The 144,179-nt window shown below is 42.6% G+C and overlaps 1 protein-coding gene and 1 non-coding gene across 4 annotated transcripts; one reads left to right on the top strand and one right to left on the bottom strand.

The window, feature by feature from the left end:
* On the top strand, window positions 27,074-27,146 carry TRNAG-UCC. Its single transcript has one exon. It is a non-coding gene; the product is annotated as a tRNA-Gly (tRNA).
* On the bottom strand, window positions 41,509-136,234 carry DCAF5 (DDB1 and CUL4 associated factor 5). 3 transcript variants are annotated; one of them, XM_018054043.1, is made up of 10 exons: window positions 136,079-136,234; window positions 135,281-135,401; window positions 111,089-111,232; window positions 108,606-108,642; window positions 107,517-107,656; window positions 105,606-105,735; window positions 86,195-86,408; window positions 68,755-68,821; window positions 51,860-51,987; window positions 41,509-46,169 (listed from the first exon to the last, which is right to left on the bottom strand). In XM_018054043.1, exons 3-10 carry the CDS (start codon window positions 111,198-111,200, stop codon window positions 44,403-44,405), a joined length of 2,595 nt encoding a protein of 864 aa, XP_017909532.1. In that variant the 5' UTR covers window positions 111,201-111,232; window positions 135,281-135,401; window positions 136,079-136,234; the 3' UTR covers window positions 41,509-44,402. The 3 variants fall into 3 exon arrangements, with proteins under 3 accessions (XP_017909532.1, XP_005686069.3, XP_017909531.1); XM_005686012.3 differs by lacking the exon at window positions 136,079-136,234 and having other exon boundaries at window positions 135,281-135,745; XM_018054042.1 differs by lacking the exons at window positions 135,281-135,401; window positions 136,079-136,234 and adding an exon at window positions 135,460-135,543.

Raw genomic sequence — 144,179 nt, 5'->3', positions numbered from 1 at the left:
CCATCCGTGCGATTCTCCAGGCAAGAGTACTGGAGTGGGTTGCCATTTCCTTCTCTAGGAGGTCTTCCCAACCCAGGGATCGAACCCAGGTCTCCTGAATTGCAGGCAGACCCTTTACCAACTGAGCCACCAGAGAAGACTGGTAAGACTATAGTAAACATTATTCTCAATGGTGAAAACCTGAAAGCATTCCGCCTAAGATCAGGAACAGGACAAATGTGTCCACTTTCACCACTATTATTCAACATAGTTCTGGAAGTCCTAGCTACAGCAATCAAAGAAGAGAAAGAAATAAAGGGAATCCAGATCAGAAGAGAAGAAGTAAAGTTCTCACTGTTCACAGAGGACATGATACTGTACACAGAAAACCCTTAAGATAGTATCAGAAAATTACTAGAGCTAATCAGTGAATTTAGCAAAGTGGCAGGATGCAAAATCAATACACAGAAATCACTTGCATTTCTATGTACTAACAATGAAAAATCAGAAAGAGAAATTAAGGAATCAATCCCACTCACCATTACAACAAAGAGAATTAAATGTCTAGGAATAAACTTTCCTAAGGAGACAAGAGAACTGTACACAGAAAATTATAAGACACTAATGAAAGAATCAAAGATAACATAAAAAGATGGAGATATATTCCAGTTCCTGGGTAGGAAAAATTAATATTGTGAAAATGACTATAGTGCCAAATACAATCTACAGATACAATGTGACCCCTATCAAATTACCAATGGCATTTTTCACAGAACTAGAACAAAAAATTTCATAATTCATATGGAAACACAAAAGACCCCCGAATAGCTAAAGCATCTTGAGAAAGAAGAATGGAGCTGGAGGAATCAACCTTCCTGACTTCAGATTATACTACAAAGCTTCAGTCATCAAGACAGTACGGTACTGGCACAAAAACCGAAATATAGACCAATGGAACAAGATAGAAAGCCCAGAAATAAACCATGAACCTATGGGTACCTTATTTTTGACAAAGAAGGCAGGAATATACAATGGGGCAAAGACAGCCTCTTCAATAAATGGTGCTGGGAAAACTGGACAGCTACATGTAAAAGAATGAAATTAGAACGCCATACACAAAGATAAGCTCAAAATGGATTAAAGACCTAAATGTAAGACCAGAAACCATAAAACTCTTAGAGGAAAACATAGGCAGAACACTCGATGACATAAATCAAAGCAAGATCCTCTATGACCCACCTCCTAGAGTAATGGAAATAAAAAAGTAAACAAGTGGGACCTGATTAAACTTAAAAGCTTTTGAAGAGCAAAGGAAACTATAAGCAAGGTGAAAAGACAACCCTCAGAATGGGAGAAAATATTAGCAAATGAAACAATTGACAAAGGATTAATTTCCAAAATATACAAACAGCTCATACAACTCAATGCCAGAAAAGCAAACAATCCAATCCAAAAGTGGGAAAAAGACCTAAACAGACATTTCCCCAAAGAAGACATAGAGATGGCTAACAAACACACGAAAAGATGTGCCACATCGCTCATTATTGAGTGAAGTCGCTCAGTCGTGTCCAGCCCTTTGTGACTCCATGGACTGTAGCCTACCAGGCTCCTCCATCCATGAAATTTTCCAGGCAAGAGTACCGGAGCAGGTTGCCATTTGGTATCACCTCACACTGGTCAGAATGGCCATCATCTAAAGGTCTACAAGCAATAAATGCTGGAGAGGGTGTGGAGAAAGGGAGTGCTCTAGCACTGTTGGTGGGAATGTAAACTGATACAGCCACTATGGAAGACGGTATGGAGATTCCTTAAAAAACTAGGAATAAAACCACCATATGACCCAGCAATCCCACTCCTAGGCATACACCCTGAGGAAAAAAAACTTGAAAAAGATACATGTATCCGATTGTTCACTGCAGCACTATGTAAATTAGCTACAACATGGATGCAACCTAGATGCCCAATGACAGATGAATGGATTAAGAAGTTGTGGTACATATACACAGTGGAATATTACTCAGTCATAAAAAGGAAAGAATTTGAGTCAGTTCTGATGAGGTGGATGAACCTAGAACCTATAACACAGAGTGAAGTGAGTCAGAAAGAGAAAGATAAATATCATATTCTAACACATATATATGGAATCTAGAAAAATGGTACTGAAGAATTTATTTACAGAGCAGCAATGGAGAAACAGACATAGAGAATAGACTTACAGACATGGGGAGAGGGAAGGAGAGAGTGAGATGTATGGAAAGAGTAACATGGAAACTCACATTACCATATGTAAAATAGACAGCCAATGGGAATTTGCTGTATGGCTCAGGAAACTCAAACAGGGGCTCTGTATCAACCTAGAGAGATGGGATGGGGAAGGTGATGAGAGGAAGGTTCAAAAGGGAGGGGATTTATGTATACCTATAGCTGATTATGTTGAGGTTTGACAGAAAACAACAAAATTCTGTAAAGCAATTATGCTTCAATTAAAAAAAAAGTCTTCCTTCTGAGCAAAACACTCACCTCTTCCAATCACCCCTCCTCTCTCACCTCCCTCCGCCTCACGCTGGGCTCTGGTGATGAAGGGCAGGAAGTGGCTGCTGATGAGGGGCATCACCCAGAACCAGGCCAGCTCTGGAGCTGGCTGTGTCAGGCTGGTTCAGTCTTCCTGGCAAACCTACCAGTAAGGCTTGTTACAGGTAAGGAAGTGAGGCCCACAGAGCTGGAGTGTCTGGCCTTGAACCCAAATCTTAAGATCTATACTGTCTCCATCTAAGAGCTATATAGGGGCAGAAACAGGGTCCAGGGAGCCCCTTGAGGGCTCGGGAGGCCTTGGATAATTGCTGCCCAAGAATTAGAATCCCTCCATTGGCTGGGGGTTGAGGGGGAGAACTCCCCACCCTGACAAATTCTCTGGGTCCATGTGCCCTCCCGTCCACCTAAGATCCTTGCTCTCTCTACCTGCTCTAAGAGCCTGGGTGCTCTGGCTTTACCTCCCCTACCAGACCCTGAGACCTAATAGGGGTAGGGGACAGGATCCCCCCCTGTGCACTTCATTGCATGTCCCCAGTGCAGAGCAAGCCCCACCACATCAGGTACCAGAGAGTTGTTGGTGGTGCGGGAGTTCTGAGGGGGCCTGGGGACTCACCCCTTATTGGAGAGGTGGTATAGACAGGCTTTGACAGTGTGGATCCTAACAAACTGTGGACAACTCTTAAAGAGATGGGAATACCAGATCACCTTATCTATCTCCTAAGAAACATGTATGCAGGTCAAGAAACAACAGTTAGAACTGGACATGGAAAAACCAACTGGTTCAAAATTGGGGAAGGAGTATGTCAAGCCTGTATATTGTCACCTGCTTATTTAACTTCTATGCAGAGCACATCATGTGATATGCCAGGCTAGATGAATCACAAGCTGGAATCAAGATTGCTGGGAGAAATGTCAATAACCTCAGATATGCAGATGATACCACTCTAAAGGCATAAAGTGAAGAGGAACTAAAGAACCTCTTGATAAGGGTGAAAGAGGAAAATGAAAAAGCTGGCTTAAAACTCACCATAAAAAAACTAAGATCTTGGCATCCAGCCCCATCACTTCATGGCAAATAGATGGGGAAAAAGTAGAAGCAGTGACAGATTTTCTTTTCTTGGGCTCCAAAATCACTGCAGATGGTGACTGTGGCCATGAAATTAAAAGATGCTTGCTCCTTGGAAGAAAAGCTATGACAAACCTAGACAGCATATTAAAAAGCAGAGACTTCACTTTGCCAACAAAGGTTCATATAGTCAAAGCTATGGTTTTTCCAGAATCATGTATGGATGTGAGGGTTGGACCATAAAGAAGGCTGAGTGCCGAAGAATTGACGCTTTCAAACTGTGGTGCTGGAGAAGACTCTTAAGAGACCATTGGACAGCAAGGCGATCAAACCAGTCAACTGTAAAGAAAATCAACCCTGAATATTCCTTGGAAGGACTGATGCTAGAGTTGAATCTCCAATACTTTGGCCACCTGATGTGAAGAGCTGACATTGGAAAAGACCCTGATGATGGGAAAGATTAAGGGCAGGAGGAGAAGGGGACGGCAGAACATAAGATAGTCAGATAGCATCAGGGACTCAATGGACATGAATCTAAGCAAACTCCGGGAGATGGTGAAGGACAAAGGAGCCTGTTGTTCTGTCGCTAAATCACGTCCAACTTCTTGAACCCCATGGGACTATAGCCCACCAGGCTTCTCTGCTCATGGAATTCTCCAGGCAAGAATACTAGAGTAGGTAGTATTCCCTTCTCCAGGGCATCTTCCCAACTCAGAGATTGAACCCAGGTCTCCTGCATTGCAGGCAGATTGTTTACTATCTGAGCCACCAGGGAGACCTCAGGGGAGCCTGGTGTGCTACAGTCCATGGGGTCTCATGACTTAGTGACTGAACAATACAAAAACAGAGAAGCCAGGAGTCAACAGCACAACCCAGATTAGCTGAATGACCCTGGACTCAGCCTGTCTTTGCCTCAGCATCCTCATCTAGTTATATATTTTATTTCTGGCCTGCCCCTCGCAGCTTGTGAGATTTTAGTTCCTGGACCAAGGAGTGCTAGGTTCTTGGCAGTGGAGTCCTGACCACTGGACTGCCAGGGAATTTTGCATCCTCATTTATAAAACGGAGAAATTCATATTGCGCCTACTTCATTTCTATGAGGAGCGTTGCTCTGAGATAAAGCATGTAGAGAGACTGGAACAGCACAATAAATTATTAAAATTTTGTTCTAACCATTGCTGTTGCTCTCATCATCTTCTTAGTATTGGTGGTGCCTATTGCCCATTTAGGCTCTGGGCCAGCCCTGACTCTGAGCTTAGGCTCTTGACCTGGACTTCTCTTGCCCTTTCTTAGTTCTGGGAGGGTCAGGCAGGTGACTTTTACAGCCAATGACCCAGAAAACATGGTACCCAGGAAGCCAGCTGTGCTCAGCCTTGGTTGCATGTTAGAATCTCCTGGGGAACTTCGTGAAATTCCAGCAAGCTGCTAAAGTTGGAAACCAGTGCTTGAAACTCATTCCTTATGCACAGGGGAGGCAGAGACTCGGCATGAGATTCAAACCAATTTGACTTGTGACCTACCAGCTACATGACCTTGGGCAAGTTCCTCAAGATCCTGCTGACTCAGTTTCTTCACTTGTAAAGTGAAGGATGGTTTCAAGCTCACAGTGAAGTTTTGAGGAATTCCACTAAGTTAAATAGGCTGATATGTAATAGGCACTTAATATAGCTTATTATTTTTAGTCCATAGCTCAAAGTTGCCCTTGTGGATTGAGCACATTTTCCAATATGCCCAAGGAGGTGGAACCCACCCCTAACCCACATCACATTTTTAATTACTTTTCTGGGGCTACATAAATTGTACTGTAAGCCTTGTCATTTCCCCTCTTGAGTCTCACCATGGTCACCAAGTTTTTTGAAATTATAATGCTTAAAAGGTTGCCCTTGGGTGCCGTCTTAGAAGTCCCTGCCTGTCCTCGTTGGTTCTGATTGCAAGGCACTGCTGCTGTGGGTGGGCTCCAATGGGGCAGGATTTCCTCATTTGGAATCTTCAGATTCCTGGTTTAGAAATGGGAGAAGAGTGTCCTCAATGCTTTCACCCAGGAAAAGCAGCACAGTCTGATTAAAATATCAATACTATGTCTCTTTGCTTTGGGCTAAAATTATCTCACCCTATCATGCTGATTGGAAGCCCTGGCAGTTGAATGCCTTTGGTTAATCAAAATGCAAAAATCAATTAATGATTACTTATTATCAAATTGAAGAAAGTAGGGAAAACTGCTAGACCATTCAGGTATGACCTAAATAAAATCCCTTATGATTATACAGTGGAACTGAGAAATAGATTTAAGGGCCTAGATCTGATAGATAGAGTGCCTGATGAACTATGGAATGAGGTTCATGACACTGTACAGGAGACAGGGATCAAGACCATCCCCATGGAAAAGAAATGCAAAAAAGCAAAATGGCTGTCTGGGGAGGCCTTACAAATAGCTGTGAAAAGAAGAGAAGTGAAAAGCAAAGGAGAAAAGGAAAGATATAAGCATCTGAATGCAGAGTTCCAGAGAATAGCAAGAAGAGATAAGAAAGCCTTCTTCAGTGATCAATGCAAAGAAGTAGAGGAAAACAACAGAATGGGAAAGACTAGAGATCTCTTCAAGAAAATTATAGATACCAAGGGAACATTTCATGCAAAGATGGGCTCAATAAAGGATAGAAATGGTCTGGACCTAACAGAAGCAGAAGATATTAAGAAGAGGTGGCAAGAATACACAGAAGAACTGTGCAAAAAAGATCTTAACGACCCAGATAATTATGATGGTGTATTCACTAATCTAGAGCCAGACATTCTGGAATGTGAAGTCAAGTGGGCCTTAGAAAGCATCACTATGAACAAAGCTAGTGGAGGTGACGGAATTCCAGCTGAGCTCTTTCAAATCCTGAAAGATGATGCTGTGAAAGTGCTGCACGCAATATGCCAGCAAATTTGGAAAACTCAGCAGTGGCCACAGGACTGGAAAAGGTCAGTTTTCATTCCAGTCACAAAGAATGCTCAATCTACCGCACAATTGCACTCATCTCACACGCTAGTAAAGTAATGCTCAAAATTCTCCAAGCCAGGCTTCAGCAATACGTGAACCGAGAACTTCCTGATGTTCAAGCTGGTTTTAGAAAAGGCAGAGGAACCAGAGATCAAATTGCCAACATCTGCTGGATCATGGATAAAGCAAGAGACTTCCAGAAAAACATCTATTTCTGCTTTATTGACTATGCCAAAGCCTTTGACTGTGTGGATCACAATCAACTGTGGAAAATTCTGAGAGAGATGGGAATACCAGACCACCTGACCTGCCTCTTGAGAAATCTGTATGCAGGTCAGAAAGCAACAGATAAAACTGGACATGGCACAACAGAATGATTCCAAACAGGAAAAGGAGTGCGTCAAGGCTGTATATTGTCACCCTGCTTATTTAACTTATATGCAGAGTCTATCATGAGAAACGCTGGACTGGAAGAAACACAAGCTGGAATCAAGATTGCTGGGAGAAATATCAGTAACCTCAGATATGCAGATGACACCACCCTTATGGCAGAAAGTGAAGAGGAACTAAAAAGCCTCTTGATGAAAGTGAAAGCGGAGAGTGAAAAAGTTGGCTTAAAGCTCAACATTCAGAAAACGAAGATCATGGCATCCTGTCCCATCACTTCATGGGAAATAGATGGGGAAACAGTGTCCGACTTTATTTTGGGGGGCTCCAAAATCACTGCAGATAGTGATTGTAGCCATGAAATTAAAAGACGCTTACTCCTTGGGAGAAAAGTGATGACCAACCGAGAGAGTATATTCAAAAGCAGAGACATTACTTTGCCAACAAAGGTCTGTCTAGTCAAGGCTATGGTTTTTCCTGTGGTCATGTATGGATGTGAGAGTTGGACTGTGAAGAAGGCTGAGCGCTGAAGAATTGATGCTTTTGACCTGTGGTGTTGGAGAAGACTCTTGAGAGTCCCTTGGACTGCAAGGACATCCAACCAATCCATTATGAAGGAGATCAGCCCTGGGATTTCTTTGGAAGCAATGATGCTGAAGCTGAAACTCCAGGACTTTGGCCACCTCATGCGAAGAGTTGACTCATTGGAAAAGACTCTGATGCTGGTGGGGATTGGGGGCAGGAGGAGAAGGGGATGACAGAGGATGAGATGGCTGGATGGCATCACTGACTCGATGGACGTGAGTCTGAGTGAACTCCGGGAGCTGGTGATGGACAGGGAGGCCTGGTGTGCTGCGATTCATGGGGTTGCAAAGAGTCAGACACGACTGAGCAACTGAACTGACTGAACTGGTTAAGTGCATTTTTCCCCAACAAACCTCTCAAAGCTGAGATTTTCAGAGAAAATCAGCTGTACAGGGCATCACTGGTAATAGGTGGTCAGACAAGCCTTGGACAAGACAAGACTTGACCTAATTCATATTCAGGCCTCAGGACTCAGGTTAAAACCCAGTGCTAGGGCTGTTCTGATGGGAAGGGCTGACCTTTGTACTCTGAGGAAATCAGGAAGTCACGCCCACAGAACCTGTCTGCCACCCTGAGGAGGGGTGAGAGCTGAATTACAGGGAAACCATCATGGTAGAGGGCTTCCCTTGTGGCTCAGCTGGTAAAGAATCCGACTGCAATGTGGGAGACCTGGATTCTATCCCTGGGTTGGGAAGATCCCCTGGAGAAGGGAAAGGCTACCCACTCCAGTATTCTGGCCTAGAGAATTCCATGGACAGTCCATGGGGTCGCAAAGAGTCGGACATGACTGAGCGACTTTCACACATCACATCATGGTAGAACCTTCGCCTTAATAGACATGATTAATAAACTCTCTGAGCTCCCAAGATATGCCAAGCATTTGACATATTTTCTCTTGCCCAGTTCTCCCAACAGCCCTATGAATTAGGTACTAATGTTTCGAGAGACAGTATCTTCATCCATTTAATACTTTTTTTTTCCCCTTCAGTTCAGTTCAGTCGCTCAGTCATGTCTGACTCTTTGCGACCCCATGAATTGCAGCACACCAGGCCTCCCTGTCCATCACCAGCTCCCGAAGTTCACTCAGACTCACGTCCATCGAGTCAGTGATGCCATCCAGCCATCTCATCCTCTGTCGTCCCCTTCTCCTCCTGCCCCAATCCCCCCCAGCATCAGAGTCTTTTCCAATGAGTCAAGTCTTCGCATGAGGTGGCCAAAGTCCTGGAGTTTCAGCTTCAGCATCATTCCTTCCAAAGAAATCCCAGGGCTGATCTCCTTCATAATGGACTGATTGGATGTCCTTGCAATCCAAGGGACTCTCAAGAGTCTTCTCCAACACCACAGTTCAAAAGCATCAATTCTTCGGTGCTCAGCCTTCTTCACAGTCCAACATTCACATCCATACATGACCACAGGAAAAACCATAGCCTGGACTAGACAAACCTTAGTCGGCAAAATAATGTCTCTGCTTTTGAATATGCTATCTAGGTTGGTCATAACTTTTCTTCCAAGGAGTTGCTGCTAAGTCACTTCAGTCGTGTCCAACTCTGTGCAACCCCATAGACAGCAGCCCACCAGGCTCCCCTGTCCCTGGGATTCTCCAGGCAAGAACACTGGTTGCCATCTCCTTCTCTAAGGAGTAAGCATCTTTTAATTTCATGGCTGCAGTCACCATCTGCAGTGATTCTGGAGCCCAAAAAACTAAAGTCTGACACTGTTTCCACTGTTTCCCCATCTATTTCCCATAAAGTAATGGGACCAGATGCCATGATCTTCATTTTCTGAATGTTGAACTTTAAGCCAACTTTTTCACTCTCCTCTTTCACTTTCATCAAGAGGCTTTTTAGTTCCTCTTCACTTTCTGCCATAAGGGTGGTGTCACCTGCATATCTGAGGTTATTGATATTTCTCCCAGCAATCTTGATTCCAGCTTGTGGACTTCTTCCAGTCCAGAGTTTCTCATGATAGACTCTGCATATGAGTTAAATAAGCAGGGTGACAATATACAGCCTTGACGTACTCCTTGTCCTATTTGGAACCAGTCTGTTGTTCCATGTCCAGTTCTAACTGTTGCTTCCTGACCTGCATACAGATTTCTCAAGAGGCAGGTTAGGTGGTCTGGTATTCCCATCTCTTTCAGAACTTTCCACAGTTGATTGTGATCCACACAGTCAAAGGCTTTGGCATAGTCAATAAAGCAGAAATAGATGTTTTTCTGGAAGTCTCTTGCTTTATCCATGATCCAGCAGATGTTGGCAATTTGATCTCTGGTTCCTCTGCCTTTTCTAAAACCAGCTTGAACATCAGGAAGTTCTCGGTTCACGTATTGCTGAAGCCTGGCTTGGAGAATTTTGAGCATTACTTTACTAGCGTGTGAGATGAGTGCAATTGTGCGGTAGATTGAGCATTCTTTGTGATTGGAATGAAAACTGACCTTTTCCAGTCCTGTGGCCATTGCTGAGTTTTCCAAATTTGCTGGCATATTGCGTGCAGCACTTTCACAGCATCATCTTTCAGGATTTGAAAGAGCTCAGCTGGAATTCCATCACCTCCACTAGCTTTGTTCATAGTGATGCTTTCTAAGGCCCAGTTGACTTCACATCTCAGGATGTCAGGCTCTAGGTGAGTGATCACACTATCGTGATTATCTGGGTCGTTAAGATCTTTTTTGTACAGTTCTTCTGTGTATTCTTGCCACCTCTTCTTAATATCTTCTGCTTCTGTTAGGTCCAGACCATTTCTATCCTTTATTGAGCCCATCTTTGCATGAAATGTTCCCTATAATTTTCTTGAAGAGATCTCTAGTCTTTCCCATTCTGTTGTTTTCCTCTACTTCTTTGCATTGATCACTGAAGAAGGCTTTCTTATCTCTTCTTGCTATTCTCTGGAACTCTGCATTCAGATGCTTATATCTTTCCTTTTCTCCTTTGCTTTTCACTTCTCTTCTTTTCACAGCTATTTGTAAGGCCTCCCCAGACAGCCATTTTGCTTTTTTGCATTTCTTTTCCATGGGGATGGTCTTGATCCCTGTCTCCTGTACAGTGTCATGAACCTCATTCCATAGTTCATCAGGCACTCTATCAGATCTAGGCCCTTAAATCTATTTCTCAGTTCCACTGTATAATCATAAGGGATTTTATTTAGGTCATACCTGAATGGTCTAGTGGTTTTCCCTACTTTCTTCAATTTAAGTCTGAATTTGGTAATAAGGAGTTCATGATCTGAGCCACAGTCAGTTCCTGGTCTTGTTTTTGTTGACTGTATAGAGCTTCTCCATCTTTGGCTGCAAAGAATATAATCAATCTGATTGTGGTGTTGACCATCTGGTGATGTCCATGTGTAGAGTCTTCTCTTGTGTTGTTGGAAGAGGGTGTTTGCTATGACCAGTGCATTTTCTTGGCAAAACTCTATTAGTCTTTGCCCTGCTTCATTCCTCATTCTAAGGCCAAATTTGCCTGTGACTCCAGGTGTTTCTTGACTTCCTACTGTTGCATTCCAGTCCCCTATAATGAAAAGGACATCTGTTTTGGGTGTTAGTTCTAAAAGGTCTTGTAGGTCTTCATAGAACCGTTCGACTTCAGCTTCTTCAGCGTTACTGGTTGGGGCATAGACTTGAATTACTGTGATACTGAATGGTCTGCCTTGAGGACGAACAGAGATCATTCTGTCGTTTTTGAGATTGCATCCAAGTACTGCATTTTGGACTCTTTTGTTGACCATGATGGCTACTCCATTTTTTCTGAGGGATTCTTGCCCGCAGTAGTAGATATAATGGAATCAGTGAAGTAAAATGGACTGGAATGGGTGAATTTTTTCCCTTAGGCCACCCCATATGGTGTATGGAATTCCATATGGTATATGGAATCTTAGTTCCTGACAAGGGATTGAACCGATGACCCTGGGATCAGGAACATGGAATCTTAACCTCTGGACCACCAGGGAAGTCCCATTTAAGACTATTTATAGAACTCCCACCATATGCTCAGTCTTTTTTTGAGAGTAAATCTAACACAATCCTTGCCTTATGGAGTTTACCATCTAGTTGGAAGACAGACTGATAGTGTGTAGATAACACACAGATCAATGTATTAGAACAATTTTGGCCTCATGCCAGATTGAAGGGCTTCCCTGGTGGCTCAGAGGTTAAAGTGTCTGCCTGCAATGTGGGAGACCTGGGTTTGATCCCTGGGTCGGGAAGATCCCCTGGAGAAGGAAATGGCAATCCACTCCAGTATTCTTGCCTGGAGAATCCCATGACGGAGGAGCCTGGTGGGCTACCGTCCATGGGGTCGTAAAGGATTTCAGGCACCCCTCCTGTTGCTATCATATAAAATAGCTGCATAAAATATAAGTGAAACATTTGGAAATACACAGCTGATTTCAAAAAGAAGAAAGGCATTCCAGAGATAGTGTGAGAACTCCAAGCCAGCCTGAGGAGGGAGAGCTGAGCCTATTCATGGGGTTTTAACTAGATAAAGGCCATTTAAGTCCTGGAGCCTAGACTTCTAAGGCCCGTTTAAAGATAGGAGGCAGCCCTAGGCTGTTTGAGGCAGGAAAGCAGGAACTTATCCCTCTAAACTTATCCTTTAAAGGCTTAGAGACTTATAGGGAGAACCAGTCAGGAAAAAAGAAGGCTGGGAAAACTCTAGCAACCAGGCCTGTAGGAGGAGCAACAGAATTTTCTCATTGTCATGAGCTTGGGTGGGAGAAAAGTTCCTGGGAAGGATGGAAGGTCCAGGCGTGCCCCACATAGTGGGGATAGCCAGACTGCTCCCATTATATCCCCTCCTTGGTGTGCCCTGGTCCTGGGACTCCTGTGCCAAAAAGTTAACATAAAAGTTAATCCAGAACTTAGGACCCTGACAGAAGCAAAATCTAAAGTACTCTGTGAGGATATTTTCACAGACATCCCACAACAAAACAACTCCCACTAAAGATGAGAGCCCACTCAAAAATCAGTTCCCAGATGGAAACAAGCCACAATAAGAAATTAACAGTAAATACAAAAACATTTTTAAAAAATACAAAAAAATTCACCCCCTAAGAAGTGGCAATAATACAAAAAACTTGAAAACATACATATTTGAAGTTATTATTAAGAATTTTTTAAAGAAAAGAAACAATTACAAAGAATAGGATACTTTGAGGGGGGGAATTGATGGAACACAAGCCAAATAGAAGTTTTAGAATGAAAACCACAGTTTTAATACATCATTTATTAAAATGGATAGATTAAACATCAGAGTCAGGCACAGCTAAAATGAGCAGGTTGGATGATACCTCTGGAAAAAAATCACTCTGACAGTATTACAGTGAGAAAAAGAAAAATAGAGAACCAGCCATGGCTAAGAGACACAGAGGGGGAAAGTGACAAGACCTAGAGCACTCTTGCCTGGAAAATCCCATAGACGGAGCAGCCTGGTAGGCTGCAGTCCATGGGGTCGCCAAGAGTTGGACACAACTGAGCGACTTCACTTTCACTTTTCTCTTTCACGCATTGGAGAAGGAAATGGCAACCCACTCCAGTGTTCTTGCCTGGAGAATCCCAGGGACGGGGGAGCCTGGTGGGCTGCCGTCTATGGGGTCGCACAGAGTCGGGCACGACTGAGCGACTTAGCAGCAGCAGCAGCAGAACACTTTAGCTAGCATACTCAGAAGAACAGAGCGAATGGGAGACAAGCAATACTTGAAGAAATAATGGCTGCTGCCGCTATTTAGTCGCTAAGCCATGTCCAGCTCTTTGCAACTCCATGAACCCCATGGAGCTTGCCAGGCTCCTCTGTCCATGGGATTTCCCAGGCAGGAATACTGGGGTGGGTTGCCATTTCCTTCTCCAGGGCATCTTTCTGACCCAGGGATTGAAACTGGGTCTCCTGCTTGGCAAGTGGATTCTTTACCACTGAGCCACCTGGGAAGCTCAAATAATGGCTGAGAATTGATCAAAATTGAAGAAAAACCTGAAATTCAGATAAGCACCCCAACCCAATTTCTGAGAATAACACAAATTCACACCTTAAGCACACAGTGGAAAATGAAGAGAACAGCAAAGCTAAGCAGATAATATTAGAAAATGTCATAGTTCTCTGAGGGAGGAATTCACAGTCCTAGAATAGCATGTAAGTAGGAAGGAGAAGAGGGCAAGAGGGTGCTGATCTTGCCTAGAGGTCGGGAAAAGCGTGATGATTAATTTTACCTGTTAACTTGGCTAGGCTATGGTACCCAGTTGTTTGGTCAAATATCAGCTTAGATGTTTCAGTGAAGATGTGGTTAACATTTACAGGGACTTCCCTGGCAGTTCTGTGGTTAAGACTCCCCACATCCACTGCAGGGGGCATAGGTTCAACGCCTGGTCGGCACATTGATCCCACAGGCCACGAGGTGTGGCCCAAAAAGAAAAAATAAAACATTTACCATCAGTGAATTTTAAGGAAAGCAGCACTTCATACTGTGAGTGGGCCTCATCTAATTAACTGAAGCCTTTACAAGCAAAGGCTGTGGTTTCAGAAGGAATTCCTGCTTCAAGGCTGCAACATAGAAACCTTCCTTGTCTGAGTTTCCAACTTGCTTCCCTGTGGATTTCAGACTCAAGACTGCCACATGAACTCTTATGAGAATTTCCAGTTGGCTGACCTGCCCTACAAATTTTAGACTTATCTGTCCCTACAACCATGTGAGCAAATTCCTTAAATGTCTCTATATATCTACAGAGATAGGGATGGGGATGACAGAGACACTCTCTGTTTCTTTGAAGAACCCTGACTCATACAGAGGGCTTCCTCAGGCAGCTGCGTGTTCGAGTGGGTCTGAAGGCTGAGGACACATTAGTTACACGAGAGAGGGACAGAGGGAGAGGAAGAGCTTTGCAGGAAGAAGTGATGGCTCAGGCCCAGGCCACGCATCCAGGGACAGATGAGACCCATGAAACACGATCACACCAAGCCTCGAACATATTTGGGACTTTTTCCTAGGAGCAGCCAAAGTCAGGGTGCAGTTATAAGTGGTGGGTGCCCACAGCTACAGAGCAGACGTGCCAAGGCTGGGGTCTTAACCAGGTGTCTCTGCCCCAGAGTCCATGTCGAAATTTCTATAGCACCACCCTCCTCTCACAGAAACCTGTTGAGGACGTTTGCCGTTATCCATCTGTCCAGCACATAGTCTGCCCTTCTTTTGAAAGCAGCACCCACATTTTCTTTTTAGGAGGAATTTCTCTCCTCCTGGGCATCTTGGTGGGGCTGTCAATCCAGCTCCCTCACTTTGAGCCCAGAGTGGAGTGACTGAAAGATGGACATGGGGCTGGAGCTCCCTGCCTGCAGTGGTGGGGCCCACCGCTGTCGAGAGGACCTGCTGTGGAGAGCGCTGTACCATCCCTAGTTTAATAGGCTGGTCATTTTCCTCCATTTCGTGTTAAATTACATGCCTAACTATTAATTCCCTGGAGTGATTCTGTATTCACTTCAGTCTGAGAATCGCTGAATGAGAGGAAGGCAGGTCCTTAGGCAGAAGTCTGGGGCCTTCCAAATACCACCCACCCTGAGTTGACCACCATCTCACTTGCCACAGGGTTGACTCTACATTCTTTGACGTGAGGCTTCTTTAGCCTGAAGAGTTTATGAAACATTTGCCATTTGCCAAGTCCAGGAGCTGACCTGAGGGCCCTATGTGCATAGCGCCTCTGCCCTGGACCCCAGCCAGTGACAGTGGTCTGGGTCCCAGGTCCTCAGGGCACAGTGCCCTTGACCAGTACTAGCCTGACTCCTCTACAGCCTAGGACTGGGGCTGGATTCTGGAGAGAATGTCTCTTAGGAAAGGAGGACAGGGGGCTTCCTGGTGGTCCAGTGGTTCAGACTCTGTGCTTCCACTGCAAGGGGCACAGGTTCGACCCCTGGTCAGGAAAGGAGGACAGGAGCTCCTGGGGTGCAGCCAGGGATCTGGAATCTAATGTCTTCAGCCTCTAGCATTGTCCCTGACGCTAAGGCTCAGCCCACGATGCAAGGGTGCAGGGTATAGAGGAAGGACAGAGAGAGAAGCTTCCTTACCTTCCACTTCTGAGAAGACTGAAAACACTGGGATCCTTTGTATAAGGCTGACGTGCAGCCAGAATGTGCCAGAATTATTTAAATACTGAGATGCTTCCATGCTGGTTGGTAAGTAGCCACAGCCCTGAGCTCCCCCAACACCCTCAATGCTCTGGCTGCCCCTGTCCCTCCCCAGAGGCCTTCCCCACCTCCAGGACCCTGCCGTTCTGTTTGATCATTGCCCTTGAGTGCCAGTTCCTATGTGGAGTGTCAGCCTGCTCACGGGCTTTCCGTACACAAGATACCAGCTGTTTCCTGGCTGAGGGGTTTGGCATGGGAACTGGCAAAAAAAAAAAAAAAAAAAAAAAAATCCACTTAGCTAAGACCGCAGGGTTGACCCATATGATAACAGCCACGGTGAAATCTTGGCATTTTTATGCAGGTTCTCATGTGCCGGGAATGGCTGGGGTGGAGTATGGGGGATACTGTACTGTCGGAGATTTAACCCTGGCCCTAGGTCCTGCTCTGGTTCTGAATATTCCAGCGGTGTGACCTTAAGCAATTTATCTAACCTCTCTGAGCTTCCACAAAATATCCACTGCACAAGGTTGCCAAGGAGATGAGCATATTGAAAATTTAGGAGCTCGGCCCCCCGCCTCAAGGTCCTGTGCTAAATCCAGACCTGTTAATATAGCAGCAGAGGACTGCCCCCGCTTGCTGGCTCCTGCGGCTCCCAGAAGTACCACCAGTCCCTGGTGATGGTTACCAGGACGCCAGCTGTATCCAGGTGCTCCCTTGGCTGAGAAGAGACTCCCCGCCCCACCCCCACCCCACTCTGCCTCCTCTGAGAGCCTGTGGATAATAAGCAGGAAGCAGTTGGAGGCGCTGGTGGCCCACATGCCTTTTCTCTGCCCTGCCTGTTTCCTGGTGATCGGGGCTCGTTGTTGGGCAGCAGGGAAAAGTGGTCACCTCCCACCATGACTCATCACTGTGTAGAGGGTCTAGTCTGCCTCCAGCCCCCTCCCACCCCAACACTCACACACACTATACAGTCGGGAACACGTACACTTACATTCAGACAAACGCTCACATATTCATATACACTCACACATACACACACACACCCCTACACCCATCTTCCATGCACCCACACGTATACACACACTCATACATATTCATGTTATACTCACCCACCCACAGACACCTTCAGATGCACACACATCTGCATGTTATGCTCACACGAGTATTCACAAGAAGGTGAAAAAAGTGCAGTACATGAAATAGGTTGTTTGCACATTTAAAAAAAAAGTATGTTAGGGATTTGTTTTAATATGTAATAGAAAAACGACAAACCTGTCAAGCTAGGGATTTCACAGCACAGATTGTTTAGGACAAAGCTAAAGAAGATAGGAAAAGATTTAAGTAAAAGGGAGTGAGTTGCTTTAAAGGGAAATGCTGACTAAATTATGGCAAAAGCCTTGGAAACATGGTGGAGATGGAGGTAGAGGGTAAGGGCTCTGCGCAAAGTATGTGGGGAGCGGGGGCATGCCAGCCATGGAGGGAGACTCAGGGACCCTCTAGACGGAGAGAGAAATTTATCAGCTTTTTTCTTTCATGGCTGTTGCTTTCTGTACCCTATCTAAAAAAATCTGCCTGCTCCAAGCTTGTGAAGATAGTCTCCTATGTTTTCCTCCAGAAACTGTAAGTTTTAGCCTCTTATGTTTAGATTTGTGATACATTTTGAACTAATTTTTGTATGTGGTACAAGATAGGGAGATTCAATAGCCATGAATTTGAACAAACTCCAGGAGATAGTGGAGCACACAGGAGCCTGGCATGCTGCAGTCCATGGGGTCACAAGGAGTCCACAACTTGGCAACCGAACAACAACAACAAAATTGTTATTCTAGCACAGTCTGCTGATATACCCATTGAATTGCCTCAGTGTCTTTTCCAGAGTCAGTTGACTGTGTTTCATCTGGATCTGTTTCTGGACTCTCCTGTTCCACCCATGTATTTGCTTATCCTTTGCCAATACCACACTGTCTTGATGATCATAGTTTTATCAAAAGTCGTCAAATCAGCAGTGTAAGTTCTACAATTTTTTTCTTCTTTTGCAAGATTATTTTGTTTCTTATAGGCCCTTTACATCCCTATACAGACTTTAGAATTAGCTTGTCCTGATGGGATTTTGATTAGAATTGCATTGGATTAGAGAACACTGACCTCTTTACAGTATTGATTCTTTCAATCCATGAGCATGGCACATCACTCTATTTCGTTCTTTACTTTCTGTCAGCAATGTGCTGTTGTTCCTAGCGTACAGGTCTTACACGTCTTTCTTTTTTATGTCTATCTGTCTCCCTCCCTCCCTCTCTCTCTGTCTATATATATATATACACTTATTTTTTAGGTTGCATGCATTTTTCACATGACCTCAATGTCCTGGTATTATGGATCTCATTGGTTTCTTAGGTGTTACTCTCCATCCTCTATTTTAAGATCTGTCTATGTTGCTGTACGTACATTTCGTCACTATCTGCAACTATTGCATTACAGGTCTGATTGATATTCTCTGTTTACCCCTTCACCTTCCTCCTTCCTGTTCTGTGCGCCCTTAACTCTCCAAATTTCCATTGGATTGGCCAACAGGGGGCACTATCAAGAGATCAGAGGGCAGGAAGAGGTAGGGTATTTGCTGCCTGACTCCTTTCTTTCAAGTCCAGTTTGCCACTAGCTGCAATCCTCCACGTAAGCCAGAGTTTTTGTCAGGTGGCCCTCCCTTAAAGCTCCACTTCTGGTAGATTCAGGTTGTTCTTTCCACTTGTCCCTCTTGCTAGAGACAGGGGCTTTCCCATTCATTCCTTACTGCGTTCCCTGAACCATGCCCATACCTTGCCTGAAGACCATCTTGGGTCACCCCTTTTGAAGCCTGCATCTGCTTCCTGTAGGGACCCAGTTGATGCAATCATCTATGGTGTAAACCACACTTTACCTACTCCACTGAAGCAGACCTTCAGCGCCAATGCTCCCAGCTCTCCATTATCATTAAACATTACTATGTTGAACTGCCTCACACAGTGTTACACAACTTACGCAGCAGTTTGAGAATTCATATAGGCTACTTGCCCAGGAGCAGGTCCTAGGTAGGTCTGTACCTCATTTAACTAGACACCGTGTGGTTATGCTTCAGAATAGTAGCATCAGCTGATAGGCTCACCTGAAGTTCATAGGAGTTCCTGGCTACTCATATTGGATATGATGCTGGGCATCACTCAGCTTTCTAATTTTGCCAGTTTATTAGGTGTAAAGGGAAATCTCATTATTGTTTTAGCTTGCATTTTTCTGAGTACTCATGAGAATAAACATCTTTTCAAGTGCTTTCTAGTTTGGGGATTTTCTCTTTCTCTATTTGTATGCTTATCATTTTCCTCAGGGATTTAAAATTTAAAGCACCATGCAGGCAGCAGTGGGTAGGCTGGACCCTGGGCAAGTCTGTTTGCGATCTTTACATGTGGCAAAGCTTTCCTCTGCCTTTCCTTTACCCCTTACTCTCCAGTGGTTCCCCTCTTTGCTGTGTAACTCTCTCCTCTGACCCTCAGCATCAACCTTACCAGGACAGGTTCAGTCACTAGCGAAAGGTCATTCCATCTCAGACACTCAGCATTTTTCATCTATAAAATGGAAACTGGCGTAATCACTGTGAGTAGCTTTATTCATTTAAGTGAACTGAACACTAGACAGGGTTAGACATAAACACCCTTGAAAAGCTCACAGGTAAGTAGCTCAGTCGGTAAAGAATCTGCCTGCAATGCAGGAGACCTAGATTCGATCCCTGGGTTGGGAAGATCCCCTGAAGAAGGAAATGGCAACCCAGTCCAGTACTCTTGCCTGGAAAATCCCATGGATGGAGGAGCCTGGCAGGCTACAATCCATAAGGTTGCAAGAGTTGGACACGACTTAGTGACTAAAGACAGAGAGAAGTATAGTCCAGTGAGGCTCATACTACGAAGGCAGCCTTGGCTAGAGGTGGTGGGTACAGAGAAGTCATTGTGGGATAAAACATGTGAAGTCATTTTGAATAATAAATAGAATTGCTAGCATTTAAGCACTTAGAGTGTGTCAGGCGCCATAGCAACTGCTTTACATACATTGTCTTATCTAATCCTAACAACAATTCTTTAGCAGTGATTCTAAAAGTGTATTTTGCTGGCCTCTGGGGGGTCCCAAGACTCTTTCAAGGGATCCTATAAGGTTTAGAGTATTTTCATTATAATACTAAGATATTATTTGCCTTTTTTTTTTTTTTTTTTTACTGTGCGCTTACGGCACAAAAGCTATGGTGAACAAGACTGTTGATGCCTTAGCATAAATCAAGGCAGTGGCACCAAACTGTACTAATGGTCATTGTTTTCTTCACCACCACACAGCTGTGGAGAAGAGATTTCAGTTTCACTAAAGAATGTCCTTGATGAAACAGTAAACAGTATTAATCTTATTAAATCTCCCCTAGTACATGTCTTTTTACTCTTCTGTGTGACAAAATGGGAAACAGAAAGTACCTCTACTGCCTTCCAAGTACAACCATTGTCTCAGGAAAAGTACTCATATGACTGAGTTGTGAGCTATATCACCCACTTTTTACATGGAACATCATTTTTATTCAAAAGAATGCCTGAGAGACAAATCACGGTTATTCATATTTGAACGTTTGGCACACGTTTTGTTGAAAATAGACAAAAAAAAAAAATAGACAAAAATGAGCCTGCTACTTCAAGGAAAACAACAGTATAGAAGAATTTTGTAAAACTTGTATCTACCACTATGATCGCAACAGCTTCTCATGAAGACTTCTCTGATGAAATCAGGGATGTTGTTAGCCATGTGGTTTTCCTAGGTTGATAAAAAAATGTGTCAGCTTTTGGAAGATCTGGATATTCAATAAAAAGTACTCTCTAAATGACTAATGCACAAAATTATAAAATCATGCATAGGGAAAAAAAGATTCACTTAAAGTATAAGATAGACCCATGGATTTTAATATGACAGACTATGAAAAGATTATTGGATAGTTTTTCTCAGGAAATTTTTTTTTGTTTTGGAAAGTTCAAGTAACTTTGAAAAATTGAAAATAATGTTCACATATAATGGACTGGATTGTTTTTTAAATTGGATTTATTTTTTGGCTGTGCTGCGTCTCTGTTCCTGTGAGCAGGCTTTCTCTAGTGGTGGTGAGCGGGCGCCCCATTGTTGGCGGCTTCTCCTGCTGTAGAGCACGGGCCCTAGGGCACATGGGCTCGGTAGTTCTGGCACACGGGTTTAGCTGTCTCTTGGCATGTGGACTCTTCCTGGACCAGGGATCGAACTCATGTTCCCTGCACTGGCAGGTGGATTCTTTATCCCTGGACCACCAGGGAAGTCCTGGATTGGATTGTAAAATGTTTATTTTATTTTATTATTTTTTATTGAGGTATGGTTGATTTATAATATTATATCAGTTTCAGGTGTACAACATGGCTATCGCTATTTTTAAATGAATAAAGATGTTTTCATTTCTCAGTTTTGATGTTTAATATGATAAATCTATGAGTAAATAAATATATTTATAAATTATAAATAATGTGGTAAATATATGGCTATCTAAATATACAGCTATAAACCAAACAAATACAAGCTCTTTGTGGTCTTTCATACTCTGTGTTCATACTGTTGTTTTCCTGGAAGTCACAGGCCCTAAGGCCAAAACTGCTGCCTTCGAGGTAAAATTATTAACCAAATCTATGGCTGAGGAAACTGAGATTTAGAGATTAAACCACTTGCCTGGGTCACATCGTCCCTGGGTAGTGACATCAAAACCCAAGTTCTGTTCATTGCACTGTGGTTGTTTAAAGGCATGACATGCTCTAGCCATTCTGAAGCTCTGAGCTATGCCCCTGGCTTACATTACCTGTCTTCTGTTTGTATAGGTGGAGAGCTTGCTAATGAAGCATTTCTGCACAGGTTATTTAATGTGATCTCTGTGAAGACTTTGAGTGGGAGGCTGGGCAAGTGTCACTGTTCCATTGTACAGAAGAGGAAATTGAGGCTCCCAAGATTAAGTAAGAAATTGATCATTGTGGGCACTGATGACTTATGAGAGAGGGGTAGGAGAATGATTATTTTTACTTTATATTCTTTTATGCCTTTTGAATATTATACATATGCATGGATTAACTATTCAAATAATCCCATTAAATGGCTTTTGTAAATGAGGTCAAGCAACTTTATGAAGGTCCCAGAACTAGTAAGTGATGGCACACTGGGATTCCAGCTCTGGTCACTGGGCTCCAGAATCATATCTTAACCATAATGCTTTCTGCCCTCCTAGAATATGTTGTCTTCTGACTTTAAACACTGTGAAGCATGGACATGAATGCAAAATATTTGTATCATTATTAATAATAGCACTAGACAGAGGGCCTTTTGAGAGGCTGAGACTTGGAACTGTCAGGAGCTGCTTTTGTCTAATGAAGTGAGTTAGGCCAGTTAAAGGGGGCAGGGGTACCGTCCTTGGACACTGGGGAAGGACAGCTCCTCTCCAACCCAGTGCGGATGAAGCGGAGAAAGCTGATCCACTGAGAGAGCAGGTGAGAGACGATGGACCACTGAAATCTATGAAGGCGGGTCACCCACTGATTTGTTGGTTCCTGAATCCAGATTTCCTTCCATCCTATTAACTACCACCTACAACCAATTAGGGCTTCCCTGGTGGCTCAGGTGGTAAAGAATCTGCCTGCAAAGTGGGAGACCTGGGTTCGACCCCTGGGTTGGCAAGATCTCCTGGAGAAGGGAGAGGTTACCCATTCCAGTATTCTTGCCTGGGAAATCCCATGGACAGAGGAGCCTGGCATGGGGTCACAAAAACAACTGAGCAACTAACACACACACACACACACACACACACACACAACCAACTAGGTGATGGGTTTCTGCTCCTGGAAACTAACCCAGTCCTCCAGTCCTGACAGAGTCCATGCATTAGGCATCTACTGGCCATGTACTTTGCTTTCACACTTGATCTGCTTCTCTGGTCAGGATTATTATTACAGCCTCCCAGCTGGTCTTCCTATTTCAGGCCTTGCCCTCTGCTTATTGTCTACACAGTAGCACACACAGGATGATTCTGCTAAAATGTTAGTTAGATCATTTCATTCCTTTGAATAAAATACCCTAGTGGCTCTATCTCAGAGCAAAAGCCAAAGTCCTTTCTACAGCCTATAAGACCCTAAATATTCCAGGTCTTGACTCCTCTGACCTCATCTCCCATCACTCTTCCCTCACTTAACCACAGTCACATGGGCCAGAGAGAGTCCAGAAATAAAGTCATATATCTATGGTCCATTGGTTTTCTATAAGATTCTCAAGCCATACAGTAAAAAAGTTGTCTTTACAACAAATGGTGCTGAGAGAACTGGACATCCACATGTAAAAGAATGAAGTTGGACCCCAACCTCACACTTTATTTAAAAATTAACTCAAAAATGGTCAAAGATCTAAATATAAAACTATAAAATTCCTGGATGTAAATGCTTATGACCTTGAATTATGTAGTAGTTTCTTAATTATGACCCCCAAAGGCCACAAGCAACCAAAAAGGGAAAACAAAAATTCGACTATTATGCATTAAAAAAAACCATCGAAAAGTAAAATGAAAAAAAAAGTGAAATGAAAAGCCACAGAATAGGATAGTGTACTTACAAATCATGTATCTAATAACAGTCTAGTATTCAGAATACAGAAAGAACTCTTAAACTCAACAATAAAAAGACAAACCACCCAATTTAAACATAGGCAAAAGATTTGAATAGACATTTCTCCAAAAAGGATATAAAAATGGGCGATGTCAGTAATCATAAGGGAAATGAAATTCTAAACCAAAATGAGATACCACTTCACACCTACTAGAATGACTATAATACTTTAGTTTTAAAGAAAGAGAGTGGAAAATAATGAGTGTTGGCAAGGATATGCAAAATTCAGAAGCCTCATACATTGCTGGTAGAAATGTAAAATTGTGTGTATGGCCACTTTGGAAAACAGTCCTTGAAGTTCCTCAAGAAGTTAAAACATAGAGTTACTATATGACCTAGCAATTCCACAAGAGAATTGAAACATATGTTCACACAAAAACTTATACATGAATGTTCATAGTGGCGTTATTTGTAATAGCCAAAAAAAATGAAAATACCCCAAGTTTCCATTAACTGATGACTGGATAAACAGACTGTGGTATGTCCATACAATGGAGTATAACTCAGTAATAAAAGGGAATGAAGTCCTGATACATGATACATGTGGATGGACCTTGAAAATATTTATGCTAACTGAAAGAAACCAGACATAAAGGCCACACAGTGTACTATTTAATTTATATGAATGTTCAGAATAGGCTAATCCATGCAAACAAAAATTAGATTACTGGTTAATAGGGGATGGGGAAAGAGGGAATTGAGAGGTGTGGGGTTTCTTTTTGATATGATGGAAACATTCTGGAGTTCAGAAGTGGAAATGGTTGCACAATGCTGTCAATATAGTAAATAACCAATGAACTATACACTTTAAAATGGTTTCAATGGTGAGTTTTATGTTATGTGGAATTTATCTCAATATGAGAAAACTTAAGTAAATTGATTAAAAAAAAAATCTTTCCATAAAGAAAATTCCAGGTCCAGATAGTTTCAGTAGTAAATCCTACCTAATATTTAACGAAGAAAATATATCAATTCTACACAGAAAATGAAAATGAAAATAAATAAAAAAGGAACACTTCCCAACTCATATTTTGAGTCAAGCACTACTCTGATACCAAATTAGAAAAAAATTTGATTATAAGATTGGAAGAAAAGAAATAAATCTCTAATGAACATAGACCCTTAACAAAATTTTAGCAAATCAAATCTAGCAACAGATAGAAAGGGAAATGAGGTATGACCAAATCAGGTTTATCCCAGCAATGGAAGGTTTGTTTACCATTTGAAAATTAATCAGCATAATTCACCATACCAGCACAATTAAAAAAAAAAATACCGAACAACTATATGATCATCTCAATAGAGTTGCAAAGTGTTTTTGACAAAATTCAAAAGCCTTTTAGTAAACAAGAAATAGACAGAACTTTCATAACTTAATAAAGGACATCTATGAATAATCTTCAAAAACATAATATTTAATGGTGAAAGACAGAATGCTTTCCCTCAAAGACTGGGTAAAGGGCAAAAATGACCATCTTAGCCCTTGTTTTCAACATTGTACTGAAGGCCCTAGATAGTGCAATAAGGAAAGTAAAACAAATAAAAGACATATAGATTGAAAAGGGAACTATCTTTATTCAAAGACAACATGATTGTCTACTTTGGAAGTCCTAAGGTGGCTACAAAAAGCTATCAGGGTCACATGATACAAAGTCAATGTACAAAAATCAAATGTATTTCTGTATATTAGCAATAAATAGTCAGAAACAAAAATATAAAATGCCACTCACAATAACACAAAAACTTAGTATCTCAGGGACAAATTTAACAAAATATATGAGGAACTCTATATAGGAAACTATAAAATATTCCTATGAAAATTTTAAGTGAGGAAAGTGAAGTTGCTCAGTCATGTCTGACTCTGCGACCCCATGGACTGTAGACTACCAGGCTTCTCTGTCCATGGAATTTTCCAGGCAAGAATACTGGAGTGGGTTGCCATTTCCTTCTCCAGGAGATCTTCCTGACCCAGGGATTGAACCCAGGTCTCCTGCATTGTAGGCAGACGCTTTACTGTCTGAGCCACCAGGGAAGTCTGACCCAACTAAATGAATGTTAAATGGACAGATATACCATGTTTATGGATTGAAAGCCTCAATATTGTTAAGATATCAATTCTCCTCAAATGAAGCTATATTTGAAAAGCAAATTGTTCTACGAAATCCCAATAAGATGCCAGTGGGCTTTTTTCTTTTTTTTCAAAGAAATTGAAAAAAAGCTGACTACATCTATACATAAAATAGGTAAATAATAAGGTCCTATTGTATAGCACAGGGGACCTATATTTAATATCCTGTAATAAATCATGATGAAAAAGAATACAGACAAATAATGAATCATTTTGCTGTATACCAGAAACATCCACAAGGTTGTAAATCAACTTTACGTCAATTAAAAATTTAAGAATTGGGAGGGGACATGGGTAAACCTATGGCTGGTTCATGTTGATGTTTGGTAGAAACCAATGCAATACTGTACAGGAATTATCCTTCAATTAAAAGTTTTAAAAAATTAAATAAAAAGAAAATGTATGTGGGAATAGAAAATACTTAGAATAACCAAAACAATTTTATAAAAATTGAAGAACACGGAGGGACTTCCCTGGCAGTCCAGTGGTTAAGACTCTGTGCTTCTACTGCCAAGGGGCACAGGTTCAATCCCCAGTCTGGGAAATAAGATCTCATATGTTGCATTAGTGCAGCCAAAAATTTAAAAAAAAAAAAAAAAAGAAGAACAAAGAATTCCCCAGTGGTCCAGTGGTTAGGAGTCTGTGATTTTACTGCTGAGAGTGTGGGTTTAATTCCTGGTCAGAAAACTAAGATCCTATAAGCTGTGCAGTGAGCCCAACACGTAAGGGCAAAGTGCAGCTAAAGAAAAGAATAAAGTTAGAAGACTTACTTTATCTGATCTCAAGACTTATTACAAAGCTACATAATCAAGACAATGTGGTATTGCTATAGATTATAGATCAATGGAACATTATAGAGCCAGAAATGGGCCAATATGTATATAAACAGTCAGATGTTTTACAGAAGTGCCAAGGTTATTTTATGTAGAAACAGCGTTTTCAACAAATGGTGCTGGAACAACCTGATATCCAACTAACTTCAATGCTTCCCTCACGCCTTCTTATACAAAAGTTAATTCAAAAATTAATACTAGAAATACAATTGATTTTTGTATATTGGCTTTATATAATGTGACCTTGCTGTACTCACTTGTTAGTTTTGGCTAAGGAGAAGGACAGTCAGGATGGGGGAAAAGTGGGGTGGGGGGGTTATGTGTGAGGCTGGCTAATTTAGAACAGGTGGTCAGGGAAGACCTCCTGGGAGAGGTGACACCTGAATAGATTTGAAAGAGGCAGGGAAACCAGACATGGAGTTCTTTGGGAGGGGGAGTTGGTTTCTCCCAGGCTGCCAGAATTTATACTCACAACAAAGCTGGCAGCAGAATCAGGGGCTGAGCCCAGGTCTGCCCCTTGGAAAAGTCTGAGAGAGGAGGCTTCTCTGGGGTAGAGGCAATGCAGCCAGTAACACACAGACTACTCGGGTAGCAGGCTGACTGCCTGGGGCGGGGAGTGCCTATCGTCTGGGTGGAGTGGCATATGGAAAGCTATTTGTTGCCTCCCTAGGGTGGCAGGACACCAGCACTCTAGCTGGGGGGACAGTAGCTTCCCCCGTGTCTCCTCGGACAGAGCATATGTCACAATGTGATGCTTTATATATTCATTCACAGGAGTTCTTTGGTGGTCCAGTGGTTAGGACTCTGCGTTTCCACTGCAGGGGGCCCAGGTTCAATCCCTGGTCAGGGAACTAAGATCCCACAAGACACATGGCACAGCCAAAAAAAAAAAAAAAAAAAGAAAATAGATATTCATTTACTTATCTGTCATTAGTGTCATGAAAACATGAGCTCCATGGGGACAGAGACCTGCAAAGAACAAGCAGGTGATTCACACAATTTCTGTGTGATGAGGGACTTCCCTGGTGGTTCAGTGGTTAAGACTCTGCACTTTCAATGCATGGGACATGGGTTTGATCCCTGATCTTGGAAGTAAAATCTCACATGCTGTGTGATGTGGCCAAAGGCAAAATAAAACAGGTCCATGTGATGAGCAATCTGGCAAGCTCTCCATCCCGCTCTTAGGAGAGGAAGTCAAAGTGGAAGGCCAGATGGCCTGGCCCAGGGGTAGTTCAGGCTCTGGGAAAATACTTGAGCTGAGGGTGATTCATAATTCCCATCCCACACAGTGAAACCAGAGACTAGGTTGCTTATCCTTTACTTCATTCAGTGCTCACAGATGCCCTCTAAGGTAGATTGTGCTCTCACCATTCCCAGATGAAGAATCCCTGCCTCAGTGTTGAGATGCCTTTACAAGTTTACATAGCTGATAGATGGCAAAGCTGCTTCTCTCCAGGACCCAGAGTCTGTCTTTCCACCCTGAGCTGTAGAATGGAGTTTGAAGTCACAGGTGGTTGTTATGGTGATGGGATGGGATGGCAAAGGTGAGCTCCAATACGTGTTCTGACTGACTGCTGGCATCTGTTAGACACCAGAAGCCCTTGGGCAGGAGAGGAGACTTGGGTCAGATCCTGCTCCACTCGGACAGCCATCTTGCCCTAGAAACACTGAGCATCACACGACTCTCTGATCTGGTCAAAGGTCCCAGGGCCAAGAGTAAATCCATTCAAATGAAGGGAAAATCCTGTGACAAAGGGGGTCATTATCCATGGGCCTAGCTTGGAGCACCTGTGAATTCACAGGGGAACAGCACACCTAGTGAGTCATCAGGTATAAAGCCCCCGGTGCTGTGTCTAACACACAATAGGTGCTCAATCTTGGGTTGCTATTATTATGATAAAGACAATATCCTTATGCAGAAATTAGTAATAAATTGGAAAGCTGAATTTCCTTCTGGGCTGAGAGTTGGAGAGCTCCCCAGGGCCAGGGTTGTGGGAACCAGATGAAATTTGTTCCTAATGAGGGTTCTGTGGAAGCTCAGCAAGTAGTTCTATCAAATTAACAGGCCCAGCGGACACAAGGGAGCAGATTTCTTCCTGAGCCTGGGCCCTGCCATCCCTCAGCCCTTGGAAATCAGATTATCGGGTGGGCAGGGCCAGGGAGGAAACTGAACTAAATACAATTACCAGCCCTGGCTTGTCCATCTGAGCCTGGAACAGGGCAGGGAGGAGGGGAAGGCAGAGGGGAGTCAGAGCCTTGCTCAGGAAGTTACAAATCCAAGGAAGTGGACAGGACAGGCCCATCCCTGCTGCAGGGCCTTGTTTCCATGAGCCCATCCTGGGATTGTCTCATCTCCATGCTGTTCCCACAAAACACCAGTAACAAGGGCCTCCTTCCTTGGAGATAAGTGCAGTAATTCCTTTTATAGCTATGATCCCATCCAGCCTCGGCTTGAATCTCCCTAGTGATGGGGTGTTTGTTACCCATCAAGGTCTTCTGTTCCATTATTGATTCAAAAGCAGCCAACTGTAGGCAAAAGCCACTGATATCTGGCCTTAGATCTGGCCACAGAGTAGATGTAGAACCGTGGGTGGGCTTGGCCACATTTCCTCACCTGTGAGATTTGTGGCCTTGTGGGAGGCACTGGGCGGACGCTCTCCGTGTCCTTCCACGCTCTCCCATTGTGAGTTGTGACTTTCCACGTGGACTCTGGCTCATCGAAGGACATCAGCCCATCATGGTCTCAGGAGTCGGACCTGGGCGTTGCCTTGGCTGTGGTGGTCCAGGCAGAGCCACCCCTTCAGACTTTCCTGCCACGACTGCAGGAAACTGCTCTTGCCAGATGAGAACAAGACAGCCTTTGCCCTGAGTGCTGATGATGAGGGCTACCCTGCATGGAGAAAGCCGGCCTGACACAAAGCAGACACACACGGAGGCAGAGCTGAGAGAGCTGCGGGGGAAAGGATAGGGCCTGAGAAATGTCCACTGTGTACCAGAACTTTTCGGTTATGGGGGAGCCGATAAATTACCATCATTGTTCCATGCAGTTGGTTTAAGCTGCCTTTTCTGCCGTGACCAGCCTCTTAATGGGCAGAGAAGCCTTAAACGTATGGAGATTTTTCCTATAAACTGGCTATACCTCAGGAAAATAATAAATTTTATTTAAAAAGTGAAAAAAAAAAAAAGTGTCTTCCTAATAGGAAACTGGCTTCTCGGAGTTTCGATTCAATGGCTGTGGTTATGGCACTGGCCATTCACACTCTGTTTCCACAGGAAGCGAGACCAGGGACCTGCTGACAGTCTCTCATCTCCCACCCAGGTCAGCAGTAAGCTAGGAGGGGTAGGGGCTGTTCTCAGCTCATCCAGAGAAAATGAAGAGGAAGAGGAAAATCCAGAGGAAGAGGAAGAGGAGCAGGAGAGGGGTCCCAACAGCTCAGCTCATTACTGAGCCACCGCATTCCCTCTTCAGCTCCTACCGAAGTTGGGTTTAAGTTGGGTTTCTGTTGCTTGTATAGACTTCTGACCTAAAACCATTCTTTCCATCTCTGCTCCCGAGCACCCAATACTGTCTGGCACATAAGAGACTCTCAGTTAAGATTATGACTTTACTTCCCATGATTTGGAGCCTTCTATCGATTTCGCCAAATTCAAGAATGTGTTAGTGTATGTGGTTGTCTCTTTGGAGAAGCAGGTTCGATTTTTGGAAGGCAGATTCAGCAAACGTCTCTCAAGTACTATACCAGAGTTTTCACATATATTACTTCATCTTCTATCCAAACTGCTGTAGGTAATTCTATGCCCATTTCCCAGAAACTGAGGCTCAGAGAAAGTTAAGCAGCATTTTAAAGTCACCCAGCTAAAACTGACGAAACCAGGAAGAGAAGATATGTCTTCTTAGAATGACGCTGTTGACTAGCGATAAACTTACATCTAGTTAAGAGAAAACAAAAGACCTTGCAGGTCCCTTTCAACTTCCATTGTGAGAACCGCCCCCGCAACCGCCCGCCGCCGCGGCCACAAGCTGGCTGTGACCCTCTTTGGGCAGTGGCAGATACGGTCTGCAGGTAGCTAGTCAGTCCTGCCCTGGAGTCAGCTTTGAGTCAGTCCCAGGGAGCCTTTGCCAGTGCTGGTTTTTGAATTAGAAATTGTTCATTGTGTTCTTAGTAACCTCAACTTAGAAGTTGCTAAGTTGTGTCTGACTTTGTGCGACCCCATGGACTGCAGCACGCCAGGTTTCCCTGTCCTTTGCTACCAACGTCCATCGAGCCAGAAGGGCCAGAGGCAAATGTGCACGTTTGAGGGAAATGGGCAGCGGGCAGGGTTAAGGTAGGTGAACCCAGTTCCCTGTGAAACCAGAAGCACAAAGAGGAAGAAGTTACTGGCAACCACGTGAGCATGCCCTCCCCCTCTGCCTGTTCAAAGTGTACAACAATTGTTTTATATATATATATATATATACATATATATACCCTGAGTTGTACAACCATCACTATAAGTTTAAAACATTTTCATCTCCCAGAAAGAGACCTTATACTCATTAGCAGTCACTCCCCACTTGCCCTCAATCTCCCTTCCCCCAGTGCTAGGTTATTTAATCCACTTTCTGTTTCTTTAGATTTGCTAATTCTGGACATTTCATAAAAATGGAATCACACATTTTGTGGTCTTTTGTGCAGGTTTCTTTCACTTAACATAATGTGTTCAAAGGTCATCCATGTTGTAGCATGAATCAGTGCTCAATGGCCAAATATCACCACATTGTATGGATATACCAACTGATAGAGTCATCAGTTCATGGACATTTGGGTTGTTTCTACTTTTTGGTTATTAGGAATCATTCTGCTACAAACATTCACGTACAAGTTTTTCTGTGGTCCTGGTTTATTTATATATTCATCTCTGTTCCCCATTCCCAGGTTCCTTCCCACACAGGTAAGCGTTTCAGTTTACGTAATGTTTTTTAGTTAATGTGTTTCTGATAAATGATTCCTCCTGGGCGTGTGCATTTTTAATCTGCTCACATGGTGGTATTATATTGTAATTCGTTTTCTGTACTTTTCTTTACTCAGCTCTGTGGTTTGGGGATCCATCCATGTTGCCATGAGCATCATCTGGCCCATTGTGCTATCTGCTGTGGGTCCTTAGGGGTGGGCTACTACCGCATTCTGGACCCCCACTTCCACTTCATTGTCCACTTTGCTGGCACCACACCCAAACCCACAGCGGACATCTGGTATGTGTCCCCTTCAGAACCTGGTGAGAATGGCTAAAACATATGTCGGAGAGAGGATTCCTGGGACGTAGAATATGTGCGTACTTACTTTGAGTGGTACCTGACTATGAACAGTCTCTGCGGCTGGCAGACAAGACTGGGGCTGCAAGGAGTCAGAATTGTTCTTTTCATCCATTTTCCCCACACGGAAATAATAGCCTAAACAGATACTCATCCCGACTTGCAAAGCCTCAGGACATCAGTACTGAGATGCACCATGCCTACTGAATGACAGAGATAGACACACCTTTTTATTTCCTGTCTCACATCTCTTTACTAAGTTTCTAGGACACTGACTACATTTATACCTCCTGAGCTCATAAAGCGAGGTTGTTCTTTATCCCTCGTGGATAAAATTTCTGAAGAAAAACTACTGTTTCAAAAATTTTGTTTTGCTCTTGGGGTGCAAAGATCTTTGACCCTATAAGGACCGTCTTCTTTTTTGCTAACCAGGAGGTGAGTGGGAGGGGACTGGCCCCTTAACCTCTCCCGGCACTAGGAGCACCGAGGAACCGGGAAGAGAAGGAAGGATTCAAGGGATCAGCTGGGAATTTTCTCTGGGGTTTCTGCTGACTTCCTGGAGAGAGACTCAAATCCTTATGGATGGTGGAAACTGCGAAATTTCTTCCCTGGGAAAATGTCCTGCATTTTGGGAGGATCGACCACCTGGGCAAAGCTCGAAGCTAACACATCCCTTGGAGTCTCCTAGGGGCTGGTCTCTTTCTGTTTGTTTGTTTTGGCTGCGCTGCGGGGGATGCAGGACCTTAGCCCCCTGACCAGGGATCGAACCCATGACCCCTGCCGTGGAAGTGCAGCAGGGAAGTCCAGGTGGTTCCTTCTTAAGGGACTAGCTCAGAGCTTACCCTACATCCCTGCACCCAGGGGTGCATCTTTTCACAAAGCACATGCGTGTCATCAGAAGTCGTTTGCAAAGAGTTCATTTGTATGTAATGTGAATCCCTTTGTCCTCATTCTGGTTCCCTGAGTTCGGATTTCTCATAACTGGCTTTTCTTAAGTGAAGGCTGTCCTCCTGCTGGACAGACCAAACCCCTGTTGGACTGTCCCAGTAAGTCGCTGGCAGGGCCTGGTGGACAGCTGGAGCGGTTGCTGCGCCCGTGAGGGTTTAGTGCTCTCTCTGCCTGTCGTCACTTCTTTCCCCTCACTGGCTCCTGGTTTTCAAATTCTAGCTCTGCGAAGTGGCTTCTGTGGCTGGCTTTATTTGAAAGTATTTAGGACAAAGAGAGAACCCAGCATTTCAAAACACTGAGCCTCACTTCCACGTCGCTTTCTCATAAATGCTGAGAGGGAACAGATTAGGAAGAGGAGATGACGCCTTTGGAGAAGTCACCCTGATTTCCCACTTCCATCTGTCCTCAGCACTTTGCTCAATACTGGCATCATAGACATGGGGTCAAAGGTCAGCAGGTCAATGGTCCTGGAAGAAGACAAGATTACTATTATTCCTTAAAACAACCCATTTTTAAAATTTTTATTTGCTTTTTTAATATATTTCTGGCTGCACTGGGTCTTTGTTGTTGCACACAGGCTCTTCTCTAGCTGCGGGGAGCAGGGGCTGTTCTCTAGCTGAGGTGCGTAGGCTTCTCACTGAGGCCACTTCTCTAGTTGCGGAACCCAGGCACGCGAGGGCTTCAGTAGTTGGGGTTCCTGGGCTTAGCTGCCCCACAGCATGTGGGATCTTCCCCAAGCAGGGATTGAATCGTGCCCCTGCATTGGCAGGCAGATTCTTAAACACTGGACCACCAGGAAGCCCGAAGACAAGATTATGATGAGACAAAGAGCGGCACTCTTTATCCAGTGCCTACTTCATGATGGATGTTGTGCTAACACTTGGGCCACTGGATGTGAAGAGCCGATTTATTGGGAAAGACTCTGATGCTGGCAAAGATTGAAGGCAGGAAGAGAAGGGGATGACAGAGGATGAGATGGTTGGATGGCATCACTGACTCAATGGACATGAGTTTGAGCAAACTCCGGGAGATGGTGAACAACAGGGAAGCCTGGCGTGCTGCAGTCCATGGGAGTCGCAGGGTCAGACACGACTGAACGACTGGAAAACAACAACAAATATATATATACATATACATACACACACACATATCCCTTCCCCACTAACTGTGACCATATTATTGCAAGGTAAGCCTTATCTCAACTTTGTGTAGCCTACAACCCCAGGCTACCTTGGACACCACTGTCTACCCCACTAAGACCCTCATCTCTCTCTGACTCACTCTTCTGCTATTCGAAGGTGACTGGGCTCTGCCTCAGAGCATGGGGAGGAAGAAGATTCCTTGGCACCAGGAAGGGGAAAGGGACGCAGGGCTGTTAGTTCCCTCTGTGTGGGACCGAAGGCAAGCAGCGGCAGGAGAGAAAGGCCCAGGAGTGGGCAGAAAGGGGCAAAGAGGGTCTGGTCACCAGAAGGCAGGGATGATGCAGAGCTGTTTGCCAATCCCACCCTCTGACCCCTCAGTCCTTCACAAAGCAGGACCCATAGTGTCCCAGGGGGAGGGCGGAACAGCAGAAGCACCTGGGAAACCGCGCAGCTGACCCTCTCCTAGGCCTTGAAGTCACCCTGAGGGCTGAGAATAAGATTCCCGCGACTGTCAGCCCGGCAGGGGTCACGGATGTGTGGTGGGCTCAGGTTTTCCCTCCACCCGGCCTGTGCAATGACCTGGTCCTTGTGCTAAAGGCTGGTCAGAACAGGGGAAGGGAGAGTGGGGAAGGGAACCCTGTAGCGAGGGAGTCCACGGTGCACTGAGCAGAAGGGTGAGGAGAGAATGAAGGAGACTGGGACTCAACATGCCTCCTTTTCTGGACTGGGAGCGCCACTGGAGGGGGCTGGCAGGACCACGCTGTGCAGCTGAGCGAATGGTGCCTCCCACTGCCCTGGGAGGTGCCAGTCATGTAGACCACAGTGCAGATGGCAGCCCCTAGGGTCAGGCACTCCACAGGCTGAAGGGCATAGGAGTAGTCATGCCCTCTGCGCCTAGCTGCTGTTGTTTAGTCACTAAGCCATGTTTGACTCTTTCAGGCCCCAAGGATTGCAGCAGGCCACACTCCTCTGTCCTCCACTGTCTCCCAGTTTGCTCAAATGCATGTCCATTGAGTCAGTGATGCTATCTAACCATCTCTCCCTGTGCTGTCCCATTCTCCTTTTGCCTTCAATCTGACTCTGAAAAGCAACAGAGTCTTTTCCAATGAGTTGGTTCTTTGACTCAGGTGGCCAAAGTATTGGAGCTTCAGCTTCAGCATCAGTCCTTCCAATGAATATTCACGGTTGATTTCCTTTAGAATTGACTAGTTTGATCTCCATGCAGTCCAAGGGACTCTCAAGCGTCTTCTCCAGTACCACAGTTCGAAAGCATCAGTTCCTTGGTGCTCAGCCTTCTTCATGGTCCAACTCTCACATCCATTCATGACTACTGGAAAGACCAGAGCTTTGACAGTGTGGATCTTTGTCTGAAAAGTGATGTCTTGGCTTTTTAATACACTGTCTAGGTTTGTCTCTGTGCCTAGAGAACATTTTAGAGGCTACTGCCTATTCTAGACTTTGAAGTTAGGAGCACTCAGACGTGAGCATTGTCCAGGAATTTAAGAAGCTTTCTGAAGAGGCCATCATCAGTCATAAGATCTAGTGGTCCTGGCAGGGGCCCAGCCAGAGAGGTCTTCCTGACTGCCATGTCTTGTCCTTGGCCCCATAGGCACCCAGGACTGAAATGGCAGAATCCTTGATCTTTCCCTGCATCAGCAATCACAAGAGTCAATTCCAGTTAAAAAAGAAAGTCTAAATAATCTCAGACACACATGAGCCAGTCCTTTACAATGAAGACATAGCATAGCCTCTTAGGCCTGCTGCCCCAACGTTCCATCTAGCTTCTAAGCTTGATTTCTTTCCAGTGGAGACCCCCAGAGGGATGCTTGCCATTGGTTCTTTGCCTTTTTGGGTCTCCATCCCTCCTCCTGGATTCCCATCAGTAAAAAGAGTGTAGATGTTTAGTGGGCAGGGGGTCCAAACCCCACCCCTCAGGGATACCTCAAGTATACTCGCCCATCTTAGGGGGAAGTGAGGTTGCCCACTGGATCCCAGATTAGGGGAGCAGAGACAGGAAGTCAGTAGTCAGATGGAGGTGCTCACTGGACTCAGTTGACCTCACAAGGAAGACACACAGCACCCGAATTCAATAGGAGCCAAGTCTAGGGCATCCTCTCCAGTCTCTCTGTAGAAGGACAAGCTGGGAGAGTTGTAGGATTTGGACAGTGGCCTGAGCAGAAGGACAAACTTGCCTTTGTGTCAGGTCTTGCCCCCACGGTCAGCCAGACATGAACGAGGCAGGGTCTCTGCCAGCTCTTCCACCTGTTGGGGCTGCCCCGCTGTCCCCAGTCAGGCTAAACTAGGTGACACCTGCTCGTGGAATGCCAACCCAGGCAGGTGCTTGCAGAGCAAAGTGTTGGAGTTTCCTTTGAGCAGGGAAGTTTAAAACTGAGATAAAGATGATAAGATCTGAACTGTAAGCTGCTTCTCATAGCTAGTTTAGGAGAAAGATCTTACCAGGATCCCACAGCCAAGATGAGTACAGAGATTTGGAGTCTTCTTTGGTCTCCAACTGGGTAGATTCCATTTGAAATGTGTTCCTTCCTCTTCCAGTCCTTGGGTGCTTATAACTGGAAAGTTCTTCTCTCATTCTTGAGTGCCAACATACCTAAAACCTAATGAGCTTACAGAATGGGCATCATCAAAAAATCTACAAACGATAAATGCTGGAGAGGGTGTGGAGAAAAGGGAGCCTTCTTGCACTGTTGGTAGGAATGTAAATTGATACAGCCACTGTGGAAGACAGTATGGAGATGCCTTTTAAAACTAGGAATAAAACTACCATATGACCCAACAATCCCACATAGGCATATACCCTGAGAAAGTCACAACTGAAAAAAGTTACATGTACCCCAATGTTTACTGCAGCACTATTTACAATAGCTAGGGCATGGAAGCAACCTAGATGTCCACTGACAGATGAATGGATAAAGCAGCTGTGGTACATATACACGATGGAATATTACTGTCATTAAAAAGGAACACATTTGAGTCAGTGCTCGTGAGATGGATGAACCTAGAGCCTATTATACAGAGTGAAGTAAGTCAAAAATAGAAATATCGTATACTAATGCATGTATACGGAATCTAGAAAGATGGTACTGAGAACCTACTTGCAGGGCAGCCGTGGAGATGCAGACCCAGAGAACAGACTTATGGACATGGGGACGGGGATGGTGGAGAGGGTGGGACGAATGGAGAGTAGAACGGAGACATATTCACTAACATATGTGAAATAGATAGCCAGGGGGAATTTGCTGTATGACTCAGGGAACTGAAAGTGGGGCTCTGTGACAAACTAGACGGGTGGGATGGGGTGGGAGGGAGGTTTAAGAGGCAGGGACATGTGTATACCTATGGCTGATTCATGTTGATGTACGACAGACACCAACGCCATACTGTAAAGAGTTATCCTTCAATTAAAAATAAATAAAAAACCTAATGGCCATCCTTTGATCCCTTTGATCTTTTCTTCCAGTCTCCTAAGACGTTTATTGCTCCCCTCTGAAATTCATCCGAGATTTGTTGACCTTTCTGGGCACTGAAACATCAGGATGGCACTCAGCAGCCTACGAGCCGCCAGAGTTGCTGAGAGGTGCAGCGACAAGTCACGTTCGTTAGTATGAGGGTAAGGGCCCTGGTGTTGATTTTCTGAGGGTGAGGGCGGGCCAAGCTCAGCTGTCTATGGTTTTCCTTTGCACAAGGCTCTTCCCTCCTTGCCCTGCCTCCTTACAGGCCATCTTCAATCCCCCATTAGGGCTGTGTACTGTCGTCAGACCCCTGCTGGAGCCACACTGAAGGTGGGGAGATCAAGGTAAGTGGCCCCCTCCCTCCTCCCCCTAAGAACTACATCTAGGTACAGCAAGATGTAAGGCAGGTGTCAGACTCAGAGGCCAGGCCAAGCCACTAACTGGCCTTGGGCTCTCCTCAGAAACGAGGGGGTAGACTGGACAATACAGCTACGCACTCCACCCTTCAGGACCAGCCCTTCCTACCCTTTCTTTAGCTTCTCTTCTGGCAGATGCGTTTTATTTGAAAAGTTCCCCGCCTCACCCAACCGCAGTATAATTTCACTGTCTCTTTTCCACCAGCAACTCAAATCCCTCCTTTCTCCTATTCCTCTGCTTACCCTCCTCAAAGGCCTGTGCTCTGAGATCTCTATTCCAGATCTGGCCTGAGGCTTTAGTGAGCGGGGACTGAACTCTGACCATTTCCCCTCTTGGCCTAGTCGGACTTTTTTTTTATGGTTAAACTTCTTCTTGAATTAGATGTTACAAAATATTTAACACACATACACATGTGAAACAATCCTGCATGGAAAACTCTGGTCAAAACTTTTCTTTGGCACAAGCACAGAACATTTCCATGGCTTCCCACTTCCTTGATTCTCTAGGGCTGGCCCATGGCCAGATGGAGGAATTTTAGCTCTCAAGGCCAGAGAGAAGTTTGCTGTCCCAGCTCCTGAGGTCTGGGTCATCTCCAGTACCACCATATTAAGACAGTAGTTTAATAAAATCTGCCAGTATCCCCCGCCCCCTAGCCTTGCTAATAGTTGAGCAAGGATCTATAGTTGAGCAAGGATCTATAGTTGAGCAAGGATCTATGGGCCCTGTCAGCCAAGTCTGGTTCTTTTTTAGAAGCTCTTAGACAAAGCCTTTAGACAGCTGGCTCCCCAAGTTGGAGGTAGTGTCCAAGGGCTCAAACTCAGCCTGGTCCACTATAATAGGGGTAATTTACTCTTTTCTATGATCTCAGAGTAAGGTTTGCTTTTGTCGAATCTGCATGCATGCTCAGTGGCCGAATTTTTGCGACCCCGTGGACAGTAGCCCACCAGGATCCTCTGTCCATGAACTTTCCAGGCAAGAATACTGGAGTGGGTTGCCATTTCCTCCTTCAAGGGTTCCCAACCCAGGGACAGAATCCATGCCTCTTGCGTCTCTGGCATTGGCAGGTGAATTCTTTACCACTAGCGCCACCTGGGAAGCCCCAAGGATTGCTAACAAATAGTAAATTCTTTCTCTGAAGAACTTACTTTCTATATTCCTTGGCAGACCCCATCCAAAAAAGCCTTCTTCATGGTTGCTATCAACAAGCAATGAGGGCAGAGTAGAGAGAATATGCTAGTGAATGCAAACACTTAAGTGCTTTCTATACATCGGGCTCTAAGGCACAATAATACGCACGCACCCGTGCACACACATGTGTGCAGATGGTTTATCCTCTAACAATGTACTGGCACTTTCCCCCATTTTACACATGAGGAGCTTGAGGTTCTGAGCAGCTGTATACTTACCAAAGATCTTGGCTCACCGGTTGGTTCTGGTGGCAGTACAGTGATGTCTCAGGAATGAGAACTCATAGGAATGGGATGCAGATAGTACATGGAATTGTTAGGGGAAACACACTGACTGAAACCGCCCACCCTGGCCAGGCACCACAGTAACCATTTGCACGTTATCTTACGACAGGGGGTCTTGGGGAGGAGCACAGAACTAACCAGCTACTACCAACCAGAATTCAGGAAAGGTTGAAAGCAGGAGCCAGGTGTCCTGCCACCTCCCAGAATCCTTCTCGCTGGCATCCATCTTGGCAGAGCAATGCATGGAGTACCAGGAATGACCCTGACTCAGAGTGGTTGGCCAGAGAAAACCCAGAAGTTAAATCCCATCACAATAAAAATGGAAATTGCAAGCCACGTGCCTGAGCAGTCTTCCTAGGTACCCTTACCTTCCTGCTCTCCACCCAGGTGCCCATTTTCCCAGTAAAGTTTCTTGCTTTGTCAGCACATGTCTCCTCAGACAATTAATTTCTGAGTGTTAGACACGAGCCCACTCTTGGGCCCTACAAGGGTCCCCCCAACTTCCTGCAACAGTATGGAAAGAATGACATTTTAGAGTTGAGAGGGACCTCGACTGTACAGTTCCCAAGAATCTGAGTGATCTTCCCAAGGTTCACGAAGCTACGCCATTTAAGAATAAATACAGAATCCACTTCTTTTGTTATTTCAATGCTATTTCTATCCTGCTCACAGGTCTCTCTTATGAGGAAGGGAAAACAGACACTAGCTTTAATAATTTAAGGTGGGGTCTTGGAGAGACCAGAAATGTTAAAAAACACTTGACTCTGAAAGAAAAAATAAGTTTAAGAAGTGGTAAGGGGAAGCCCCAAATAGTGTCACGGACCATAGCATCTATGACTAGTCCAACAGGGAGACGTTACCCTCTGAAAGCCTATACCAGTCAGCAACAACTGCATACTCATCTGTTTTGGGTACCTGTTTCAGTGTGCTGGTTCTCAGGATTATTTTTTCTTGGAATGTATGCATTCTAGCAAAGCGAATTTCTCCCAAACCAATCCTTCACTTTTATTGACTTCCATTATAAATTTGGCAATTTTCAAGAATTTTGATGACCCAGTGTTTGAGGCTGATCTGTGGCATGTTCAGCGCTAGTTCTGCGGGTCTGGAAAGCAGTGCGAAGGCACCTAGCGTTTCACTCCTTCTACTGCAGCCTTCCTTTTCTTCCCTTCAAACATCTTCCATGTTAGCTTCCCTGGAGCACAAGAATATCTTATGGCTAAAGATCTGGGTTAGCACCCAGGTAACTTTCTGTTGTATTGCCTTTCTCCAGCCTTGGTGGAGGTACTGACAAAGTCAGATACAGGGAGACTTGAAAGCTAGCATTCTATATTTCAGTTGGAATATTCCATTAGCTCATGGCTTTCGGCTCCAGAAAGGAGTCATTTCCCAGTAATCTGAAATACTAGATACTCGATTTCCTTACAATGTGACTGTCTTGTAGATAAGCACTGTGGGCCCCTGCTGCACAGCTCAAGTAAACTCTGTTGAGTGAACAGGACTGACCAACTCTTCCTGCTGTCCCTGGCCATGTCAGCGCTGGCCCAGTGAAGTTTATCTTTGCCTTTCAGCCTCCTTCCTGAGAAGCATCTTACCACCTTTTTACTAAGAGTGAAAGGCAATTAGGGTACAGATGGCTTAGATTTTCTTTTCATATACATTTTTCTTCTGCTGCATGTGGGAAGCACTGTACTTTGAAGAAATTAAAAAGTATTCCCAAGACACTTAATGTTATTTTTACTCCAGCATGAGTGCTCAAGGACAAATGAGCACTTAGACGGAAACATCCTGCCTGAGAACCACACAGCTTGTCCAAAGCCCTTATCCTGATGTTGTAGGCAAGTTAGGACTCACCGATCTATACTTCACCTTTGTATTTCAATTGCTGGCATGTTGCCTTGCTTAGGTCATAAGGGACGGATAGTCTTCCTTTGGCAGTATAGATTTTCCTCACAAGAATTTTGGTTAGCAAGAACTTTTCAATTCACTGAAGGAGGCAGCTTTATAGGCAGGAGATATATGATGGGTTGGGTTTATTTTTAATTTCTGTTAAAAGTTTACCATGCATGTCTGGGACAGGGCAGGAAAAGCAACTTGATATTTGGAAACATCAGAAAACATAATTCTTTGGAGGCTGTTTTCAATATCACTTTGCTGCATCTTTCCCTCAATTCTAACAAAAGGGTCAATTCCAGGATTTCAGTATCCTGAGTTCATATAGCCTGGGAAAAGAGATCAAGTAGATACTTCCTCCAGCTCTATAAATTTTGTGCTCCTAATGTGACCTTTGTCCCAATACCTAGAAATGACCTTGACCACTGGCATCGAGGCAGTGTACCACAGCTTTTCTTCTAGTGTTCAGGGTGGCTTTGAATCAAGTTTCCAATTAGGAAAGAATTGAAACAGGAAAGGAATAAAGGAGGAGGGGTGTCTAAGCAACCGAGTCTTCCCTGCAAGAGAAGAGGAAGCCATGAGAAGTGAGTAATAGGTTTATTTGCATATACATAAGAGAAGAGCTAGCGTTGCTGGGAGAGAGGCAGGGCTTGTGAGGAGGTAAGGCTTCAGCAGAGGAAGGCACCTTGACAAACAAGGACTCCGGGCTCAGTAAACCAAGCACAGTTGCAACCTTCTTTTGCCCCAAGCCCACTACTCATTTAACTCATTTACCTGTTGTCAGAGAGACATGGGAATTACTTACAAAACCAGGTGGTAAATAAAGTGGAGGGAACCAATTTTATAAATCTGGACCAGCCACTTAAAACCTTTATGTACAGGATGCAGAAAAAACCCATAAGAGGCACCTTTGAATAGTTCAAACCTAATCAAGTGCCATCCGCCCTGTTAGTAAAAATAGCTATCACGGAAGACTCTGGGGATTAAATGTCTCTCCAAAGTTGAGGCCTCAATCCTACAAGTTTAGGCAAAGGGACTCTAGAAGTGGAAGTTCCTGCCAGGTTTGAAAGACCATGATCACAGACAGGAGATCTCTGGGGATCAGAGTGGAATGGCTACAGAGACACGCATTTCTCAGCCTGCTTCTGTGGCTACGCTGTGGGGCCGAGCTCCTAGCAAGCAGAATCCGGGGTGTCTCCCAAGGATGGAAGGCATCCTTGCGAAAAACATCTTTTCTTGGATTCTAAAGTTGAACCAGAATGAACTTTGACCTCTTTTCTAAGTATCCAAATGAGATAAAGGCTCTTAACGTCAAAAAATCAAGTTCTGCATTTGGGAACAGCAACTACCCAGTGGCTAGTTCTCAAGGGAGTTTCACCTACTTCTTTTTCTCCAGGAAGACATGTGGATTGTCCTCAGAGAAGTCAGAAGTGGCCAGCTACTGACTAGATGCAGTAATATAAAACAAAAAGATTGGACATGCTGACTAGGAAGGGGAAGAGAAACACACACTGAGTGATTATATCTTTTTTTTTTGTATATAAAGGATTAAAAAATTCCAATTTAATAATAAATTTTGGAAAAGCAAATGTAAAATGACTTGGGCTTATAAAACCAGAATTTACAATTATCTGTGTATAGTCAAAGACAAATCATAGAACCGTTCTGATTACAGATTAAAGTAATTCTACTGGTTACAGAATCACTGACCCACTCCCCGGTGAGATTACAGTTGTTCAATTGCAAGCATCTCCACCGCTACTCACACTCCTTTGTCTCCTCCTCAGACAGTGTTTTCACAGCCAAGTCACAGCACACACACCAGGCACGTCTTTCTTTTCACAAAGCTTAGCAAGATGATCCCTCCTTCTGGCTTAGATCAACAACCTTCCTTTATAAATAACCCCCCTTCCCCTGGTCACTAAATTCGTCCACGTCTTCATCCTCCACAGGCTCCCTCCCCTTGGTCCCAGTTCCAGTAGGACATGTTCATCCCTAAAAAGAATGCTGGATTCGTGAGGCCACACCAGTCACAAGCTAGGACCTCTCTAGGCCAGTGGCGCTGGGCTCCTAGTTGTCCAGCACCTTTGTGCTCAAGAAAGCTGTAGTGTACTCTCTCCGTCATTTCTTCCCAGCATTCTCCTGCCCTTTCATGACATCCATGCCAACAAGCTGCCCGTCATTCTAGGTTTCCCTGTCTTGTACAAGTCTTCATTAATAACCAAGTGACTGTAACTACCACGGCAATGCTGAAAAGATCCTTGTCTTTTCTTCTCTCAATCTTCATCTACCTTCATGAACAGAGTCTCCTCTAGAAGCCGGTGACTCCTCTCTCCTTTCTCTGCATCCTGAGGGACCTACTCAATAAGAATCTGCTACTCTGAGATGCCTGCTCTGCAAGATCAAGTCACAACACCACAGCCTCTGTGGACTGCAGGTTGCAGGGAAGATGCCAGGCCCACCAACTCTGACCGATCATTTCAGGTTAAATCAAATGAACGCAGTACCACACTCTGCTCTTCCCTACACTTCTTCATTAACACACCTATAACATCCACTTTAGTAGTCTGAGCACAAAGTTCTCGAGAGCTGTCTTTCCCCTTCTTTCCACAGGCTGAGACGCCACCATGCGGGGCCAAGGAAGTGCCTGTTGGCCTTCTGAGTGCCTCTTAGGAACTAGCACCTAACTTGTTAAAGTGTTACCCACAACTAGTTATATTTTACGGCCCCCTACAGTATGGTGTTGCACCACTGCTCAATTTGCAACCAGTGAACTTTACCAGGGATCTATGTCCTCTCGAATCTGGTCTTAACTGCTAACCTCTCATTAGCATGAAAAACGCTCCCCTTTTAGTACACCTACTTGAATGCTCAACGAAGAAGTGCCACTGAGAAAACATGGAAGATTTCTTTAAGAAAGGAACCATGCTTTCCTTTCCAGCACAGCCAGTGGGCTGAAGGCCTGTTTCCACTCATCTCCATTCTTTCAGTGTAAATCCACTACTTACTGGCAACACAGTCTGATTTAGCAGGCACTCATCATTAAAACCAGAACATCTATGGCATATAAACGAGGTGAGATGCCAAAAAACACAGATCCATAGAGCCTTTCTGATGGAGAATGGAAAGAAAAGTCTGAGACAGTGAGCTCACGCGTGCCAGTGTACACACATGAGAACAAGTCAAACATCTCAACAGGATTTACTGTAACAGAATCTGCACAGGTACACTATGCTCAAGTCTTACTAGAAAGGACTCACTTGCATTTTTTCCCTTTCTTAACGCAGCACGACCAATGGCCAGCTAAACATCAGACCCATTGTTGAATAGAAGGGAGCAGCATCAGACACAAAATTCCAGGCCCTGGTTTTACGTGCCTTTAATACTATTTTTCCTTTCCTCTGTGTTCACTAAACAGGATTTAAAATTTTTGTAAAGCTACTTTTCATAGCTTTTTGTTTTCCCTTTGTATTTATCATGTTTTTAATTTCTTCTCTGAGGAGGAATTCTCCGAATCTGGGTCTTCCAATTCGATTCGGTGCCTCTTGAGGCCACTATGGCCATGAACAGCTCTGCTGCTGTCTGTGTCTGGGGGGTCAGTGGGGTCCTCTCTCGTTCCAGCACTGGGGGACTCACAGGCCATTTCAGACCCACAACAATCTTTGTGTAGGAGTATCCCTGTCAGGGACAAGTTATCGTGGTCAGTGTCCACACGTCCTGGGGAAGAGCAGGCCAGTGCCTCCAGCTCCCCGAAGTTCTGCCCATTGTTGTGGGGGTGCGGGGGGCGGGGGTGCAAGCGTCCATTGTTGTGGTTGGCACAGATGGTTTCAAGGCTCCTCTCCTCACTGTCATCAGACTGGGTCCTGAGACAGTTGCCAGACCCGCTGCTCAGAGTGGAGCCAGACGCCTTGGGGACAGGAGGGGAGGGTGGCTCCTCAGCCCGGCTGCTCAGGGCCTTGCTTAGGGCCTTTCCATTGAGCTTCTTGGTTTCAAAAGTGTATTCTACAGTGCCACCATTGGAGTCCTGAGAAGCATCCTCGGGGGCCTCTGCCCAAGGGTGGCCACTGGGCTCGGGGCCTGGGCCATTGTTGGGGCTTACGGCAGAAGTCCCCTCTTTAAAAGCATCCTTGCTTGGGCCTTCCGGCGGCAGGTCCTGGGTCCTCTGGGCTACCGCCGCGTTTAGACAGGCTTCCTTGCTGGAAGAAGGGGCTGGGTTGTCCTTGTGGCTGGTTCCCGCCCTCCCTTCATCGGCCTCCCCAGACACGAGCGAGCTCTCTCCATCTCTGTTGTTTGAGTAGGAGATGTAGGAGTAGCGGAGCCACTTGTAAGCTTTATAAATCTTCCGCTCAACCGACTCTATGTCAGAAGTTGGCGATGCTCGGCTTGGCTGAATCTCCAGAGTGGACGCGCTCCGCTCAGGGGAGGAGGTTGGGGAGGAAGAGAGGTCATCTACTTTGATCTGGGGGTAATCGTAGTTGTCTTCGCCAATGTAGGTGTCGGTGGGCTTGGGCGGGGCGCCGGGCCTCTCTTCTCGAGGTGTCTTCTGCCGGCGCCGCATGGCGTTCCGCTGCCGGGTGGATGCGCGCCGTTCGTTCAGCTCCTCCTCGTCCTCGGAGCTGCTGGAGCTGCTGGAGCTGCTGGACTCATCTTCGGGGCTGGGAGACCGTGGCCGGGGAAAGAGGTCTGTGTCCAGTTCCACCTCACAGGCATTCTCTTCAGAGTCAGACTCGTTGGAAAGGGCTAGAAGGCGTTTGTCCTGGTAGCGCCGCAGGGCAGACAGGCGCTGCTGGCGAGACGTGGCATCCTCACACGAGGGCAGTGGCGGGGTGGACGCCACCACGTTTGTGGCAGTTAACCGCAGGGGGCCCAGGTGGAAGGCGCTGTCGGCAGACTCATCCACTGTGGGCGGAGGGGAGCGGGGCAGCGAGGCCGAGGACTCGGAGTCGGTGTAGCCCGAGCGCTCGCTGACCCCCGCGTGCAGCTGGAGGACGGTGCTCTCGCTGAGGTCACTGTCCGAGTCAGAGCTCCAGCCCTCGATCTCGCGACGCACCAGGGAGTCAAAGAAGGCCATCATCCGGGGGTCTTCCTGCACAGACTGGTTGGCGTAGTCGTGAGACAGGCCACTCCCACTGTTCAGCACAAGGCTGATGTACTCTTCGTGGGTATAGAGACAGCGAGAATCATCCTCAATCCGACCGTCCAGATCTCCGGTACATCCTGGCTGCTTGTATGGGCTCCAGATCTGCACAGAAGGTGAAAACAAAACCAAGGAAGCCTGATTGCAATGTATTCTAAAGCAGTTGGCCATTAAGAGCTTCCCCAGACTCTCCCTGTCATTTAGCCGGGACTTGCTAACCAACTTTAGGCCCAGGATAAACACATACCATGACTCCCACTGCCCCCCCTCCCCTTTAGCTTCCTCTACCAGTAGCCTGGAAATCACAATAACCCCCTACATAATCTCTGAGGACAGAGGATGACTTGAAGATTGGCCAGTGTGTTCAAAACTCTCAGAAGATTGGAGAGGCACCACTTTTCCAAAGTGAAAACAGACCCAGCAGTCAGTCCTCTGCAACAGTTAATATTTCAGCCTATAACTACTTCTCCCCAAATGCAACATTTCTATTTTTAACTAATGGGAATTGCTTACTGGAGCTTGGTAAGAATAGCCAACTGCCTACACTGCAGTTCCCTCTTGGACATGCAGGCATCAGTTACCCAGGAAACTGGGTTCTCTTAACCAGGGAGCTGCTGGCTTGCTCCCCAACTTTTCTGTTAGCTATTGGAATAGGCAGGACTCACCCTCCAAGCCCACAGACCCATCTCTTAAGAGCCCTCCACTCCACAGTCAGACCTAGGCGCTCATAGCCAAAAAGTGGCCGAACTAGGATTCAGACTAAAGTCTGTCTGAATGCAGAAGCCCAGCTTTATGAGCTGAATTAAGTTATGCAAAAGTGGAGTTCAAGGTAATTAAGCTGTCACTGCAGATGAGAACGATTAGCTTCACCTGACTCTGCCAGACTGGTCCTGAGCAGCACAGAGAAGCTCGGTTGTATCAGCTGGTAGTTATGGCAACTCAGATGACATTCCAGGTGATTTTCTTGCCTTAACAGGCTCCTGTCTATCTTTAGATGGCACCCAACCCAGAAAGTAGTGGCTTTTTGTTCGCTATCTTCTATCAAGACAATGGCTTTGCTTCCCCAAAGTTATCCAAGGACAAATTCGCCTTCCTGTGAGCATGCTCCTGAGGCCCGCTCCCTCCATGGTTTACTTTGATCTCCCAGGAGGCAACATCTCTCAGGAGGATCCCCAGTTTAAGAGGTGCTGAAGAAACCTTCTAGGCTAGGTCTCTTCACCAATTCCCAACTCGGATTCATTCCTCCTTCAACTTTGTCCTCTGCCCACAACTCCTCAGGTGTCCTCCCACCCCCAGCTTCACAATCTCACCCAGGGGAGTGTTAAGGCAGTGATTCTCAAACTTCGGTGTGAACATGAATTACCCGAAGAATAATTAAAATGCTGACTCCTGAGCCCCACCCTCAGAGATTCTGATTCAGTAAGTCATGGGGAGGTTACCAGGGCTCTGCACTTTGAATAAGCACTCGAGGAGTGAGAAAGTGGAGGGAACAACTTTTAAGAAACACTGAAATATATTAATAGTTAGCATAAAATAAGTTGCAAAAAATAAAGGCTTTGTCTGAAGCGATTCTCAAATTCTTTGTGAGACCCAATGATTGGGAAACATTTAGATCTGGTCTTTAGCAACAGGCTCAAGCTATAAATGACTATCTTTGCAAACAGATGTCTCTGGGAATAAAAGTTTGGTGGCTTAGGAAAAGAACTGAAAGGTTCAACAAGCAAAGCCCTTAGGATGCTCTGGAGTCGTAGTCTATACACTGGGCTAAATCTCATTCCCGCAGTTAAAAATGGAAAATGTTACTAACCATGTTATATAATATGAAGATAAATCCTTATGTACTTCCCAGAAACTCAGAATTTAACAAAAGAACAAAACATTCATGGTGAGATGCTTGCTGGCCCAACTATCCAACAAGCCTGGGTTTTAGTCTACTACCCAGCCCCCTACATCTTCACTTCAGGAATGAAAATCATAATACTGAAAGTTGGCATTTATATGCACTCTGGAATGTATTAAGCTGAGGTAGACTTTCATTCCTGAAGCCTGGAGTAATGGAACAAAATGCTGGATCAGAAGGCAAGAGGCTTGAGTGTGGGTTCCCACACAGCTCTAGTTTTCTCAGCTCCCCATCTAAACAGTGAAATTAGATGGGTCTCATGCAACCCAAAGATTCAGAGCAAAACAAAAGATCCATCCCAGATGGCCAGGCTCCAGTCCTCAAGGGATCTATAGCACAGAGCTGTGGGAGAGGCAGAACAGGTAGGAACCTGAGCCTTCTCACTCACATGGCCCAGAGCAAACAACTTCACCCTTGAAGCCTCTTTCCTCAGTTGCAGACATGAGAAGGATGAATGATGTAACATATGCCAAAGTGCCAATAACTGCAGTGCTTCCTCCTTCATTTGGCAAACGAATACCTCAACTGGAGGTTTGAGACTCATCCTCAAACAGACTTTTGAACACCAGAGGCACTGACCATCCCAATTATGTTAGTCCTCATCCTTGAAACATCAATTTCAAACATTTGTGAAATTATCTTTTTAATACTGAAAGTCAACAACTCAGAAGTGAAGCAATGAAAGCACAGCTTTCTGTTGCATGTGAACCGTGGCTAGATATCCCTCCTCATGGGACAAGGTTCGTGAGAAAAGGAGGAGGGATGTGCGGCTTTCTCTTGAGGCCCAGTGACAGTGACAAGTTTAGCTCAAGAGGCTATTGAGCAAACAGATGCAGTTCAATTCTCATTCAAAAATCATTGAAATGGAACGCAATTTCAGTAACAAGTGTTCTGACCCACACAGGTGACCGTGACATGCTTGATGTAGCATCTCTAAACCCTCCTCTCTCTCTGCACTATTATGCTAAATTCAGACATCTGGCCACCTACCAAGAAAAACGACACAGACAGAGACTCATGTTGTCATTCAGGGGTGCTTCACACTCTCTAATCTGGATTCCAAGACTCCCTGGGCCCAGGTGTGGCCTACACCTTCCCAGCCTTACATCTGAGCCCTCCCCTTTCTGTGCTCTTCACTCTGGCCAAATGATCATTTCCTAAACAGGCCCTATGCTTTGCTGCTTGTGAGCACTGACTCATGAGCGTACTACCTGGAGTGCAGTAGGTGATCAATAAATATTTATTGATTCAGTAAAATAACGAAATATCCAATCTCTCTCTTTAAAATGGCCCTCCCATCTTATTCCTTTCTTTTCTTTTGCAGACTTTTTTCTTCAAAATCTAGTTCAAGTATTCCTTGAGATAGCGCAAGTGTACTGAGATTACCCCAGATGGGGGGGGAAAAAAAATCTCTGCCTCCCCACACAGCAATGTTTCTATCTCTTATGTACTTTGCATTTTTCATTACTTTTATTTCTTTTTTCTCCTACTGGGTCATCAATTCCTATGGGGACCTGCATTACCTATCTTTGCATTCCTCACAGGGCCTATCGCAAATCACACATAGTAGGTATGGTTCACAAATACTGGGTGAATAGACAAATACTGGTCTTTGAGGAAAAAGAAAAAGCCAGCAATTGTTCATCTTTCTCTCTCTTATGTTTAACTACCAAATACCCATTTTTTGCTAAGTGTGGGCATTCAAGAGAATATAAGATCTGTTGTGGGTGAGAAGAGCCTGGTTCTGACTCCTTTCCTTCAGGCTAGTAAGGCATCAGTAAAGGACAAGTCAAGGAGAAGGTGGACCAAACAGAGACAGGTGGAGACAGAGGCTGGCTGGATTAAAGTATGGTGGAATGATGCTCTTTGAGCCATTGACTCTCTCAGAGAAAACACAAGAAAGAAAGAGATTTTTTTTTTAAGATTTTTTTTTTTTAAGCGGTGGACCATTTTTAAAGTCTTTATTGAATTTGTTACAGCACTGCTTCTGTTTCATATTTGGGTGTTTTGGCCACGAGGCAAGTGGGATTGTAGTTCCCTGACCAGGCATCAGACTGGCCCTCTCTGCATTGGAAGGCAAAATCTTAACCACTGGACTGCCAGGTAAATACCTGAAAGTGACTTTTATTAAAACAGAAACTGTCAGGCACAGGTAACCTGTAAGGCACTCCTACATGTCGTTCCCTTGACAGATGGGAGACAGACTCGCGCTGCCCAAGGGTACTAACTGTTACTGACTTAAGGTTTCCAGTGGCTAAACATGCCTCCTGGTGGGGCAGGGCTCAGACCCCACTGGGACCTGGGAGCAATGAGTTCTACAGTTCAGTCTGAATATTTTCACAGAGAAAATACTCTCTCCTTTAAGAACTTGGCTAGTCTCCAACCTCTGACCTCTTGGGTAAGGATTCCAACTGACTAAACAACGACTGGGGAGACTTAGCACAGAAGCATCCTAGGGCGTCAGCCAAGCAGGAATCTCTCTTCTAAAGGAGATGCTCAAGCAGAGTTCCCTGATAAAGAGAATGATGTCAATAGGTCTATGGAGGACATGCTACTATACTAACCTGTGAGTCACACCCTAAAAGAAAAGGGAAAGCAATATGCAAGGGACAGGCCGGTTCAGTGATTACCCAAGTGAAGGACTGCTGAGATGAACAAATACAGCAGGAGCACCAGGCCACTGCTGCCTTCCCACTAGCATAGAAAGGGCGGCTAGACATCGACAAGAACAAAGAACAGGGCCCTGTGCTAGCCTTACCACTACTAGCTATAATTAACCCCAAACAGTAAATTTATAATTTACATCTCATCCTCTGCAAAAAGAAAAAGTCAATAAAAACAATCTAAGTCTAGGTCTAGCCCTGTTTATTTATGGGTAAATAAATGTATGCAATCATGAAAGTCTGCCCTGATCAACAATAAAACCTAAATAAAGGGAGTTGGAATAACGACAAATAAAAATACTGACCCATACTCCAACATTACATTTCTGATAGTTTCCTCTGCTTCAGACGTAAGTTGGATAGTTTTTTTAAAGAGAACAAAAGAAAATGAAAACTATCCGTTTATTACAAATCAATCTTCACATTTCCCCTGAAATCTCCCTCAAGTTTTCAATTGTTATTTTGGGGGAAAGTGAGGAGTTTTATGTTTTGCTGGGGGGAAGAGGGAGGAGATATCACCTATCCTTACTTAAAAGTCACATCATCACAGGGTCCTCAGGAATTCATCATTTGCCTTGAGCCCTCATTTTCTCAGCTGTGGAGAAGGGTTACTCGCAGTCCACTGGAATGTGAGTGATGGGCAGTGGGCCATCCTTCCATGGACACAGGCCAGGCTGGCTCTCTCATTTACAAGCTCTAAAAATATCCCTTGGCAGGGTTACGTTCATTCAGTCAATGTGCAGTTGATGCAAGTGTTCAACCTCAATCACAACCACATGAAGTGGTTTTTGATATGTCCTGAGACAAGTTAGCTATGGTTCTGGAAGTCACTTGTTGTATCTGTGCCATATGAATACAGCAATTAATGCCAAGTGCATACCCAGTAACTGAGGAGATGGTAGCTTCTTTATCTGAGATGGGGTTTGGAAAGCAGAATTCATCAGACTCCAGATCAAACACCATTGGAAATGCAGCAGCATACAGGTAGCATCTGGTTCCAAAGCCTCATGACTAATTTTTAAGAAAACAGTTCCCTCTGAGAGGAGGTTTAAAAAACACTCTCTTGATTATACATCAATTTTTCCATATTTTGTAATATGTCAAAATAATTGAGAATTCTGATAGACCTTTAGTATGTTTAGCTATGACGTGCTATATACATTGTTTTATTTTTTTCCATTTATGAACTTGCAGTGATTTCTCTCAAACGACAAAAGGGGAATGTGCCTCACCTTGATAATCTTTTCTACACCAGAAGAGCAGATCATGTAGGTGTGGGGGTTAAATCGGACCTGGTTAACAATAGACCGATGCCCTTTCAGCACCATGAAGGCTCCGTTGACCACCCTACCAATGCCACCTGGGAAGACAGAAGGAAAAAAAAAATCAAATGATGAAACAGATGGAAGTAAACAGGCTCCAGTAATGGCAAACAAACAGCTCTGAACCAGAGTTGAAATTTTTTACTAACTGTATCACCAGCAGAATGCCTAATCTTACAGATAAAGTTGCTATGGAAAGAAGGAAGATGAAATATCTCTCAGCATATGTGCTCTTACCCAGAGCCTTTATTTAGCCTTTAAGCATTGCCCACACCCACCCACTGCAATTCCATTGTCAATGAAGCCACAGCCACTTAAAACACTTCTCAAGTTTTTGATCCCTAGGATAGAATCCCAGTGTTACCTTAGAAAAGGCCAGTCATAAGCAAAATGAGACTGATCTGCTTGGGAACAGTTAGGCAGCTAAGCCAGGGACATGCAAGAACCAGAAGCATATAATTACTTAAGTGTACCCAAAACATCACTGATCCAGTTGCCCTCAATTTCTGTGATGAAAGTAGCAACCAAAACATATAAAAACCTCTGGGAAATAATGGAGAAAGTCCTTTCTTCACTCTGACAGGGAGAACTAAGGATAAAGCAAGGAGATACAGGTCACTTTCACAATAAGCAGAGTCCAAGCATGGAAAATTACACAGGGTGGGCCTTGAAGACATCATGTATAGAGACCACTGACAGAAAGCAGTATCTTATGGACCATCCTATAGGCTTTCTTTTTCAATGATGAGAAAAGTACCAGAGGCCTAGAACTTATAATGCAGATGAAAATGTCATCATTTATGAACTTGGGATAATCTTAAAGGTTCAACTTCATTGGTAAGGGCATCACACTCCCACAGGACACATGCACCCAAGTTGTCACTTTTAAGCAGCCATCAACAGCTCAGTACACACAGGCTGACATGTGCTCCTGGTCAACTGGCAAAATGTGATATACAGACACAGACAAATGAGTGCTCATTTATTTAAGTAGGGAGAGCCTTCACAGACCCGGCCAGGAGCTGGGGCACAAAGTGCCATTAGCACCACCTCGGTTCCACATGCTCCACCCCAGGGCCAACTTCTCTCAGTTCAAACATTCATGCCAAACACTTCTCATCTCACTATCTGCAGGGAAAATGGCTAGAACGATATCCCTCTTCTAGGGATAATCTGGTTCTGCAGAAGGTGTCTTCTGCTTTTGGCCTCCTGACACAACTCCTCTTTCACCTCTCCTGCCTCATGAGAGATATTCCTCTCTACTGACATGTACATAACATATCTTTTTTTTTTTTTTACAACAGCAAGAGGTTGGGAGACTGCACTGATTTGCTTCTGAGTGGTGTCAACTTGGCTAGCACCAGGTGCTTACTCTACTTGCCGAGTGACAAAAATGTCCTTTCCCTAAATTTTGCCCCATGTCTGACATTATTAATATCTGAATAACCCAGGATGGACAGTACACTTATAGCCATTCGTATTTCAGCCCAACATCATCACATTTGCTAACAAACCATAAAAGAGGAGAAAGTAACTAGGACATAGGTGTGTTTTTATGGAGACGAAAGAGTCAGGAAAGGTTTAAGCACCCAGGTAGGCTGCCATGATGGGAACACCTAGGCATCCTGAGTGCACCAAGTTCCTAAGGCGGCGAGGGAAGAGGGGAAGGTAACCTGAGCCTAGTCAAAACAAAAAGAAACTTGAGAGAACTAAGAGGGATCCATGGGAATCTAAACCAGTTGTCTCAATACACCCCCAAAGAGTTCCTTTGGGTCTGTTTCTTTTCTATAAATGGCTGATTCAACAAGCCGCAATCTGGCTCATGGATTTCTTCTCAATCCTACGTTTCAACAGCCTACTCCTATCCATACCTCCACTGGAGTGGTCACTAGCAAAAAAACTTATGCTTGAACCTGGTACCAATATCGTTGAATCCTTCTGCTTCTAAGAAAAGGAATTTAAGTGACTCAGAGAATTTTAGTGACTTCTTCCAACTAGCTTGGCAGAGCCAGAATCTGAACCAGAGTCTCTTTGGTTTTAATGCCTAATATCCTTTCCATTGTATAAGTGGCCTTTAAGAGATGAAAAGGTTTGAATAGGGATAGAGTCAGAAGGTCATAACCAATTTCTAAATCCTTCTGGGAGTCATCATATAAGTTGGTTTTCATTTTAAGTCCTGAATTTAACAGGGGGTGGGGTGCTTCCTGGGTGGCGCTAGATGTAAACAATCCACCTGCCAATGCAAGAGACACAACAAGAGGCGAGTTTGATCCCTGGGTTGGGAAAATTCCCTGGAGGAGAAAACGGCAACACGCTCATGTATTCTTGCCTGGAAAGTCCCATGGATCAGAGGAGCCTGATGGGCTGTAGTCCATTGGGCTGCAAAGAGTTGGACATGACTGAGCAACTGAGCACATGCAGAAGGGGGTAAGGAAAAGATTCTGTGCAAGGTCTATAGTATCAGCACAGGACATTTCATCCCACTGCCAACACCAAATAGTCTATGAAGTAGAACTGGATCTCATGCACACCGAGAACCTGGAGTGCAACGCCTGAACTAAAGCAGGCACTTGCTATAACTAAAGCCGGTAGCCACTGCTGAATGGACAGTGTTTCAGGAGAGGGCAGTTCTACAGTAAGTACCACTAAAGGAGGACTTTGGTGAGATGGAAGGTTTCGTCTTAAAGAAACAGCTACCATACAACCAGGCTTTATTAACTAAACCAATCTTTCTGTCAAAGATGACTTAGAATACAATTACACTAACTTTCAGATCTAAGGAATAATTGAAGGGTATCAGTGCTTGAAAAATTCAGACCACAAAAAATCTGTTTCTACTGCTCTTTCACATGCTGTGACCTCATTTGGTTTCTCTTCTTGGCAGTAATTTTAATACAAGATACTTTCTCCTTCCTACCCGAGAAACCTGAAAAAAAGGAGGAAGTCAATAAAGCCAAGAGACTGAAAGTGAAACAGGTACAGAAAGAATTACTGCTGCCATCTGTATAAAGTAATCCCGGCTATACACAGAATCACAGCAATGAATAGGCTTCAGAGAGGTTCGCTATAGTCCCTCTCCAGTTTTCAGGTTTCAAGTGACTGAAAACAGCTGCTACTGTACAATTTACACAGAATGAGTTTAGAGAAGAAATTTTTATCAGTTCTGGAGATGTGTATAAATCAGATAGATCCCTTGAGTCTCAAATGACTAATGCCAAGATGCCAATACCAGTAAGAACTTGGGTTCTCCTCTCCTCCATTATCTAACCAGAGCCTGCCCATCAATAGCAAAATCAAGCTGAAAAAACACAGGCGGGGAATATTTTTGACAAGAACTACATAACCTACATAATTTCCCTTTAGGGTCATCACTCATCTGTGAGTAAGAGCCCTGGTAAGGCTCAAGCCCACCCCATGGTTACTGAGCCAAGTCACAACGTTATTGCTAGTAATGGTACCAATAAGTAAAACAGCACAGACTCAAGAATGAGACCCTTGGTCATTCCTGAGCTGCCATTTGTTTATCAAGTTCTGTACAAACCAATGGTCATTTCTCCAAACCATCTGCTCTGGCTGGCTCAGACAAACAGGCTGGTACCATTTTGTAGGGTTCTTTTTAAGTTGAGGTCAAAGTTTCCATACATCCATCTTTCCTTTGTTTCAGAAGGGATACTAGGGAGGTGGCGAATGTTCTATCTTATCTGTTCTACTTCTCTATTCTACTGCAAGACCTCAGAAAAGAAAATGAGTGAGAGGGCCATCTCATAAGACTCCAGCATTAGTGGTTCACTCACTATCTTGGGATTCTAGGAAACACAAGGCACTTAGAAAAAACACCTTGTTCAGAACCCTGATAAAGACCTTTCTAAAATGCCATGGCCAAATGTTCCCACAGAGAAGACAAAGGACTAAGCCTACATGTGCTCACTGCCCTCTTTTCTTAACTATGCTCTTTTCAAAAGATTCAGCCAGAGATTTGTCCCCTCAAGCCTCTCAAGAGGGTCAGGACACCACTCCCACTTCTTGCCAACTTCAATTACTTCTGTTTCTTGTCAATTTCATTCATTTTCAACAAAGTCCTCCAAGAATGAGGATGTTTTCAACTCAGAAGCTAAAAGCACCCTGGTCAGGATTTCTAGATGCTTTGGTTCAAACAAACTTATCCACTGTGCTAGGGCATGAACCTCAACAGCACTTGGGACTGACTACAGAACAGGACACTGAAATATTTTGTTCTGAAATAAACTCTGAATCAAAGTGGGTAAAATGGCAGTATTAATTTTCTTGTTACAGTCTTTGGATTTTCCACTCCTTCCTCAGTTCAGTCGCTCAGTCATGTCCGACTCTTTGCGACCCCATGAATCGCAGCACGCCAGGCCTCCCTGTCCATCACCAACTCCCGGAGTTCACTCAGACTCACGTCCATCGAGTCCGTGATGCCATCCAGCCATCTCATTCTCTGTTGTCCCCTTCTCCTCCTGCCCCCAATCCTTCCCAGCATCAGAGTCTTTTCCAATGAGTCAACTCTTCGCACGAGGGGGCCAAAGTACTGGAGCTTCAGCTTCAGCATCATTCCTTCCAAAGAAATCCCAGGGTTGATCTCCTTCAGAATGGACTGGTTGGATCTCCTTGCAGTCCAAGGGACTCTCAAGAGTCTTCTCCAACACCACAGTTCAAAAGCATCAATTCTTTGGTGCTCAGCCTTCTTCACAGTCCAACTCTCACATCCATACATGACCACAGGAAAAACCATAGCCTTGATTAGACGGACCTTAGTTGGCAAAGTAATGTCTCTGCTTTTGAATATACTATCTAGGTTGGTCATCACTTTTCTTCCAAGGAGCAAGCGTCTTTTAATTTCATGGCTGCAGTCACCATCTGCAGTGATTTGGGAGCCCCAAAAAATAAAGTCTGACGCTATTTCCACTGTTTCCCCATCTATTTCCTATGAAGTGATGGGACCAGATGCCATGATCTTCGTTTTCTGAATGTTGAGCTTTAAGCCAACTTTTTCACTCTCCTCTTTCACTTTCACCAAGAGGCTTTTTAGCTCCTCTTCACTTGCTGCCATAAGGGTGGTGTCATCTGCATATCTGAGGTTATTGATATTTCTCCCGGCAATCTTGATTCCAGCTTGTGTTTCTTCCAGTCCAGCGTTTCTCATGATAGACTCTGCATATAAGTTAAATAAGCAGGGTGACAATATACAGCCTTGACATACTCTTTTTCCTATTTGGAACCAGTCTGTTGTTCCACGTCCAGTTCTAACTGTTGCTTCCTGACCTGCATACAGATTTCTCAAGAGGCAGGTCAGGTGGTCTGGTATTCCCATCTCTTTCAGAATTTTCCACTCCTTCCTAATAGTCCATTAATTAATGGGTAGGACAAACACCTTTGCAAGAATGGGAAGGAGAAACAATGGACAACACAGAGATTAAGGAGGGGGAGTCTGAAAGCAAGAGTGAGGAACCAGGAACAGGGACTAGATGACTGGAAGGGTCTGTTGGAAGATAAGAAATTAGGACAGCAGGAGATAGATTTGTGTTTAAAAAAAAATAGAGCACTGGGTTCTCATGAAGAGGGTAAACATCCTTGATCTTCCAAGATTTATATGTTGACATGTCCAAGGATAATAACAGCTGGACATTTAAGGACTTAACAAATGATTGTTAAATTGGAATTAGTGGAGAACACTGTTAAGAGCGGTGCTTCCCAGGTGGCTCAGCAGTTAATAGAGTCCGCCTGCCAATGCAGGAGACACAGGTGATGCAGGTTCAATCCCCGGGTTGGGAAGATTCCCTGGAGTAGGAAATAGCAAGCTATTCCAGTATTTTTACCTGGAAAATTCCATGGACAGAGAAGCCTGCCTGGCAGGCTACATTCCACAGGGATCACAAAGAATTGGACATGACTTAGGACTCAAGCGTGTACTGTTAAGAGTGGTATTTTAAAAAACTTAATACTCAAGTTAAAAAAACACAGATTATGGTATAGGATATGCTTTCAGCATTTCATGGGAGAACTTCATCTGGTAGCTCTAGATTAGGGTAGGAAACAAAAGGCTGAGAACACACTGATGGGGCAAGGTGGTAAGCCAGGGCGTAAACGAGTGGCACCATTTTATAGAGAAAGAAGTTGAAAATATCTCAATGACGCAACTGACTTCAAGACTCTGTAATCGCCTAGTCCCCCTTGAAGCAGGAAGACTTGGGCTCGGTGTTCTTCACCAAAGAATCCAACGGTCAATTCAGCTTTCACCCTACTCGCCTCATTACTGGCAAGACTCAGCCGAGCTGCCTCCTCGTGTGATGTTTTCCTCCACCGTCTTCCTAGGCTTCACCCTCTTGTGGGTTTCCTGCTACTTCACTGGTCACTCCTTTTTTTTTTTCTTGTAAATTTTTTACTGAAGGATAATTGCTTTACAGAATTTTGTTGTTTCCTGTCAAACCTCAACATGATGGGCACTCCTTCTTGATTTCCTTTTTGGCTCTTCTCCCTGGCTTCTTGACATTAGACTGCCTTAGGGTTCAGTCTTTGGTCCCCTTCTCTTCAACTAGTTATACTCACTTCACCCACTGCTGACCTCATACAGTCTGTGGCTTCAGATACTACCAATGTCGTACCAAACCTTCAGACACCACCTATGTGCCTACCAAAACTCAAAATGTTACCTCTAGTCCAGGTCTTCCTTGCACTCCACACTTCTATATCCAATCTGTTTACTCAACATCTCTAGAGACATCTCAGACTCTACCTGCTCACCTTTTCTCCCAATCTAATGTATCAGAAATTCTGATGGCTTTACTTTCAAAACCTATCTAGACTCCAACCCCTATTACCTTGGTTCAAACCACCATCACTTACTAACCTGTATTATGAGAGAATCCTACTGGTTCTCCTCATTTCTATCGCTGGAAGTCCCACTCCCAACATTTACCCTCAAAACTCAGTAACCAGAGTGATGCTGTTAAAACAAGTCAGATGAAGTCACTTTTCTGCTCAAAATTCTCCAATGGTTCCCACTTCACTTGTAGGAAGAGCCTACATGACTGGACACCCCTACATCCCACTTACCTCTATGACTAAGCCCTGTTCTTTTCCCCTTCTCATTCCGCTTCAGCACATTGATTTCCGTGCCATTTTTCAAACATAACAGGCACACTCTCACTTCCAAACCTTCATGCTGGTTCTACCTGAAATTCTCTTACCCTGGATTTCTGCAATGCTCCCGCACCATCATGAGGTTTTATTCAGATGTGACCTTTTCAATGAGGACTATATTGAATATCCTATTTAAAATGACATTTCCCTGATTCCCTTCCCCATACTACTTCCTATCTCCCTCATTCTGTTCTAATTTTTCCTTTTCCAAAGCACTTCTAACCTTTTATACACATGATATAATTTATTGTAGCTATTGTTCACTGTCTGTTTCCCCCACTAGGATGTAAGCTCCATTCTAGCAAGGCTCTTTTGTTCTTCTGCTGTACCCTAAGTTTCTAAAACGGTGCCTATCTAGCACATGATAAGTTTTCAACAAGTATTTGATGAATGAATGAAAAGGCATGTGCATTAGGCTTCGGAATATAAGAATGTAGGAAAAGAACCTAATCTCCATTAGTGGGCTTCAACATCCAACATGTGGATTATCCAAGTGTCTCTCTCCATCTTCCTGATGTCAATTTTGGATGTTTCTTCTATAAAATTTTTGACTACAGTAGGAGCAGAGAAATAAAGAAGCTAAGATTCTACCTACCTTCATGGTCCTTTGAAACACTAATTCCATAAAAACTTGTCTTGATTCCCCAAATCTGTTCAAGCTCTCCTTAAATATCTTTTTTATAGGCCTTGGAACCCATTTTAAAATTTAGTATGTGCGCACATGCGTGCGCACACCCTCCCCCCCCCACACACCCTTTTCTCATCTTTCTTGGACTAGAAGTTCTTGGAGGGCAAGAAAGCATTTATCTTTCAATCACCCATAGGATTTGCATAACATTTTATCTAAGGGTACTCAGTAAGTGAACAAATTAAATTCTCTGGAACAAGGCTTGAAGGAGAAGGCTAAAGCTATTATCTACTAAAATGAGGTCTGGTAAGTACCTGTTCAAGCAGTTAATCTATTTCATTCTTGACTCTACCAGCAGAAATTAAGAAGGGCTGCGAGGGGCAAGAGACCACTACTTTTCCTCACTGTATCTAAAGAGTTGTCCTAACAATCTCTTAGTAATTCCAAAAGGTCTGCCTGTACTTTCCCAGGGCTCCAAGTTTCCAACCATAAAGAGAAATACAATCAGGGTACTGACAATACAGAGAGCAGTGGCTGCTTCCTGGGGATCATGTAACCACTTAAGAGCTAAGAAAAGCCAGATGGGGACAGTCAGTGCTGTCAGTAAAGCTCAAAGAGCCCCACAGACAGCAACACTTAATTGTACAAAAAAGTGAATTACACTAAATTCCTCTTTCATCATCTATATTTCACATGTGTTTGCAACCAACTACTTGCGAACAATTAAAACCAGTTGTTCCTCCAGTTACTTGGGAGGAAAGAACAGATGCCCAGGTCTGACTCCCTGAGAGTGAATGCGTCTATGAGAGTAACGGGAGGAGAGACGGAGTATGCACACACACGCAGGCTCATGGAGATGCACCAACAGCTGTTTCCAGCCTCTTTCCTCCGCCTGCTGGCAGTGGGGGTGGCTGCAGTGAAGAGCTGTACGCTTCCCCCTCCATTCAAGGAAAAATCTGTCATAGGACTCCCCCTCTTAAACTACCAGTGAGTCAAGAGCAGCCTTCATGCAAGAAAAATGTAACTGACCATTCAGGAGGGTACCAGATAAGGCCCATGTCTAATTTTTCAGAGGAAAGTTAAAAAGAAGAAAGCTTTTAAAATGAGAAATAGCAACATTTATTTATTATAAATAGAAACTCAGTAGCTACTAAGTACGCTTAAAATACCCCTAAGAAACTAGGTATTATTATTACTGTTGTTATTGTTTACATTGTTAATATTCTTATCTTACAGAAGAAGAAAGTTTTATTAAACAATTTTCCCAAAGCCTCCAACTAGAAGATGAATGTGTATCAGAAATTTTAAGCCCAGGCCTACCAACTCTATTACACTGTGTTTCTTTCCATAAATAGTACGGTCTTAGTGTAGAGGCATATCTGAGGCGAAGCAACTCAATCAGGAAAACCCTAAAGCCATTTCCAACAAGAATTAGGAAAAAGGGAAAGAGAAGGCCATGTGGATATTTTACAGAGACGCCCACCTCTACCACATGGTATCAAACCCTCCATTACTTCTATTACCTGTTACTAGGGGGCAAACACTTTGCAAACTATGGATCTATGAGCACTCATCTTATCCAGAGCAGTAACAATGTCTTCCATCTGAACACATCTAGTTTTCAGAAAGCCTTCAAGACTGTTAAATCATTCCATGACATGAGATGGTAGGGTGGGGGGGGGGGTAGCAATTTTACAAAAGAAACTGAAGCCCACAATTGCTGTTACATAACCTGCCTAGAATCACTCAATCAGTTATTGGAAGTACTGGACTTGAATCCAGGTATGATTTTAGGCCTAATGCTCCTTCCTATACACCATGATGACTCTATACATAACTGTCAGTCTGTTTATCTTCATAACTGTCACATAAAAACAGATGCTCTTCCTACGTACTTCAGAGGTGTAAAACATATTGATGGGTTTTTTTTTTTCTTTGCCACAGTGAAATTCCCAGTTCTATTCCTTCCTCTGATTTTTAAACAGGTTTTTAGAAATGAGTTGTTATTTGAAATCAATTGAAAAAAATTGAGCCTAATTTTCCAGGTAGGAAGTTTTACCCTGAGTATTAGGTCTTACATCTTGAAATTATTTCCTCAACCTACTAGGAAGCCCTATGTGAATTACTTAGCCAACTGGCTAATTCTGTTTATATAATAATACTAAGTTTTGTTTATATAATAAATAAATTTCATCTCTTTGGCGTTTGTGTAGCAAAAACATTTCCCCAGTGATTGTCAGTCTTTCTGAACAGAAGTGTGGAGAAGAAAAAGATGCCCCTGCTCTTGGCTCACACTTAGCACTGCTCTCCGCCTAGTTCTCAGCATCTGGCATGCACCGAGAAGCACACGGCTGGCATTCAATAAAAAATGTCGACTGCGTGTCATCTGATTATGCCATTAAGGCATATAACAGCAAGCCAACTTCCCCACATAGCCTGCCTCAGTGTCTTACTCTGAAATGGCATGAACAGAGAGAGCAACTCAGCCTCATTCCAGATCTGTTAAGTCAAAGAGGCAGTAGATTAGATTAGGAATTTCCTGACAGACTTTCCATCATCTAAGCATTCAAAGCTAAAACCCAAGGCCACTTCAAGCCCTTATATGTTATGTCTGGCTCACTGAACCTTGCTAAATGTTTTTTAGAACTACAAATGGCCAACAGTTAAAAATAGAGAAATTACACAGAAGAAATTTCTAATCACTGGAGTTGCTCTGGGGCAACAAGCAGGCTATCAGGGTGGGCAACCTAGCAGAGGGCTTCAGTTAAAATTCCTCCATAAAAGTGTACTTGAATACACGTTAAGTTATAACTCAAAAGAATTATTGTGGGGATGGGTACGTGAGCAGAAAATTCTATAGACCACTGATCTAGGCTAAGTAAACTCCAGCATGTAAATGCCTCTGCTGGGATATGATGTTTTCATTTTTATTCATTTAATAATATTTTACTTCTATTGTGATTTTTCTTTGACAAACATTTATTCACTAGTTTTTAAATTTCTTTTCATCAGGGAATAAAAAAAGAATACTGAAAATAGCATAAAAAGTATAAGTTAGGGCTTCCCTGGTGGCTCAGTGGTAAAGAATCCACCTGCCAGTGCAGGAGATACAGGTTTGATCCCCGGTCTGGGAAGATCCCACACGCCACTGGGCACCTGAGCTCATGCACCACAACTACTGAGCCCGTGCTCTAGAGCCAGGAGTTGCAGCTACTGAAGCCCCTGTGCCTAGGGCCCCATGCTCTGCAGTGAGAGAAGCCACTATAATGAGAAGCCCTTGGCACCACAGCTGGAGAGTAGGCCCCCCTCCCCCGCTCACTGCAAATAGAGAAAAGCCCACATAGCAACAAAGACCCAGCACAGCTGAAAGTAAATAAGCAAAATCATAAGCCAAATGAAAGTTTAAAAAGTACAGCTTAATGAAATTTTGTAAGACGAACACCTATATAACCAACACCCAGGTCAAGAAATGGAATTTTTCTTGGCTGTTTAGAGGCCTCTATGTGCCTCATTCCTATTACAACCTCTTCCTTTCCCCAAAGAGATCATCATTATCCTGGGACTTCCTGGGTGGTCTAGTAGTTAGGAATCCACCTGCCAATGCAGGGGACACGGGTTTGATCCCATATACCGCAGAGCAACTAAGTCGGGGCGCCGCGACCACTGACGCCTACACGGCCTAGAGCTCAGGCTCCACAGCAAGAGAAGCCACCAGGATGAAAAGCCCGCACACCTTGATGAAGAGTAGCTCCTGCCTACCATACCTGGAAAAAGCCTGCACTCAGCAAAGACCCAGGGCAGCCAAACAAACAAAAAACCCCAAATACACCATTACCTTGACTTCTGTATTAATCACTTTCTTGCTTTTTAAAACAATTTTTATTCATTTCAGTATACATTCCTAAATCCTTTTCATTTGGGATGGGGGGAGGGCGGTGGTGGGCACACCACACAGCTTGTGGGATCTTAGTTCCACAAGCAAGGATCAAATCCGGGCCTTAGGTAGTGAAAACATGCAGTCCCTAAACCACTGAACCGCCACTGAATTCCTCCAGGGAATTCCCTCCTAAATAGTTTTGCTTTGGTTAATGTATCTTTTGGAATTTTTTTATACAACAGGTTACTCCCTGTCCATCCTTTATTTTATCATCAGAATGTATCTGTTGAAGAACATAAGATCATTTCACCTATAGTTTCTGACAGTCTGGGTTTTGTGGATTGCATCCTCACAATGTAGTAGTAATACAACACACCCCTCCGTCCTCTGTGCTACTTGCAAATCAAAGCTAGAGCCTAATGTCTGATCAGATTCAGGGTTGTTGTACTTTGCAAGACTCTAGGCACCACCATGTTTCCCATCAGCATGCTCATAATGTCTAGCTGCCTTTCTTTTTGTAATGCAAATAACCAGTCGATGCTCAATGTGTAGATGCATTAATTCACGAAGGCTGCTAAGTAATTATATTAAAACTCTATAATTTCTTTTTTTAAATGCCTTTTATTTTACCTATATTTTTGAAAGATATTTTCCTCGTGTATAGAATTCAAGGTTGGCAGGTTTTAATTCTTTAAGCACTTCAGAGATATCCTTCTATTACAGTCTGGCTCCCATCTTTTGATCATCAATCTTACTGCTGTTTATTTACAGGTAATTTGTCCATTTTCTCAGGCTGCTTTTAGACTTTTTCTCATTATCTTTTGCTTTCAGTAGTTTGATTTATGATGTGCCTAGGTGTGTTGTATTTACTCTGCTTGTTTCAATCTGTATAGTTGTATTTACTTTGGAGTTTTTGAAACTGAAAATTGGCATATTTCATTTGTTCTGGAAACTTTCAGCTATATATTTCTATATTTCTTCATATATCACTTCTGCTTCACTTTCTCTTATCCTTCTGGGATTTCAATTTCATATGGATATGGCAGATCACCCATGTCCCTCTTGTCTCTTACACTCTGGTTTAGCTCTTCCCATTCTCTATTCTCATTGTCCTTCAGTTCGAATGTCTTCTATTGACCTGTCTTTGATTCACCAAACCTTTCGTTTCACAATTAAACCCAGCCAAAAAATTCTTAGTATTAGACATATTTTTCAGCTTTAGAATGTCTACATTTTTTTCCAAGTAGATTCCAATTCTCTGTTGAAATTCTCCAACTTTTTATCCATTTTGTCCATCTTTTCTATTTTCTTTATCACATTTACAATATTTAAAGCTCCTGATTATTTGACTTCAGTATCTAGATAATATTGTGGATTGGCTTCTTTTGATCCCTGACCACATTTTCCTGTTTCATAACTTTTTTACTGCATACTGGACACTGAGGATAAAGAACCACAGTGACTGTTATGGACTGAACTGTGTCTCTCGCAAATTCGTATCTCAACGCCCCAACCCCGCAAGGTGACTATTTGGAGACAGAGGCTTTAAGGAGATAATTAACGTTAAACAAATTATAAGGGTAGGACTCTAATCCAATAAGACTGATGTTCTCATAAGAGGAGGAAGGGACATCAGCAATGAGACATTAGCAAGAAAAGGCCATGTGAGAGCACAAAGAGAGGACAGTCATCAGCAAGCCCAGGAGAGAGGTCTCGGGAGAAATCAAACTTGCCAGAACCTTGATTATGGACATCCAGAACTGTGAGAAAATACATTTCTGATGTTTAAATAACCCAGTCTGTGGGATTTTGTTATGGCAGCTGTAGTAGACTGATACAGAGATGAAAGTCATTTCCTCCATCTAGCATTTACCCATTCTACTTCTTTCCTCAGGAAGGTAAGGGGCTGATCACCCTCAATCCAATCAGGAGGGACCAGGTCAGGGCTGGATTGCTTCTTTAGTCAGACTAAGTCTACTTCTGGTTTCAAAGCTCTCAAAGGCAAGACCTGGAGACTGCAGGTTGCAGGTCTCTTCCACTAATGGGGGTTTGTGTCCTACACGCCAGGAGACTGCAAGAGACTGCACTTTGCCTTTCTGGTCCAGCTCCGTCCTCGAGTGTGGCCTCTTGGGCTTCTGATGGAGAGCCTGAGAAACCTCTGTTCTCTGCTTCTGTCCTTTGGAGGTTTTAAGCTTATCTCTGTGTCATCCTCTTCCAAGCAGGTTCAAAATGCCCTGGGAGCAGCCCCCTCCCACTAGGGAACTCTGTCTCCTAAGCACTGTATACCACAGGCATTTCATTCTGCTTTCCAGTCTAGTCCCCTTTCCTCAGTGCAACCCCAGCACCCAGCAAATGTCCTACGGAGAAGGCTGGTCATGTGCTTGGGGTTCCTCTGAATCTAATATATCCTATCAACCCATGTGGCTGTTGAAAACCCCTGGTAGAGGCTGTCCATGGTAGCTCCATCGACAACCTGGGCACAGATGCCGTCAGGACAGAGCATGGCCAGACCTTCTGCTCAGTTGGGAAGGTTCTTCGTTCTTCAGAACTTTAGTTCTTCTCACACACTATCACCACAGCTCTCTGACATCTTTAAAAAGGTGGCTTTTGTAATTTGAGTTTTGTACTTATTGCAATGGGAACTTACTGCACCCTATGTGGAATCTGCTGCTGCTGCTAAGTCGCTTTAGTCGTGTCAGACTCTGTGTGCGACCCCATAGACGGCAGCCCACCAGGCTCCCCCGTCCCTGGGATTCTCCAGGCAAGAACACTAGAGTGGGTTGCCATTTCCTCCTCCAATGCATGAAAATAAAAAGTGAAAGCGAAGTTGCTCAGTTGTGTCCGACTCTTAGTGATCCCATGGACTGCAGCCCACCAGGCTCCTCTGTCCATGGGATTTTCCAGACAAGAGTACTGGAGTGGGGTGCCATGAAATCTAACTATTTTTCAATAGAAATTTTACATCATTCCTTTTTCCTCTTTAAAATAACATTTCTATTTTACTTACTTTCCCCCAAATTTCAACACAATATATTTTTATAAAAATTCTATCAGATTCACCAACAAAACTATAAATACAAATTCAAAATTTTTCTATTTGCTGTGACCGTAAGGCTCTAAGTGTTAACATTTTGATACTGTATAGGATTAGAGTTACCATTACAATTACAACTCAGTAGCTCAGTTGTGTCTGACTCTTTTGTGACCCCGTGGACTGTAGCCCGCCAGGCTCCTCTGCCCATGGGACTTTCCAGGCAAGAATACTGGAATGGGTTGCCATTTCCTTCTCCAAGGAACTACAACTCTTACTGGAACACAACTGATCCAAACAGATATACTTTTAATGTTTTATAAAAACCAATTACTATAAAAAGAAGCAATTTATTGCATTAGAAGATAAGAGAGAAGGGAGGGGGCAGGTTGGGCTATAGCCCTATGATTAAAGAATCCGTCTGCTTTTTTTTTGTCACTGTAAGAGATTTTTATACCTTAGGGGCAATGCACTATGCCAAGGTTCAAGTGGTCAGATACTTCTGGAATATTTCTGATTTTCTGGTATTTTTTGTTTGTCTGTTTGTTTGCTTCTTTTTCTGTAAAGTGGTAGATGGACAATAGGGAAAGGGGAGGTGGGAATAGACAATACATATGGAATTTAAGAATCTAGAAATGGATTCCTTTAAACTAACTGTGCCTGTACAATCCTTGGAAGGTCCAGGCACCCATTTCCCAGTTTCAGTACTGGAGTCCTAAATCAGTTCTGAGGGTCCCTGCCAACTCAGAGATTGCATTATCATCTACATATAAAGGCAGCCTAACAGTGGCCCATACCCTAAGCCAGTACGAAATCATCAGGGGAAAAAAATCTACACTACTACTGCTAATTCTTCCCCCTTCTCTCAATACAAACATGAAAAAGATTCCAGAGAACAGTCCTGGGAGAGGGAAATTATCCACCTTCCATTTAAAAAGTCAAATAGACTTAATGAAAAGTTTTCAAATCATGTACAATAATTATTAAGATACAATTAAGCCCCAAGTTTATTTCTCAGCTAATCAATCTAGGACTTATGGGGGTGGGAGACTTAATACAGGACTAATTCTAGAGATAGAACATCATTTTTTGTTCAGATAGACTGTTGCTGTCCCATCTGGTTATACGTCAAAGGTAAGATGCTTCATTCACACTTTCCAAATTCCAGAAGGGGAAAAAGGCCTTTTGTAACTTGTTTAGTAACCAGAGCATAGCAATAGGATAGCTTTTCCAAAAGTAAGCCTCATCAAATTCTGAAAGGCAGATGTTTGGTAACAATATTGTTAATTCAGCAATAGGCAAGCCAACAACTTTCCTCAACCCTAAGCCCTAGACACATTTTGTGTAATATTATCAGCACAGTCTTCTATTCCTTTCCGACCACTTTCCAGTTTGATGTCATGTATCACCTGGAGCAGATGGCTGTATTGAACTGTCCTGAGAATAAAAAATAGGCATTTTTCTACCAGTAGGAAGCCACCAGTGAGACACTCAGCTGAGCACCTGAAGACACTGGTATCAAGAATGATCCCTGCTGCCTAGAAGCTCAGATGGCCTAGATCCAAACTTACAGAAAGCTTTTTCAGAATATATCTAGAGCAAATGCGCAAACATTTCTTCCTAGTTTCTCTCACGTATGGGATCAGCCAAACTCCAGGGAGTACATCTGTCCATAAATAAATAAAGTTTCCCTTTAGTAAACATCACCAGGGAGGCCAAGGGAAGGGCAGAGGCCCTAACAACTGTTTGTAGAGTAATAAGCGGAGCAGGAATGTGTGCATCGATAAAGGAAAAGCAAGGTAAAAAATATTCCAAGTGTGAAACAGGAGAGAGGAAAATGAAGAGGAGGCGCTCTAAGAAGTCTAAAGAAAAGTTCTTAGGAGAAAAAAATCTGAGCGTGATTATGTCAGATAAGGGTATGCATGAAGGTTATAGCTAAATCTGGCTTCTAATTTTTAAAGTTTGCTTTGGTCACTCTCCAGTAAATTTGTTATATTAAAGGAGAAATATCTTCCTCTGTTTCTACAGATCTGCCCTTTCAGGGCACAGCACGCAGAAGGTCAATAGAGCCAACATTAGCAGCAGGTTCATTCTAAGGATATGCTCACCTGCTTCTGGATCTGCAGGAATTCTCCACATGTACAGGTTGAAGTCATCAGAGCCTGAAAGGATATACTGTTGAAACAAAAAAATATGTATTTATTACTTATGTACTGATTGATAATATATGTATCTACTTATCTATACAGGTAAAGGTTTTTTAAAAATAAACAAGATAAATGAACATATAGTCATAAGGCACAGCACAGAACTCTCTTAAAAGTATCTACAAATCAGAAGACTAGCTGGCTAAAACTCAGCAAAACTGAGTTTTAAAACAACCAAACAGTTTTAAAACAACCAAACTGATTTAAAAATGGGCAAAGGATATGAATAGATATTTCTCCAGAGAAAGTATAAAAATGGCCAATAACATGAAAAAATGCTTATCACTAATCACTAGGGAAATTACAACGAAAACCACAATGAAGCACCACTTTACACCAATTAGGATGGCTGTTACCAAAGGCAAACAAGCAGAAAACAAGTGTTCGTGAGTATGTGGAGAAACTGGACCCCCTGTGGACTGTTGGTGGGGCTATATAATGGTGCAATCATTGTGGAACAGAAAATGGAGGCTCCTCAAAAAGTTAAACATAGAACTATCATATAACCCAGAAATTCCACTCCCAGGTATATACCAAACAACTGAAAGCAGGAACTCAAGATATCAGTACACTAATGTTCATAGTATAATGCTAACAACAGCCAAAAAGCGGAGATGACCTAAATGTACATCAATGGATGAGCAGACAAATAAAATGTGGTATATATATCCACACAATGGAATATTATTTAGCCTTAAATAGAAAATTCTGACACGTGCTACAACATGGGTGAAAACTGAAGACATTTTGGTAAATGAAATAAGCCAAATACAAAAAGACAGCTGTTGTATGAGGAACAGAGGGTAGTCAAATTCACAGAGACAGAAAGCAGAATGGTAGTTTCCAAGGACAGGGAGGGAAGAGAAATGGGGCGCTACTGTTTAATGAGTACAGAATTTCAGTCTAGACAGATGAAAAGGTTCTGGAGATGGGCAGTTGTGATGGTTACACAACAATGTGAATATACTTAATGCCGCAAAACTACACACTTTAGATGGCTACAGTGTTAAGTTTTATATTACATATACTTTATACCACATTTTTTAAAAAAAAAAAATTTAAAATTTAGGAGTTTCCCAGAGACCTTTTATGCAAGCCCAAGCATCCTGAACTTGCCTGTTGTCATCTGACATCATTGAATAGGATGCCACTGTCAATCCAGCTATGAGTTAGCATCCCTTTTATGGGGTGGCTTCAAACTGATCTCAAAAAGACAGGACACTAAGCCAGATCTATTCTATTAGAACTCATAAGAGCACTGTCTAACACTGTCTAATGGCAATCAGTGAGCAATTCTGTGAGTTCACTTATTTCCAAAGATTAACAGAAGTGCTCTACCTTAAGTTTAGCTCAGCATTACTTCCTGCCTTTTGGTCCCATCTGCTTATTTACCTAGAAAATTAAAGGCCTACAGTTTTCTAATGAAAAATTCTGACTTAAAAATGACACTATCAGTTCAGTTCAGTCGCTCAGTCGTGTCCGACTCTTTGCGACCCCATGAATCACAGCATGCCAGGCCTCCCTGTCCATCACCATCTCCCAGAGTTCACTCAGACTCACGTCCATCAAGTCCGTGATGCCATCCAGCTATCTCATCCTCGGTCGTCCCCTTTTCCTCCTGCCCCCAATCCCTCCCAGCATCAGAGTCTTTTCCAATGAGTCAACTCTTCGCATGAGGGGGCCAAAGTACTGGAGCTTCAGCTTCAGCATCATTCCTTTCGAAGAAATCCCAGGGTTGATCTCCTTCAGAATGGACAGGCTGGATCTCCTTGCAGTCCAAGGGACTCTCAAGAGTCTTCTCCAACACCACAGTTCAAAAGCATCAATTCTTCGGCGCTCAGCCTTCCTCACAGTCCAACTCTCACATCCATACATGACCACTGGAAAAACCATAGCCTTGACTAGACGGACCTTTAGTCGGCAAAGTAATGTCTCTGCTTTTGAATATACTATCTAGGTTGGTCATCACTTTTCTTCCAAGGAGTAAGTGTCTTTTAATTTCATGGCTGCAGTCACCATCTGCAGTGATTTGGGAGCCCCAAAAAATTAAGTCTGACAATATTTCCACTGTTTCCCCATCTATTTCCCATGAAGTGATGGGACCAGATGCCATGATCTTCATTTTCTGAATGTTGAGATTTAAGCCAACTTTTTCACTCTCCTCTTTCACTTTCATCAAGAGGCTTTTTAGCTTCTCTTCACTTTCTCCCATAAGGGTGGTGTCATCTGCATATCTGAGGTTATTGATATTTCTCCTGGCAATCTTGATTCCAGCTTGTGTTTCTTCTAGTCCAGCGTTTCTCATGATGTACTCTGCATATAAGTTATATAAGCAGGGTGACAATATACAGCCTTGCGGTACTCCTTTTCCTGTTTGGAACCAGTCTGTTGTTCCATGTCCAGTTCTAACTGTTGCTTCCTGGCCTGCATACAGATTTCTCAAGAGGTAGGTCAGGTGGTCTGGTATTCCCACCTCTCTCAGATTTTCCACGGTTGATTGTGATCCACACAGTCAAAGGCTTTGGCATAGTCAATAAAGCAGAAATAGATGTTTTTCTGGAAATCTCTTGCTTTTCCCATGATCCAGCGGATGTTGGCAATTTGATCTCTGGTTCCTCTGCCTTTTCTAAAAACAGCTTGAACGTCAGGGAGTTCACGGTTCACGTATTGCTGAAGCCTGGCTTGGAGAATTTTGAGCATTACTTTACTAGCATGTGAGATGAGTGCAATTGTGCAGTAGTTTGAGCATTCTTTGCATTGCCTTTCTTTGGAATTGGAATGAAAACTGACCTTTTCCAGTTCTGTGGAAAACTGCTGAGTTTTCCAAATTTGCTGGCATATTGAGTGCAGCACTTTCACAGCATCATCTTTCAGGATTTGAAATAGCTCAACTGGAATTCCATCACCTCCACTAGCTTTGTTCGTAGTGATGCTTTCTAAGGCCCACTTGACTTCACATTCCAAGATGTCTGGCTCTAGATGAGTGATCACATCATCATGATTATCTGGGTCGTGAAGATCTTTTTTGTACAGTTCTTCCGTGTATTCTTGCCACCTCTTCTTAATATCTTCTGCTTCTGTTAGGTCCAGACCATTTCTGTCCTTCATCGGGCCCATCTTTGCATGAAATGTTCCCTCGGTATCTCTAATTTTCTTGAAGAGATCTCTAGTCTTTCCCATTCTGTTGTTTTCTTCTATTTAAAAAGTAAGTCCAATATATGCACAACCTCATGCCTAATTAAAATATGTTATTAAATACATTATAATCATTAAAAGTCAATTTACCAGTCTTCAAAACACTAGTAGTGACATGATAAAGGAGATAAAGAAACTTGTATTCAAAGATGAAGAAAACATTATCCACGGGGACTAGGTGATTTGGCCCAGGGCACAGAGGAAAAAGAAGTGGGTTCAGGTTCCTCATCTGGTTTCTCGTTGCTCTGGTTTGAATGTTTGTGTCCCTCTCAGATTCACATGTTCAAATCCTAATGCCCAATGTGGTAATATTAGAAGATGGCGCCTTTGGGAAATGATTGTGTCTTGAGGGTAGAGCCTTCATAAATGGGATTAGCACTCTTTTAAAAGAGACCCTACAGAGCTCCCTAGCTCCTTCCACCATGTGAAGAAAGTGAAGTCAGCTGGCTGCAACCATGAAGACAGCGTATACCACAATCCAATCAGGTTGGCACCCTGACCTTGGACTTCCAGCCTCCATAACTGTTAGAAAGAAATTACTGAAATTGTAAGAATCATAAGTCACCCAGTCTGTGTTTGTTATGGCAACCAGAAGAGGCTAAGGCTCCTTTAGTTCTAGGATTCTATGATTACCCTGTGAAGGAATGACTGAAGCCAGATCAGGGCTGAAAGTCCCTAAACTGCTGGCCCATGGTTACTTGACAAGTCACTACATAAGTATGCTCAAAATAAAGAAACTCAGTCTAGGCCTACCACACTTCAACTAAAAAGTTTCCTCAACAACAAAACCCAAAGATTTTAAAAATGGGCAAAGTACTTGAACAGACATTCTCCACAGAAGAAACATGATGGTCATATACAAATGGCCAATAAGCACACGAAAAGAAGCTCAACGTCACTCATCATTAGGGAAAGGCATATCAAAACCACAGTGAGATACCGTCTCACACTCATTAGGATGACTACTATCAAAAAAATAGAAAACAGTTCCTCAAAAAATTAAGAATAAAATTACTACATGAGTCATCAATTCCACCTCTGGATATATATCTTAAAGAACTGAATGCAGGATCTCTTAGAGATATTTATATAACAATGTTCATAGCAGTTTTATTTATAACAGCCAAAGAGGGAAGCAACCCAAGTGCCCATCATCAGATGAACGTATAAACAAAACGTGGTGTGTACACGTGATGGAATATAATTCAGATTTCAAAAGGAAGGAAATTCTGACATGAGCTACAACACGGACGTATCCTGAACATTGTGTGTTCATGACAAGAAGGCAAATACTGTATGCTTCCATTTATGAGGCTAATAGAATAACTGTAGTCAAATCCATAGACACAGAAAGTAGAATGCTGGTTTACCAAGAGTGGGGGGCAGGGGAGAGTGGGGAGATAGTGTTAACTGGGTACACAGTTTCAGTTTTATAAGATGAAAAACTTTTAGAGACAGATGCTGGTGATGGTTACAGACCGATGTTAATGTACTTATCACCACAATACTATACACTTAAAATTTTTCCCTTAAAAATAAAAGAAAAAAGAGAAGATGAATCCTCCTTGTCTTGATTTAAGATCCACTCACTAACTCTGCAGTTTATGATACTATCTTATTTGAAGTTAGGAAGCTGGAATTCAGGAGCCCAAGGCTTTCCTCTCACAGCCTGTTTGGCTAAACCACCTAGTAGTTAGGGGGGAAAATTCATTAATTACACAAGAGCCAAGCACTTACATGCCAGGCACTCTGATGTTTACAAAAAAAATCAGGTAATATCCAGATTCCCAAGGAGCTTAATTTCAGTAGAAAACATACATGTAGGTACACAACTACCATGCCATGAAGTAGACATCACTAGGTGCTGTTATGAGAAATAAGGTGCCTAGTAAGTCACAGAGGTCAAGGCAAGACAGATTTGAGCCCTGAGCCACCCCCAGGTAAAGATGTGGTAGAAAAAGGTTAAAGCAAAGAGCAAAGATAAAGCTATGGTACCCGTGTGGCTTTAGCAGAAAGCGGAAGCATGGGTAACTCACTCCTTCATACCCGGCTCATGTCTCTCAGGCCTCACTGCTCAGTGTACCTGATCGCCAAGTGCCAGTATTCATGTCTCTTAGTCTAAAGTCTTCTCCAAGGCCCAGAAGGCTGCAGGCTGCTCTAGGGAATGAACCTCCTTGGGAGCAGGTTCCGACAATGATTCAAGGAAGCTGGCACATCGATATTCCACCTGGCTTGTTCCCAGGTAGAACAGCCTGAAGTGTGCGTCCTGAAGGATTTCCTGGTGGCTCAGTGGTGCTAAAGAATCCACCTATCGGTGCAGGAGAAGCAGTAGATGTGGGTTCGATCCCTGGGTTGGGAAGATCCCCTGGAGGAGGAAATGGCAACCACCCCAGTATTCTTGCCTGGAAAACGCCACTGACAGAAGCGCCTGGCAGGCTACAGCCCATGGGGTCACAACAGTCAGACACAAGGGAGTATGCACGCATGTCACGTGTTTTATACCCCTTCCCCTCAGGATCAAACTTCAACTGCCCACAGTTGTAGTTGGTTCACTAAGTCATCCTTCCTTTCCCTATTTCTCTTTTCCACTCCTGTGATATTTCCCACATTTCCAAATAAACTACTTGTATCTGAAATCTGAACCCAAATTAAGACACACAGGGGAGGGGGGACAGAACACAAAAGAACTGTGCGCTAATAATTCATATGTAAAATACACGTATTACTCAACAGCTCATCATTTCACGTTCTGTGTTTAAAAGAGGCTATAAAACTTCACACAGAGAATTCCCTCTACCCTGTGCCCACCCCCATACTTTTCCCAAACTAAACAAACAAAAAATAAATATTAAAAAAGGAGGGAGCTGAGGCTGGGCTTTTCAGAGGTTTTACTATTAATACATCACTGCGAAGGATCAGTGCTTCCCTCCTCTGTTCAACTATTCACCAGGGAAAGCCATGACAAGTTAAAGGGGACTCCCAGACAGAATGCTGACTCAGAAGAATGCCTCAGAAGGAAGAAAACGCCCGCAGAGCTAAGGCCTCTCGGATTTTATATGACAGCTCCAGAAACACAGAGAAAATGAGTACAACGTACAGGCTTCCTCTCAGGGATAAGGGCAATTCCCGACCCTTTCTTCCTCTTGCAACCACCACAAGGGAACAGTTCGGGATGATTTCCAAGGAGGGGGTCTTGACCCACTGCCGTCTAGTCAGACCGTTTAAGTGTTCACACACACTAGACTCACGTAACTGCCCTGAGGAATTCATTTATGGCATTTCTTGCTTGTCTGCTGGGCTCCTTCCAACATTAAAAGTTGGCTGCCTGGGATACTGCTGACTGTGGGAGAGTAAAATAAAAATGAGTCCATCCATGTATTCATTAAACAAATATTTATCGAATGTCTACTATGTGTCGGGCACTGTCCCAGGGAAAGGAGCACAGCACTGATCAAAAAAGACCCTGTCCCTACCTTCATGTGAGTTACATTTTATTGGGTGGGAAGAGGAAAAGAATTTTATGCATATGTACTGGAGACTGAATGGGGGAAAAAAGTTTATATATATATATATATATATATATGTAATATGTCTAGTAACAGTGTTACAGAGAAAAATTAAACAGCAGCTTAGAGCATATAGGGAGTGCTGGGGGTGCTTAGTTCCATTTTATATAGGGTGGTCACAGAAGGCCTCTCTGATAAAATGGCATTTCGAGCAGAGCCCCGAGGAAAATGAGGGAGCAAGTTACATGGATATCTGGGAGAAGAACATTCTAGGAGAAAGGCTAGAGCCCTGGGCTATTTTAAAATACAAGGAAGCCAAAAGAGATCTGTTTCTTCTCTTTTCCAATCCTCCCTTACCTTCTGTCTCTTTCTTTCTTTCTCTCCCTCCCACCCTCCTTCCTTATCTTTCTCTGTTTAAAGCTTTGCAAAAATAAGAATCATTTCACGTGCGCTGAGTCCAGAGATACAGTTAACATCATCAGAGCAGTTGGAAAGATTCCTCTCCTCCCAGATTGAGGGAGGTTGAAGCCTCTGACTGAGGGGTGAGTGACAAATTAAAAACTCACTTCCCATGAGTGTCTCACCTTGTATCCTAACACAGACCTATAGGGCAGGGTTCCAAAGGAGAAAGAACGTTTTAGGGGATCTGTTTTTTAGGCAATAGAAGCCCCACTTCCTAAAATGCTGAGGTATGGGGGAGGGGGGAGACCCACAGGCTACTTTAGATCAGCGAGTAGAAGACATACTCAGTTTTAACTTGGTCTTGTGGGTTAAGATAGGGGATACCAATGCAAAAATGAGCGTAAGTTCTTGTGTGGATGCACACCATCCATAATACTTCTCAGCTGGCCACAAAGCTTAAAGGTTGGCTTCACTTTAACCTCATCTCTTACTGTTCATTCATTTCATATCCCAAGAGGAAAGTCTGTTTACTGATCTGGATGCAACCCAGTCATCTTAAGCAGAGTTAACCTGAGGCCAGTGCATTTTATCTAACCCACGGTCAGTATGGAGATACTACCTTGTTCAAGCATACAAGAGCAACAATTCCTCTTAACAGGTTCAAGGAGCCACCAGCATGACCACCACCACCACCAACCACCCCACCCACATCACCGTATTAGCACTCTGTCACTATTTTATTCACCCACATGTCCTCTGTCAATCTATCAACCTTTAGAGAAAACAGGCACTCACAAAATACCCCTCTTCTGGTAGACTGCCATAATGCCCTCCAACAACTCCTCCCCTTTCTTCATCTTTTAGCATTCTCAAACCGAGCATGCTCTCAAGAAAGACTTTTTTCTACATGCAAAGGCATTTTGCTAACTGAACTCCTAGAGAGGCCCATGCCTCTAAATATAAAGACCACCTTTGTAGAGTGACCTAAGTCACAAGTAATTATTAATAACTTGAAAGTTCAAAGAAGGATCTAAATATGGCCTGCCACAGCAAAAATGGCTACTAAGTAGAAGCTTACTGGGAAAAAAATTATTTATTAGCCATCTTTAAGCAAAGCAATAGTTTCTTTTTCCCTAACATGGTATCGAAAACAAACTTATGGTGACCAAAGGGGAAATGTGATAGAGGGAGGGATAAATCAAGCCTGGGATGAACATACACACACTACTATTTACAAGACAGAGAATCAACAAAGACCTCCTGTAGAGCACAGGAAACTCTACTCAACACTGTGTGACAACCTATATGAGAAGAGAATCTGAAAAAGAATGAGTATGTGTACAAGCATAACTGACTCACTTTGCTGTACGCTTGAAACTACTACAGCATTGTAAATCAACTATACTTCCATATAATTTAAAAAAAGAAAATGCATCAGTAAAAAATTTAAAAATAAATAAACCTTAATGGTTAAACACACCAAATAAAGGGACAAATTTGGAATATAGATAATTCCCTATCAATTATATTTTAAGGCCTCACTGGGTTTATAAACAAAACAAAACAAAAAAAAGTCCCACTCTTCACATCCACCAAAATCTACATTAAAAAGAGGAAAAAGTTCTAAAAGGCAGGAGGATCAGGCCATCTACCTGATACACTCGAAAAATAACCCAGACTATGTCTTAGGTTCTTTACTAACATAGAAATCTCTTTCTGCTCAATTTCTCTGCCCTACTTCTCTCTCAAAGTGTGTATACACACACACACACACACACACACGATGTGTAAGTGTAAAGCGTCTGCATACGTGTGTTTGCACAGTATTTGATATTCCCCAATATCTGCTAATGGAGAAAGAAACATCAGTCAGCTACTGTTCACTGAGTACTGATCAATTTACACAGTTCTGAGGTTCTTCCCATAATAACTGATTAATTATTTCTCCAGTAAATGGCATCCCTGTCCAATTAACTGTATTGACTAGGACAGAAAAACCAGATGGCTCTCTGGCCTGGATCAGGAAGAGCAGAGAAACTGCTACTAACATTTAAATCAACCACAGTTCTCATTTCTCCCTGACCTTTGTCAGAAGGGGAAAAAAATGTGACTGAACAATTCTGTGATGTGCTCTCTATGAGATTATTTTCAGTAAAAGACTTGCCTATTGGTATATAATATACCTCTGATCATATCATTTATACTGAGTGCCTGCCACAAATATCATCCAAAAAAAACAAGAATATTTTTCTTTGGAAATGGCCAAAGCCATAGGTTTACATGATTTTATTTGGTAACAGAAAATAGACATCTGTTGGCTCCCAATAAAAGCAAACAAATATGCATACTCATAAGATTAACACTATTTTTTGCATGTGAAGTGATATGATTTTTGCTCCTTTGGATCATTTGCCATGTTAGCTCCACTAGGCTCCTGGAATTCTTTGGTTTATTAAAGTAACTAACGTTTACGGGTTCTGAGTAGGAAAAATTCTATTAACAAAGAAACGTTCCATAAAGACAGCCAATAACTGTGAAACAATCAGTAGGAAAGAAATTTAAAAAAAAAAAAACAAAAAAAACTCTAAGTCTCTAACAGCTGCTTGTAACAAAGTAGCCTGCGTTACTTAAAGATGAATCTTTGGCAAAACTCTTTTGGAAACCTGGGCAAGAGGCGTCATCAACCAGATGGCCTTCAGCAATCAATTTCTCTTCTGTGGTAAAGCTACTTAACGTAAACTCTACAAGCAGCATAGGGCAAGTAGTCAGGTTATACTCTGTTCCCATCATTAATATCTACCAGGGATTTCCAAGTGGAGCCCAGACTCCTAGTCAGGAACTATACATTAAAGGAACACTACCACGCTGCGTTAGCAGATCACATCAATTCTATTTATTTCTAAGAAGAAATCAGGTCACCTAGTGTTCCTTTGCTGGAGAAAGCAATGGCACCCCACTCCAGCACTCTTGCCTTGGAAAATCCCATGGACGGAGGAGCCTGGTGGGCTGCAGTCCATGGGGTTGCTACGAGTCAGACACGACTGAGCAACTTCACTTTCGCTTTTCATTTTCATGCATTGGAGGAGGAAATGGCAACCCACTCCAGTGTTCTTGCCTGGAGAATCCCAGGGACGAGGGAGCCTGGTAGGCTGCCGTCTCTGGGGTGGCACAGAGTCGGACACGACTGAAGCGACTTAGCAGCAGCAGCAGCAGCAGTGTTCCTTTTCAGTTTAACAATTAAACACTAGACTGTATCTAGTAGGTCTGCAAACACCCCAAAACCTTTTAAGCTTTCTAAGTTCTACATCAGCAAATGAACCAAAAGATGGTTTAATACTTGAGTTAGATCTTAATTCGGGATTGCTAATACTTGAAACCCCTAGTTTTCAGGAATTCCATAAACTCCTTAACATTATATGCAAAACTGTGTGCATATGTACATTTTTCTGAAATAAGTGTTCAAAGATTTTAGACTTTCAATGAGGCTCAGGATTAGAAAAGAATTATAAATGGCTTATTTAATAAGTTATTTTCATGCTACCTTCTCTCTATAGAATAAAGTTTCCTAAAATATTCACCTAAAAAATACATACAATATTCTGTGTTCAGCTCTTTCTCATCAGCCCATGGAAGAGGCTATCACCACTTGATCTGAAAACACAGGTGGCAGCATGCCTATGAGGAACAGGGTTCATCACAGGCAAGGAACTGAGTCTAGTCCTGGTTCAGCAGTTTCAAACCACACTAGACCTTAGTGTCATATGGGGATCGAACCTGTCCAACTACACCCAAAGGTCGCTGGGAGGATTAGTATGACATGAAAGCACTTTTGAAGCTAAAGTGCCAAAAATGTGTGTGTGCGTGCTCAGTTGCTCAGTCATGTACCACTCTTTGCAACCCCATGGACTACAGCCCACCAGGTTCCTCTGTCCACCAAATTTTTCAGGCAAGAATACTGGAGTGGGCTCTCACTTCCTCCTCTAGGGCATCTTCCCGACCTAGGGACTGAATCTGCATCTCCTGTATTGGCAGGCGGGTTCTTTACTGCTGTGCCACCTAGAAAGCCCAAAGGGCTAAAAATATATGACATAAAAGAAAGGCAAGAAGAAAGAGCTGACACAAAACAAGTCAAAGGAGACAGAACCCAAGAGTTGAATCCCCCCTGTGAAAGGGTGCCTTTATTTCCACTGAAGGGGAACATATGGTACACTAGGCCCCCAAGTGAGCTTAATCAGAGTTTTTACTGTTGCTTTTATTTAGTCGCTCAGTCGTGTCTGACTGTTTGCGACCCCAGCAACACGCTAGGCTTCCCTGTCCTTTACTGCATGCAATTATTAGGGAAAAAGAAAAAAGCAAAGCTATAACTTTCTAGGTTGCTTTACTGGCCTAGATCGCACTTCCTGACAGATTCCTATACCTCTGCTATGCCCATACAATGTCAACACAGAAAGGTTGAGCGGTGATGTAACGTCTGAGGCCAAGCCAGGTATACAAGGCTATTTTGTTGGCTTCACAGGGTATAAGTCAGGAGATGAGATATGATGACTTAATTATCATGACTTTAGGGGTTCTGCCATCTATCAAGTTCAAAAGAAAGACCTGTGTAAATGATACCAATGTTCAGACACTCAAGGACTCAGTCCTTTCCAGAAAACTTTATTCCCTCTCCCACTTTCAGCAAGATATAGGGACTATTAGACTAGGTGTTAAATGAGACTAAAGCAAGAGAAGATTTTTAAATTACCACAGTCTATCTCCAAGCCACACAAACCCATTAGCCTGAAAGACTTATTTCCCAGAAGCCTGAGCTATTCCGCTGGACTCGAGCAATCTAGGGCAAGAGCCATTTAAGGAATTGTGAAAGAAAAGGAACAAAAACTGAGTGTTGTCTTAAAAGTGAGTGCCAGAAAAGCTAGCAGGTGGAAAACTGGCCTTCTTTTTTAACCCTGTTAAGGGACTGACTCACTAAGTATACAGAGGGGAGTATGAAGCTTGGGAGACAGAATGTACCTAGTCAGGCTTCAGGGAGAAGAGGGAAAACAAACAAACAAAAATCCAAGTATGATACAAAAGCAAGGAGGAGAATCCTTTAGATTTAGGCAGCCTCCAGAGGAAGGAATGCTATTTGGTGTTTTACTGAAAGACTCCTCATTATACTGCAAGACTGCAAGGTAGGCTACCTTAAAAAAAAGTTAAGGCTTTATTTGGGGCTAATTGTTCCTGTTGATACCCAACCAATCTGATGTCACTTATGTCACCTTATCTGATGACAGACATTATCAAATTTGAATAAGATTGTGTCTAATCACTCAGTTGTGTCCAACTCTTTGCAACCAACCCCATGGACTGTGGCCCACCAGGCTCTTCTGTCCATGGGGATTCTCCAGGAAAGAATACTGGAGCAGGTAGCCGTGCCCTCCTCCAGGGGATCTTCCCAACCCAGGGATTGAAACCAGGTCTCTCGCACTGCAAGCAGATTCTTTACCATCTGAGCCACCAGGGAAGCCCTATATTATTATTATTATTATATATAGCAATAAATAAACCGTGTATCTGTAGCCAAAAGTGGGGGTGACAGAGTATATACAGGGCTTTGAATGAAAGTCTCAAAGGGGATACAAACTGGCAGTCATGTAACTGCGTCTACCACAGCATCTGGCACACAGTAGATGCTCGGCAAATATCTGTCTTCTCATTTTATAAGATGGAAGGGGGAAAGGGCATGAAGTTAGGACAGGTTCAGTAGGAAACAGGTTCAGTAGGAGAAATGGATGTTTTCCTGCTGAAGCAGAGGTTTGAAACTTGTGGCTCTAGAACAGAACAGGTGCACCTGTTCATTTAATTCATACAATGAAGTATGAATTTGGTGCAATACTTAAATTTGGTGAAATTTAAGAAACTTCATATCAGTTAGTCAGTTCAGTCACTCAGTCGTGTCCGACTCTGAGATCCCACGGATTGCAGCACGCCAGACTGCCCTATCCATCACCAACTCCCAGAGTTTACCCCAATTCATGTCCATTCGGTGCTGCCATCCAACCATCTCATCCTCTGTCATCACCTTCTCCTCCCACCTTCAATCTTTCCCAGCATCAGGGTCTTTTCCCATGAGTCAGTTCTTTGTATGAGGTGGTCAAAATATTGGAGTTCAGCTTCAGCATCAGTCTTTTCAATGAATATTCAGGACTGATTTCCTTCAAAATGGACTGATTGGATCTGCTTGCAGTCCAAGGGACTCTCAAGAGTCTTCTCCAACACCACAGTTCAAAAGCATCAATTCTTTGGCACTCAACTTTCTTTAAAGCCCAACTCTCACATCCATACCTGACTACTGGAAAAACCAGAGCTTTGACTAGACAGAAAAGGAAAGATATACCCATTTGAATGCAGAGTTCCAAAGAATAGCAAGGAGAGATAAGAAAGCCTTTTTCAGTGATCAATGCAAAGAAATAGAGGAAAACAATAGAATGGGAAAGACTAAAGATCTCTTCAAGAAAATTAGAGATACCAAGGGAAACATTTCATGCAAAGATGGGCACAATGAAGGACAGAAATGTCACATAACAAATCTTTATTTCTGGTTTCTCTTGGAAAAAACCAAAGGCCCTCTTGGCCACAATAGGCTGAAGCTTGGTCAAAGCTTCATTTACATGGCATTCACTTAGATCTAGGGAGGATAAATCTAAGTTGTGGCTATAGTCCCCACCACTCACTATTGCTTACTTCTAGCCCAACTCATTTGTCTTTGCTGCTTGCCTTGCTTTTGCTGGCATTAAATTGTGACCTTCTATACAGCAAAAAGGAGCCTCTATTGAGACCTCAAAAATCTGGGTTCTAGTCCTACTCAAACTTGTATGTTTTAACTTGTTTTAACCTAAATCTCTGAGCCTGTTTTCTCATCTGTAGAAGGCCCTCCTAGGGACTGAACAAAATCTCTAAAAGCTCTATAATTAGAACTGATCCACAATGGTGGCAATGAGCATGCAGAAGACACAAAACACTATTCAGTTTTACACTTTATTCCAAGTCCAAGATCTTGAAATGTTAGTGTCATTCTGGGCCTAATGAATTACCTAGTAAACCTAGGATAGTCTAATAAGAAATACAGACTCTCTTGCATAATGTTTTGATTTGGGTGGACTGCGTAATCTCATTGTAATGAAAAGCCAGAAGACTGTCTCAGATAGATAAGTCACTCACTGCCTTTCCTGACCATGTTCATTCCTATTATGGAAATGCTCAGATTCCTCTCTGGGATGGTTACTTACCCAGCCTATGACTAAATGAAGAGTTGCAGAGCACAGAGCTTCAGGCTGCGGGCGTTCTCAAAGTATACAAGAACAAGACCAAATACAAAGACCTGATAGAAGGAAAGAGTAGGCTCTGGAATTTGAAAGTAGCTAAAAAGATCCTGTTCGAACTAGTCAAAGAGTATCAGTCTTACAGATCATACAGTAACTATGGCAGCCTCTGCTTCAGCCCAAAGTGTGTAAAGGCAGAGGCCGTAAATCACCTTTGAGAGACATGTTTCAGAAATGAGACAATAATTTTGGCCTCCTGTGTAACACTTAGAAGTATAAGCTCAGCTGATTAGTTTCACTGAAAATCCATTATTTAATCATCCTCCTAAAGCTCCTGGAAGTTGAGCAAGAAAACAGGTATTATCAGTCCTGACTTACAGTTAGACAAGCCTTAGGCCCAGAAAGCTAAAAACCACACACTGACTAAAATACTTAAGATTCACTTCAACAAATATTTATTGTGCTCTCAGTACACTAGGCATTGGAGACAAGACAATGATGAATTAGCTACATTTTAGTCCCTAAGGGGTGAAGAAAACAGCCACACATAATCTCTGTGCGTCTTATTCCCTAGGTCATATACTCTGATAATCTATATGGGGAATATAAATAGACTAACTCCAAAATGGATCTGAAGTTAAGACGCAGTGACTTCCCACCCTCCTTTATCCATGGCAAATCACTTAGCCCATCCAAAAAACAGTCTAGTTTGTCAGAAAGGATACATTACCCACAAACTCTTCCCATAAGACGTACATATTCGTCAAATCTGAATAGAGAAAATCAAAAGCCTTCCCATGTTTTTATCATTATATATAACCTGAAAGGCAAAAAGCACTGCATCCTATCAATGTAGATAACCAGGATCACCACAAAATAACTCACGTGGTTCTCACTATGGTAATACCTGCACTTGACCCAGGAATTGAACTAGGGTCTCCTGCATTGCAGGCAGATTCTTTACCAACTAAGCTATCAGGGAAGCCCACTTGTCCCTACGTATCTCATAACTGTAACTTAAGGCAAAAGTTCTCACCTGGGGCAATTCTCCACCCAGGAGATAAACTGGCAATGTCTGGAGACATTTTTGGTTGTTTTGGGGAAAGTTGGGAGAGATGACACTGGCATCTAGTGGGGAGAGGCCAGGAATGCTGCTAACTGTCCTAGAATGCACAGGACAGGCCCTCACAAGGAAGAATTATCTGACCAAAATGTGGACAGTGCCAAGCCGGAGAAATCATGGCCTAGGTGCTCTTACATCTCGGTTAGAAGCCTTTGTTCTCCATCTTGCAAGGACTCCATGCAGACAGGTTCCGGCTGCTAACACAGAAACCGACAGAAAACACAGCATCCATTCCCCTTCACCTCTTTTCTCCTTTTCCTCAGGCCCTGTGTCTCCAGTAATAAAACCTAATAAACCACTTCATGAAGTAGAGCCTGCTCTTTATTGCTCAATGAAATAAAACGCACATGCATAAGAGGTTGACAGAAGATGGAAAATCAACAAAAGCAAGGAAGAAAGGTGGAGAGGGAGGGAGGAGGTGCTTGGTTGTCATTTCCGCAGCTAAATGAAACTAAATCAACCATCGGCAGAGCAGAAAGCTACTTGTTCTATCAAGAGTCAGTTCATCTCTAGAAACTGCTTCTTTCCACCCAAGAAACAAACTGCCTAATAAAAACTAAGTCTATCAAGAATTGTGGTCTCTCAAGGGAAATTTATCACTTATATAACTGAGGCCACCTAGTGGTTTTAAGTGTAGATCGCAGCTAAGTAGGCCCTGACTTGAACATAAATTCTGAATTTAGACATATATTCTCTATTTACAAAAGGGGAAATCCCTAGTCTGGGCAACTTGGAAGATATTCTCAGCTTCTTTAACAAGCAACTCTAATTAAAAAGCTTTACTGTGTTCCTGCTACATATGCTAATCCTTAAACTATGATGTTGGAGAGCCTCTAGCAACCTCAGCTAGGGAGAAAAATCCTAGCTACTGCTTTCAAAAAAATAGGATCTTCACAAGTTCTCAAATAACTATTTCTTTTATGCCTCTTGCCCACAAATAACTTTAAAGCAGTGGCATACAGCATGTGAGAATTATATGTAAAAATCTGACATAGCTGATGGATCCAAAGAGAACCCAAAGAATTAGCAAGAAACTAAGGTTTCTTTTTCCAATCTAGATGCGCAACAGCGATGAGATTTGTTGTGTTTCAGAAGAAGAAAAAAAACACATTATTTGATCAGTCTTCCTTTATATTTGCCTTTGCTAAAACTTGGTTACTCAGACCAGTCCAACCAGTCCATTCACTGACACTCACTCCAGCACTTCTATGGCCAAGATTGACAAGGTACTGGTATGTTTTTAAACTGCCAGCTCTAAGGCAACATCAGTATTTCGACTCCCAGTAAGACTGTGAAAAGGCAGGGAACTTCACAGCTTCGGTTCTCCTTCCCAGTTGTGGTGCTGGCAATATAAAGGAAGAGAGTCAGCATCTGGCTTCCTCTCAAAGTTGCACAGCCCATTTCATCCAAGAAAAAGATGCCACCCAAAAGGGCTATTCAAGATGTATGTCTCTTAGCTGGTACCCACAGTGTTTCACTGATATCAAAAAAAAAAAAAGGTGTCCTTTTTGGCAGGCTAATTTTCTATGGACTTCCTCCTCTCTTCTGATACGACACATTCTTAGAGTCTTAAAATCTGTTCACAAACTCGGCAGATGTAGGTTGCTCAGAACTATATTGTGGTTTATGGTGTATACCTCATATTATCCAAAGGCAACTCTGATGAAGAAACTCACTATTAAGATGGAATGTCTCCAGACCCTTACTGTTTCAACTGTTTCTACCTGACATGGCTAAAGGGAAATAAAGACCAGTACATAAGAACAATATGAGGAAAGCAAGAATGTGGGATGCAGGAGATAGAAGGCACGCACCTGGTCACGATCTCCCGCAAAACAGCAGCTTTTCATGGTGCAAGAGTTGAAGTAACCCTGATTGTCAAACTGGAACACAGGCAGGCGGGAGTGGATGTCATAGAGCACGGGGGGCAGGCGACGCCTCAGGGCCAGGAGCTGGGTCCCATTGCTGTTGAATCGCACACTCATGGCACTTTGGAGGGACAGGTTGCCCCCATACCGCAGGAGAGAACTGAAAGGCAGAAAGCACATGGATCAGGCATGAGGCAGGCAGGATGAGAGTCTGCAAAAAAAAAAAAAAAACAAAAAACGCTGCATTTCATAACCAGGACCTCCTGTCAGCCTTGCACATCTGAATTCTGGCAGAAAGGTGTTCCTACGCAGGGGGCTAGAAGGTAATAAAAAGGACAGAGATGACTCCTTGATTACATTAAAACAAGTTATTTAACTTTGCGGTTCCTTTCTTCAATCTCCAAAAGTTGAATTACCACTAAGTTTATAGGAATAAGATACAACAAGCATCTTGAATGAAAAGACATATTAAAATGATTAGTTCTTTTATTTACCTGAGCTACATAAGCAAAGTTACTTGTCAAGACCCTGGGAAATCAGTGGTGTCCACCCTAACTATCATGGATGGTATTTAAGAAATATATCTGTCTTTTGAATTAGAGACACAGAAACCATCAGCCAGCAAAACAAGATACTCTAGTTTATTCTGGATTTTTAAAAATAATAATGACTTTATTGCTTATGCACTTATTTTTAAATTTTCAATCTGTTCAGAGAATTTTTATATTCCATATGGCATAACTCAAGAATAAATATTAAAGAAAAAATTTAAATTAAATACAGAGCCAGCAGTTACAACAATTAGAAAAGCAGGATGACTTGCTTCTCTTTACAGTTCCCAATGAGTTTATATTTAGCTTTAAAATATACTTTAACTTAATTCCATTTATCCAGCTTCTACTAGAGACTGGTATATTCTGATTCATCCAGTATTCTTCTGTAGCTTCATAATGTTCATAACATTTTTAAAAAGTCAGATGGTATGGTTCAAAAGTATTTATTATGATGATTCAGAAGATACTTCCAATTTTACAGTTCACTAGGATGACCATGAACATTAACAATTATACAGTACTAGGTAACTTATCTTTCTAGTAGTCAGTCTCCTTGACTACCTGGACACTGTTTTATTATAGAGGGATGACTATTCATTGTCCATGGATAACCAAATTACTGGTAAGAAAGTGAGATTACATACCGATCTTGTGCATTGGAAATGCTACAGAAATGAGGGCCACATTAGTGCTATTAACTCACTCTGTTTCAAAAGACATTGTGATCTTGCAAAGAGAGTCTAGTAGTTTAAGAAAAAAGTTTATACATTTAGGGAATCAGAGCTGGAAAGGGCCTGGAGACATCTAAATTAGAGCCTGGAAGATTTATTTGAAATTTATTAGTATTAGCATGTTTGACCATTTGACATAATTTAATTCACAATTTTAGTTTTTTCAACATGCTGTTTTATTAAATATAAATCCAAGTAGTCACCTTTCCTCTGAAACACTCTGATATTAACTTTGGTTCTGAAGATTCTTTAATACATTATTTATATACAATTAAATTTATTTCATTATACAGACATAATAAAATGGTATGTGGTATAAAACTTTATAACTGACTAAGTGCTATACAAATTAAAGAGATTACTATCTAAAAAAAAAAGAAAGAAAGAAAGAAAGGAGTCCCTGGACCACAGTGCAAAGGAATTTGCCAACCTGTCCTGATCATAAAAACATTCTGTGCCATCGCTAGCCAGTCAGTCCTTTGTCTCCCAAAGCTGTCTTTTCACCAGAGGGAAGAACTCTAGTACCTCAGTTACGTGTGGAAACAAGGCCTGGGCAAACAGACTTTTAAGTGTGAAATGGAAGGAAAGAGAGAAGTGACTTAGAAAAAACGGTCCCTAGAACTCCAAACATCAGAGAAGAAGCCTAGTCCTGCTGTAGGCCCCAAGTAATAGTCCCTACAGACCGATGTTCTTAAAACGTCCTAAACACTGGCCACACTCACACACATACCCGGAATGAATGACAGGGCTACTGAGTCCAGGTATTTCCTTTACAGGGTGTCCTAGCTGCCACAGGCATGCCGTGTTTCCCAAACACTAAGCTCAAAAACAATGAGAGCCTTTCAAATTTGAGATCAGCCTGGAGTGTGCAAATAAACCTGCATCTGTATACGGGGCTGACAAGAAGTTGGGGGTGGAAACAAGACTCAACAAAAAGAAACTTGGCCAACCCCACCAGCCACAGCAGCAGGGGTTTGCATCAGCTGGGGCCTCTGGCAAAAGCCCTTTGCATCCGTTAACAGCAACTTCTCTGCAGATTCCAGTCAGACCTGCAGGACAGGCATCTAGGCCCATCCCATTCCCACCCAAGCTCCTAAGTCTGCTGCTCTCCAGGAGTCTGTTTGTGGATTCCACAAGAGTCACTAACTTTTCCCCCCTTAGCTTCTGGGCAGGGGACTCCTATCTCTCACACAGAGAGTGCAGGTACATAGGAATCCTGCTCCTAGAATGTTTAAGAGTACAGCTACCAAAAAAAAAAAAAGCCAACCAAAACTGTAGCAGCAGTTACTAAAACTGAATACTTCATGTTTGGGGGCAATAATCCTTTCTGAGGGATAGACTGACACCTGAAATTCAGAAAGTGAGCTACATTAACTATAATTTCTCAGCAGGGGTTCTGCTGCTGGCTCCTCCTATTGAGAATGGTAAGAATGATCTAGTTCATCAGGAAGAAAAGGCTTAGAAGTAGTTTCCCCTCAAAGTCAAGATACAATGTCAAAGATCCTGTTGTTTATGATTCCAAGGGTAAGATGTGTGATAAATCATCTGGTACTTTTTCTCAAATAGATTCTCAGGATCTATATGCAGATAGTCTAATTCAATCTGAGAAGTGGGCCCAGGAATCTGAATTTAACAAGCAACCTTAATTATGATGCATGTGACTTTCAAACCACTCTTTGAAAAATATGGTTCCATTTCAGAATTTGGGGTGAGTGCGAAAATAAGGTGGAGAGAAAGCAGATTACTAGAAGCTAAATGAAAAGCCAACTACACAACATGGCACTTTTTTTTACAGCCCAATGCCTAATAGGAGAAAGGACTCCAATTCCTTTTCAGATCAGAGTTCCACTCTACCCACAGTGCCTGAAATGTTTCTTTCCTGCCCTCAACACATTCCCTGAAGGAGAAGTTTCTTGTTTACTCTTTGGAGAACTGACGGTACCCACACACAAGAATGTCTCAAATTTGACAGTGTCTCCACTCTTCCCGAGAAGTGGCTACCATTGCACACCCAAATGAGATGAGCGCTATCTTGAAGGGACTAGCAACAAGTTGAAATGAGTTCAAACCAAAATATCCCTATAAGAAAAAGGAAAGCAAAAATCAATTCCTGGCGTATCTTCACACACTGCTTCCCTGGTGGCTCAGAGAACGAAGAATCTGCCTACAATGCAGGCAACCCGGGTTCGATCCCTAGGTCGGGAAGATCCCCTGGAAAAGGGAATGGCAACCCACTTCAGTATTGTTGCCTGGAGAATTCCATGGACAGAGGAGCCTGGGAGGCTACAGTCCATGGGGTTGCAAAGAGTCAACATGACTGAGTGACCAACACTTTCATTTTCGACCTATCTTCAACCAAGAATTTGTAACAAAATGCGACAAGAATGGGACAGGAGGTGATCGAAAGGTCAGCAGGTAAAAGGCCCAGAACAAAAAGCAAGAGAACCTCAGAACATCAGGAAAATATTCCTCATTAGTGTGATCCTCTGGTTTTTGGCTTTTTTGGTGTTTTGGCCCCTCAGAAATAGTCAATTGGATTTTTTTATTGCTTTGGCAGGAGAAAAAGAACATTTACAAAAAGTCTTTGGCCAAGGTTAAACTCTTGGAACAGAAGAGAAATAAACCAAGGCTGTTTCCCAAAAAAGTGACTGGGGGTATCACATTTAGCACAAGATAGAGCACCCATAAACATTCCAAGATCTGGCTTCATGAAGCTATATTTCCATAAATTTATGACTAAGTAATTCACCAAATAGTGCCAATAAGATTTTCTAAAGCCCACTGGCATGCATTTCCTCAGAGTTACTATGTGAAAGTTTCCTAACACCTGTGAAACGGCTGGAGTCAAGGCACTGCTATTCCAAATCACAGACATCAGAGCTGGTGCCAGTCAACCAGAGAGGAAAATTCAATGTCGCATAGGTAGGAAAAAATCTCTCCCCTTCTGTTTCTGCTTTAGGACAGGATGACCTGTAAGGAATACAGGTTGCATTTTGTACTTCCTATAACAGAACACAGAGAACAGGACAAATCCTAGAGGATCTGTTAACTAGAATTAAGTAAAAAGTGAACAGGTTCAAAAAGTTACAGCCCGTATCAGTTCTGTTCAAGTATATTCAAGATCTTGGTAATCCTGTAAACCTTTTCTTTCTTCTTAAAAACAAAATCCACTTTAAAAAATCATTTTATTTATTTATTTTTGGCTGTGTGGGCTTTTCTTTAGTTGTGGTAAATGGGGGCCACCCCCTAGTCGCAGTGCGTGGGCTTCTTGCTGCGGAACACAGGCTGGAGGGCACGTGGGCTCAACAGCCACAGCTCCTGGGCTCTAGGGCAGGCTGAGCAGTTGTGGTGCACGGGCTTGGTTGCTCCACAGCACTTGGGACGTTCCTGGATCAGAGATAAACTGGTGCCTCTTGCAATGGCAGGCGCACCCTCCACCACTGAGTCACCAGGGGAGCCTTCTTTCTTTCTTTAATTGAAGTCTAGTTGATTTACAACATTGTGTTAGTGTCTGGTGTACAGCAAAGTGATTCAGTCATATATATATGTGTGTGTGTATATATATATATTCTTTTCCATCACAATTTATTATAGGATATTGGATGCAGTTCCCTGTGCTCAGCAGCAAGACCTTTCCGTTTATCTATTTTATATAGAGCAGTTTGTATCTGCTAATCCCAGACTCCTAATTTCTCTCTCCCCATCTCCCTTTCCCCTTTGGGATCTAAGTCTGTTTTCTGTGTCTGTGAGTCTGTTTTGTAAGATTCCACATACAAGTCATATCATATGGTACTTGTCTTTCTTTCTGATTTACTTAGTATGATAATCTCTAGGTCTGCCCATATTGCTGCAAATGGCACTATTTCATTCTTTTTTGTGGCTATATAGTATCCCACCATATGTACATTATATATACATATACATAATATATACACACACCCCTCACATCTTCCTTTTTAAAAATTTATTTATTTTTAAAAATGATCACGCTGCACACGTGCCTGCAAGATCTAACTTCCCCAACCAAGGATTGAATCTGGGGCCATAGTAATAGAAGCACTGAGTCCCAACCACTGGACTGTCACGGAAATCCCTGGCACATCTTCCTTAACCGTTTCTTTTATGCGAGTTGGAAGGGGAAGAACCTGGGCTTTCAGGTACTGCAGAGCCTCTAATCACCACCTTCCAGAACAGAGGCATCACGCACAGAGCTGAAGTGATCTACAGCCCATGTTTTTGTCTTTGGCTCAGGGGATCCCAAAAGCCACATATAACCAACCAAGATCTCAACCCTATACAAGATCTCAAAATGAATTAAAAGGCAGTGCCATAACGGATTTGTCCTAGGACACTCATGATTTTTCTGTAGAATTAGGGACTTAGCATTCAGTCATTTCAGTTCATCAGATGATTTGCTTATTCAAAAAATCCCCCTTTACTGCAAGCTGTGGAAAATAGAGAAGGGTTTTATAAGCAGTCATTTAATCTTCATCCTAAATTATTAATGGCTCTACCTTCTGACAGATGTTACAAAGCATCAGCCCTGACCTCACAGTGTACAAAGCTGGAGAGGGAGAGTTTAATGAATACAGATTGGCAGGAGGAAGAAAAAAGTCAGGGGAAGGCGGGAGACTGAGATGGCAGTTGCTACAGCAACAGTAAGGGTGCAGAAGGAGTGGGTGGGAATACAGGCAGGTAAACAGCCAGTCCCTGATGGTGGAGGAAGAAACTAGGTGGGTGTGCTGACTGTCAGGGAACTAGGCCACAAAGCCAGAGGGCTGTTAAAGGGGAAAGATGCAAAGCCTAGAAAAAATGCTAAGCAGAAGAGGGTTTGAAAACAAAAATCACAATTTGATCCCTTCTACGAGAACACTTATGCAAACAGTGGAAAAGAGGAGGAGAGAGGAATGCAGTGGGAAGGCCAAAGTGCTGACTGATGAGACGTGATTACAGGAGACAGCCTGTGTCATACAGGAGCCGCTTACTGAGTGTCCAAAAACCAAAGTCAGTTCTAGTTGGCAAAAATGTAGATGCCTTAAGATAATGGTTTTCAAGTGTTTTTATAGTAACCCTTTATAATAAGCTTATTTTATACTGTATTCCAGTACACCCACGTTTATTTAGCATAAATTCATTAAACAACTTGCCATCTACTGTGTGCAGTGCACCAATTTTCCATTTTCTATTTAATAAATACTTGTGACCACCTAAGTCAATTCCATGGCCCTGTGGATTACTGAGAGAGTTTCCTACCTTGTCTTCATGCCTCTACTCTTGGCACATGCTTCAGTTCATCCTGAATATGACAGCCAGAGGGATGCTGAACCCTGGGTCAGACTGCGTCATTCATTTGCCAGTGGATTTCAACCAGGCTAAAACTCAAACTCTTTATAATCCCAACGGAGACCCTAGACACCTTTCCCCACCAATCCCTCATGTCTGACTCTACCTCCTGGCACTCTTTTTCCCTTACCCTACCTTCAACCACATGATGCCTCCTTAGAACACATCAAACATCTGCTCCAGGGTCTTTGTACTTGCAAATCCAGAGGGAATGCTCCTCCCCAGATATGAACATGGTTCATTCATTCACTTCTTTATTCAAATATCCTCCTCAATTAGTCTGTTCTGATACCCAATGCAAAAATGAAACCTCCCCAATGCTCCCTGCCTCCCTTGCCTGTTTAGTTTCTACTAATGAATCACCATCTTACATACCATTTATTTTGCTTCTTATCTGTCCTTTCCCACTAGACTATATCACCTTTTATGTCGCTCCCCGTGCATTCCAAGTGCTTAAACAGTGCCAGACACGTACCAGCATTCAATAAACAGATGCTGCATGATCGAGTGGACCATGAGCAGCAATCTGAAACACTCTGACTTTACAACATTAAAAAAGCAGGCTCCACAAAGGTTTACCTGGCTCCTGACATTTGTCTGCTCACAAAACCTAATCTTGAGAGGGAAGCAACACAGCAGCAGAAGAATCAAAGAAACAGTAGGAGGCTTGGAGAACATCTAAGTCAGTTTTCTATTACAGGCAAAGAACTGTGGCCCAGACGTCAAATGATTTGCCAATGACCACTCAGGTTTTCTTTGTACTGACACCACCACATATTCTTCAAATGAGTCAAATTTACCTACCTGCTAATAAGCAGTTAACAAAAAAGGAATAGTTTAACAGGTAAACACGTATCTTAATTATATCTTGTACTTTAAAGCAAGTTTCTGGTATTTGTAGGATAAAAATTCAAAAGGAAGATTAATAGTCAAACTTTAGGAAGTCAATTACAAGCTAAAAAAAAAATTCATTTACCCATTTTCAGAAAGTAGACAGTGAATTCTATAGGCTTTGAATACATGCCCTACCCAATCATATCTAAAATTAGATAGTGATAAACATTTAGTTTGATGGCTATACTGAGAACAGTAAGAAGATATGTCAATCAAACTATAGCATTTAGTTAATTTATTTTTGTACCGTTCACTTTACTTTCCAAGTTTTCCTACAATTAGGATAAACTTCTGTAATTTCAGAAGAAAATACGTTATTCTAAAATGTCATCTCAAACATACTCCTTTAATTAAGGGACCACAGAAGGTAGCTCTGAGGGAAGTATGAGAGAGCTTAACTGAAACTTCAGGTGATGTGCTGCCCTACAGGGTTCTGGTGCAGATGCAAATCTGAAATTAAGCCATTGTCCTAAATTCTTTAAATGACAGTTAAAAATTTGCAAAGGACTCTAAAACTACCAGTGTCCCTCACCATCCTTCTCAATGAAGGAAAATAATATCCCTCCTTTGAAAGGATTTTAAGTAATAAACAGGCCCCACCTTGGTTAGCACTGGACACAGTACCAGGTTAGATCTGAAACTATACTTAGTTTGGTTTCTCTTTGCAGATACACCATCCCACTTCCCAGGTACCTATAAATAAATGGCAAAGTATATTATTGGAATAAAAAACAAATTCAAAGTGCAAAGCATTTTATGTAGAATCCAGAAACATTAGCAAGGTTCCTGGAAAGTCTTCCATACATGGGTAAATTCATGGATAAATGAAGCCAAGATTATTAAGAGTATACCAAGATATCCCTGTCTAAAATATGTGACTCACAACAGATAAAGTACAAATGGTCAAACCTAAGATCACAAAATAAAAAGTTCAAACTATGAAGAATTCACTGATTCTTCATAGAATTCACTGATTCTTCAGTGATTCTTCTTAAAAGAATCAGATCACAACAGATACCCTTGAAGAAGCAATATGTTTTTCATTAATTTCCAAAATGTTTACATATACTTTATATCAATTAACCCTTACAATAACCCTATAAGGTGGATAGTGGAGGTATCATTATTTTCATCTCAAATTGGAGGAGACCTAGGTCCTAAATGTTTATATGACTTGGCCCTGACCATACAGTAAATAAGAAGCGGAAATAGGGCCAACAAGTTGTTTTCTGCTTCTTGGTTCAACAAGATTTTACTGACTACATGGTGGAGATGAATTATTCCACCCAGCAAAAAGAACAGCATCAGATGACAATACATCAAGGCCAGAAGGATTCATCTAAGTAATTCACTTCAGATCCTTCCCTGTAGTTCAGTAACTCATATATATGTAACTCATATATGCATGCCCTTACTGAATAACCATTTATTGAAAACCTGCTAACTATTCTAGATACTATGCTAAGCACATGGATTTAAAGATGAAATAAGATGGGAAAGACATCCTCAAGAATTAATGAGGGACAAGAAAGCCATCAGTTTCCTTCTATAATATGAACAATGTTGTAATAAGGGGAATATGTCCTGTGCAAGACATAGGGAGAATATCTATCCCTCCACTGGGAACACAGGAGAGAGCAGTCACGAAAGACTTCCTAGAAGAAAAATCTAAGCTGACTCTTCACAGAGAGAGTCAGAGAGATGATTCAAGTTCTTAACTGGCAAAAGAAACAAGATAAATCTGGACATGTTAACACATGGATAAATTCCCAAAAGACACTGATGGGTGAAATAGTCAAGTTGTAGAATAAGTGCATAGCAGTACACCATCCGTGTGAAAAACATACCTCCATATAGGAACAAAAACCATGTATTTTCTACAGGTACATGTATAAGCATACAAAACCAAAGAAAAAGTTCTGGAAGCATATACAAACTCTTAACATTCATTACCCTCAGGAAAGGGGGCAGGAGACCAGGATTGGAAGTAGTCAGGAAGAATTTTAGCCTTATTCATAGTTTTAAAAGGAGCATGCTATTACGTATTACTTACATTTAACTTTTTATTGTGAAATAATTATAGATTCAGAGGAATCTAGGGTTTCCCTGGTGGCTCAGATGAAAGAATCTGCCTGCAATGTAGGTGACCCAGGTTCAGTCCCTGGGCTGGGAAGATCCCCTGGAGAAGGGAATGGCAACTCACTCCAGTATCCTCACCTAGAGAATCCCATGGACAGAGGAACCTGGCGGGCTACAGTCCATGGGGTCACAGAGGCAGACGTGACAGAGTGACAGTCATTCTCAGAGGAATTTGCAAAGAAATTTTCTTGTAAAAAGAGTTTGCAAAGAGTAAAAATCATATGATCATCTCAATAGAGATGCACAAGAAGCTTCTGACAAAACTCAATAACCGTTTATAATAAAACTCTCCAGAAGTGGGTGTAAAGGGAACATATCTCAACATAATAGCGGCCATATATGACAAACGTACAGCTGATATCATACTCAACAGTGAAAAGGTGAAAGTATCTCCTCTAAGATCAGGAACAAAACAAGAATGGCCACTCTTGCCACTTTTATGCAGCATAGTTTTGAAGACTTAGCCACAGCAATCAGAAAACAAAAAGAAATAAAAGGGAACCCAAATTGGAAAGGAAAAGGTAACATAGTCACTGTTTGCTAATAATACGATACTATATACAGAAAATGAAGAAGGTTCTTTGAACCCTTTACCCAGACTCTCCCAGCGTTACCACCTTGCATAACTATAGTGTGATATCAAAACCAGGAAATTTACATTGGTACAATCTATGGAGCTTATTCAGATTTTGTCAGCTACACATGCACTCATTTGTGTGTGTGTGTTGCTCTATGCAATTGTATCACGTGTATAACTTCAAGTAGTCACCACCACAATACTTATGGGTACCATCACCACAAGACTTCCTTTTATAGCCACATCCGCCCCTTTTACCACTAACCCTAACACCTGGCAAAGACTAATTTGTTCTCCATCTCATGAATGTTACATTAGCTCATGAGAAGTGACTTGGCAGCAGTTCACTTAAGGTTTATTCAAATTGTTGCACGTATCAACCGTTCAGTTTTTTGTTTTTTATTGCCAAGTAGTATTCTACGGTATAAATGCACTACAGTTTTATAATTTTTTTTTAAACTTCTTACAGATTGAAAAACGTATGGATAGTTTCCAGCTTTGGGGTATTATGAATGAAGTTGCTATAAACATTCATGTACAAGTCGCTATATGAAAATAAGTCTTCCTCTCTCTTGGATAAACACCCAGAGTGCAACTGCTGGGTCAGATAATAAGTTCATTTTTAATTTATAAAGGAACTACCAAAACATTTTCTATTGTACTATTTTACACTCCTATTCACAATGTATGACTGATTCAGTTTCTCCACATCTTCACCAGCATTATTTGTATTTTAAAAAGCTGAACTGAGAAGTCAGTCAATGTATTTTAAAACAAAAGACAAAACCAGACATTTTTGGCTTCCTTATGGTTATATACAACACTACCTATGAAATACTTTGGTAACCCCTGCCAAAAAGAATCAAACCTAAAACTGTTTCATGTTTCAGTCCCTAGACCCAATATCAATTTATGAAAAAAACTGAGCTAACAGGGAACATGCTAAATGACGGCATAAACACGCAATCAGTGCAGCTGCCCCTTGGCATCTATGGGGGACTGGGTCCAGGAACCCCATAGATACAGAACCCGAGGATACAAAGGGCCTCCTGTAGACTCTAAAATGCGAGAAATTCCGTAAAACAAATAATCCAGTTTCTTTAACAAATAAGTTACAAGAGAAAAAAATGAAAAGTAGGAGTATCCAAAGACTTAGAAGCCATGTCAACTAATTGCTTGGTACACACCTTATTCAAATCTCGATCCATAAGAACCAACTGTAACATTTAGGAGGCAATTAAGGAAATGTAAACACTAAATATGCAATGGTATTAAGGAATTACTGCTAATTTTTTAGGTGTGATAATAATACTATGATTTTTAAAAGAATTATCTTTTCATGGAAAGTAATATGGCAGTTCCTCAACAAGTTTAACATAGGATCACCATATGATCCAGCAACTACACTCTTAGGGATGGAACCAAAAGAACCAAAAACAGGTATTCAAACAAATACTTAATCATAAATCTTGTAGCACTATTCACAATAGCCAAAAGGTAGAAACGATTCAAATGTCCATCAGTAGGTGGATAAACAAAATATGGTATATACATCCGTACAATAGAAAATTATTCAGCCATAAAGAGGAATGAAATACTGTACTGACACATGCTTCAATGTGGATGAATCTCAAAAACTTTACGCTAAGTACAAGACACAAACTAAAGGTCACAGCCATAACATGTAAATCCACAGATACAGAAAGCAGACTGGTGGTGGCCCAAAACTAGGGGAGCAGTATTCTGGGGAGTGACTGCTTAATGGGTGTGGGTTTCATTTCGGAAAGATAAAAATGCTTTGGAACTAGACAGAGGTGGCACTTGCATAACACTGTGAATGAACTAAATGCCACTGAAGCTTTCACTTTAACATAGCTAATTTTAACTATTTAATATACTTAATTTTATATCATGTGAATTTTATCTCAATTTTTAAAAAAGAATATCTTTCAGAGATACATACTAAAGTATTTACAGAGGAAATAATACAAAGGTACATGGAAATGGAGTCATCTCAGTGGAAGAATAAATGAAGTAAGATTGTCCACGGGTTAATTATTGAAGCTGGGTGCTAAGTGCAATGGAGTTTATTTTAGTATTTCTCAGTGTGTGTGTGAGAGAGAGAATTTTTAAACATAAGAAGTTTTTTTAAAAGAAAAAGAGTCGGGGTCTGGTATCATCTCCCCCTGAGTAAGAGGAGTTGGGAAGTATTAAAGGGAGGATATGAAGTGGAACATGCTTCCACAGCTCCCATACATTCACCAGGCATTCCCCAGATGCTCTGGTCTGAAGCTAAGCCTCTTGCTATAAAAAGGCACATTTGTGTTTGGTGAGAATGAATAGACACAGGGAGGCTCTGGCCTAAAGCCAGAAGACCCTGGGTCCAAATGAACACAGCAGCAAATTCAACACAGATCTCTGAAAAATCACAGCTTCCACCTTGCAGGATAAGCAAAGTTGCCAAATCACCTGGGGTATGTATTAAAAAATGGCAGATTCACAGGGTTTGCCCTGGATCGACAACTCAATCTCTGGGTCTGTGCTCCAGGAAGCAGCACTTTAACAACCTCCCCAGGTGATTCTGATGCCCTCTGAAATTTGATAATTACTGGGTTAGGATAATGGGGCCCTGGTGTCTTTTTGCAGCGAAACTGATTCTAGAGCTCCACCTTGTGGCCCAAACACTAGAAAGCAACTTTGTCACAATTCTTGACTTGCTTACATCGCTAGTTTAAATCATTGAAAACCGTTCAAAGCCCTGCAAGAACCCTTACGACCTCCTCTAAGGGTTTATTCTCTGCAGATAACATTTTGATCCATGCTATTACACTTAGGGAGTTAATGAAAACATTGCAGAGAGCTAGCTTTGGAAATACATACTATTTCGTGAGGAGTGTAACACTGCACTCACTATTTACTGAAGGTCATAACATTCTAAGCATTGTGCTAGGCAACAGATATAAAACATGGCCATGTCTTTAAAAATCCACAGGAAAACATGCAAATAGTACAGATTAAGGCAAGTGCTTCCTTTCTGAGAAGCAATTTCTGAGCACTAGAAAGAAAAGACATAATCTTTTATCTGGAGATAAAACATAGTCATAGTAAAGATAATCAATGATGGCAAAAACAGTAACTAAGACATGCAACATGAATGCCACAGACCCTAAGTACTTTACAGAGGCTCTGGATAGAGTGATCCTTCCTGCCAGAACTGAGGGAAAACTTCATTCATTCAACATATACTCTGTACCAAAACTGGGCTAGGTGCTGGGGACACAGCGAGTAAAAAAAGGAAGGACGCTTTAAGAGAATGTCACAGGGAGATAGAGCAAGGACGGCTGCACCGATGGGCTGCCATTTGATCTTGGACCTTGAAGGGTAACTAGAATTTGAAAAAGATAAATTTTCCTTTACGTGTGTTTGTATGTAGAAGACAACCTACAAGGGGAAAAGGGCCACTGGCACCAGAGAAGGGGTTGACTGCTTGCTTAACAAGTTTCCATTTCGTCCGTAAACTAGGTCATCCATTCATTAAAAAAAAAAAATTTCTTGGAGCATCCCACATTACTGGTTCTGGGGAATATGGCCATAAACAAAGATAAGAAGCGGACTCTAGAGCTCCTGGGTAGGGGAATGGCAGATGTATGTTTAAGGACATGTGCTGTGTGCCAGAAGCAAGAGCAAGTTAAGAAGCTAGCCAACACCTTAGAAGTCGACACCTTATGGAAAGAGTAATATGGACCTGAAATAGAGCAGAGGCTTTAAGAACTGAAAACAGTGGCCAGGCACTAACACAGAGCAAGGCTGGTTATGGCAGAGGGATTAAGAAATAGAAGAGGCATATGGGACTCTGGGATTTTAGCCAGGATCATTACAAGAGTGATGGTGACATTAATAAAGAACTTAAGGAAGGAATATAGTTTCAGGGGAAAAACAAGTTTTTTATTATGGGTTTAATAGATGGAACATTTGCCTGAGCACTGGATAGGTTCATATAAAAAGTGAAGATGGCTGAGTGGGAGAGAAGAGAGAGAAAGCAGAGCATGAATGACTTTTTTTTTTCCAGCCTTTGAAGCTGAACTCTTGGGCTCTATTTTCCCACAACAGTATGAGCAGCCCTTAAAGGCAATGTGGCAGAGACTGCCCGGCTGTTCAGAAGACAGAGCTGCACTTAATTTGGTCTCTACAGAAGTAGGATTGGCCCAGGCCCAGAGAACAGATATCTAGGTCCCAAAGCCAGGTGAGTTACTAAGAGCAAGCAAGTCCTTCTTGACAGCAGGAATTTGCATTTATTGCCCATTTACACAACACGCAAAAGCACCAGCTTATGAGGTAAGTCTACAGGAATTCCTGGCTTGCCCTAGTTTTATTATTGAGTGGGAAAGAAACACTCTATTATCCTTGTCAAAGCAAGACATTGTTACCTGTCACAGAACTAATAGTTCCTGACAAAAATTGACAGAAACTATAAAGACACAAGAAAGGGGAGAAGTAGTAAGTGAGCAGACAGCTAAAACAGGCAGTGAAAATGGTGAGACAAGGAGAGCGACAGCCGGGGAAACTTCACTTTTCCTTAATGCTTTGAATGTTCAAGGAGCTCAGTTCTGAAAACCGCCCAGAGGTCACTGCAATAGACCAAGCAAGACATCACAAGACATCACTTTACATATAAATGAATGAAACCTCATCCAAACTTGCGATTATACTTCTATATGTGAAGTTTTCTCTTATCCAGTCGTTGTACTCAGGTTACCTACCTATGGTCCACTCATTTGCACTAAAACCCCCAAAGCAAACCTTCAAATTCCTAAGATGACAGGGCCAGGGAAGTAATGTAAATGAGCGGAACCACCTGGGTTAGGACGTGAAGGTGTGGTGGAGCCGGTAATGCATCCTAAAGTTTTCAAGAGCAACAAACCCCTGATTCAGCTTTGGCTGTTGCCATATGAGAATAAAGGGCCAATGATTTCAGGTCTTTTGACTTTTTCAAGTGATGCTAGAAATTTTGATTTTTTTCTGTGTAATTTTCTAAACACTATTACATCATGCAGGTCAAATAAAATATCCCTGTGGGTTGAATATGGCCTATGGGCAACTAGTTTACAACTTCCTTCTGTTCTTAAACTTTACAAAAGAAAAATTAAAAGCATGTTCAGAAAAATGAATAGCATGTTTTTTGCCCAGGGCAAAAAATTAACAGAGCAAAAAATCTGGAAAGTCAGTGTGCAAACTGGGGATGGGCCATAAGACAGTGAAAAGTGAGGCAGAAAGTCTGAAGGTTTAGAGTTGGATAGGTCTATACTAGAAAAACTTGAGAGGAATTTTGACAAAGTTTTATTTCAAGGAAGCACAGATGAAAGAAAACTAGGATATACAGGGTCCGTAATTGATTTAAAAGGGGGAAGGAAATAACACACACACACACACGTTATTTTACCTCTCTGTATGTACCTTGACTTCTTTATCATTAAAAAATAAGAATAACAGAATCGATTTAATAAGGCTGTCATAGGATTAAAAAGGAATTATTCATATAACTGTCATTATCCACAGCAAATCATGTTTAATATATGTTAGCTATTATTTATTATTATGAGGCACCGAGAGGTAAAGTAACACGCTCAAGATCCCACGGCTATTAAGGTGTACTGCCTGGCTTTGTATCCAGGATATACTTCAGATCCTACTCTCTAAACCATCAAGCTCTTCGGCCTCTGTTTAAAATCTGTACAATAAGTAAGTCAGGTCAGATGACAACTGAAGTCCCTTCTAAAGCTGACACTTTATTCTGAAAGCCAGGCCTCTCACCAGCTTATTTCAGGGCAACGGTGGGACAAGCACGAACCTGTCCACACTCCTATGGGCTGCCTGCTGAAGTGGAGCGACACAGCTCAGGCTTGGGCAGGGCAAGAAAACCACTCTAGCACGGAACTAACCCTACGGTAAGGTAGGAAGCAAAAGGTATTCAATGTGAGCCCCCTTTGTTGTTCCACGAAGATATATTTGTTTCTAGGAAGCCAGTGGGCCACTCAATCAGGCCCAGAACGCACAGATGTGCCCAAGCTACAAGCTGGAAGTTACTGAGAAGTCGGCTAAGGAACCACAATAGGCTCTAAATCAAGAATCTTTAGAACACCGAGCAACTCATCCCCTTGGGATTCAAGGGTCTCTGTGAGAACCTGGTAAAAGCTCTCCTCGTTCCTAGAAAAAAAAAGCCACACGTGCCCACTCAGACACACAAGCACACATCATCTAACCTGCGATTATAAGGTGCTCACAAATCCTCGAAAATCTCTCCCTAGACATTAAAGTACCCCTGAAACAGATCATCTCTCCTGTTCTAGGCTTGTCCTCCCAGGTGATTCAGAAGTGTCCCAAGATTCGGGGGCTGGGGTTTCCAGGCAGCTGTGTTAGGAGACAAATCACCCACTGCAACGCAGCACAATTAATCCCATATGGAAAAGACAAAGGGCTGTCTCTTTTTCCCCACACCAACTTGTACTGAGAAAGTTCAAACAGAAACTATCTGCACTTTAATCTCCAAACACTACAGGATGCGGAGAACAGGACCCCAAGAATATTTCATAGCTTTTTTCTGCCTCGTATCCAAAAAATTACATAGAACCTTAGAAAAGATGAAATAAACAGGTAAAAACATCCCAGTCTCCATAGCACTGTGCTCTTCCTTTTACTCCAAAAAAGCAATCAGTCAAGAATGCCAATTAGCTTTACTAGATGACTTTTCTCCCATATGGGCTTTGAAAACTATAGGTTACCAAAGAAACCACATAACCTTATGCATAAATGAAGTAATCAAAACAAGAACATAATATTTTCCCCCATAAGACTTGTAACAGTTTACATGTTAATGAAGGACTACGTGTTATGAGATATATGTGATCTTGTGCAGTTGAGAGGTTTGTAAATTAGTGTAGCCTTTCTTGGTGGTGGGAAAATTTGACAATTTTTATTTAAAAAAGATGTAAAAACATCCATTCTTTGTTTGATGCAGCAATTCCCTAGATATTTTGCAAAGGTAGGCCAAATATGTGTGACCAGGGTCAGTGAAGCATAGTTTATAACGGCCCAACAGGAAACAAGACGTCTGGTTGCTGGGTCCATCACATAAATGGAAAACCAAGTAGCCATCAACAGAATATGCTAGATCTGTTAAGTGCTGATATGAAAAAAGCTGCAAGGCATATTATTAATTGAAAAAAGACGCTGAAAACAAGGTATTATTATGTGGTTCTTTTAGTTTAAATTCTTCTAAGGATAATGTATTCTTTATGCTAGTTATATGCATTAAATTTTGTTCTTGACAGATACCTAAGGAACTTGTTCACTGTAGTTACTTTTGGAGAAAGTGACTAGAGACCAGCAAACAGAAGAACGGTACTGACACAAAACATTTAAAAAACATACAAGCAACAGAGATCAGCTTGAGATAGGACCTTCTTTTTATCTTTTTCTTTACATTTTTCTGGATACAGACCCTAAATTTAGTAAGTGTTACTATAAAAATATAGCAGAAATCTCACTTAGAATTTTTTAAAGAGAAAGAAGCCATGTTTAGTGAAGGGATAAGTACAAAGGGGAGGAGGGCCCAAATACAATGCACAGTATGAAGCTGGTGGAGGAAAATCAGGAGAAACATTAACATTCAACCGCCCTCTTCTCTCAAGACACTGCTGACATCATGAGCTACTCAAGCTTTCCACTGGGGATGAATAGCTCAGGCCTCACTCCAGTTGCCAGCTATTCATTCTCAGTACAGGAGATAGCAGGCTGGGAGAAAGCTGGCATCGTTAGTGCAAATCCTGCCTTTTGTGATATGGACAAGGCAGAACAGTTGCTCCCGAAGAGTGCAAAGTGGAGAGAATGCTAAAGCTAAACACAGGAGACTGTCTTGCTGGCAGAGGACAAGCCTCCCTAAGCACACAGTGCAAAGGCACCACAGGGGCCCTGCTGCTACACACACTCCCGTCACATGGAAAAGGGAGAGCCAGGTGCACATGCAACAGCGAGCAGGAGAAACCTCTGCTGCCCTATGGAGCCTCAGGGATCCCCGCTCAACACCAGGGATGCCCTTCTGGGATCCCATAGTTCCAGCCTCATCAGACTGCCCCATGGAGAGAATTAGCTAGGACTGAAAAATCACCAAGGAAGAGAATCCTCTGTACTTAATTGCCCCTTTCATCTGAGGCCCATGAAATAAACCATAACCTTGTTTACTCTGCATGATACTCTTCTGCAATGGTGCCTTAAAGTGGGAGGTTACTGCCATATGGAATTTTCAGAAGAGCGAGCAATGCATGTAAATCTTTCATAAAGCAAGGTTTGGCTTTATATGCCATAAAAGGTCATAGGTGCCATAAAAGGTCATCTCTCCCCCATGGGATTTAAGGAACATGAAAGAGGTTCCTGCTTGCCCCATCCACGTATTTCTCTTAATGATGTCTGAAACTCCCCCATAAGTGATCAGCTCAGAATTGTCCTAAGAGCACTCTTTAATAGTGCAAACACAAGGGGAACACATCCCTAACACTGCAGTGGTAGCTCTTAACCTTTACTGTTGTAGTCACTGGTCCTTTTGAGAAATGGAAAGAAAAAAAAAAAAAAAACAATACTTCCTCCTCACAAAAACACACTCAGGTGAATATACAATATAAATTCCATGCAATTTGGGGGTTCACAGTTCTCCTGAAGTTCATATTCCCTTCAGTCTGGGGTTAAGAATCCCCAGTTCAGTAGTAAAAATCACCATAATTCCCCTTCCATGCATCTGGGGAACCATGGACCTAAAGATAGAAGGTAGTGCTAAAGCAAGGCTTTCCCATTGCAAAGTTTGCCTAGAATTGATCCTGTCTAGAGCCCAGATTACAATTTATGACTTCTCCTTAGCAAAGAGTATGGATATCTCACTCTGCCTCCCCATTGGGAATAGAGTTCTCCTGGCTTCAGAGAAACCAGGATACGTTAGGAGATGTCCAACTGAGATCAACTGCCAACCAGGTTCCCACAACACATGCTGGTCGATTATATTTCTTGAAAGTTCAGGCAGGGAAAAGTTCAGGCATTTTATAATGCACACCTTCTGAATAAAAGGAGCTCACCTCTGAGGTTTTCGAATATCCCAGAGTCCCACTCCTTCCTTTGAATTGGCTGTGGCCAATAACCTGGGCTCCACAGGGTTAAACATGACACTGTGAAAGGCTGATGGATAGTTGGCCAGGCAGAAGGGCTCTGTGAAGAGAAAAATTCTGATCAGTCCACTTCAGGCACTTCTGGGTCAATGGCAGGTAGACAAGGAGGCGAGTGAAGGCAAGGAGGAACACAGCCTTTAACAACTACCCCACTAGCATGCTTACGCACAAAGTCCCCACGAGTCCTGGCACACACCCTCTGTACACAGAAAGTCTGAACACAGCAACTTAAACACATATGCACAAAGTTTAAGCTATAATACTGAGAAATACACACAGCACCTATTTAGATCCTGTAACAAAACAGAAATGGTCATTGTAACCAGGAAGGTAAGCTGTTTCACAGTAAGTAAAACTGAATTCCTCATGAGCTAAAAAAAATTCACACTCAATTACTGGTAGGATTATTATACCTTAATCCAAATTTACCAGCTTTAGAAATTAAGTTTTATAATCGTATAGACTTAAAATAACAGTGCAGTTTTTCCTTCTGGCAATATTGCTCCCTAAATTGAAAAGAAAATGGCTTCAGTCTAGAATTTTAAGATTTCATTTCAACTGGAATACTTAAAAAAAAAAAAAAAAGACATCTAATACTTAAACTTCTCTTGTATCCAGCCAGCTCCTATGTACATCAACTTCCCCTAGAAACCCTACAGCCTCCTGCATATACTAGCTGGCTCCAGGTGAGGAAGGAACCACTCGGCTGCCTGGGAGGACTCAATCCTGTGGAAGTTGTTTAGAAGCAGTAGGTGGAAAGCACTCCTCAGTCTATGATTCCGTACAAGATACGTCACAGGCCTCTGTCGGGGGAGAGGGCACAGGGAGCGCTCAATCATCTCAGCCAGGAGGCAGTTCAGACAAAGGAGAATTTCATCTAGGAAGCAAACCATTACATTCAACCACAGATGCTGCTTTGGCTACCTTATCTTCCTGACCCTGAGAATAAGCTTCTCCTATAGCCTGGACCTCAGTAATGAGCACAGACCAACATATTAAATGCTCTGCATATAGAATAAAGACTCAGAGCCTGTCAGACAAGGCAGGCAGGGTAGTAACTTGGGCACAGAGATATGGCGCTGACAAAGCTGCACCAAGAGTGGGGCTGTGGGTGGCACTGAGGGTATGCTGGAGAGAAGAGCCTTTGAAGACAAAGCGACGGAAATCTCTCTGCAGGAAATGAGCTGAAAAAGAGAATTTCCTGAAGAACTTCAGTGAAAGTCAACAAGACAAATTCTTCACTTTACATTTCAGAGATGCAAAGAAAACATTCAGAAGAGGAACTCACCCAGACAATCCCCCTTAAACAGAGTGTATCTGCTATCATTTTAAGTTTCTATACACAGTTAAGGCGGTATAGATCCTCAACCACAGTTGAGGGTCTGTGGTTCTTCCAGCAAAATAACAACCCTGGAAGTAGGATACAACAAATTGCACAACACCCCCATTCTCCTAAATAACCAAGAATATGTGCATTTCAGCACCATGCACACAGCTGGCTCTTGTGGCTCCCCCCCACAAATGAGCCACCACACATTCTATTCCTTGGGGCTACCTCACAACAAGACACTGTGGTGTTTACACTACTGCAAAGGTTTGTGGATCACAAGTGACTGGAAGAGGACTGGCAAAGGTGCCTCACTGCTGACTACTGGGGGGTAGGATGGGACCTCCAGAGACACACATTCATGTCCCCATGTGAGCTTCCTCTCCCTTCACAGCACTTCCGCCCAGGTTACTCAAGTCATAAACTGGATCTGTGATGAAGCTGACGTCAAACTCTGCAGCACAGTCCAGCTACTTTGTGCACAGGGGCCCTACCTCCATGGGGAGATTCCCGGATGTCCCAGATGAGAACCCGGCCATCATCGGAGGAGCTGGCAAAAATGTTGTCATTCACAGGGCTCACTGACAAGCCATACACCGCATCTTCATGAGCGAACACATCTAAGGTCTCACTGCTGAGAGACAGAGAGCAGAGAGAGGCACACAGGCACATACATACACACACAAATAGCGCAGAGTCCCAGCCCTCTAGTTCCTAGAACGAAGCTCTTTTCATTTCCAGGAGAAAGTCAACCCAGCTAAACCCAAAGGATATTACATTTACTAAAAAGTAAAAAGTAGGTATTCAACTTTCAGGTTAAAGGAAAAAGGTAGTATTAAAGAGACAAGACCTCACAACAAGTTTGTTTGTTGCCCTAACTGAGCGTGTTTGAAAGTGACTCAAGGGAATTACCTGGCAGCCCAGTGGTCAGGACTTGGTGCTTTCACTGCCAGGGCCCAGGTTCAATCCCTGGTTGTGGAACGAAGATCCCCACTGTACTCCTCCCTACCACGTGCCCGCCAAAAAAGTGACTCAACACATGAGTTTCACGTTTCGACTTACTACAGAACGCATCTGCTTGTGCACAGACTTGGGGAGTGGTGCTGGATTTCCAAAAAGTGAGGGAGAACAATAAAGCAGCCCTGATGCCAGCAAGGGAAGAAGAGGAATTCCCGATACCCGGCATGTGAGAAAATGCGTGGCCCCAAGCCAGGCTGCCTCAGTTCAGATCCTAACATCACGTGACCCTAAGTCACCTAACATCTCCATGCCTCAGTTTCCTAATTGAGATCATAATAGTACTGGATCATAAAATTACTGTGAGGGTTACGTGTTTCCTTCCCTTCTAACCTTGCCCTTTAAAATTTCACCAGAAAACTATAATTTTATATCAACTTTGTAAATCTTTTTATAAATCAAAATTTAATTTGAAAACTATTACCAAAATCTTTTTTTCAGCCAAACAGTTGATTTTATGCTATTTACCTCAAAAACAGAAGAACTATTTTGGTCTAAAGAGATATCTGCCTTTCTTCATATGAAAAACAGAGTTAATCACTTTCACATATCAACAATCTACTTACCTTTCAACATCATGGAGGATAACTTGCTCATCATTTCCTATAAGGGAAAAAGCAGACATTTGACAATTCCTGAAAAGTGGTCCCATTCATATTACAATTCATTATGTTAAAGATTTCATGAAAACAAATGAATAAAGTCAGTGTTAATAAAAATTAAGACTGCTAATTAGGAAAAAGGTTTATAAAAATCATTAAGAAGGATAGGATATACTTATAGAGAATTTTTAAAAGCATAATAGCAACTAGAAATAACAAAATAACAATCTCCAAAATGCATTATCCAATGATTAAAAAAACAAAAACAAAACAATGGCTCTTCAGGAAAAGAGTAAGTGATCATTGGCAAATCAATCAACTACTCCAAGCTAGCGTTTTTTCGTTTGTTCTTTTTTAAAACAAACATTCATTATCCGTGAGACCTGGAATAATATGTTACTTTTCTATGTCTCGGCAAAACAGGAATAATTGTGTCTACTTCATAGTAACTGTGAAGATAAAAGTGTAAAAGCATTCAGACTAGAACTAGGCCCCCCAACAAATGTTTGCTGCTATTCACATCCTCATCATCTTTTACAGCATTAAAATTTAATGATGATGATACTAAATGACGGGAAGGTTTTTATCTACAACTTTTTTCTCTTGCATTCTCTTTATTCCATCAAGGCATCTAAAAATACTATACACTCATGATGTATATAGTCCTGCCTTCACTTGGTTTATACAGCTAACAAATAAAAACTCCAAAATGAAGACAGTAAAAAAATTTCCCACTCTATGCTAAAAGTATAAGCAGTAGAGATGTGGCTAGGTCATCTTAAAGTCCTCCCTGTAACTATTGTGGGTTCATATGAAGTAAATCAAACCTGTGTCAATGCCTTATAGGTAACAGGCACAGTGTGAAGTGCTGAAGCTTGAGAGAAATAAGTGAGGAATTCAGTCTACCTGCACGAACAATTAACAGTGACAAGACGGGTTATCTTGTAGTGATATGCTCTACCATGGGGACACAAATAAAGGGGCAATTGTGTCCTTTATGAGCAGGGTGAAAGTACATGGGGAATATGTTTTTATGGGAAAGGAGACACTTGAACAGAAACTCAGAATTCTAACCGATGGGAAGCTTAAGGTAATTGGCGGGGTTGGACAATAATCATGGCCTGTGGAAAAACAGTAATGGCACTTAAGATGGCAAGTGGCTTAGCAACCTAGAGCACAAGATGCGGGGGAGGAAAAGGAGGCCAGGCAGGGAGACTGGGTAAGGTCAAAGGTTCACAGGATTAACTTTTCAAAGAAAACTTGTATAAGCAATGAGTAAGGAGATACTGGTAGCAGAAATCACAGAAGGACACTACAGTAGTCTAGCCAAAACTGAGGACCTGAATCAGAGCAGTAGGTACAGCAAAAGGACAGAAACTAAAGGATGAATATGAGGCTTTCAAAATATTAGTAACTGGTGACTTATGAGATGTAAAAATGACAGAAAGACACGTTTGGCGCGGATTTTGAGATTTTCATAAGACTGGACCATATAACATTGTCATTGCTGTAGGCTGAAAATGCTTCAATGTCAGCAGGTCCTTAAAAGGTAAACCTAACTATTTAGATAATTACTTGAATGGTGCTAATAACTGAGGAAGGGAATCCATGAAACAAGAGGAAATCCTTGTGCAGGTGAGAAGGACTGAAACCTCAGCTTTAGATCTGCTGCATTTAGACCACTTCTGGAACACAAGGCAGATGTCCAGTGGGGACGCCTGCAGTGCAGCAGAGAGAATGTTATTCGCTTAGTCATTTCTGACTCCCTGTGATCCCAGGGACTGTAGCCCACCAGGTTCCTGTCCATGGAATTCTCCAGGCAAGAATACTGGAGTGGGTTGCCAGTCCCTTCTCCAGGAGATCTTCCCAACCCAGGGACTGAACCCAGGTCTCCTATATTGCAGGAAGATTCTTTACTGTCTGAGCTACCATGGAAGCAGAAGAGAGGTCAGGCCTAGAAATGTAGTGGTCAGAAAGGAGTGTGATTGATGGATGCCATCAAGAGGCTGGCTTGACAGCAAGCCATTCCAGTTATACCCCAACAGAACATGTTTTCAAACCGGAGCCACTAATGGGTCATAATACCAATTGGAATCACAATCTTTAAAATCTTTAAAAACAGAATAGAAAAAAAAAAATCAGAGTGAGTCACACATAGTATAGTTAAGTACTCTTTCTAATATGTATCTGTGTACCAGACTGCAATGTGAAGTTTTCTACCAAAAAAGATAGAAAGAAACAAGAGCAAAGGAGAGAAAGGACAGACAGACATTAGTCTGATATGTGTATCTAAACTGCTACCATACAGAGAAGACAAGCTATGGGAAACCAATATTTCTACAATTCAATGGGCTAAAGGAAAGAAAATTTGGAGTAATTTTAGCATTACTTTATCTGAAATCCCAGCCACAGTCAATTTCCCAAGGGGAAATCTCCCTTCTGCTCACCTCCAGAGAATACTTTGGTGTTCCCACTGTTGAAAGCCAGGCAAAAAATGTTGGAATGATGTTCTCCTTTCAGCTGTATGGGCTTAACTCTGGAGTGGATAGCTTGTTCCATGTGCCACAGTAGAACCCGGCGATCATCTCCTCCTTGAGAGGGGAGCAAGAATCTAGGGTTAAAACAGCTGGCATTTCAAGGCTGATATTTCATTTTTCTAGCCTGAATCCCATACTTTTCAAAACTTCATCTCCCCACCTCCATGAGACTCTGATGAGCCACATAAACCCAGAACTCTATCCCCTTAATCATCAGTGGACATGTGGCTTCTAAGTCACTCACTCTTCCCCAGGAATTACATCTTGAACAGACACACAGAAATTCCTGAATTTCCAGAGACCCAGTCATTTACACATTTCTTCATTTGCTACCTAAAATTCTTCCACTAATGTTTCCCCACTTTTTTTCTGGTCTAACAGAACCTGAGTTGCTTTCTACTTCTTGCAATCAAAGAACTCTAAAGAAATTATCCCAGAATTTAAAGCATAATAGTTTCCAAAGCACTCTCCTTGATGAGATCTCATTGACTACGGGACACCAGACAAAGGATAACTGAGGAACTGCCTGTCACAGCAGCAGGATCAAGACAGAACTTGGCTCTGGTGAAGCTCAGTCCAGCTCTTTCCTCTGCCCGACTCTTTATAGTCTGAGTAGAATGAGCAATATTCTGCTGTATGCGCCAGCTCCTAGAGAATGAGAAGATACATGTTCTGCTGCTAAGTCACTTCAGTCGTGTCCGACTCTGTGTGACCCCATAGACGGCAGCCCACCAGGCTCCCTGGGATTCTCCAGGCAAGAGTACTGGAGTGAGGTGCCATCGCCTTCTCCAGATACATGTTCTACATGTTCTTTATTTTTGCAAATGCATTATACATGTCTGGAAGGATCAACAATGAACTGTTAAAAGGGTTTACTACTTCCAGGGAGTAGGATTAAAAGAGAGATAGAACACCTGTTAGAAAGTTTTTACTCTTACTTCATAGATTTGGCACGGCTTGACTCTTTATAATAAGCCTATATTATATTCCTAATAAAACTGTAACTTACAACAGGGCAGAAAAATAGTAAGTTCTATACTTCCTCCTCCCCTTCTCCATTCAATATAATAGCTACAAACTGTATCACAATCATACAAAAGCGTACCACTAGATGCAACCACTAAATCAATAAGTCTATAAGAACTAACACAGAAAGATGACCAAAGGTCTTTGTCAGGGGAAAAACATTTAGTGTAAAATAGTATGCATACCAACATCCTTTTGTGTAAAACAAATTTTTAAAAAGCTCCATGACAGCAGGAACCTTGTCAGTTTTGTTCACTGTAGACTTTGTAGCACCTAAGTGAATGCTCCAAAGAGTAGACACTAAATTAACATGCTTACGCTTGCATGTCTATGCTTGTATTTGCATATCTCGATGGCTGTAAAAGAAGTTGTTTTCAGTGGACACCACTTCTAGGCTAGGGCTGCTGGGAGACTTTTCATTGTGATAAAATATATATAACAGAAAATGCAGCATTTTAATCATTTATGAGTATACAGTTCAGTGGCACTAAGTATATTTGCAGTGTTGTGCAAACATCACCATTATCCATCTCCAGAACTTTTACATCATCTCAAACTTTTAGTTTGAGTACTGTACCCAATACTTATTCTGTACCCAATAAACGATATCTCTCCCCAGTGCTCAGAAACCATTATTTTACTTTCTGCCTCTATGAATTTGATTACTCTAGGTACTCCTATATAAATAGAATCATATAATATTTGTCCCTTTGTGTCTGGCTTATTCACTTAGCATAACATCTTCAAGGTTCATCCATATGGTAGCACATATCAGAATTTCATTCTCTGTAAGGCTGAGTAATATTTCATTACACACATGCCATATTTTTTTAAGTTCATTCATCCATCTATAGATATTTAGGTTGTTTCTACCTTTTGGCTATTGTGCATAGCATTGGTAAGAGCATATGGATGTATAATATTTGTTCAAGCCCCTACTTTCTGTTCTTTGGGTATATACTGTTGGAAAAATCATTATGTTTTAATTTTGCCATAAACATATTTCCTCTTTTAGCTAAAAAAAAGTAGAAAACAGAGTAGCCAAATCAAACTTAATTCTCCCTCCTCTAGAAAGAAGCTGCCTTCATTCCTTGAGTTCCTTTGTTTCTTGGGATTCTTCTTCCTTCCATTGTTGGTCAAAATCAGGTTGTGTCCTCCTCCAAAGTATTTCATTTGTCTACCAGAATGATCCCTTAACTATGACCCACAATGTTCTTTGTTTATGATTTGCCTAATTCAACTAGGCTGGCCTGGGATGGTTATTTAAATTCCATATCTCTTATAAAGTCATGAAAATAAAGTTTGGGGGTTTGTTTGCTTTATTTTAATGAAAAATGGCATAAAGAGGTTTTCCTCCCTCTTCATAGATTTGGACAAACCACAGGCACTTGAGTTCTACACAGTCTCTACTCTTTCTGTTTTCCCCCACCACTTGAAGCCATAGGTCAGGGACTTGGCACTGTTTTTGCTACTCTGTATCTTAGAGAAATATTTTTCTGTGCCCACCTCTCTATCAAAAGTGCAAATTAAAAGATAAAGAGGCCCACATGTTTCTTCCACTTACTCATGTTTCTAATCTAATCTTCCTGAGCCTGACTTTCATCAAATACATACCTAGGATCGTAATAGCTCTACTCTCATGGGTTTTATAGACTATAAGGTCAACTACAAGAGAGTTAAATAACTTGCCAAGGCAACAACAGTAAATATAGTGGTTGGTTAAGTCAAGATTCAAAGGGCTTCCCTGGTGGTTCAGCTGGTAAAGAATCCACTTGAAATGCGGGAGACCTGGGTTCGATCCCTGGGTTTCAAAGATCCCCTGGAGAAGGGAACAGCTACCCACTCCAGTATTCTGGCCTGGAGAATTCCATGGACTGTATAGTTCATGGGGTCACAAAGAGTCGACATAACTGAGCGACTTTCATTTTCACGATTCAAAAGGAAATAGTTAAAAGACTCCATAGTTCCCATTCTCTTAACCACTATTGTAGATTGTTTGCATTACAAAACGAAAAACAAAGCAAATTCAGTTGATGAACAACTGAAAGGATTCTCTGCCTTGGTAGCACAACTCAAAACACAGTAGGTAAGAATAAAACAAAGGACCACAGGAATAAAAACAGAAATCAACTTAACTGGAGTTAAACAGAGGGAGCAGAGACAGGGACCAAGAAGGGACTGTCTGAAATGATAAAGATTCTAGTAGCAACACACAAAACTGATCATGGCTTATTTTGAAGAAAACACAAAAATTTCTACAAATCAATTTTGAAAACCACTAGGAAAAGAGGCAAATATGACAACAGATATTACAGAGGATCTCAACCTCTACAGTAATTAGACAAATGTAAATTATAGATCTCTTCTTTCAAAATGGCACAAAGAAACGTACAAGAATGTCCACTGCCTCACTGTTCATAATAGCAAAGAAAAAAAGAGTATATAACATAAATATCCATCAATATATGAACAATAAAACAATTGGGATGAAAATACAAATAAAATCTAAGCTCAGTGGAACCAGTACCCAGCATTTTAAATGAGCTAGATACATGTACCAAAATGAATAAACTTTGAAAACCTAATTTTAAGTAATAAAAACAAGTTTCAGAAGGATATATAAAGGAAAACATTAAGTATTTAAATATGCAAAACATCACCATATTATTTAAGAATAAACACAAACAGTAAAAGGGGACCTCAAATGTATGTGTAAAATTTTGTTTCTTTTTTAAAAAACTAAGATTAGAAGCAAATTTAACAAACTACCAACACACTGTCAAATTCGATATATCTCTTCCTATTTAAATATTGCATAACATTGTTATATCTTTTAGGTATAGTAATGGTATTGTGGTCATGTTAAAAAAGAAAAAAAACTTCTTATCAGTTAAGGATGCATTCTCTAATGGGGTTAAGTGGTGAATGTCTGGAAGTTCCTTTAAAATATTCCAGAAAAAAATGGAGGTGAATAGGTGATAAAATATTAATTGTTATAGATGGGTATACTACATTTTTGTATATGCTTGCACATTACCAAAAATTTAAAAAATATATATATTTTAAAGATTTTTTAAAATGTGGACCATTTTTAAAGCCTTTACTGAATTTGTTACAATACTGTATCCTTTTTTATGCTTTGGCTTTTTGGTCAGGGGGCATGTGGGATCTTAGCTCCCCAATCAGGGATCAAACTTCATCCCCTGTATTGAAAGGTGAAGACTTAATCACTGGACCACCAGGGACGTCCCTATATATTTATATATATATTAATGTTCATGATAGAAAAAGAAAATAAAACTCTCCAGGATGTGCTGGGATATCCACAGAAAAGAAATATAACTGAGGGAACCTCTGTGTTTTTCATTAAGATATCAACAGGCAGCACGACCTCTCTCTGCCAGCAGCACGAACTCTCTTGAACTGCTGCTGCTGCTAAGTCGCTTCAGTCGTGTCCGACTCTGTGCTACCCCGGAGACAGCAGCCCACCAGGCTCCCCATCTCTGGGATTCTCCAGGCAAGAACACTGGAGTGGGTTGCCATTTCCTTCTCCAATGCATGAAAGTGAAAAGTCAAAGTGAAGTCGCTTAGTCGTGTCTGACTCTTCGCGACCCCATGGACTGTAGCCTACCAGGCTCCTCCGTCCATGGGATTTTCCAGGCAAGAATACTGGAGTGGGGTGCCATTGCTCTTGAACTGCAGTAGCATTAAAAAAAGAACAAAGTTCAATAAAAAAGGAAACAGCATATCTACACCTATGCACTCAGAGTCATTACCATTCTCAACCAAAGAATCTTCTCCTATCACCCAGATTATCTTTAATCTTCATTTTGGATTTAATTTTACAAAATAAATAAATATTTGGTGATTTAACATGAATGGTTATTTGTAGAGTGCCTTGGGATAATTTAAAATGATGTGTTCTTAGTACCTAAAATGATAATGGCAGCCCAAATCCACAGGAGATTGGAATCACTGAGGCAGAAACTATCACTCTGACAGGGCCTGCTTCCTCTGCTTGCCCTCAAGGTCAGTGTCAGAAGACGCGGTGAACATTCTCCCCGACCCTGCCCCACTTCCTTAGGTAAGGTATTAAGAGCCCTGTACAAAGATACCACTTTTCAACCATGTGTTGGCAAAAAACACAAAGGATACAAACTGAGGCATTATCTGAAACTGTTGGGCTGCTTTTTAGCCAGTAGAGGGAGCAGAACAGCTGTGCCCAAATTTCTGACCCCAAAAAGCTAAGCAGAGGTGATGAAGCAACGATAAATCAGTTTAGAACAATCAGTTTAGAACGTGAAAAAAGCTCTAGTTTCTACAGTTCTGTCTCTGTGAGTCATCTGGTCAGTTCAAAAAGGGCAGAGATTGACTGTACCACTTACTACCTATGTACCTTTAGACAGGTTACGTAACCTCTCTAAATTATATCCTCTCATCTGCAAAACTGAGAAAATAATTACCTATTGTCTATAGTGTTACTGGACTTCCCTGGTGGTTCAGATTATGAAGAATCTGCCTGCAATGTGCTTGATCCCTGGGTCGGGAAGATCCTCTGGAGAAGGGAATGGCAACCCATTCCAGTATTCTTGCCTGGCAAATCCCATGGATAGAGGAGCCTGGTGGGCTACACAGTCCATGGGATTGCCAAGAGTTGGACATGACTAAGGGACAAACACACGTTAGGATTAATGATAGATCTGTGTGAAGGGCTTGACCCACTGCCTGATAAATAACACAGGAAGAGAAATGTTAGCTAATTATTATGCTATCTGAACTAAAATAATAGCTAACATCAGTTAAACTTACTCTGGGTGAGGGACTATCCTAAGGGTTTTCATGTAGTGGATCTTCTAATCCTCTTAATAACCCTATGAATCAGGTATTATCCAGATGAAACTACAGAAAAACTAAGTAACCTGAAGGTACACAGCAACCAAAAATGTGAGCTGGGATCTGAATCCAGGTAATCTGTCTCCAGAGATGGAGCTCCTTACCACCATACAATCCAGCCTCTCAAGTACACAGACGCTAGTTACCAAAGCAAATGAGTGAAACTTGCCAGATTAAACAGCAGAGGAGAGATTACACAACTTTGTTTAAAAGAAAGCCACTACTAGGCCAGAGGAGTACAGGCTTAAGTTGGCCATATCTCCCAATGTTTTAAGAGAAGACAGCACCTTGATTATCGCAGGCTAAGTGCAGGCTTCAGTGCAGGCTGCATGCAATTAGCCCACGGAGAGGTTAAAACTGGGTGATTTGTCCAAGGTCACAAACTGGGGTCGAATGGCAGTTCCTAAATTAGGTAACTCTTTCAACAATGCAAAAGAAGACTCTATACATGAACATCACCAGATAGTCAATACCGAAATCAGATTGATTATATTCTTTGCAGCCAAAGATGGAGAAGCTCTACACAATCAGCAAAAACAAGAGAGGGAGCTGACTGTGGCTCAGATCATGAACTCCTTATTGCCAAATTCAGACTTAAATTGAAGAAGGTAGGGAAAACCACTAGACCATTCAGGTACGACCTAAATCAAATCCCTTAAGATTATACAGTAGAAGTGACAAATAGATTCAAGGGATTATATCTGATAGACAGAGTGACTGAAGAACTACAGACGGAGGTTCGTGACACTGTACAGGAGACAGGGATCAAGACTATCCCCAAGAAAAAGAAATGCAAAAAGGCAAACTGGTTGTCTGAGGAGGCCTTACAAATAGCTGTGAAAAGAAGACAAGCAAAAAGCAAAGAAGAAAAGGAAAGATATACTCATTTCAATGTAGAGTTCCAAAGAATAGCAACGAGAGGTAAGAAAGTCTTCTTCAGTGATCAGTGCAAAGAAATAGAGGAAAACAGTAGAATGGGAAAGACTAGAGATCTCTTCAAGAAGATCAGAGATACAAAGGGAATGGCAGATACAAAGGGAACATTTCATGCGAAGATGGGCACAATAAAGGACAGAAATGGTATGGATCTAACAGAAGCAGAAGATATTAAGAAGAGGTGGCAAAAATACACAAAAGATCTTCACGACCCAGATGATCATGATGGTATGATCACTCATCTAGAGCCAGACATCCTGGAATTCGAAGTCAAGCAGGCCTTAGGAAGCATCACTACAAACAAAGCTAGTGGAGGTGATGGAATTTCAGTTGAGCTACTTCAAATCCTAAAAGATGATGCTGTGAAAGTGCTGATACACCAGCAAATTTGGAAAACTCAGCAATGGCCACAGGACTGGAAACTGTCAGTTTTCATTCCAATCCCAAAGAAAGGCAATGCCAAAGAATGCTCAAACTACAGCACAATTGCACTCATCTCACACACTACTAAAGTAATGCTCAAAATTCTTCAAGCCGGTTCACATACTGTCAATTTCCAGATTTTCATGCTGGATATAGAAAAGACAGAGGAACCAGAGATCAAACTGCCAACATCCATTGGATTATCGAAAAAGCAACAGTGTTCCAGAAAAATATCTATTTCTGCTTTATTGACTATGCCAAAGCCTTTGACTGTGTGGATCACAACAAACTGTTGAAAATTCCTACAGAGATGGGAATATCAGACCACCTGACCTGCCTCCTGAGAAATCTGTATGCAGGTCAAGAGTTAGAATCAACAGTTAGAACTGAACATGGAACAACAGACTGGTTCCAAATCAGGAAAGGAGTACGTCAAGGCTGTATATTGTCACCTTGCTTATTTAACTTATATGCAGAGTACATCATGAGAAACACTGGGCTGGAAGAAGCACAGGCTGGAATCAAGACTGCTGGGAGAAATATCAATAACCTCAGATATGCAGATGATACCACCCTTATGGTAGAAAGTGAAGAACTAAAGAGCCTCTTGATGAAAGTCAAAGAGGACAGTGAAAAAGTTGGCTTAAAGCTCAACATTAAGAAAACTAAGATCATGGCATCTGATCCCATCACTTCATGGCAAATAGATGGGGAAATAGTGGATACAGTGGCAGACTTTATTTTCTTGGGCTCCAAAATCACTGCAGATGGTGACTGCAGCCATGAAATTAAAAGACGTTTACTCTTTGAAAGGAAAGCTACGACCAAGCATAATCAAAAGCAGAGACAATTCTTTGCCAACAAAGTCTGTCTAGTCAAAGCTATGGTTTTTCCAGTGGTCATGTATGGATGTGAGAGTTGGACTATAAAGAAAGCTGAGTGCCGAAGAACTGATGCTTTTGAACTGTGGTGTTGGAGAAGACTCTTGAGAGTCCCTTGGACTGCAAGGAAATCTAACTAGTCCATCCTAAAGGAAATCAGTCCTGAATATTCATTGGAAGGACTGATGCTGAAGCTCAAACTCCAATACTTTGGCCACCAGATGTTAAGAACTGATTCAATGGATCATTGGAAAAGACCCTGATGCTGGGAAAGATTGAAGGTGGGAGGAGAAGGGGATGACAGAGGATGAGATGGTTGGATGGCATCACCGACTCAATGGACATGAGTTTGAGTAAACTCTGGGAGTTTACTCAGGGTTTACTCAATTTACAGGGAGGCCTGGAGTGCTGCAGTCCATGGGGTTGCAAAGAGTCAGACATGACTGAGCAACTGAACTAAACTGAACTGAATTGAAATTAGGGAGAAAAAAAATCAAATGGCAAGTGCAGGCTGGGGTGGAGAGAAAAGGTGGAATCACATGAATTTTGCTGTTCACTACAAAGAAGTAGCCACAGGAGTAATACCTCTCCTATTACTCTGCTCTTATCTAGTATCTTTATCCTGAAAATGATTCCACTTATCTACCGATTATCTCATTTTTCCACATATCCAATTAAGTAAGGCAGAAATATTCCCCATTTTAAGGATGTGAAGAGTAAGGCAATGGTTTGCCTCCATGAAGGAAGCCTCGACTCCTAGTTTGAAACACTTTACACTAAAGAAGAAGCAGAAATTAAAGTGGCAGCAACACCCTAAAGAGACAACTAGAACACTGGGAAATAAAATGGTTTCTCTAGAATCAGATGACTAATAGCAGTGGAGTTTAATAGAATTAGGGTCTTTAAATCCTAAGCTAGCACACCAATCCCTAGAAAATGTCTCTACTTCCTAAACAGAAATAGAGGGAAAAAATCCATATCAGAATCACAGAATAGAGTCCGAAGACACCCAACAGATCATCTTCTCTAATATCCCCATTCTGCCAATGAAGAAACTAAAGCACAAAGAGGTAAACTCACCTGCCAAAAAAAAACACACCACCAGTTACAGGCAACGATATGCTATGCTAAGTCATTTCAGTCGTGTCCGACTCTGTGAGATCCCATATATGGCAGCCCACCAGGCTCCCCCAACCCTGGGATTCTCCAGGCAAGAACACTGGAGTGGGTTGCCATTTCCTTCTCCAATGCATGAAAGTGAAAAGTCAAAGTGAAGTCGCTCAGTCATGTCCAACCCTCAGTGACCCATGGACTGCAGCCTACCAGGGTCCTCCATCCATGGGATTTTCCAGGCAAGAATACTGGAGTGGGGTGCCACTGCCTTCTCCAGTTAGAGGCAAAGTGAGATTCAAATCCAAGATGTCTGAGTCCAAAGCCCCTGTTTCTCCTAAAGTGTAGTAAGCAGAGGCCACTGGATGATTTCAGACAGTAGAGAAATGACTTTAATAATTATGTATTTTAACGTGAGTTAGGGGGAAAAAACCTAGCATATTAAACTCATGATTTCATGGATATTATAATAATATAAAGTTTCCTTTCAAATACTGTTTTAAGGAATCAATTTAGAAAAAATGCTAAATAGCAAGGTGATATATGAAAAAAAATTAAGAAAAAACATAAAACAGCAGAGGTGGCCTAATTTCAATTTCATTTTTTTAAATATACACATATAAAGACTAAATAAAGTATGTCCCATATGTCCAAAATGGTCATCCTGAGTAGGTGTGATCTTTCTTTAAATATCTATTTTCCAAATTTCCCATAATTAACACATGACATTTAAAAAACATGAATAAGTGGGAAGTCTGTCTTATAAGTGCCATAATCTGATAAACTGTATGACTCAACAGGAAATTCTCAATAGTAAAGTATGGCAGCAGTGTAATGTCAAAGGACAAAAGCTCCTCAAATAGAGCTGCTGAGTGCTCAGTCGCTCAGCTGTGTCTGATTCTCTGTGACCCCATGAACTACAGCCCGCCACTGGAATTTTCCAAGCAAAAATACTGGAGTGGGTTGCCATTTCCTACTCCAGGGGCTCTTCCCTACCCAAGGATGGAACCTGGGTATCCTGTGTCTCCTGCATTGGTAGGAGGATTCTTTACCACTACAGCCACCTGGGAAGCCCCAAACAAAGCTAGGGCAACACTAAAAACAGATTCTCTGGGCCTCAACAACAGTAAGAATTTACAGGGAATTTATGAGAGTGGACAATACATTCATTCTGTGGTATTCCCAGACCACAGACTGTCCTCATGTCCGGTCTCATTTCTGCCACAGAGAGAACCTGGACAGTATGCTTTCTCGATTAAAGCATAGATGCTCTTCACTCATTCTGTGAAGTTTCTTATTCTTATTTTTACTTTTTTCTTTGTTTAAGTAAGAAAACTGCCTGTTTGACTTTTGCAGAATTCCTTGCATAAGCAAGGAATAATATAATAAAGTTTTCTTTTACCCTTCATAGGCAATTTCTAACAAACCCCAGGAAGGTAAACAGAGAGGTCAACTCTGAGACTAAATCAAGTTGACAGTGGTTGCCAAACATGCAAATTTCAGTTGTTTCTTGCCAGTATGTCTAAGGCAAAACATGCTGCAGCCACCTATGGCAGGAAGCCATAAAATATTAGTACCAGGCCATCAAACATAGTTCAGAAATCTACAAAAACAAACAAACAAACAAAAAAACAATCCTCAGAGATTCCAATTAGTTACTTAGCTTTAAGGAGTAATGCCAAATACACAACCAGAATTTAGATACAAGACTTTAATGGAAATTTAGAATGAGGAAAGTTGTATAACAAGATTTTGACAGGTATCTGGATTTGCAAAAAATTCCTCCTCCTGAGTAATGTTCTTGGAAGACTTTTTAAAATAAGGAAGTACAGGCAGGCTAAGAATTAAAACTAGAGAGTCAACCAGATTGACAGTCTGCCTACACCCTGGAAAATCTCTACTACTCATCTGCAAAATAATGAGGCATCACCAACTTAATAAAAACAATCCCTTTCAGAGACAATAAAACTGCAGACAGAATGTACTGGTGGAGTAAGCCACTTTGAGGAAGTCCTTTATAAATGCAGAACCTATTTTCCCTACTGAGGGACCACGTCAGAAGACCCAGATTTTAATCTTGCTTGTACTTCTTACTGGTTGTGAGCTACTGGGCTAATCATTTTACCTCTTTACTCCTTTATGCTCTTACATGTAAAATTAAAGGGGTTCCGTTAGATGATCATTAGTTCTTTTCAGCAATAAATAAAACTGCATGATTCCACAGGGGTAGAACATCAGCAGTCTAAAATCACAAGACGGGTGAAATCAGGCCTTTAACCCAGGTCTCTTAAACTTCTTCAATGATGACATTACATGGCATCAAAGACACTCTATATAGCCAATACCTGAAAAACTACAATATCTGAAAACTCTTCACAGGGCCAACCTATACACTTGAAAGAGTCAACTTTTATTCCAAATGTACCGGGTACTAGACAGATAATCTACAAAACTAAGCCTTTAGCATGGTTTTAATATCTATATCACATCACTTTGGGTTAAAAACACCTCAGGAAAAAAATTCCAACTCAGTGGAGAATCATTCATCAAAATGCCTTTCCTCAAAATCAACTCTGCAAAAAAACCAACCCACAGGGAGAGTTTTTTAAAAAAGAAAGGAAGGAAGGGGACTTCCCGGTTGTCCAGAGATTAAGAATCCACCGTCCAATGCAGGGGGCACAGGTTCAGTCTCTGGTGGGGGAACTAAGATCCCGCGGGCTGCAGGGCAACTAAGCTTGAGGACCACAACTAGAGAAAACCCCACACACTGCAAATCCTAAACCCGTGCGCTCTGGAGCCTGCAAGCCACAAACAGGGAAGCCTGCAACCGCTGCAATGAAGACCCAGCAAGCCAAATATTAAAGAAAAAAAAAAGAAAAGAAAGAAGAAAGAATGTACAAGTGAATAGCAGGACAAGAACTATAAGAGGAAGTACATGGAAAGGAGAAGGAAACTTAGCCTCTAGATCTAGCATTTTCTTAATGGTTTTAACCTGTTTTTTGGCGGGGAGGGGGGTGGTTTCTAGGACAAGGAGAAAAATGACTAACCAACCTCTTTGCCTCTCAAACTTATACCTTCAAAGTGGCAGCTGAAAGACCTGACATGGGGAGAATGGAGGCTTGGAGGCTTTTCCAGCAGAGGCATTCAACAGTGAATAGGAGTGAAGAGACTTAACGCTTTGGTTCTACCAGAGTGCCAGACAGCTCTTATGATCATGAGTACGTGGCCCTATGATTTATCATCCAAACCAGGACCTTTTTAGGAATGAAAGAGCACTAATAATTGTACCAGGGCTATGGGGAAACTGGGTCCCCAGTAAATCAGATATATGGTCATCTTAGGTGTTAAGGGCCCCGGCAAAGGCAGGGGTGCTTCCCTGGTGGCTCAGCGGTAAAGAATTCAGCTGCAACGCAGGAGACACGAGTTCAATCCCTGGGTCGGGAAGATCCCCTGGAGGAGGAAACGGCAATCCACTCCTGTATTCTTGCCTGGAAAATCCCATGAACAGAGGAGCCTGGAGGGCTACAGTCCATGAAGTTGCAAAACAGTCAGGCATGACTTAGCAACTAAACAACAAAACAAAGGTAGGGGATCTACAGAGTTAGCTGATCGACCATATGACGAAATCTTACCTCACCTTATCTACCATAGGAGCCCCAGCAGCAGCAACAGGGAAGATGGAAATCAGCCTTTCGGCTAATACCATCTCTGCTCCTTGGGTACAATATTAACCTGTCAGTTACCTCTGGCGCCATTTTCTCATTGATTCCTACATGTCCCAGCCCTCTGGAATAAACTCCTTTACAATTGGTCTTAACAGTACTCAAAGCATGCAGACCTGATCTCCAATGCATATCAACTCTGTATCCAAGAGTGAGCAAAGTGTGAACGTGAAGGCATGGGAGAGCCAGGTATCTAAAGTGACAAACTGCTGTTGTCAATTCTTCCCCTTAATCCCTGACCTATAAAAACTGATGTAAGGGCAAGTGGAATCCAAGAGCAGAACCTGAACAGTAACCCTCCTTTTTCACCCAGTCAGTGAGTAACTCTGGAAGGAACCAAAACACCTTCTTTTTGACAAAAACAGAGTGAAGCTGCAAGAACCCTACACTCCTTGTTAGCATTAGAAGCGCTTCCAAATGGCTTATGGGCAGACCTCCCATGCTGCACTGTTTAAACCGCCTTCCAAAAAGCAATTTATTCTGAAGCACATTATTTATCTCTACCCCAGGCCTATATATTTTCTCCCCATGTATAATTATAAGGAAATACTCTTATTTCTGTTGGCTGGAATTCAGCCAAACATACTCAAGCAGCATAATTTCAGCAGAAATCAAACTCAAATCACAAGCTCAGTGAATACATATATATTGTTTGCGCTTCTAGTGAGGTAAATGGGGAACAGGAACTAACTTGGTAACCAGAGTATGTATACCAACTTCTATTCAGACTAAAGCAGGTGAGTTTAACCCAGTATGAAGTTAGTCACGTGGTTTACAGAAACAAGCATGAAACACGCAGTGTTAGGGAAGAAGACTTTAGAAAGCTGCCAAAACCAAAATCCAGGTGAAGTAAGTTTTAGTCCTGAGAGAGATCTTGAGAGGAGAGAACTGAAGCTGTGACCAGAACTGTGCCTGTTATTGGCTCCAAGCCCATGATCCATCCCCTCAACCTCAACCCCTTCCTTGTTTTCACATAAAGGGGAAAAAACCATTCAGCACACCAGAGTGACAGCATAGGGAGCTGAGAATAGAGGGGAAAGGTCAAATCCTTTTAAAACGTATATAACATTCCAAAAACTTTCAGAGCAGTTAGCAGCATGTCTCAGAACTCACGCAGACCCAGGCTGGAAATCCAGCTTCACCACAAACTACAGGTTTCACAAGTTACTTAACCTCTCTAAGCCTCAATTTATTGTCAAACATTTTTTTCTTTCTTCTCGTTTTTGAGGGCACTGCAGTGGGATCTCAGTTCTCTGTCCAGGGACGGAGCCCGCACCTCTGCAGTCGAAGTGCAGTCTTACACTGGACTACCAGAGAAGTCATTGTTAAACATTTGCTTTTATAAACAGTAATATCTCAAACACCAGATGAACCATGCCTACTTAATGTGGTACACGCTGGGGAGCACTGTAGATTTTCGAGAGATCAGCAGGAGATATAAGATAATGAGTTAAATTTTAGGGAGCTTATATTATGTTGGCAGTGGTGAGTAACAAGTATTAAAGCTGAAAAGAACAAAAATTTGGGAAGCAGCTATTGGAATCAAATTTTCTACAAAGATTAAGGTAATATATAAGGCAGTAAAAAAAATCTTATTTCATTCCTAGAATTCTATTTCATTTTCTTTTAATGAAAGACAATGAATTCCAGTATCTATTTTTCCACTAGTGCCCTGAGCGAATGAGTGAATGTTAGTCACTCTGACTCTGTGGGACCCTATGGACTGTAGCCCTCCAGGCTCCTCTGACCATGGAATTCTCTAGGTAAGAATACTGTATTGGGTAGCCATTCCCTTCTCCAGGGCATCTTCTCGATAACCCTGGTATCTCACATTGCAGGCAAATTCTTCACCATCTGAGCCACCAGGGCAGCCCACTAATGTCCTACCTGTTCTCATTACAGAATCCTCAGCAGTCATTTATCAGTGTCTTCTCTTGATTCTTTAGCACTTTGTTATGACAATTAATACAAAACCTTCAAATCCCCTATCTCTAGATCATAAGTAACACTGGCTATTCTACAAGTGGCAAATAAGACATACAAAGTGCTTAGCAGAGGGCATGGCAAATGTGTGTGCATTTTCACACACTATCTGCTAAATAAATGTTTTAAAAAAGTAACTCAGGGCTATTATTGAGATTAAGGAGGCAGACATAGTGTGTTCTCAGTAAATATTTTGAATGAATAAACGTAACATACCTATTTGAAACAAGTTATTTACATCAAAACATAGCAATACAATTTATCATCTAAGAGGAGCAACTAGAGTTGGACATATGCTCAGAAACTGCTAACATTTCAGCTTTCTCTTTCCAAGAGGTCCAGAAAAGGTCGCCTGCCTGATGAGAAGGGGCAGAAAGCTATTAAAAGGTAACCTACAAGCAGCACTTGCCTAGGAGCAGAGTCCTACTTAGTCCTCACTGCCAGAGACTAACCACGCACTCTGGGCAAGTCACCTTTCTGCTTCTCCACTCCCTCTCCCATAAAATGAAGATCTTTCCATCTCTCTGATTCCACGAGAAAGAAGGAAGAAACCAAATAGGCTTTCTAAAGTAGTATTTCCCAGTCAGTCAAGATCAACTTTTGATTTTTGCCATATCTATATAACACAGCCACTATCATTTTTCTTTAAAAGAACTTTTAAAAATTTAACTTCACCTTAAGCAATAAATCCATGAAAGCTATTTTATACATGTTAATTAACTTTTCTAACCTGTATAAAATAAATGTACTATTAAAATGTAAATATTCACTCAAAGATCCCTTAAAATCAGCTTGTATACCCACACTTTGGCAAATAGTAACCTAACTATTATAGGTTACTCATAACTTAAAAGCAAAAAATTTAAAGAACACAAATTAAGTAAAAAATAAATGCAATTTCATGTTTCCACAATAATCTGAGCATTAATCTTAACAAATCAATATTCAGTTCTTAAACTATAAGAGATAATACTTTTACTATAATGTGGGTTACCAAGAATTGAAAATAGAATTGATTCCTTCTTAACCTACATAATCTTCATTTGAATTAGGAATTTCGTTCCTTTAACCTTAAAAGGCTTTAATTTCACCCTTGAATATTTAAATTCAGACTAAAACAATAAGAAAAGCAATTACTTCCTTCTTGAAACCATGAAAAAGAAAACAAAAAGATCAAAATTAGACACTGTTTATAAGCAATGAAGGTGCTCTTCACCTTGCTCAATGCATGAGAAAACAAATGAAACCCACTTAACTCAGAATTCAGAAAGCAGCACTCCTGGGTCTCAAGTTTTACTGGTCAATAAAGTGTCCTTGATCTAAATGTTTCCAACTACTTCACATCCAAATCTATCAGTAGTCAAGTGAATGAGCACACACTTGTACCTGGCTGACACCTCTCTTTAGTGTGTGGCCAGGATACACAACTGAGGGCCACGGCTCTTCAGAACTCTTAGGGATCAAAAAATGTACTAAGTTCAGTGATGATCCTCTGAACAGTAATGAACATAAAGACAATTTTTTGATGTACTTATAATGTCTAATGAGACTGGTGGCCATCAGTTAAAACTCACTAGGTTATTTTAAAGCAAAAGTGACAAACCCAGGCATAATTTTACACTTGCCAGTCTTTGATAGATAGCAATTAGTTGACTGAAAAAAGAGTGGGAAAAATAATATTTATCTACAAATATCTGTGATACCATATCCTTGTGACATGATCTCTAAAATATATCATAGCAGTGTCCTCCAAGGCCATTTCTATAAGCCATCTTTTTTTCCCACTCAGGCTAACAGACAAGGGGATTTTTGCCATATTAAACACTAAAAACCAGAGAAAAATCAAATCTCTATTAAAGTATCATAAAGCAGAGGAGAAAATTTTTAAAGGACCAGGCACTGTTACATCTGAGAAGTAAAGGTTCCGCAAATGCAAGCTTAAGAGTATGATTTACACCTGATTCATCATCTCTGTACTTCCCATAGCTCCTGTCTTATAAACAGTATGTGCTCAAAAACTATTTGTTGAACTAACAGACCGAAGAATAAAATTTAACACCTTCACAGCAATGAATTATCAGTAAATAGAAAAGCCCAGAAGAAAATCCAAGAATTGATTCTCCTAATCACCATGTCAAAATGTATGTAACTACAAAAGCTTAGTCAGAAATCTGGCCATATTTCTCCTGATAAACTAACCCCTGGACCAAGATATTAATTCTAATTAAACATGTGAGAAGTTTTAATAAAGTCAGAATTCATTTAACTGGCTAAAGCCAAACACTTTACCTATAGGTAATATGTTCTTACATGAGTTAATTTACAGAAAACTGATTCCATAAAATGAAAATAGGGACTTCGTTGGTAGTCCAGTAGTTAAGATTGGTGCTTCCACTGCAGGGGCCGTGGGTTTAATCCCTGGTCAGGGAAGATCTAAGATCCCTCATACCTCAAGGTGCAGACAAAAAAATTAATTTAATTAATTTAAAAATAAATAAAGCTTAATTACATAAACTTAGTAGCCCAACCCACCCTCCACCTCCGCAAAAGAAATACAACTAGTGATTGGGCAACAGGAAATGATCATCAGTTAATAGGTTCCAATTAAGCATATACTTACTATCACAGCTATTATTTGATGCTTAAAATTATGCTGTGACAATAGTATCGGGGTTAAGCTTATTCATAAAGCATTTCTAATAGTTCCCCTCACTGAGATCATTCTTAATTTTTCACACCGTTCTGTGCTATCTGTAATAAATGTTAGATGTTGAGGTGTCACTCTTAAAAGCCTTTTTGTGAGGTTCAAGTTAAATAGCAACAGTAACAACAATTGCAGCAGTAGCAGCAACCAGAGCAACAGTATGGTCTAGATCCTTGATAGAATAACTTTATAAGTATTATTTCATTCAACACTTATCACAACCCTGTGAGATGTATCACTGTCTTTATTGTATGAACATGGAAACACAAAGGATGAGTGATTTGTCAAAGGTAACCCAGTAAGTAAGCAGTTTAGTTGATTTTCATCCCTAGGCACTCTCAATCCAGAGTTCATGCTCTTAACCTCTAGGTATAACTGTGGATACTTATAATAAGTCAAGTCAGAGATCCACAGGAAACAGAAATAGGACTAAATAGTGAGTCCAATTATAAATATTATGACCAAGTAATTAAGTGCCTCTCCCCATTCACAGCTCCTACTTAATTAACACTTTGAAATAGTGTAGTTGCTGATGGTATCTGAAAAGCTTCTGAAGGTGCTTTTTCTACACTGGGTCATAAGGGTTAAAAAAGAGATCATAATTTCTCACTATAACTCAAAACTTCACACTATGGGCTATTAATCTGTTGGTGCTACAAGTTCCAAGGCCTTAAGCATCAATTCAGGGTAAATGATATTATAGCAACTCTTATCCCAAAGAGCTGAATATTTTTGTTTACTAATAAGTCTGTTTATACAAACCATTTATAAGATACAAGAAAGCAGAGATAAACATATATACAGAGCTACATTCTTTTTTGGCTTCCAGGATCTCAATTCCCAACCAGAGACTGACCCTGGCCCTGGCAGTGAAAAATGCCCAGTCCTAACCACTGGCCCGCCAGGAATTCCCTGAGAGCTATATTCTGATTGGTCTTCCAATCAGAACCCAGGAAGATGTTCATCTTCTTCCCCAGGAGAAAATAAAAAGACTTTGAAGTAAACATATTTCCATTCAAGGGAAAAGAAGAAACGTAAGAGGAGGCAGGGCCTCCCTGGTAGTTCAGCAGTAAAGAATATGCCTGCCAGTGAAGGAGACTCGGGTTCAATCTCTGGGTTGGGAAGATTCCCTCGAGTAGGAAATGGCAACCCACTCCAGTATTTTTGCCTGGGAAACCCTATGGACAGAGGAGACTGTCAGGCTACTGTCTAAGGGGTCACAAAGAGTCAGACGTGACTTTGCAACTAAACACTAACAAAGAGGAGACAATGGAGGCAATTTAAAAAATCAGATGCAACCAAAGACTCAAAAGGTAAACCTAGGCTATGCCCTAAATAAGTGCGCTAGCATAACCTCTTTGATGGTGTCAGGATCTCTCATAAGTAGCATTTCAACATAAAATTGTTGTTCCTTACCTCTCTCAAAGAATTAACACCCTTAAATATTCTAAGATGAAACCCACAAGCATCAAGCATAAGCTGTCCTTTATAGACAGTTGCTGCTGCTGCTAAGTCACTTCAGTCGTGTCCAACTCTGTGTGACCCCATGGACGGCAGCCCACCAGGCTGCCCCGTCCCTGGGATTCTCCAGGCAAGAACACTGGAGAGGGGTTGCCATTTCCTTCTCCAATGCATGAAAGTGAAAAGTGAAAGTGAAGTCGCTCAGTCATACCTGACTCTTAGCGACCCCATGGACTGCAGCCTACCAGGTTCCTCCGTCCATAGGATTTTCCAGGCAAGAGTACTGGAGTGGGGTGCCATTGCCTTCTCTGTTATGGACAGTAATGTTCACTCAAACCTATGGAGTTTGCAAAGTACCTTCACATATAACATTTCACTGAATACACCTCCTTGTTAGGGTAATGACAGTAATTTGATAATCCCAGTTTACTGATGAGGAATATTAGGACTTCCCTAAATTCAAACAATTTGAGACTAGAAGAGCCTCCAACATCATGTGACACCAAATTCCAGACTTTGTCCATACCATTCTGTGCCTCCTCATTCCACATCAAAAAGTCACAAAACTATCCTGTCTGCCCCATTTGCACATGTTCATTACCAGCACTCTAAGAACAAGTGTCAGCTAATTACGACATCATGAGTTATACGTACAGAGGGTAAAGAAAACAAACTCAGCATTTTTTCTGAGGCCTGGCACTCTGTTCATTACCCAAACTAAACCTGGCCTAATGTAGTTGTTACAACTACAGCCCTTCAGGTGGGTGCTGGTATTCCCTGCTCACATCAGGAAAAAAAAGGTTTAGCAACTTGACTAAGGTCACACATTAAATCACGTGTGCTGTGCTGTGCTAAGTCGCTTCAGTCATGTCTGACTCTTCGACCCCATGGATCGTAGCCCACCAGGATCCTCTTGTCCATGGAATTAGCAGTGATTTTAACCATGTGTACGCTATACCACACTGCCTTACGTGATACCACAGTAACACCCTTTAAAGTAACAAAAATATTTTTTAGGTTAAAGCACTTTTGTATTTTAAAATGTCCCAAAACCATCCTCCTTCTCATTGCTGTCCTACATTCACTTCCCAGCTGAGCACCTTTTCTCCTTCCTGGTTTTCTCTGCTTCACTCTTAGTATCTACTGGACTCACTGTGCCCTGGAAAAGGGGCTAGCTGTTAGAACAAAAAACCAATGATGTGTCCTTAACAAACAGTATGGTTTATAAGGCCACAGGATTCATGCAAATATTTTTGCCCTAAGTCTAAGTTAATTCTATCAAATAGTAAGTGCCAGGGAATTCCCTGGAAGTCCAGGGGTTAGGACTCTGCGCTTTGACTCCCACAGCCCCAGTTCAATTCCTGGTCAGGGAACTAAGATCCTACAAGCCTCCCAATATGATCAAACAAAATTTAAAAGAAAAAAACAAACAACAAAAACCCCCACACAAACAGCGTGTGTCAGTTAAAAGCAATGTTAGCCTGCAAAAACAATTAGAAAATGAAAAGAGTGAACAAATTAAGGACAATCTATCGTTTTAAAAAAAATGTTTTTCTTCCAGTTTTACTAAAATATATTTGACACACAGCACTGTAAGTGTACAGTATAATGATTTGGCTTACATATATCATGAAATGATAATCACAGTAAGTTTACTGAATGGTCCACCAGCTCATATAGATATAAAATTAAAGAAATAGAAAAAAAAATTTTGTCACTGGAAGGACTGATGTTGAAGCTGAAACTCCAATACTTTGGCCACTTGACGCGAAGAGCTGACTCAATGGAAAAGACCCTGATGCTGGGAAAGATTGAGGGCAGGAGGATAAGGGGACAACAGAGGCTGAGATGGTTGGATGGCATCACCGACTCAATGCACATGGGTTTGGGTGGACTCCGGGAGTTGGTGATGGACAGGGAAGCCTGGTGTGCTGCGGTTCACGGGGTCGCAAAGAGTTGGACACTAGCGACTGAACTGAAATGAAAGATTCACTCTCTTAACTTTCATATATAACATGCAACAGTGTTAACAACTGCACTATACATTTCACTCCTAGTACCTGTTTCTTATAACTGGAAGGTTGTACTTTTTGACTGCCTTCACCCAATTCCTCACCCCTTGACCCGACCTCTGCCTCTGGTAACCACAAATCTGATCTCCTTTTCTATGGAACATTATCATCATAATCATCACATTTGAGGGCTTTAACCAATCCAGACAAGATATAGGAACTACAACAAAATGCACAGAAGTAATCTCATCTGACCTCTTCCTACATTTTTGGTGAAACATTAGGAATAGATAGCATTAGCCTCAAAATACCTGGAGCTCTTCCCCTCAGGTGTTAACTGCTAAAGAACAATGATAGATAAAATGTAAATATGATACCTTAAATAGTTTTAAATTTGGGAAGATTACTGAAAGACTTCCTAGAACAAAATTTAATTAGCTTTAACAAGTGAAGGTGTATTTATGACTCCCAAAGGGGGTTTCCTTATCTAAAGCAAACTAGAGGACATTTCTGTTGTATGTTATATTCATAATACATGAATAAGCTAATAAGGCTTTTAACCAAAACTCTACCTACCTTCTGGCAACAAGAAAAGCTAACAAAAGCTAACACTACCTGAGCTAAACTGGACGAGCAGGAAAGGGAGAGGAGTATATAAAAAGCAAATAGGAAGAACTGAGCTAGAGAAAGTGTGAGAGGAAGAAGGACTAAGGGGCAAAGAAGGCTGGAACCCAGAAGTACAGATGGAGATGGCTACTTACGCCTAGAATCAGAAGGTTCACCAGGGCCCTGCTCTTCTATAGACTAAAATTAAGATAAAGAAAGTGAACTGGTCCAGTCTAGAGAAAATGGGGTTCATGTAAGACAAAGGGGAACATACAACACAAGGAAAACCGGTAGAGAGGAGGCAACATTTTATCGCCTTAAAAAAAAAGTTCTAATGAAATTTAAATGGATGAATTGTATGGCATGTGAATTATATTTTAATAAATCTGTTATTTTTAAAAGGCGTGTTAAATTGAGCAATGTATGACTGCATTTATCATTTAATCAACATGCTTAATTAGCTCAGTCTGTAATAGCACCTCCCCGTTTCCCCTCCCCCCACCGTCAAAATTCCCTCACTCTGTAGGGTACATTTACTTGGGAATCTCTCTGTCGGAATAAATCAGTCTAGGAAGGAGACAGAGTATGATGAATACAGAAGTAGCAGTAGGGGAAAAAACTGCGAGCTCTTTTAACAGCTCTTCCCCCCATTCTTGCACTGTAGGGGAAGGAAGCTTTTGTTTGGGGGTATGCCTCGAAGTGGAATATCAGATGTCTCCAGCAGATGATCTAGGGCCAAACTCTACCTAGTCAAAGAGAAAACGATACGATATGGAGAAGTCAATTCAGTCCTGAAGAAAGCCCAGAAGGCTTATCGTGAAACGATCCCAAGTCTTATCTCTGCTACCCCCAAACTGGACGGCACTCCCTGTGCCACTTCGCTAAGAGTTACTCGCGAAGACGTTGGATGCCTTGCCAGGATCCCAGAAGTTTCTGGCGAGCTGCCCACTGACGTAAATTAGAAAACCATTCAGGGACCGGGCTGGGTGAAGCGAAGCGCCACGTCCAGCGCAGGGCTCCCCCTTCCTCCCTCTAGACGTAGGAAAAGGGATGGGGTAGGGAGGGCAGAAGGCGAGCGGGAACGCCAGATCAGCCGTCTTCGCCCTGCTACCCTGGGCCGGGTTTCGGGGAGCCGCCCCCAGCGTACCCCATCCCCACGCGCCCGCCTTGGGCCCACGACCCCCCAGATGAGGGCGGCGAGCGCCCCCAGGGGCCGCAGGCGCACCTCCTCCGGGGCAGCTGTCGCCACCACCCGCCCGGCCCCGGCCTCCCCGGGAGCAATAGGCTATCGATTCAGCTGCCTGTCGCTAGGAGCCCCGGGAGAGCGAGGCCTACATCGCCCGGCCGGAGCCCCGGCCTCGATTTCGCCACCTACCCCACACCGGAGGGGGAGCCACGGGAGTGGGCCGGGGGGGCGGGGGGAGGCAATCAAGCCCAGGTGGGCGGGAGGAGGAGGCGCGAAGACCACCTGCAACGGGCAGGCGCGGGGGAAAGAGGGTGCGGGCTCGCGGCTCCCGCCAACCAGTCTCCCGGGGTCGCACCCCTACCCCACCACCCCCACCCCCTGCCCTCACAAGTTGCGCATTCAAGTTCAGGCCGGTGCCCCTTGGCCTTCCAGAGTCCTTGGCACTCCCGAAACCGGAAAAAAAACAAGACACGGAAGAGACCACCCCCAAGACCCGAGGAGATGGTGCTGGGGCCCCTGAGGGCGCCGAAGGGGGCGGCCCACAGGGACCCGCCCGTCACCTCCCCTCGGCTCACCCGGAGTCGCAGCCCCGACCCCTCCCGGCGGCCAGCCCTGTCACCGCCCTACCCCGGCCCCCCCAGGCCCCTTCCCAGGACGCCGGCGGCAGGGGCGCGAGCTCCCCCCCCCTTCCCCCCACCCCGGCCTCAGGCGCGCCTCGGCCTCCTCCCCCTCCAAATCGCCCAAAGGCCCCCCGGACCTTTTAAAGTACACGAAGGAAGAGTTTCCCATCAAACTTTGTCAGGCCGTAACCTCGCCCCCCACCCCCTCGCCGACCCACACTTCCAGGGCAGTCATCAAGACAGATCACTTTACACTCTGGATAAAGCGAATTAAGGACCTGTCAACCATTTTAGGTCTTTTTTTTTTTTTTTAATAGAAGACATCCTCTTCTTTCGCCTTCCACCCTCCCCCTGCCAGGGTTTTAATCTGACACCCACCTTCCCACCGCCCAAGAAAGGGGGGGGTTGTGGGTTGAGGAGGGAGGGGGTACGGACGGAGGGCAGGAGGAGGGTGGTGAGAGAGTGAGAGAGAGACAGAGCGGAAAGGGGAGGTTGGAAGGGGGCCGGGAGGCGCGGGGAGGGGAAGGGGGTTGATTTACCTGAGACCAGCCACTGGCCTCCATTGTTGGAGAATTCAATGGCATTGACACAGCCGAAGTGGCCGAGGAGGTCCTTCTTGTAGAGGTTTCTGCAGCCTCGCAGGCGTCTCCTCTGAAAGTCCTGAGTGAGCAGGGGGTCCCCATGCAAGCCCCGCTGGGACAAGAAGCCCACCACTGACCTCATGCTGCCCCCCAGGCCAGCTCTCCTCTTCATGCTGGAACCGCCGCCGCCGCCGCCGCCGCCGCCGCTCGCTCGCGCCGCCGCCCCTCCCTCGGCCTCACGCGCGGCCGCCGCTCTCCTCCACCCCCCCACCCGGCCCTCCCCCCGCGCTGCGATCCGGCTGGTTCTTTTAACCAGCCATAGCAAGAGACGGAGCGAGGTGTGCAGACACTCGGTGGCGTTCGCGGCTTCCTGACGGTCCCCTCCCTCCCCTTCCCTCCAACCCCTCCCAGACTCCTCCCTCTCCTTCTCCGCCTCCTCCAGCAGCTGATCCACAGCTGCGGCCGCGCTTCCGCGGTGCGCGAGGCCCTTCCGCCGGCCGCGGGGGGCCGGGAGAACGCTGGCGGCGACGGCCCCTCCCCCGCCGCGGGCTGCGGGGCCGGAAGAACGCGGGCGGCTGGCCTTGAGACCGCGGGCGGCGGCTGGGGCTTTCGCACCGCAGCTCCTCCCCCGTGCGAGGACCCGGGTCGCTCTGGGCGGAGGCCGGGCTGCACCCCACCCGCCCCCTCCCTGAGCGGTGCACTCTGTGAAGTTGGAGACGCGCAACAATCAAAGTGGCCGCGGGGCCGCGGACTCGCCTTCCTCCCCCGGCGGCCCACGGTCCATCGCCGCCCCGAGTCCCGGCAGGCGCCGGGACGAGTGTGCTCCCCGGTCTCTCTCTCTTTTTTTTTTTCCGGTCCGGAAAAGGCAGCCCGAGGTGGCACAGAGGTGGAGGGAGGGTTGCAGACGGAGGCTCTGGTCGGTATCCCTCAGTTCGCCTCATCCTTGGGCCGTCTGAGTCCTGTCCAAGAGAAGGGGATCAGGAGTTAGGACTGGACACTTGGGGGTAAGGTTGCTTGAAAGTGAAAGTCGCTCAGTCGTGTCCCGACTTTCTGCGACCTCATGGACTATACAGTCCACGGAATTCTCCAGGCCAGAATACTGGAATGGGTAGCCTTTCCCTTCTCCAGGGGATCTTTTCAACCCAGGGGTTGAACCCACGTCTCCCGCTTTGCGGGCGGATTCTTTAACAGCTGAGCCACAAGGGAAGCCCAAGGTTGCTTGGCGCCCGAAAGATATTTTTAACACCACCCTTCCCCCATTCAGTTCCCTAATTTTCCCTTCCTCCAGCCATTCATTGAAAAAGAATGAACTGGGTTCCATCGGTTAGATGATAAAGTGGTATATGGGGGGGTTGGGAGAGGAGGGGGAATAAATTTTTCAGATCTGGCAAGAAAATTGCCAAAACCGAGTTGAGAAAGGTCCAGGTGAGCAGAAAGGACTTCTGTTCATTAGTTCCAGGTTCATCTGCAAAACACAAGACCGCGTTATTCGAAAATAATACTACATGTTATTTAATTGGGTGTGGTGAGGTCCTCTTCAAGGTCTTGAGTGTGGAGCTCTGAGGCTGTACAGCTGTTAACTAGCAGCTTCCTACCAGGCCGGAAGCAGCTGCATTTTAGTGGCCTGGAGCCGGAGCCTCTGCAGTGACCCCAGTGAGGAGAGTGTTAAGTTCTTTGGAATTCTATCAGATACTGTAAAAAAAAAAAAAAAAGTCACCTTATTCGGTGCAATGTATTAGGTTGGGGCAACAGTAATTGTTGTTTTGGACCATGAATTTCAAATCATTATGATGCTAAGCCGCTTCAGTCGTGTCAGACTCTGTGTGACCCCATAGACGGCAGCCCACCAGGCTCCCCCAACCCTGGGACTCTCCAGGCAAGAACACTGGAGTGGGTTGCCATTTCCTTCTCCAATGCATGAAAGTGAAAAGTGAAAGTAAAGTTGCTCAGTCATGACCAACTCTTAGCGACCCCATGGACTGCAGCCCACCAGGCTGCTCCATTCATGGGATTTTCCAGGCAAGAGTACTGGAGTGGGGTGCCATTTCCTTAGGCTCCTCTAATAAGCAGCTAGCTCAGATCCAGAGGAGAAAGGGTCAGCTGCGCTGCGCTGTGCTGCTTTGACGCCATGGGGACCGTTTTCCCTCGGGACGTCTCATCTAAGTCACTGCAAACAGAGCTGGGAGACGTGTGACCAAGGTGATGGGGCGGCCCTGTCACCCAGTGCATTTACTCATTAGTTCATGTGTCCATTTATTTATTTAACAAACTTTTATTTGGACCATGAATTTTAAATCATTATAATTATGCTCAAACTCATCTTTATTAATGAAAATAGAGACTATTACAATCAACACACTTTTGCTAACAAAAAATAACTTTGTTTATTCCTATAGCATAAAAATCTGTGCTTTGGGATACGAGGAACGTTTGGAAAGTGTTTTCTGCATCCTGCTAGTAGTGAAAGTGTTTTCCCTGCAAAAGGTTATTGAGATTCTTGAAGAAGTGGTAGTCAGTTGGTGAGAGGTCAGGTGAATATGGCCGATGAGGCAAAACATAGCCCAATTCATTCAACTTTTGCAGCGTAGTTGTGTGAGGTGCGGTCGGGTGTTGTCATGGAGAAGAATTGGACCCTTTCTGTTGACTAATGCTGGCTGCAGGCGTTGCAGTTTTTGGTGCATCTCATCGATTTGCTGAACATACTTATAGATATCACAGTTTTCCCAGGATTCAGAAAGATGTAGTGTATCAGATTGGCAGCAGACCCCTAAACGGTGACCATGACCTTTTTTTGTTGTCGTAAGTTCGGTTTGGGGTTGTGCTTTAGGAATCACTGAACTAAAATGGACTGGAATGGGTGAATTTAATTCAAATGACCATTATATGTATAACTGTGGGCAAGAATCCCTTAGAAGAAGTGGAGTAGCCCTCATAGTAGACAAAAGAGCCCGAAATGCAGTACTTGTGTACAGTCACAAAAATGACAGAATGATCTCTGTTCATTTCCAAGGCAAACCATTCAGTATCACAGTAATCCAAGTCTATGCCCCAACCACTAATGCCGAAGAAGCTGAAGTTGAACAGTTCTATGATGACCTACAAGACCTTCTAGAACTAACACCAAAAAAAAATGTCCTTTTCATCATAGGGGACTGGAATGCAAAAGTAGGAATCTAGAGATACCTGGAATAACAGTCAAGTTTGGCCTTGGAGTACAAAATGAAGCAGGGCAAAGGCTAACAGTTTTGCCAAGAGAACGCACTGGTCATAACAAACACCCTCTTCCAACAACATAAGAGAAGACTCTACACATGGACATCACCAGATGGTCAGTACCAAAATCTTATTGATTATATGTTTGCAGCCAAAGATGGAGAAGCTCTATACAGTCAGCAAAAACAATCAAGAACTGACTGTGGCTCAGATCATGAACTCCTTATTGCCAAATTCAGACTTGAAGAAAACAGGGAAAACCACCAGACCATTCAGATATGACCTAAATCAAATCCCTTATGATTATACAGTAGAAGTGACAAATAGATTCAAGAGATTAGATTTGATAGAGTGCCTGAAGAACTATGGAGGGAGGTTCGTGACATTGTACAGGAGGCAGTGATCAAGACCGGCCTCAAGAAAAAGACATGCAAAAAGGCAAAATGGTTGTCTGAGGTGCTCTTACAAATAGCTGAGAAAAGAAGAGAAGCTAAAAGCAAAGGAGAAAAGGAAAGATATAAGCATCTGAATGCAGAGATCCAAAGAATAGTAAATCTTTCCAGTGCAAAGAAACAGAGGAAAACAATAGAATGGGAAAAACTGGAGATCTCTTCAAGAAAATTAGAGATACAGAGGGAACATTTCATGCAAAGTTGGGCACAATAAGGATGGAAATAGTATGGACCTAACAGAAGCAGAAGATATTAAGAAGAGGTGGCAGGAATACACAGAAGAACTATATAAAAAAGATCTTCATGACCCAGATAACCACGATGGAGTGATCACTCACCTAGAGTCAGACATCCTGGAATGTAAAGTCAAGTGAGCCTTAGGAAGCATCACTATGAACAAAGCTAGTGGAGGTGATGGAATTCCAGTTGAGCTATTTCAAATCCTAAAAGATGATGCTTTGAAAGTGCTGCACTCAGTATGCCATCGAATTTGGAAAACTCATCAGTGGCCACAGGACTGGAAAAGGTCAGTTTTCATTCCAATCCCAAAGAAAGGCAGTGCCAAAGAATGTTCAACCTACCACATGATTGCATTCATTTCATATACTAGCAAAGTGATGTTCAAAATTCTCCAAGAGAGGAGGCTTCAATAGTTTGTGATCAGAGATCTTCCAGATGTTCAAGCTGGATGTAGAAAAAGGCAGAGGAACCAGAGATCAAATTGCCAACATCTGTTGAATCATAGAAAAAGCAAGAGAGTTCCAGAAAAACATCTATTTCTGCTTTATTGACTACACCAAAGCCTGTGTGGATCACACAAACTGGAAAATCTTAAAGAGAAGGGAATATCAGCCCACCTTACCTGCCTCCTGAGAAATCTGTATGCAGGTCAAGAGTTAGAAGCAACAGTTAGAACTGAACATGGAAAAACAGACTGGTTCCATATTGGGAAAGACGTACATCAAGACTGTATATTGTCACCCTGCTTCTTTAACTTATGTACAGAGAACATCGTGCGAAATGCTGGGCTGGATGAAGCACAGCTGGAATCAGGATTGCCGGGAGAAATATCAATAACCTCAGATATGCAGATGACACCACCCTTATGGCAGAAAGTGAAGAAGAGCTAAAGAGCCTCTTGATGAAAGTGAAAGAGGAGAGTGAAAAAGCTGGCTTAAAAATCAACATTCAAGAAACTAAGATCCTGGCATCCAGTCCCATCACTTCATGGGAAATAGATGAGAAAACAACGGTATCAATGACAGACTTTATTTTCTTGGGCTCCAAAATCACTGCAGATGGTGACTGCGGCCATGAAATTAAAAGACACTTGCTCCTTGTAAGAAAAGCTGTGACCAACGGAGACAGCATATTAAAAAGCAGAGACATTACTTTACCAACAAAGGTCTGTCTAGTCAAATGTATGTATTTTCCATTAGTCATGTATGGATGTAAAAGTTGGATCATAAAGAAAACTGAGCACCTAAGGATTGATGCTTTTGAACTGTGGTGTTGCAGAAGACTCTTGGGAGATCCTTGGACTGCAAGGAGATCCAACCAGTCAATCCTGAATATTTTTGGAAGGACTGATGCTAATGCTCCAGTAGTTTGGCCACCTGATGTGTAGAACTGACATTGGAAAAGACCCTGATGCTGGGAAAGATTGAAGGTGGGAGGAGAAGGGGATGACAGAGGATGAGATGGTTGAATGGCATCACCCACTCAATGGACATGAGTTCGATCAAGCTCCGGGAGTTGGTGATGGACAGGGAAGCCTGGAGTGCTGCAGTCCATGGGGTCTCAAAGAGTCGGACACAACTGAACAACTGAAGTGAACTTGGAGCTTCTTCTCAGTCCAATCACTGAATTGACTGTTGCTGGGAGTCATATAAAATCCACTTTCATCACATGTCACAATCCCATCAAGAAATGGTTGGTTTATTGTTTCGTAGAATAAGAGAAAATAATGATCATTTTGATTTGAAGTCAGCTCATGAGACTCCCATTGATCAAGCTTTTTCACCTTTCCAATTTGCTTCAAATGGTGAATGACCATGGAACAGCTGATGTTGAGTTATTTGGCAACTTCTCATGTAGTTGTAAGAGGATCATCTTCAATGCTGCTCTCACTTAGTTGGTCACTGTCAACTTCTGATGGCTGGCCACTGCGCTTTTCGTCTTCAAGGCTTCTTTGCAAAACTTCTTGAACCACCACTGCACTGTACCTTCATTAGCAGTTCTTGGTCCAAATGCGTTGTTGGTGTTGTGAGTTGTCTCCACTGCTTTCTGACCCATTTTGAACTCAAAACATCGCTCAAATTCACTTTTTGTCTAACATCATTTCTGTAATATAAAATAAATATAAAACAAACAGCAAGTAGTAAGTTATCTACTGGGAAAAATTGAGGGCAAGAGGAGAAGGGGGCGACAGGGGATGAGATGGTTGGATGGTATCACTGACTGAGTGGACATGAGTTTGAGCAAACTCAGGGAGATAGCGATGGACAGAGAAGCCTGGCGTACTGCAATTCATTGGGTCACAAAGAGTTTGACACAACTTAGTGACTGAACAACAACAACAAGGCGTAAGTTATTAGCGAAAAAAAAAAAAGAAATGAGCATTAAAACGATGTATAACGTAACCACACTTAAGAATGTATTCCAATATCAAATGGCAAAGTTCAACAATGCAAAACCGCAATTACTTTTGCACCAACCAAATACTTTCCCCAGAAGTTATCTGCTGAGGTTAAACAGCAATAAACTACAATACGCAGATGTCAGTTTTGCCCTTTTAATTTAGCAAGAATTATATCCTCTGTATCAGAGATAACACATAAGCAGTTAAGTATACCACCATGAAAGATGAGCTGAAATGAAAAATACACTCATCAAGCAAAATCACAGACTTCTACTTTTCATATAAGGACAATGATAAGATTAATAATACTAATAACAAAAGTGCAAGTAAATGTTTAATTTAAAAGTCAACATTATAACAAATGTTACAAAACTTAACAGAAATTCTCCAAATTCCAAAAATTATGGTTTTAATGGAGTATTATTTTCCTAAACAGGAAAATGTGTAATACTTTCTTTTAAAAAGTTCAATTCTCAGGATTCTTCATGCTATGAAGCACCTGAAAATTTTAGCACCATAAAAATTAGTAGTAGTATGACAGCTTGATTGGGCTTCCCAGGTGGCCCAGTGGGTAAAGGATCTCCCTGCAATGCAGGAGAAGTGGGTTCAGTCCCCAGGTCAGGAAGGTCCCGTGGAGGAGGGCATGGCAACCTACTCCAGTTTTCTTGCCTGGAGAATCCCATGAGCCTGGCAGGCTTACAGTCCATAGGATCTCAAAGAGTTAGACATGACTAAAACCTCTGAGTATGCATGCACTGACCAGCTTGATTATAACCAACATTTTTTCTTCACATCTACCAAATCTTTTCTTCATAGCAATGTCTTAATGTGCAGTTAAACATGGGTTTGGGGGTTATATCAACATGTTCCCCTCATAAGTTCTCTTGAGAGCAGGGACCATGCCTGTTCTTCGCATGCCTGTGTGTCCAGAGCTAGCACATGCTGAAACTGAGTAGCCACTCAAGTATTTGTTGAATACATAAATGAGGTCAAGGACAGGGGAAGGTAATGCATCAGTTTCAGGCATCTGCACATCAGTCTGAGGTATCCGTGCTTAATTCCAGTGGAGACGATTTCAAAGCCAGTTTCTCATCTCACTGTTCTTTTGCTTGACCTACTCAATCCACACATTCAAGAATAAGGAGCCCCTCTGGCTCCTTCCAATTGATAGGACATCATCTATACCTATTTCATTTTGCCTGGGGTGGGGTAGGTGTGAACAGTGATGATGTGATTGAACATATATTACTGTGGCAATATATGACACCCTTCTCTCCCCTCTCAAGCACATACCTCTTCTCTACAATTTTAAATGTAACTTGATTTTCCCCAATCCCTGGAATAACTGTCCCATTTATCTCAGCCTAAAAATAGACCAGGATCTGGTCACAAGCCAGCCCAGTTCTAGGACCCTGCTAGAAACTTCCTTAACTGTTCAGCGAGCAGCCAGAACAAAAATATAAGGACCACTGTCTGTTTATATCATACTGCTAGACTGGGCAGCGGTTTGTAAGGTGAGTGCATAAAATCTCTCTTATTCATGTAATTAGTGTTGCCAGGTAAAATGCAAGATGCCCAATTCTATATGAATTTCAGATAAGGAACAATTTTTAGCATAACTATGTCACATGTAATATTTGAGATATACTGAAATTATTATTCCTTGCTTGTCTGAAATTCAAATTTAATTAAGCATCATGTATTTTTATTTGCAATATCTGGCAACTCTATCTATAATATAACCCAACTTCAGAAGATCAAGCCCCATGATATCTACTTGCTTTTATTATGAATTGATCCTTCTATCATTTGTTGCAAACTAATAATATTGAATATAACTATTAAAATACAATTATATAACACAGGGAGCTTCCCCGGTGGCTCAGACAGTAAAGAATCTGCCTGCAATGTGGGAGACCCAGTTTCAATCCCTAGGTTGGGAAGATCCCCTGGAGAAGGGAATGGCAGCCCTCTCCAGTATTTTTGCCTGGAGAATCCCATGGACAGAGGAGCCTGGCAGGCTGCAGTCCTTGGGGTCTCAAAGAGTTGGAACACAACTGAGTGACTAACACCAGAAAAGGCAATGGCACCCCACTCCAGTACTCTTGCATGGAAAATCCATGGATGGAGGAGCCTGGTGAGCTTCAGTCCATGGGGTCGCTAGGAGTCGGACACAACTGAGCGACTTCACTTTTACTTTTCACTTTTATGCATTGGAGAAGAAAATGGCAACCCACTCCAGTGTTCTTGCCTGGAGGATCCCAAGGATGGGGGAGCCTTGTGGGCTGCCATTTCTGGGATCGCACAGAGTCAGATACAACTGAAGCGACCTAGCAGCAGCAGCAGCAGCAGCAGAGTGACCAACACATACACATAACAGAAATATTTTATCAACTTCAGTGACCATTTGAGCTTGGCCTTTTTTGATATAGGCATTTATATTAAAAAAAAAAAAGCCAGTGTACTTAGCTTAAAAATGGCAAATGAAATTGGACTCCTGAGTAATCTCTCCAGTACATAGAGTATGTGGAGGAAGAGGGAGAAAAAGTAA

The sequence above is a fragment of the Capra hircus genome, chromosome 10, assembly GCF_001704415.2.
Source record: "Capra hircus breed San Clemente chromosome 10, ASM170441v1, whole genome shotgun sequence".
Classification (NCBI taxonomy): domain Eukaryota; kingdom Metazoa; phylum Chordata; class Mammalia; order Artiodactyla; family Bovidae; genus Capra; species Capra hircus.
This window is presented reverse-complemented; position numbering and strand designations above follow the sequence as displayed.

Excerpts from the sequence above, each read along its gene's own strand:
- DCAF5 (XM_005686012.3), bottom strand. The coding sequence starts at position 135,494 with ATGAAGAGGAGAGCTGGCCTGGGGGGCAGCATGAGGTCAGTGGTGGGC. Across the intron at positions 108,643-111,088 it reads CACCAAAGTATTCTCTGGAG|GAAATGATGAGCAAGTTATC; the intron begins GTGAGCAGAAGG and ends TTTCCCTTATAG. Across the intron at positions 46,170-51,859 it reads GTGTAGAAAAGATTATCAAG|ATCTGGAGCCCATACAAGCA; the intron begins GTGAGGCACATT and ends CCTTCTGTGCAG.